This window comes from Peromyscus eremicus, chromosome 12 (assembly GCF_949786415.1).
Source record: "Peromyscus eremicus chromosome 12, PerEre_H2_v1, whole genome shotgun sequence".
NCBI classification, from domain to species: domain Eukaryota; kingdom Metazoa; phylum Chordata; class Mammalia; order Rodentia; family Cricetidae; genus Peromyscus; species Peromyscus eremicus.
In genome coordinates this window covers 64,674,782-64,816,752 of record NC_081428.1, presented here as the reverse complement: position 1 = coordinate 64,816,752, position 141,971 = coordinate 64,674,782, and the positions used below count along the sequence as shown (strand labels likewise).

At 43.1% G+C, this 141,971-nt stretch overlaps 1 protein-coding gene and 1 pseudogene across 4 annotated transcripts; both read left to right on the top strand.

Annotated features, from left to right (window-relative positions):
* The first annotated feature begins 21,107 nt into the window (after positions 1 to 21,107).
* Opa1 (OPA1 mitochondrial dynamin like GTPase) lies at positions 21,108 to 96,966 on the top strand. 4 transcript variants are annotated; one of them, XM_059276808.1, is made up of 31 exons: positions 21,108 to 21,327; positions 27,170 to 27,488; positions 28,117 to 28,213; positions 29,452 to 29,559; positions 30,022 to 30,075; positions 30,897 to 30,964; positions 38,263 to 38,373; positions 42,622 to 42,675; positions 45,206 to 45,310; positions 47,333 to 47,419; positions 47,981 to 48,094; positions 53,011 to 53,091; positions 53,194 to 53,268; positions 53,743 to 53,814; positions 53,898 to 53,997; positions 54,253 to 54,383; positions 56,197 to 56,269; positions 56,371 to 56,443; positions 57,264 to 57,379; positions 58,060 to 58,124; positions 58,811 to 58,887; positions 63,174 to 63,339; positions 65,187 to 65,339; positions 67,179 to 67,287; positions 68,282 to 68,361; positions 71,148 to 71,288; positions 74,060 to 74,176; positions 74,871 to 74,964; positions 75,362 to 75,472; positions 95,810 to 95,884; positions 96,847 to 96,966. In XM_059276808.1, exons 1-30 carry the CDS (start codon positions 21,296 to 21,298, stop codon positions 95,872 to 95,874), a joined length of 3,048 nt encoding a protein of 1,015 aa, XP_059132791.1. In that variant the 5' UTR covers positions 21,108 to 21,295; the 3' UTR covers positions 95,875 to 95,884; positions 96,847 to 96,966. The 4 variants fall into 4 exon arrangements, with proteins under 4 accessions (XP_059132791.1, XP_059132793.1, XP_059132792.1 ...); XM_059276810.1 differs by lacking the exon at positions 38,263 to 38,373; XM_059276809.1 differs by lacking the exon at positions 30,022 to 30,075 and having other exon boundaries at positions 21,109 to 21,327.
* A 21,053-nt stretch (positions 96,967 to 118,019) lies between these two features.
* On the top strand, positions 118,020 to 120,648 carry LOC131922257 (spliceosome-associated protein CWC15 homolog; annotated as a pseudogene).
* The last annotated feature ends 21,323 nt before the right edge of the window (positions 120,649 to 141,971 follow it).

Sequence of the window (141,971 nt, the reverse complement as noted above, 5' to 3'; positions counted from 1 at the left end):
TAAAATTTAAGAGAATAAAAGAACAAAAAAAAGAAGAGAAAAATCTGGAAGCTATAGTGTGACACAGTGAGTCACACAGTAAACTCTTTAATCCATATATCTTTACTTGCAAGTGTTCATTATAATGAGTCATTGGTCTGGTTCGAGGCCTCTGGTTTCTGCTACACTATCAATACTGGACCTCACTGAGACTCTTCTTGTATATCCTGTTTTTGCCTTGTGTCATGGAGTTCCTGCAGCTCTGGATCTGTAGTACCAGCCCCTTCACATGCTCCAGCAGATCACAGATGGGGTGGATGTTGGGATGGGCCAAGTCATATCCCTGTTTCTGGGCCTAGGTGATTGCAGAGTTGATCAGTCCACCAGCTCTCTCCTGTCCTTACCACCAGGATGAACTCTCCAGCACCACCCCAGCTAGTTCACTCTATGCAGCAATCAGCAAGGGGGTTGTTGTCTGGTTCTCCTGCTCTCATGCCCTTGGAGACCCTCTTATTCCTACACCACCAGGGCCAGCTCTACTGTGTTGCCCAGGCAAAGTGCATCAACAAGGTCAGCTCTATTGCTGCCCAGGAGAGGTGCAGGGCCCACTTTCCCAAGTGCTGCAGCTGTGAGGGGCAGAGTCAGCTCTCTTGCCTATCATAGGTGGCAGGGGGCGAGGGGGGAAACATTTCTATTGATATTTTAAATGTTTATATCTGATGAATAGAAATAGTAAGTTAATGAGATGTTAATGAAGAGGTGTAAGAAGAAAGGATTGTGTTCTAGGCCTCAAACAACCATAGCCTTCAGCTGTCTATCCTTACTATCCTTAACCTCAGCTCAACTCAATCTCCTCACACATCTTGTTCTCGAACAAAGGCTGGGAAATGTGCAGGCTTTGAACTTTTACCAGGCAGTGCTTATACCCTGATTAGCAATGGCAGGGCCAGAGGAAACCATTTACCTTGACCAGCTTCAAGCTTTTCATTTGGGACTAAAGTAGCAGTTCTCAACCTGTGGGTCTCGACCCCCTTTGGAAGTCAAGCAACACCTTTCACAGAAATCGCACATTAGACATCCTGCATAACAGATATTTACAGTACAATTCGGAACAGCAGCAAAATTACAGTTATGAAGTAGCAACGAAAATAATTTTATGGTTGAGGGACGCCATAACATGAGGAACTGTACTAAAGGGTCACAGCGTTAGGAAGATTGAGAAGCACTGGACTAAAGGGTAATTCTTCCCTCAGGATAGTTGCTGAATTAAATGAGGTATTGTACATAGGATGCTTAGCACAGTGACAGCCATGTATAAACTCTCTGCTCCGGTAGCTATTATCACTAAAACTGTACTAAATTTGCCAGACACATTTGAAAAAGCAAAGCACAAAATACATCCATAGGTCCATAGTGATTAAATAACAGAGCAAGTAAATAGGCGAGGAGACTAGATAAATCTGTACAGACTTCCAGATAAGCTGTGTGGAGCGCCTTCAAGGGCAGCACAACTCTATTTCTTGGTGTGAGCTATGCATAGCGACTCCCTTCCAAAGAGGGTAAAATATAGGTCAGAGGAGAAGCCTGACAAGCTTTTCTCAGTGAGGCAATCGAGGTTAAAATATCAAAATTGTTATGTCCTGCGGATAAGTCATAAGAATAGCCCTTTGTGTTTTTGTGATCCTTGCTCCAAATCCCAGAATGCTGTTTAAGTATGAGTAAAAACATCAGACGAATGTGAACTGAATCAGGAAAGCATATAAAGTATCTCATCAAAGTCATTAAGATCAGCAGCTGAAACACAGGGGTTCTGAGAAAATGCTCATCTTAAGACACCAAAGGAAACACAGGCCATGCGACGTGGCGTGGTATGCTGGATGGGCATTTGCTTTAAAATGCCAAACAAATGAAGGGGTTTAGTTACTACCACCATATCAGGATTGGCTCGTTACTTGTGATAACTCTGCTGCACTGACTGGAGCCCATGGGAACTCTCTGGACTATCTTTATAATTTTTTTGGAAAGACTAAAGTTATTCTTAAAATTTTAGTCAAATGCAGTGTGAATAGGGTGTGTCATTACAGTAACTGCATGGCATCCCTGTGTTACCAACTTATTAAGACAATCAAAGATGCCTGGTGCCACTGTGAGCTCCTAGATTTAGATTTGTTATAAACTGACGCAGGTTTTTATCCAAATAAACCTTGGTTTACTGAGACAACTATGCCTCCTAGTGGCATAATGTTCTATCTACATTTTGTAGCCAAGACTGTCCCTCAAGCTTCCTTTTTTTTTCTTTCTCTTCTTTTCTTTTTTTCTTTCTTCTTTTTCTTTTCTTCCTTTCTTTCTTTCTTCCTTTCATTCATTCTTTCTTTCTTTTTCAAAGAATGAAGATGGGAACAGACTCGGGGGAGTGGGGGAAGTAGAGACAATTGGAACCTGGGTGAATCTCTGGGATGAGCTAGAAACCTAGAGCAATGGAAACGCCCAGGAATCTATGAGGGTGACCTTATCTAAGACTCCTAGCAACAGGGAATATGGAGCCTGAACTGGCCGTCTCCTATAACCAGGCAAGACTTCCAGTGAAGGGACTGGGACACCAACCCAGCCACAAACCCTTTGACCTACAATTTGTCCTGCTTACAAGATGTGCTGGGGTAAAGATGGCACAGAAATTGTGGGATTGACTGACTAATGATTGGCACAGCTGGACACCCATATCCTGAGAGGGAGCTCACCCCTGATGGCCCAGGCCCAGAGGCAGGATACCCCAGAGACCTAGAATAGAACCAAACACAACTTGTATGGGAGGAAAGTCAATAAAATGATTCCTACCAATATTCTGCTATACTCCTAGATTGGTGCCTAATCCAACTGTCATCAGAGAGGCTTCACCCAGCAACTGATGGAAACAGATGCAGAGACTCACAGCCAACCATTAGATGGAGCTTGGGGAATCCTGCAGAAGAAGGGTTGTAGGAGCCAGTGGGAACAAGGACACCACAAAACCAACTAACCTGGGCTCATAGAGACTCACAGAGACTGAACTGACAACCAGGGAGCCTGCATGGGACTGAATATATTACAGTTGTGTAACTTGGTCTTCTTGTGAGACTCCTAACAGTAGGAGCAGGGGCTATCTCTGACTCTGTTGCCTGCTTTTGGGACCCATTCTTCCTACCGGATTGCCTCATCAATTCTCAATAAAAGAAGAGGTGCCTAGTCTCACTTGATAAACCATGACTGGCTGATATCCATGGGAGGCCTGCCTGTGTCTGAACAGAAACAGAAGAGGATGGGAAGAAGGGGTCAGGGAACTTGGAGGAGAGGACAGAGGAGAAACTGTGGTCAGGATGTAAAAACAAAACAATAAACAAACAAACAAAACAATCAAGATCTGCCCGGAGCCTGTGGCCTGCCAGGAGGGACCATACTGCAGTTTGTTCCCACGAGCCAACATTACTTTCATGTGTGGCCTCTAAAGAAAGCAGACTACACACAAAAGGGATTTTGCCAATGGGGTGCCATAGCCCCACAGAGCAGCAGTATGATAATGTCTGAAATCTTGATGTTGATTGTGTATCCGTCCTGAAAAATCTCTACGTCTCCGAAATTTCCATACAATCTGTGAATAGGAAAGATATGTTTTATGACATTTGGATTTTCTTTTCTTTATTATTTAGAGAATACTTCATTGGTTTCAGTACCCAAACCCACATAGATAAGACCTGACTATTTAATGCAGTGTGCTACTCTTGTAAAACTGGAGGGGAAAATACATTAATGTTCTAAACCAGCGGTTCTCAACCTTCCTAATGCTACAATCCTTTAATACAGTTCTTCATGTTGTGCTGGCCCCGAACCATAGAATTATTAGCATTGCTTCTTCATAACTGATTTTTGCTGTTATGAATCATAATGTAAATATCTGATGCAGGATATCTGATATTTGACCCCTGTGAAAGGGTCATTGGACCCCTGGGAGTTGTGATCCACAGGTTGAGAACCACTGTTCTAGACTTATATAACTCTTAATTTCTGTGCAATGTTAGTTCAACATGAGAAACAGAGATACTTTTTTCCAAGGCTTACATTACAACTAAATTTTCCAAAAATTAAAATTATATGTGTATGTAATATCCTATGTAAATATGTAAAAGGCCAGTCATAGCAGTAAGCTGTGTACCAACAGCAGCACTCCCTTTTCCAGGTTCTTCAGTCATTCCAAAAACACTGAGGATACCCCATTTTAAAAAAAAGGATAAACCAACAAAATCCCAGAAAATGGCACAGTTCTGTTACTGTTACAGTCCCAGGCACTTTGTCTTATTATCTTCTCAGCCCTCATCTGGAAGGAAAACATTCTGAATGGTAATACTAAAACAGCTGTGACAAAGCATGGTCACTACCATGTATCACAAACAAGGTCTGAAGTATTTAATGTTCACAGATGTATGATATGGAGCTGTCACTCTCACATCTGTAATACTAGAGGATATCATTTAAAAGGCTTTATTTAAGACTTCTCCAGCAGAAGGCCCAAAAGAAGGCACGGCATGGCTCTGAAAAGAAATGAGCCAGTGAGATGCCTTAGGGGGTAAATGTGCTTGCCTCACAACCCTAGTGAACTGAGCACACACACACACACACACACACACACACACACACACACAGGCACAATGTACATAAACGCACAATAATAATAATAATAATAATCAAAAAACAAAATAATAATAATAACAACAATTACTTTTTTTTGGTTTTTCGAGACAAGGTTTCTCTATGTAGCTATGGCTGTCCTGGAACTCACTCTGTAGCCCAGGCTGGCCTCGAACTCACAGAGATCTCCTGCCTTTGCCTCCCGAGTGCTGGGATTAAAGGCGTGTGCCACCATCGCCCAGCACAATAATTACTTTTTAAGGAAAAAAAATGTAGTCTCCTAGGGAGTGGCACTATTAGGAGGTGTGGCTTTGTTGGAGTGGGTATGACCTTGTTGGAGGAAGTGTGTCACTGTGGGGGTGGGCTTTGAGGTTTCTTATGCTCAGGATACCACCCAGTGTCTCAGTTGACTTCTTGTTGCCTGCAGAAGTTGGACCCTCAGCTACTTCTTCAGCACCATGTCTGCCTGCACAACACCATGCTCCCCACTGTGATGATAATGAACTGAACCTCTGAAACTGTAAACGAGCCACCTCAACTAAATGTTTTCATTTCTAAGAGTTGCTGTGATCATGGTGTCTCTTCATAGCAATAAAAACCCAAACTAAGACAGCCTGCTTCTTTAGAACTCCTGGGAGGACTTGACTGTACTGCTCAGGAGTAGGAACAGTCACTAGCATGCACCAGGTTCCAGGTTAATTCTTCAGCACTGGGAACAAACAAACGACTACAACCAAAAAAGTTCAATCACCTCTCCTACTCACACCATCAAGTAAATAAACCACTGAAGAAATACTCATTTTGCCTTTTTTTCTAGATGCAGATACCACAGCTGCTTAGATGAGTCTCTGAACTGGGAGGCAGCTGATCACGCTCTCCTGGTGGCGTTTGTGAGCTGTGATAGGCCTCCACTGCTCATCTTGACCCTTCTACCATCAGGAAATTCAAGACCAAGAGCATGAGAGGGCAAGGAGGGCTTCAGGGGTGCAAGATAATGAGCATCAAGTCCAGTGGTTCTCAACCCTCCTAATGCTGGGACCCTTTCATACAGTTCTTCATGTTGTGGTGACCCCCAACCATAAAATCATTTCATTGTTACTTCATATCTGTAGTTTTGCTACTGTTATGACTCACAGTGTAAATATCTGATATGCAGGATATCTGATACGTTACTCTTAGTGAGGTCGTGACCCACAGGTTGAGAAACACTGATCAAGTAGGTGGCAGACGTCCCTCTATGTTGCATTATCTGAACCCACCTGTGGTAAGGGAGGGGAGGCAAGCTGGGAAGAAGTTTGCTTCAGATAGATGCTGCCAAAGAGAATCCCAGGCAGAGTTACTCCATGACCAATACATATTTTGTTTATTGTATGAGTTAAGTTTGGGAATAGGAAGGAAATAGAGAATGCATTTTAATCTAAAGGGGAACAAAGAAAATATTCCAAGCCGGGCGGTGGTGGCGCACGCCTTTAATCCCAGCACTCGGGAGGCAGAGCCAGGCGGATCTCTGTGAGTTCGAGGCCAGCCTGGGCTACCAAGTGAGTTCCAGGAAAAGGTGCAAAGCTACACAGAGAAACCCTGTCTCGAAAAACCAAAAAAAAAAAAAAAAAAAAAAAAAAATTCCAAAATGTGGAGGAGAAGATGCCTCTAATCCAGGACAGAAGGCTTCAGTTCCTGAGAGGATGAGATGCTTCTGTGAGCTTAGGTACGGGATTGACCTAAAAATAAAAGAGAGAGAGAGGCAGTTGTACACACTTCCAAACAAATAGAACCTAAGAACAGGATAAATAACTAAATGGTGAAAATTGTCAGAGATGGAAATGTCGAAATACAATGAAGAAAAGCAGTGGTATGTGTTCAGAGACAAGTGCAGGGCCATGCCCAGCCACTGGCTCCACGACAAAAAAAGTCTATGTAGATGCATAATTTCATTGTAAACTTTACTCTAAGTACATGCTCAGTTACTTTCATTACTTTAATTTGACAAAGATGTTGCGAGCATTATTAGTCTACACGTTTGTATCTGACATGAATATTGCTTGATATTTTCCTAAACATTGAATAAGAAGAAAAAAAAACAGACAAATAGGAGAACTTACATGAATATATATGCAAGATGTCCTTATTGAACAAGATAGCGGTACTTTTAATACTCAACGAATATTTTCTCAATATTTGGGTGCTGTTTGCAATGCAACAGCTACAAAGACACACTTCTAAATTTAATCTGCTATACTGTCGTTTTCCCATTACTTTCTTAAGATGAGATAATCAACACAATGGTCAACCAGGCCCTGATTGTACTGTGCTGACCTCTGTGGTGTATTCACTGTCACTGTGACTAATTTCAAGCTACCAGCAAGACATCACTTAATGAGGATCTGGAAGAAACACACAGCAGCACACCACTGTATCATTGTCCTAATTACTTTTCAATTGCTGTGATAAAACACTGGCCAAAAACAACATTGGAGAGGGAGGGTTATTTCCTCTTACACTTCCAGGCAACACTCCATCATGGAGGGAAGCTAAGGCGGAAACTCAAACAGGGATCTGGAAGCAGAAACTGGAGCAGAGATCATGACGGAGCGCTGCTTACTGGCTTGCTTCTCCTGACCTGCTCAGCTACTTCTCTTATAACTCCAGGCTCATCTGCCTAGGAATGACACCACCCACAGTAGACTAGGCCCTCCAACATCAATGAGCAGCTAAGAAAATGCTCCACAGACACGCCTACAGGCCAATCTGACAGAAGCAATTCCTCAACTGAGGTCCCCTCTTCCCAGGTGACTAGTTTTTTATATCAAGTTGATAAAAAAAAATAACCAGTACAATAGTTTTTCCACTGTAAAGATACAACAGAAATAAACAACCAAGCATGCAGAAAGCAGGTCTTAGTAATGCAACATAGGTAATCTCACAAATGCTACATTCTAGTGTTTACAATTCTGTGACTCTGGTGGATTTGCTGTTTTACATTCTGCTTGGGTGAAAAGAACCCTTTAGGAGTCTTAATCTTTCAGGGGATTCCAGAAATATGTCAAGGTAGGTGGGGAAAGGAACTCACCATTCTTTTTCTGGCTTAAGAATCTCTACTCTCCAATCTTTGTTTACCCGGGGCATATATTCCAGGCATCTTTGCAAAAACCTGCCACTACTGCACCTAACTCCTCACACGTGTGCTGGTGACATCCAAGGAGTAATGGAATTATGAAATCTGGGTATCTTTCCAATATGGGAAGGAAAGGAGGAATCTAATAAATTAACATATATTTAACTTTCAAAAGTTTTATCCCACCTCAGTCGTTAGTAGAACAGAGACGGGACTTCGGTTTGAATATTTACAACACAGGTAACTTTTCTTTCAGTTGAGAACAAATAGTAGTCTTTAGTGCCAGTTTTTCTGATTACTAAAATCCCTATAAAAACTATAAAACTTGTAACAATGACAAAAAATTAATCAAAATTACAGAAGAATAGTACTAGGCATGAGACCTTGATAGCAATATCAAAATTATCACTATTGATCTATACATACACTGCTACATAATACAAAATGGTAACAACACACCAGACCACTTAATGAGTAATCACAGCAATCATGATAGCCATTGTTTTACCAAGGTCTGAAGAATGTTTGCTATGGGATGTTATTCTGTATGCTATGAATATGTGTTGCTCTGATTGGTTGATAAATAAAGCTGTTTGGCCAATGGTGTAAGGTTAGGTGGGACATTCCAACTAGAGAGAGGGGAAGGAGAAAGGCAGAGCTGAGGAGACACTGCTAGTCGCCACCAGAAAGAGCAAGATGTAAAGTACCGGAAAGCTACAAGCCATGTGGCAAAGTATAGATTTATAGAAATGGGTTAATTTAAGATGTAAGAGCTAGATAGCGAGAAGTCTGAGTCATTAGGTCACATAGTTTGAAAATAATATAAGCCTCTATGTGTTTATTTGAGTCTGAGTGGTTGCAGGACCTGACAGAACACAGGAAAACTTCCAGCTACAAATGTTCATATCCATAAGTATTCATTTACTATATGAGCAAGAAAAAAAGCTAGACAATATGTTGACAACTTCAGTAAAATGAAAGAAGCTTGATCTTCAAGACAAAGACACTAAAAGCAGTAAAGAAAAAATAATGAAAATAATTCAGGATTTACAGTGGAAGAGTGCCTTTTTAAAACAACCACTCAGAATTTAGAAAAAGGCTTTAAAAAATGCCAACTCTAGAAGGCAAAAATCTGTTGTGTGGAACACAGCAGGAAAACAAAAAAGAGAGACCATGGTGTAAAAATCATTAAAAGGAAAAAACAATAAAGAGGACAAAGGTGAGGGGTGTAATCTTAAACTACAGCTATTTCCAGATGTGGGCATGTTAAAGAACCCATCCCCCACCACACATACACACACACACACACACACACACACACACACACACACACACACACACACCTTTTTCTCCCCTTCGGTATACTTAGAAATTAGAACAATGCACTTCAGAAAGAGGTCTGCAGTCCTAATCTGAAGACCTGTGGGTACCAAGGACGATTTGAGTGGCTGATCTGTCGCCCTTAAAATGAGGACCCCATCTTTGAGGTCGACCTTGATTCTCTATGGCCTCCACCTAACAACAGGGTTTATTATATGTGGAAGACAGAGAAGAGTCATGTCGAGATTGACCATGACCAGCCACTGCTGGCTTTGAGGACACAAATGAGTCACAAAGGAAAGTGTGCGCCTCAGTGTGAAACCAGAATGATGAACACCTGTCTTGAATCACAAGGAAACTTGTTTTGTTGTTGTTGTTTTGTTTGTTTTTGCTTCTGCCATCCAGAGCAGTAAGATGAACAATTAGTGATTTGTTACAGCAGCAAAAGGAAACTAATACACACTGTAGCCAGTTCTTCAGCACTCACAAAGCATTTAGTGCCCTACCTTCTGTTCAGCATTCTTAGAAGAGAAACAAACAGAAAAGGTAATGAACTCTAGTGTGCCTGGAGTTGTACTGTAGATGTATCTAGTAGAGCTGGGCTCCTCACTGTCGGTTATTCTCTCAATTTTGACCAGTTGCGGTTTTCTGTGGTCCTCTCTGCTGCAGTGAGAAGCTTCTTTGATGGAGGATGAGAGCTCCACTTACCTGGGAGTATAAGATAAGCATTGAGAATGCAGTTAGGAATCGTGCTGGTTTAGTAAGTGATGGTAGTAGGGTCTTCCTCAAAGATTCCATCTCTAGCTCCAGATAGTTGGCGAGGTTCCCAGTACCAGGCATGATTTCCCTCCTGTTGTGCGGACTATAAGTCAATTAGGGAGCCATTAATTATCATCAAGATTTGAATGTTGCTATTTCCATGAGGTGTATCTTTTTTAATATTTATTTATTTTATGTACATTGGTGTGAAGATGTCAGATCCCCTGGAACAGGGGTTACAGACAGTTGTGAGCTGCCATGTGGGTCCTGGGAATTGAACCCGGGTCCTCTGGAAGAGGTCACCTTAACCGCTGAGCCATCTCTCCAGTCCCCTGTCGGGTGTATCTTGCAGGGCTGGTCATTGTTGTGGCTCGTAGATGACCGATCACCACCGGTGGGGCTAGGATTGCTTCCTCCCTTGGACGGCTTGCAGAGCACCTTCTGGTGCTAGGAAAGCTGGTCCTCAGCGAGGCTTTCAGGTCGGATCCAGCACTCACCCACAGAGCCAGAGAGCATCTAACAAAAATCCCAGCACCAGGCATGAGAAACCTCTTTTCAAGTTGTTGGTCAGTCAAATCCAAGAGACTTCCAAAACAATATAGGCTATTGCTGTTGCTCTTAGTTTCCACCCAGAGGTTGAAGGTTAAGTCCCTATTGCTTAAGACGCCATGAACTTTGGACACAGGACTCACAAATACATAAATCTTATCTGTACATTTTGACAAATGGATATGCTCATGTAATTCAGAGTCTTATCATGACAAAAACTATTTCCACTGACCATGTCCAGTGTTTGTTTTTATTCTCCACACTAATTCCTCCTCTTCTAGAACATTGTATAATTGGAGTTACACAGTGTATCATATTTTGATTTGGGCATGTCTATTAGATCATTTATGTTGGATCATATTATTGAATGTATCCATATAGTACATCCCCACTCACTGTTGAATATTAGTCCACTATTTACACAACAGTTATTCATTTTGTTGTTCGTGGACATTTAGTTCCAGTTTGAAGTCATTGTAAATAAAATTTCATGAATATTTTTGTGCACATCTCTTCATGGACCTATGCTCTTGTTTCTCTTACGTAAACCCCTAAGAGCAGAACTGCCTGATCAAGAGGAGTCCATGTTTAATCTGATAGAAACTGTCAAGTATTTTTCTAATGGGCCTGTATCATTGCATTCCACCAATAGTACCTGATAGTTCTGATTGCTCCACGTCCTCGCCAAATTGGTAATGTCCATCTTTTTATTTTTAGCAGTCTTAGTGATAGTATTGTGGTTTTACTTTTCATTTCCTTGAGAATTAATAACATCACTCTGTGTCTCTGAGGATCTATATGATATAATCCTACATCTGATCGTTTTTGCCTGTGCATAATTGGTTGGTTCGTGGGAGGTACTTTAAGGAAAAGAGGTTTATTTTGGTTCACACTTCTAACCCAAGGTGGAAAGACTGCATTTGGTAATGGCCTCTGTGCTGGAGGAGCACTGAGGCTGTGCAGGCCATCACATAACCAGAGGCAGAAAGCATGTGTGAGCACACATCTCCTCTGATGCCTCTTTCTCTTCCTCTAAGACCCCAATGTTCAGTCACGGGATCTAGCCTCTTGACTCCTCTGCATCCTCATCACTTCCTAAGGCTCTGTCTCCACACACCAGAGTTGTAGTAAGTTACCCTCTCAGTGCCTCACAACAGGAATTAAATGTAAACGTTGGAGTTCTTGGGGGTACCCACAAATCCATAGCAATGAATTTCTTGTACAGTCTTAGGTCTAAGTTCTTCAGCAGATATGCATAATAAAATATTTACTTCTAATTTAAGCCTTGCTTTTTTATTTTCTCTGTGTTATTTGATGGGCAGGAATATTTTAGTTTGATGAAGTCTAGTGGATTTTAAGTTTTTATGGTATTCCTTATGGTGGCTTAAGAAATGTTTGCCTGCTCATAGGTCACCAATAGGTTTTCTTCAGTTGGCTTTTATCCTTGCTTTTACAGTCATAATTATAATCCAGGTAATAAAATTTTGTGTATACATACTAACTTTTGTATATGGTATAAATGTATGTTAGATGTTGCATGTAGTGTGGGGGAGTATATTTTTCCATATGGATCTTCATTTATTCCAGAATCATTCAGAAAAAAAAAATATTCCCTTCTCCATTAAACTGTTTTGGTGTTTTTGTCATGAACCAGTTACTTTTAGCTGTTACCAAAATATGTGAGATTTATTTTATCTCAGGATTTCCATGGTCTTGACCAGCACAGCATGGTGTCTGGAGCATATAGAGCAGGACACTTCCCTTCTGGTGTACAGGAAGCAGAGTGGAGCAGTGACAGGAAGGGGACAGGGCAAGGACACAATCCCAGTGATTCTACACGTCTTACCAGGTCCCATCTTCCACGGCTCCACCTAAGGGGCTCTTCAAATTCTGAGCCCATCCAAGAGCTAAACTGCTCACTGTGTCAGCCAGCCCCCTTGGATCTCATTGCATCTGGAAACACACAGATGTGCTCAGAGGTGTGAGTGATCGGCTCCTATGTATTTCTTGGTCCAATCAGGTTGTTAAGATTAGCCATCACACTACACAACTTGAAATCTGTTTCCAAATCCTCTATTCTTGTCCATGGGTAGATTTATCCTTATACCTACCACATTGTCTCCTTCCCAGCTGTTTTGTAGTAAGTTTTGAGGGCAGGTAGTTATAAATGCTCCAGCCTCAATTTTTTTTTTAAACATTTTGGTCTTTTACATTTCCAAGTAAATTTTAGAATATTTTGTCAACGTCCTATAATGATTTATAAACACATAGGTGAGGGCGGGAGAGATGTCTCAATAGTTATGAGTGCTTGCTACTCTTACAGAGGAGCTGAGTTTTTATCTAGCATCCACACCGGGCAGCTCCCAAGTGCCTGTAACTCCAGCTCTAAGGGAGCTGCTGCCCTCTGCTGTCCTGCTCAGGCAACTGCACATATGCGAACTACAGACATGGACACAAACATGCATATAAATAAGAGTAAAATAAATCTTTTATCAAATAAAGAGACTAATTTGAGGAAAGGCGCCATCCTAACAACTTTGAGACTTTTCATATTTTCAGGTAATATTGATGAGAAGAGATTTACACATGTCTGCTGATGATTGTAATATGATTTTCTGAGCACTGGGAGAGGTTGATAATGATGATAGGCAAAGGCATATGCCTTCGGATGCTTCTTTCTCCAGGAAACCACAGATGAAAAATGTAATGCCAGGGACCTTGGATACCTTCCAAGAAGAACTTTGTAAAAGAAAAACTTAATAAAACCTTAAATTCACACCCACGGACAAGCACAAATGTCTAGATTTCCAGTAACATTTCTTTACTCTTTTTAAAGATCTCTGACTCAGTGGATAACTGAACAGTGTTGCTTTGCCTTGAGAGTTTTAACTGCTGGGCTGTTCAGTTCCTAACTGTTGTAGAGTATTATTTCAAGGTGTGTTACTTTTGTTTATGTTGCATTTGTTTAACTCTGTGAAGCTGTGTTACAGTGCCTGTGTAAAACACCTGATGGGCTAATAAAGAGCTGGCCAATAGCAAGGCAGGAGAAAGGATAGGCGGGGCTGACAGGCAGAGAGAGGGAGAAATCTGAGCTAGAGAAAGATCTAGGAGCCAGAGAAGGAAGAGAAGTTCAGGCACCAGCCACTCAGCTACACACCAGCAAGCGATGGAGTAAGAGTACGATTTATGGAAGAGAACAGGAAAAGCTCAGAGGAAAAAGGTAGTTGGAATAAGTTAAGGAAAGCTGGCTAGAAACTAAGCCAAGATGAGGCCGGGAATTTAAAAGTTAAGGCTAAGCCTCTGTGTGTGAATTTATTTGGGAGCTGGGTGATGGGCCCCCCAAAAAAGGGAAAAAAAAAACAAATAACAAATTGGCGTACCAACTTGGGGCTCTCGTATATTTATATAAAGCCTGAGAAAGCTGAACAACAAAAAAAAGGGATGTGGCTCCTTTAAGAGTTTCGGCCAGACAGTTTCTGCACTGAGCCCTTGAGCAGCTAGTACCTTAAGTAGGAACAAAAAAACTAAGTGCAAGCATTGGCATTCTAGAGCTCTAAGAAGGTTGATGCAGTTCCTGGTCAGATAAACCTCCAACCAGCCTCGAGTTTCACGCTTGGTTTTCACGACCAGAGAAGTGGGCGGAGCCAGCTGAGAGCCGCTCACTCAGAGAATCCAGGAGTACTTTATCAGTCAAAAGTTTGCTAGTGCAGTCAAAAAAAAAAGGCTAAAAGATACACGGTAAAAGAGATTCAGACAGAAAAACCTCTAAACATGTTCCAGTGTGTTTTACAACGTACGTAAGCTTAAGAAAAAAAGAAAATAAGGGTATGGACAGTCATAGAAATAGTATAAAAATAACACTCTTTAAAGAGAGAGTAAAAGAAAAAAGTCACATAAAATGGGAAATATACAGGGAGTCTGGTTCCTGTATGTTATTGTGTTAATTTTGAATTTTTTGATTGTTGAAAAGCAAATGACAGCTGCAAAGAGACCTGGAATTGAAAGAGGGACTGTTGAAATAAATCAGCCTACATACTTTAGGAATGCCTTAACTTTTAAAAAGTCAAAAAACATATCTGTCAAGTGGAAATCAAAATGCTCTGGAATTTTGTTCCCACAGGAGATGAGAGGCTGTGGATTTCTTCAGGGTTAGTATGGATCAGGTTTGATCAGGTGAGACCTCCTGAAACTTGACAGGTGATATCTATCAACAAAGGTTATTGCTGGTCTTCCCAGGACTTGGTCATTATTTCAAAATTTTCTCTCTGGGATCCTAAAAATACTTAGTCCACAGACAGCAAGAAGAAGTATGGAGAAAACTACGCCCACATTCCCAAGAGTTGGGGGGTGTGAGCGGTTTTGGGTTATTTAGTGGGTTATGGATGTTTGTTATCATTTAGGGGAATATAGGATATTGATGCAAATTTAAAGGTTTTTTTTTTACACTATATATATGTTTCTACTCTTGTTTAAAGGATTATTGTATATTGATAAAAATTTAAGGTTATTTTTGTTACAACATATTGTATACATGTTTCTATTCTTATTTAAGGTTATTGTATCTATGACTTATAACAATCAAAATTGTAGATATGTTAGGTATGCTTTCCAGATCATATAGATATATATTTTAAATAGATAGTCTTCAAATACTTCAAAGACATACAGAATATGACATTTAAAATGTTTTGTTAACTTAGGGTTTTTATGACAATGAGACACATCTGCTCCTGGCAGTACCAATTTACTTCAGAGAAGATGATGGGCATTGAAGAAACTCCTTATGGAGTTTGCTTTCATTGTGGCAAAGTTAGCCACTGGGTAAAGAAACTGTTCTTGCCTTTTACTGCTGACAATGTGGTGTGCAGACTGGACATGCAGGACACACAGGAGAAAGACTGTTGAACTTTGCCAAAACAAGGCAGGACACTCTCTCAAATTTCTGCTTCACAGAAGAGTCTGTCAAATATTCTGCAGGACATAGAGAAAAGTGACTGATGAACTTTGCCAAAATAAGGTGGGATGGTCCAGAATTCTATCGGGGACTATAGGGGTCCAGCCCCTCGATAGTCCCCTCCCAGGGTCCGGGAAGAATCTACAACCAGCTGATAATTAATCTTTGATGAAAAGAAATGAATCTATGTACAAGAAACTCCTTAGTTCATATACTTTATTATTCTGTGATAGTTCTCTCTCTGCACAGCTTCTATTCTGCTCTCATGTCTAGCTCCTTTCTTGCCTGATTTCTCTCTATATTTATCTACTGTCCCCTCTAGGTTCTATCTTAATTCCTTCAACTAGTTCTGTCCCTTCTAGGTTCTCATCCATCTAGTTCTTTCCCCTATCAGCTCCTCTCCCATCTCCTTCTCTCTCATCTGGCTCTTCCTCATCTTGTTCTTCCCCATCTGGCTCTTCCTCATCTTCTATCTCGTTCCTCTAGTACTGTCTTCTAGCAACCCAATCTAGTTCTTCCCCATCTCAGTTTGTTCCTCAGTTCTTACCCATCTAGTTCTTCCGTTCTCTTTTCTCTTCTCCCTTCTCTGCCCTGGAAGTCCTGGTATATAAAGGGAGGGTCTGAGCTAAATTGTGTAAAGCTATTACTTAACGCCCACCTCTCCTAGGCAGTGTCTCCTTGTCGAATTTACCTTATAGAGAGTAAATTAGGTATAAAACTTTAGATTCATTAAAATAGGATAGATAATGGAGCATTTTCTTTTAAGTTTCCAAACACAAATGAACTGGAATTCATTACATTGTGAATGTAATCTTTACTTGGTAATTGTTCTTACTGTGTACAGTCTTATGTTAAAGTTAAAACCTTTCATTTTTTTTTAGACAAAAAGGGAGAAATGTTGTAGAATATTATTTCAAGGTATGTTACTTTTGTTTATGCTCTGGAACATTTGTTTAATGATGTAAAGATGTTTGATTAAATAAAATTCACCTGCACTCAGCAGGCTGAGTCAGCAACTAGCTGACAGGAAGTGGTAGGGAGGAGCCAGGTGAAAAAGGGTTTATAAGGAGGGGCAAGGAGAAGCAGGAGGGCTTTTTGGAGGACTTGAACAAGGAGAGGAGGTGAGCTACTTGCTATTCGGCCTCTCTGGGGAGCAGAATTCCACCTTAACTTTTGAACTTGAGCTCTCTAGAGGGAGAGAGATTTAGTTAAGTTTCCTTCATAGCTTTGCAAGAGTTGGAGCCTGAGGGAACAGAATTCCCTCCGGTTACAGCCTATACGGCTTAACCACTGCTGGTAGCAGTGGAGTTGCAGTTCCTGGTTCAGACAGCTGTGGCTTAAAAGGCAGCAACCATTTAAAAAAGGACAACACCTAACGGAACCTGAAATTTTAGTCTAACAGTAAAATTATTTCATGACTCCTAGACCAGAAGATATAATTAACATCTTTGTGTGTATTAAATAATATACAAGTTAATAAATAAAAAACAAAGGTAGGTGTCTCTCCCACTTAGGCAGCAATGAGTCCTTTTCTCACTCTGCTTTTCACTAAGACTCATTACTCTGAATACTCTCGGGGTCATGTATGCAATGTGAACAAGTAACACAAGTATTTGTTGTATAACACATTCAACTCTATTCCTTGAACATCATATAGTTTATTTGTATAGCTATGTTCTACTCTGGAAGTGGGATTCTTATTGCTTGAGAAACATCAGACTCTTTAAGTACATTAGTTAATTTTTGTTATAAACAATGGTTTATATTTAAAAATTATCTTGAGTTCCCTAAAAAAAAAATAATAAAGTAAAACCACAATTATAGCAATTGACATGCTTAACTTCAGGAAGGAGTATAAAACCCTACTCAGAAAATGTTAAGATTAGGACTTAATGTCATCTGGTATTTTAAGTGTAACTGGCTTATTTAAATGTAAAATTTATCTGTTTTTAAATGACAGTAAGGAGTCCAATATTATTTCACATTGTACAACCAAACAAAAAATTCTGTGGCCTGATGGTTGTGGTTTAATCATAACAAATTGACTAGTTTTCTTATCCAGCACTGTAAATAGGTGTTCCTCAATGTGCATACAATGAGGCTGACATCATGTAAACCTACTATAATTTGTAAATATCACTTGAGGCACCCCCCCTCCCAAACTTCCTACCTTAGTCTGGCCTACTGTGGTGGTTTGAAAGAAAATTCCTCCCCCCACCCCCCGCCAAATTGGCACTATTAGGAGGTGTGGCTTTGTTAGAGTGGGTATGGCCTTGTGGGAGGAAGTGTGTCACTGTGGAAGCAGGCTTTGAGGTCTCATATATGCTCAAGCCATGCCTGGTGTCTGAGACCACTTCCTGTTGCCTGCAAGATGTAGAACTCTAAGCTACCTCTCCAGCACCATGTCTGCCTACATGCCACCATGTTCCACCGTGGTGATAATGGACTAAACCTCTGAACTGTAAGCCACCACCTCAAAGGTTTTCCTTTCTAAGAGTTGCTGTAATCATGGTGTCTCTTCACAGCAATAGAAACCCTTACTAAGACACCTACTTATCTTAAACATGCTCACAATAGAGACATTAGCAGACAGGAGGCAAAAGTGTCGGACACAAGGCCTATTTTACAGAGTGTTGAGTAACTCATGTAATTATTGGATAGAATACTGAATATAGAAAACAGCTGTTAAAAACAATGACACCATGAAATTTGAAGGCAAATACATGGAACTAGAAAATTTATCCTGAGTAAGGAAACCCAGACCTAGAAAGACAAACATGGTGTGTATTCACTTATAAGTAGACATTAGTTGTAAACTAAAGGATAACCATACTATAATCCACAGACTAGAGACTAGGTAACAAGGAGGGTCCATGAGCAGATGCATGGATCTCCCTGGGAAGAGGAAATAGAAGAGATCTGTGGGTGGACTAGGGGTGGGTGGAGATGTAAACATGAGGGATCAAGTTGTAGGGTGGGTGGAGGATGAGAATACTGAGATTTGGGGATCATATAAAAACCTGGTACAAGGGAAACTCCCAGGAATCTACAAGGATGACCCCAGCTAAGACTTCTAGAAATTAGTGGATACTTTAGCCTGAACTGGCCATTTCCTGTGACCAGGCAAGAATTCCAGAGGAGGGGCTGAGACACTAAGCAGCCACACAACCTTTGACCTAGTTTGTCCTGTCTATAGAGTGTGCTGGGGTAAGGGTGGCACAGAGATTGTGGGAGTGGCCAATCAATGACTGGTCCAGCCTCAGACCCATGCCACAAGAGTGAGCCCACCCCTGACACCCTTTAGCACTGGAGTGCTAAGACCCAGAGGCTGGATGGCCCAGAGACCTAGGATAGAACCAAACAAGATTGGAGGAGGAAAAAATATCAATATAATGAAGCCTAATGATATTATGCTATTTTTTTTTGTCTTTTTTTTTTTCAGAGCTGAGGACCGAACCCAGGACCTTGCACTTGCTAGGCAAGTGCTCTACCACTGAGCTAAATCCCCAACCCCTGATATTATGCTATACTCATAGATTGGTGACTACCCCAATTGTCATCAGAGACCCTTCATCCAGTAACTGATGGAAACAGATGCAGAGACCACAGTCAAGCATTGGGCTGAGCTCGGGAAATCCACATAAACAACTAACCTGAGCTCACAGGAGCTCACAGAGTCTGAACTGACAAGCAGGGAGCCTGTATGGGACTGACCTAGGCCCTGTATATATATATGTGCGTGTGTGCATGTGTGTGTGTGTGTGTGTGTGTGTGTGTGTGTATAAAATGCTTTGGCTGGCTTTTGGGAACCTATTCCTTATACTGGATTGCCTTGCCCAGCCTCAATACAAGGGGAAGAGCTTACTGCAGCTTGATACACCACACTTTGTTGATACCCATGGGAAGCCTGCCCCTTTCTGAACAGAAACAGAGGAGTGGATTGCGGGAGGGGGGATTGTGGTCGGGATGTAAAGTAAATTAATTTAATTTAAAAAAAAAAAAACAGGCTAGTCAAAACAAGTATGTGGGCCAGGCGGTGGTGGCGCACGCCTTTAATCCCAGCACTCAGGAGGCAGAGGCAAGCGGATCTCTATGAGTTCAAGGCCAGCCTGGGCTACAGAGGGAGTTCCAGGAAAGGCACAAAGCTACACAGAGAAACCCTGTCTCAAAAAACAAAACAAACAAACAAAAAACAAGTACATGAACCATGGCTTCTCTTGGAGTCACATTTCTTTGGCGCCATTGAAGTTAAAACCAAACAAAACCTAGATTAAAGCCATTTCAAATTATAACCATCTATTTCAGATATTATTCTCTATTAGGATACAGAGAGCCCATAAGTTTTTGTGGCTAGTATGAATACAATACACTTAATTAGCTAACTATCCAGGGACTTTTAGGTTGATTCTATTTTGCTCTTCCATATAATAGAAGCCATGGTCTGCACATAGGACTGGTTCAGTAGTCCCAGCCAACAAGTGGAATTACAAAACAAGGACTATGCAAAATACAAAGAGAAGTTACACGGGGAAGCAGCTCTTCCTTCACTTCTCTTTTGTTTTTTCCAAACAAAAATTAGGAAGCAACAGTAACAAATACATTTTCGTACAATACTAGGAAACATCATGGTTTATACTGGTCGTCATAGTAGGTTTCTATCTGGAACAATCACCGCAGTAAATACATCCCTTGAGTCCTGCAATAGGAAAGTTTACTGTCAGGCAGTTGGGTTTATATACTTGATGCTATTGTGAATAGATGGACCCAGATTTATGATTTTGACAACTAAGTGAAAAGGGGGGTGCATGTGTGTGAGTGGGAGTGAAAGAAACACGTCCTTGAAATGAGATGAGTGCAAGACCCTTCGACGTTAGTTCCCACTAATGCCATTTATTGGCTTCATAACCTATCACAGGCAATATCCCTTTTATAAGCCCCCGATTTCTTTTAAAAATACAAAATGGTTGACTTGAAGATGAAAGAGATATTTAGAGTAATGCAACTAATTTAGATTATCAAGGAGAAAATGTAGCTAGAGAAAGGAAAGAATCCACGATGCCCAGAACTTAACTGGAACTTTTGAACATTAAGAAATAGTTGGGAGAAACAGATAACTAGGGATCTAGAAACCGACTGTGTCTGAAGAGGGGGTGGTAGGGAGGAAATAGGAAGGGATGGGCTACAAGGAAAGGGGAGGATGAATCTGACGTTTTTTGAAAGTCAAAAGAAGACTTAAGAAGAGAGCTTAGCTGAAAGGTGCTGAAGGGCCATTATCCGAGATACAGCGCTGTTATGAGACTTGACAAGGACCATTTCAATAAATCAACGCCAATAAAAATCAAATGAAAGCCAGCTAAAGAGAAAATAAAATCAGTTGCGCCTTCATTAAATACTATATGTGTTTATTCCAAACTAAGAGCTTAACTGTCCGAAGTCCCTTTCGGATAGTGTACCACGACTCGACCTCCCACCTGTATGATTGTTCGGTTACGAAAATGCTTTTAAACAGATCTCATTAAATTGGCTGCTCCCAAAAAACATTCGTCGTGTGTATTTCATGCACCCAGCTCGCCCAACCTTCTCGCTCGGAATCCGTAAGACAGGAAGTTCGTTTTCAGAATTCCAACCGGGACATTGGGAGGGCGGGGCTGGGGGCTGGGGGCGGGGCGACTAAATGAGCCCCGCCCAGAGGCTTCCGGTGCATGCGCACGTCCTCCGCGGCCCGTTTGTGCAGCCTTCCTAGTGTTCCTGTGGGTGATCATTTCGGTGACGGACTGACTACGGGTGCCCGGCCGGCCCTTGCGGAAGTCCATGCGCCGTTGGGAGGGACTCGGCGGCTGCTCTATTGCCCTTGTTGCCGAGGGCCTTTTCCCGGGTCACTGCGGGAGCAGGAGTCGGACTGAGGCCGACACGGGGCTCCCACGTGGCCGTCTAGGCGCCTGTGTGTGGTCTGCGCTGGCGGGATGTGGCGAGCACGCCGGGCGGCCGTGGCCTGGTAAGTGCGGCCTGCGACCTGGCCCCGTTATGTCATGTTCTGGGCCATTTGGACAGCGGGGTTGTCCCATCATTACTTCCTGAATGTGCAGGTGACCCTCAGAACAGGCCGAGGCTCTTAAAAGAAAATTCCCCCAAATGTTTGAGCACCCGAAATGACAGGAGCTGGCCGGTGACCACTCCTTGTTCAACTCGAAGGTGTTGGACGCCTTCAGTCTTGGCCCATCGTCGGTGTCCCTTTCGCCCCTGCCCTTGTGATCTCGCTGTTATCTCTGACTCTGGTTGCTGCTGTTATTGTTGCTATTCTCTCTTCGCCTGGCTCTGTCCTTGTGTCTCTATCTGTGCGTTTCATTTAACTGTCTTCTCCCAGCCGTACGCCATGTATACTTTGCACTTAGAGCTGCTTGGGCTCTTGTGTACGAAAGGGCTCTGCCTGTTTGCCTGACCCTCTGGCTGGAGTCAGGACTAGAGCAGTGACGCACATGAAGAGATATCCTCCTCAGAGAAGATCTAGTTGAGTGCTGAGGTACACTTCTAGATACAGCGTGCTGCGTGTGGCGCCACTTTTCTAATCACGCTGCTGTTTTCGCCCTAGCCTGGTTTTGAAGTAGAAAAATCATAAAATATTTTTATTTATGTGAATTGTTTGCTGTATGCACTTTAATGATATTAAATTTAATGTTATCTATGTAATGTGTTCCAATAATATGATATTTGTTCCAAGCTTAACACGTTGTTTCAGACATTTGATTATTAGGAAGTTATATGTACCAAGGAAGATTGGGAAAATGTAGCTCTCCTGAATTAACATCACCTTTGGACATGAATCTTAAATTTATTTAGAATTTTTAAAGGATTTTGTTTTAATTGTGTGTATGGGAGAGGGCGGTATGTGCACAAGAGTACAGGTGCCCTGTCTGGGTAGAGGGGTGAGATCCCCCTGGAAATGGAGAGCAAGCGGTTGAGCGGCCTGAAGTGGATACTAGGGACCGAACTAAGGTCCTCTGCAGATACGACAAGCATTTCTAACCCTTCCATCCATCTCTGCAGCTCCCTGGAACTTTTTTTTTTTTAAATGGGTATATCTGTTTTGCCAGCATGTCTGTCTGTCTGTGTGCCACTTGTGTCTGCTGCCCGAGCGACCAGATCACAGCATTCAGTCTCCAGGGACTGGAGTAACAGAGAGTTCTGAGTCGTCATGTGGCTGCTGGGAATCCAACTTCTCTCTTCTGGAAAAGCAGCCCTTTTTCTTAAGCAATAAACCATCTCTCCAGCCCTCCCTCAGGAACTTATCTTATTGATTGATTGATTGATTGATTGATTAATTGATTGAGTTTTGTTTGTTTGTTTTGGGGTTTGTTGTTGTTGTTTTTGGTTTTTTTGGTTTTTCAAGACAGGATTTCTCTGTGTAGCTTTGGAGCCTGTTCTGGAACTCAATCTGTAGACCAGGCAGAGATCCACCTGCCTCTGCCTCACAAGTACTGGGATTAAAGGCGTGTGCCACCACCACCCAGCTAGGAACTTTTTTTAGTGGTGTAAATGATTTATTATACTTAAAAGGAATGAAACCCATTTGTTTTGTCAGAGTTAATTATGAGTCCAAAAGTGGAACTGCCTCTGCTACAATGTTGTTATTTTTAATATTGTGGGATTTTAATTTCAATTCACAACCTTTGGTATTGAAATAAGCTATTTACAACTTTTCTACTATTTTATAACTAATGTGGAGACATCTAATTTTCTGTAAAACAGAAGAAACTGCAGAAGATAGCATATTCTTTTTAAACACCAAAGTATGTAGGAAACACTTTAAGTTGAGTATACAGATAAACACATGTATAGTTTGCATTGTTTGTTTAATCAGTTGTTTACCATTATGGTGAATTGTTTCTGAAATTATGGGTTCCACAGTCATGGCTTTAGCATGTCTCATGCCAAAGCACAGCTTAGCTAATTTTAAATTGGGTATATGGAAAGCTGGAAAGCCCCAAGCTCTGGAATTTGCCTTTTGCTGTAGTTCCTATGCAAGTTCTGAAATATTGCAGCTAGTCCTACTCTAGACATAAGGTGGAAACAGACTTTCTGTATACACACAAAAATACTCCTTCTGGACAGGTCAATGGAAGACTGATGACCAACTTTTGGGGGGTGCAATAAGTGTTTGTGTAAAAATAATGAAAAAATTCATACTAGACAGTTCTATATAGGTCAGAGATGTGGTAGTGGAGCACGAGATGACTTGTGGTGATCTGCTTTGCATCACATTTGAGTTTTGTTTTCATGCTTCTTTAGAGACAGAAGTCTTTTTCTCTTCATTGCCTCTGTTAGGATCTTTCTTGACTTTGTCCTTTGTCTCAGATTTCTTAAGGCTTTGTTCAACTGTGGGTTTTCTTGTTCATTATTTGTATGGCTTGACCTTTGATTTTTTTTTTTTTTAAAAAATCTCTTTCTTCAGTTCTGCAGAATTTTTGTTCAACTTTATTTTCTTCCTTCCATTGCATCTGTTCTTTTTCTTTCTAAATACTTTTGAAAGAATATGAGATTGCTTAGGTAGGTTCAGTATTTCTTCATTTCCAAAATAAAGACATGGACTCCCTTTTTTCTCCATATATATTAAAAGATATGAGGTCATCTTGGAAGACATAAAATATACCTCTCTCTGCAAGATTAGTTGATGTTTTCTCCAAACTGCACAATTATCTTAACCATTGTAAAAGAGAGAATGTTTGTAATGTACTAAGCTGTAAGCCAAGTCACAAAACTACATGTTGTAAAGTCCTTTTTATATGACAGTCTGTTTCTGAGTATGCCCAATAAGAGGGGAACTCTACTGAAAACGAACAGGAAGCCTCCCAAGAGGTGCATAGGCATATTTATACCCAGTACTTGATTCCCTGATCCCAGTGGACCATTGCAGTGTACCCCATGGGCTGCATTATACCTCCCATCCCCCCACTTTGATACCACTTGTTTGCATCAGAGCTTTTGTTTTCTGCATTTTTCTTTATTCTGCATCCTAGCCAGTGTCCTCAATTTATTTTCTGCTATTGATGTATATAAATGCAGCTTTGCTTTTTTAAATATTCACTAAGCTCTTTTTTTAATGTTTAAATCTATAAACATTGTATTCTCTAAGATCTTTGAACATACTCTTATTGAAGTTGCAGTATTTTCAGGAATGCTGTCAATACAAGTGATAGCATGCTAAGAGCTGCTGGTTTGCTGTAAGGGTCTGGTTGTCTGGGGACTTTTAAATATGAAGGGCCAATGACTGACGCAAATGCTTTGTCCATGCTGCTCCTTAATGAGAGGGACGGATGACTAAGCAGGCTTAGTGTTTTCTGATTATTTCACCTACAGCTTTCCTCTTCCGGCTTTTATGGCGTGGACAGGTGATCTGAGCCTGTTACAAATGCCGGTATTGATGACAGCTCACTCTGGGGAGCCTCCTCCGCATAGACACGTGCACTTAGGATCCCAGGTCTTCCCTGACAGATGGCTCAGCTTCCGGAGGCAGTTGCTCTCCTCCTCCTCCTCCTCCTCCTCCTCCTCCTCCTCCTCCTCCTCCTCCTCCTCCTCCTCCTCTTTTACCTATATATCAAGAATACCACGATGTGGGGCTGGAAAGATGGCTGCTCTCGAGAGGATCTGGGTTCGATTTCCATCACCCACCTGACAGCCCACAACCATCTGTAACTCCAGTTCCAGGAAATCTAATGCCTCATCTGGCTTCTGCTGATACTATGCACACATGTGGTACCCAGACATACATGCAGGCAAAATACCAATACATATAAAATAAGTAATAATAAGATTTTTAACACTTAAAAAAAATAGAATACCTGATGAAGACTAGCCTTCCCCTGAGTGAGCTTTTATCTGTCTTTGAACTGGAAGCTCTGAACAATGCCTGTCTTAAGTACAGGGATTTGCTTTGAGTCCTTTATGCCTCCAGAGGGCAATTGAGGAGTACTCTATGTCTAACTACTGACCTGGAACATCCTGTTCCTGTGTCTTATGCTTATTGCTGCCACCATTGTGAAAATAGGAATATTTAGGATTTGGACAGAAATGAGGGAGAAAATAAGATATAAATGCCCTAGGGCAGCACTTGGTCTTAGAGTTCATCTAGGTGGGGTTATATTCGGGTTAGCACCGTTCTAAAAAGTAGAAATAACCTCTTGAAGGTTCAAAGGCTATTCACTCATTCATACAAAAGTTAAATACAAATTAATACTAAAGTGACATTAAGCCCTTACTCTGGTCTAGCCTTTGCTATGTTCTTTGCAGGCCCCAAGGTGAGAGGGAGGGTAACACAGTCAAAACACGGGATCACAGCAAGGCTGTGTCCTGAGGAATCCAGAGGAGGTATTAGGCCTCCAGAGTGTCCCGCAGCCCCATTTCCAGTGTTGCAGCTGTTTACACGGGTGCTGCTCTCCTCACTTGTCCAGCGTCGTCTCTTGTGGAAAGAGCTCAGGCTTTATTACAGAACTGAACCTAGTTTCAGCCTCTCTTTCACTGTGAGACAAGACATCGTTTTTTTTAAACGGTTTATAAAAGGAGCTATCTATTCTTTCAAGTTTTTCCACGTGGGAGCCCACAAAGGTTTCCTAGTGAGATCGGAGCTTGCTTTACACAGCAGGGCTGCATTAGGGGATGGCTGGACCAGGTGTTTGGGATGGTCTACACTTGGCTGGGCTGGAGAGGTCTTTTGCTCCACCCCTTGGTATTTCTTTAAAAAGCCTTATAGTGGAGACAGAGGGGGCTGGTGGGTTTGGACCCAGGCCCTCCTGAGGAGGCTATTCTGTGTTTTCTCTCTCTCTCTCTCTCTCTCTCTCTCTCTCTCTCTCTCTCTCTCTCTCTCTCTCTCTCTCCCCCTCTCCCTCTCCCTCTCCCTCTCCCTCTCCCTCCCTCCCTCCCTCCTTCCTTCTATCTACAAATTCCTCATTTCTCCCTGCTCAAGAGTACCCTGGGGGAATAAGAGGGAGCTGGTCTCCCTCATTCCCATCTTGGGTTTGTGAAAGCGTCTAACATAATGTCTCTGACATAACTGAAAATGAGCTACAGCCTGGGATGCTTTTTGTGTGAGAAGTCTCAGCTTCGTGTAACTAGACAAATGGACATTCTAACACTACTTAGCATTGCACCTCCCCACAGGATGGAACCAGATGTGGTTGAAAAAGATAGGGCATGTAGGCTTCTTGTGCGAATGCTCCCTTCTGTGCAGGAAGGAGGGTGGGGTGGAGCCCAGGCCCTTAGCCTGTACAGTGAGATCTCGTCTCTTGAGGGCTATTCTGCTACTTGCATTTTCCTAAGGAACCAAGATTAACTTAATTTCCATTTCTGCGCTAATTTAGGATTGGGAGGCAGAACAAGTGGATATTCTTGACTGCTAGAATTTTTGTCCTTAAAAGCAGAATTTTGCATGCCCTTTTGTTACCAGCTGTTACAGTGCACAGCTGTTGGGAAACTAGTACCCACCTCTTCCTTCTTTGGTTTCAATTCCTTGGACGAGTAATATCACAGCCCACATAGAGTAAATTAACATGTAGAGTCAGGAGTCCCTGTGCCTGGACTTACATTCCACCTTTATTCCTTGGTCAGTGTCTTCTTGGGCAGTTGTGTTTATTTCTTTGTCCCACATTTTCCCTCGTCTGTAGAATGGGGCTAGTGTAATTATTTTCATGGCAGGGTTTTCAACAGGATTGAATGAGCTGGCACACAGCAAGTGTAAACTATCATGTGATGGGGCATGGAGGTCAGTATGCATGTGTGTTCTTCTCTGTTGGTTCCTAGGCATTGTCACCTTCTCTGATGTTTTCCCATCCTTTTTGTTTTTTCAGTGAAGTCTGCCAATCACTAGTGAAACACAGCTCTGGCATACAAAGAAACTTCCCACTCCAAAAACTACATCTGGTTTCACGAAGTATTTATCGTTCACATCATCCCGCCCTAAAGCTTCAAAGACCCCAATTAAGGACATCATTTCAGCAGTTCTCTTCTCTGACTAACCTTTCTTTACATAAATTAAAACTGTCTCCGATTAAATATGGCTACCAGCCCCGCAGGAACTTTTGGCCAGCAAGGTTAGCTGCAAGGCTCTTAAAACTTCGATATATCATACTGGGATCTGCTGTTGGAGGTGGCTATACAGCCAAAAAAGTGAGTTGACTTTCTTACTACAGGTCTAATTATTCCAAATAACGTCGTAAATGTGTATAGCATGGTAGAAAGAAATTGTCATTTTTTTCTTTAGTGAATAAAATATGATTAGCTGTTGAAACATTAACTGTACATATTTGCAATGTCCTGTGTTGTTTCAGTGGTCCCATTTAAATATTAACTATAATTATCGATGATCTGGAAGATGGAGCCCTGGTCTGGGAGTAAGAACACTTAAGTTTGGTTCTGGACATTGCCACTTAGTAGCACAGGAGAAAAAGTCAGTGACATGTTCACGGGATTATTTCTGAGAGTCCTGGGTCCAGAGGCAAGGTGACCTGTCCCCATTCATCTTCCTTGCTTCATGGTGTTACTTAATGCCAACATGAGCCCTGTTTGAAGTAGGAATGTTGTGAGTTTTTACATTTCCCACATTTGATAGAAGAGTACTTACTTTCATTCTACATACTCACCTACAGATTTGTTCTTAAAAGACCTGGGCTCACATAAATTCATTCCGTGAAGGTTCTGAAAGTGATACATTTCCTAGTAGGTTGTTTTAATCAACATGCTTTCTCTTTATATTGGCATTTAGAATATCTGATTGACATATGTTCTTGTCTTTTAGACCTTCGATGAGTGGAAAGATATGATACCAGACCTTAGTGACTATAAGTGGATTGTGCCTGACTTTATATGGGAAATTGATGAGTATATTGATTTGGGTTTGTATCATCAACATTAAAAATAGCTTTTGGATGGGGGGGTGGGATAGAAGTAGTTGCATTGATAGTTTTAACTTTTGAGTCTAATATGTGATAGTTTAAATAATGAAAGTAATCATCTGTAAAAGAAATTAATTTTGATTACATTTATTTATGTGTGTGAGTGTGCATTACACTTGTGTGTACACACATACAGAAACACATGTGCATGCCAAGGCATGCATGTAAAGGTCAAAAGACATTTTGGGGTTTTTTTTGTAATTAAAAGGGATCCTGTAGGTACAGGTACAAGCTCAGGTGTCAGGCCTGGGAATGAGCACTTTTACCCTCTGAGCCATTTTGCCAACTCAGAGGAAAAAAGTATGAGACTGAAGTATCCAACGGTCTGTCAGTTAACATGGCTGCCACCACTTTTATGGAATATTTTCTTCTGGCTTTGCTTGTTAGTTGGCTGTGGCTAACATTTGCTTTCTTATTTAAAAATTGTACCGTCATGGGGATATGTACCTTGGTATTCTGTGTTTTGCTACCTAGCACATCCTCTGCATTTCCGTGTTGCCAGCAGCCTTTCTAAACACCATTTTCAGTATTATGCAGTATTGCCTGCATCATACATACTAGGACCCTAACCAAAAACCCCTCTCCTTGGTTGACTACCTTGGTTATTTGTACTTTCTGCAGCCAAGTTCCTTAAAAGTCTGTTAGTATGCAAAGTGGCTTCAGCCCTAGAAACCCCGCCCCTCCCTTAACAAGTAGGTGAGAAAAGGGTAAAGTTCAATAGCTGATTGCAAGTAACTCAAGATGAGCTTAAAAAGATTGGAGTATTTCCTTCAGTCCCTTTTTAAGACATATGGAGGTGGAATTAATCTGCACAAGTGCTTTATCATGGTGCTTCTTAAAGGTAACCATGTTAACAAAGGTATTTTTAGGAAAGAGACAATTCCGTTTTTTTAAAAAAGAATTCATGTTAATACTGTGCAACAGAATGTATTTGCCAGTACCTCGGTGTAGTGACTGAGGATCTAGATTCTAAACTGGGCTGCCGGGTCTTGAACCCTTCCTGGCCCCCTCACTTCCTGGCTGTGTGCTCTAGATTTTCATCTGTAAGAGAGTTGACAGTAGGAAGTGTTTGGTAGGACTGACTTGAGGTGTAAACAGGTTGACACACTTATAGTCCTCATTTGTTTGCTCTGTCCTACTTTGAGACTGTTTGTGACTCCTGTTTTGCTCTTCTCCAGAGAAAATTAGAAAAGCCCTTCCCAGTTCGGAAGACCTTGCTAAGTTAGCACCCGACCTGGACAAGCTTGCTGAAAGCTTCAGCTTACTGAAGGATTTCTTCACCACAGGTAAGGAGGGACTTTTCACCTGACTTCAAGACTTAGGAACCTCAGGGAAAAGGCATGGATGGTCATATTTGTTCTCATCTTTTAAATTAAAACATTGTAAATCCAAAAGCATTTTAACACAAGATAAACACAAAGTTTGCACAATACTTTTAATCATTAGCCTAATCGAATGAAAATTTGTAAGAAAATGTGTGCTTAGCTTTTAGTCGGTGAATAAACAAATAGTGCTTCTTGACAAGTAGATGAGACCACCTATGCATTTGCTTTTCATGACTGCTTAGAGCCACTATTGTGACTTTAGAACAAAACCTAATTATTGTAGGCCATATAAGATACAGTTGATGAGGTTTCTCCTGGCGTAGTTGCCCAAGTGTTGCCCTAATATGATATAAGTCTGAGATCTCAGACATCTTTGCTTATTCTTATTAAATTTTTATTTCCCCTTTTGCTGATTTTTCACAGGTCACAAATTGGTTAGTGAAGTCATAGAAGCTTCTGGCCCACTTCTCTTGTTAGGTGTGTAACCAGACATTTTTGCTGACCTTAACATGCCTTTTACATGCTTCTAATAAACTAGTCACGAATAAAATTGCAGACCAAATTTATAATCCTGCTTATATATGCTGATCTTTAAACCCAGAACTATATTAGACAAACTTATATCCTTTTGGTGGAAATAATAAAAGAATTACATTTATGACAAAACTAAAATTGCTAAATACGTGATTTAAAATTATTAAAAGAAAATTTGCTTAGCCAAAGTGATTTCTTGAAAAAAATTATTTTTGATAATTGAAATGAAAAGTAATTTTAGCTTGTCTCATCTGCCCTGTCATAGTGACATTGAAATTTGCCTTGTATTATATACGTTGTCTGATGGCAGTGGTACTTGGCTAAATTGTAAGTACTCCCTTGTTTTTTAAAGAAAAAAGTCCTAACCAAAGATTGTCTCATTTTTATTATAATTTTCATTTATATTTTAAAAATGATTGATTTTGAAAATTTTTGTCATTGATTACCAGTCATTTTCTTAAAAATAAAAACATAATTCTTCGAACCTTGTTTGGTTTCCTTTGAGCCATGCTCGCTGTGGAGCCCAGGCTCCATCTCCTGAGCATAGGTGCTGGGACTACGGGCACATACCTGGCCTGTCTGGGTTTGTTTTGATTGGGTTGCATTTCACAAAGCTGGGGATCCAATACATACTAGGCAAGCACTCTGCCACTGTGTCCTGTCTCCCCACCCCACTGACTTTAATTGCTTAGATGTCATTTGGAATTTAGCTTGGGCTGTTGACATCACTGGGGAATTTAAAAAACTGTGTGTTTATCTTTAAGGGTCACCTGGAGAAACAGCATTTCGAGCAACAGATCATGGATCCGAAAGTGACAAGCATTATAGGAAGGTAAGTATGGAGGCCTGAAAAACTTGACTTTTCCTTTCTCTTTCAAAGATTTGAAAATGCTAATCCATTACTAGAAAACACAAAACTGTCTGCTTACTAAGTGAAAACTGCAGGTGTAGCTGCAGCAGCTCTGGAATAGAATCAGGGGCGCCCATCCCCTCTGGGTGTGCTCTGAGAAATAATCATCCCAGGTTTGTTAGCAAATACATGTGGGAAAGGATGGTGGAGACGTTTAAGCAGTCTTCTCTTTCTTGGGACTTCACAGACCAACATATATTCATTCATACATGTTCACAGATCTCCACAAGGCCTGAGAATGTGCAGAGCATACCAGATACATGCACAGAACCTACTTCCTCTTCTGGAGACTTACGTTAGCTTAGAAAAAAGATATGAGAGAATAGAAAGTGAGTTATTAGCAAATAAGTCAGTTCTTATACATTGAGAACCTACATGGTTGTGTATGGATGAGTCCATTGAGAGTACATCAGTTTTAGTACATTCTCAGACAAATACATGTGAATGGTACAGAAGAGGTGTTAATAGGAGTTACTCTGCGTTTCTAATCACATGCCCCGCTATCTTATTCTTAGGTTTTACTTTCATCTTTTTGAACTGGAAAAAGAAATAATTACATGTAAAGTTTTATAAAAATAATGCCTTGATAAATAAATTTATAAGCAAAATATTCCATAAACATTTTAAGTTAAATATGCACTATGTAGTTTATACTGAATTTTAAAGCATCATGGGAAAGAAATAATTTTATGATTATTGAGCAGAAAGAAGAAATAATTTCTGTATTTCCATTTCTTTCAACTTGGACCTTTTTTTACACTATTCCAAATTTTAAATATTTTTCCAAGATTTATTTTTCTTCACCTTTTAGGTAAAACATACTATAGAATATGTATTTGCTTTCATTTTGACCTGTTTTTAACACACATAATTTTAATTAAGGAACACTCTTGATGGTTTGTGCATTGAGCAGTAGGGTTAGAAAATAGCTTATTGGCCGGGCGGTGGTGGCGCACGCCTTTAATCCCAGCACTCAGGAGGCAGAGCCAGTTGGATCTCTGTGAGTTCGAGACCAACCTGGTCTACAAAGCAAGATCCAGGACAGACACCAAAACTACACAGAGAAATCTTGTCTCAAAAAAACAAAAAAAAGAAAAAAGGAAGGATAGAAAGAAAGAAAAAAAGGATAGAAAGAAAGAGAGAGAAAGGAAGGAAGGAAGGAAGGAAGGAAGGAAGGAAGGAAGGAAATAGCTTATCAAATGTGACTACTTTGAGCCAGGAGAAGCCTTGGCCAAGAAACAATAAACTTAAGGTGCAGAGATCAAGTCACCCTCGCTCCAGGTGTGGTTAGGTAGACCCTTGAGCGTGGCAGCAGTGCCTTTGCCTTAATCAATTGGGTATGTCGGTGTCTGCTTCCTCACTGACACTGCGTGGGATCGTGTTAGTAAATAGAGAACTGATTTTAGACTCAGCTCAGATGACTCCCCTAAACTCTGCATGATGATAAATGAATGATCTGTAATTGACCTCTGCAGTGTAGATGAAGCAACAGAATGTATCTTTGGGATTTTAATTATTCTTGTAGATTTGGTTTTATCCAATTTACATGAAAATAAATCTGTTGCTTTTTTTAAAATGTACTCCCTTGCCTCTTTGACAGTAAATGCCCCTTGTAGCCTCTCTCCTTAAATTTTTTCTTAATTTATGGTAATTACTTTCCCCAATTAAAGCTTATTAATGGGGGCTGGAGGTATGACTCAGCTGTTTTGAGGGCACTTCCTGGACTTCCCATGCAACCACCTGAAACTCTAGTGAAAGAGGATCTGGCACCCTCTTCTGGAGTCCTTGGGTAGTGCACTTGCATGTGTATGTTTCCACATGCAGATACATACATACACATATAATTTTAAAATATTTATTAAATTGTTTAAGCTTACCAATTTTCCAGTGATTTATTATAAATATTAAGTATAGAATATTAAATATAGAATTGCACCTATGCTGCTTTTAATTCAGGTTAAATCAAATTGTAGTACATGCTAATATAGCCAGATGTGGTAGCGCACGCCTTTAATCCCAGCACTAGGGAGGAAGAGCCAGGCAGATCTCTGTGAGTTCAAGGTAAATGGCCAGCCTGGTCTACCGAGTGAGATCCAGGACAGGCACCAAAACTACACAAAGAAACCCTGTCTCTAAAATCAAAAAATAAAAAACAAACAAAGTAGTAAGTGGAATACATTTCTACAGCTAGAACGGAGATGAAGATCTGTCCTTTCAGATAGGACAGATTGGAAAAGTCTTGGCAGTAGAGGAATAGTTAGGACCGCTCAGAGCCAGCTGCAAGTAGAGGGAGTTAGGGAACACAGGTATCACGTAATGTGGCCTGAGAGTGAACAGCACCATGAGCTGATGGCTCGTGCTTCCTGTCCTGAGCTCACTAGACTTGTCTATGTCTGGGGATTACAGTGGAGATCTTCAGAAAGCACAGAAGCCATGTGACTGCTCAGCCTGAGCAATCATCTACTTCTATTTGAACTTCTGTTTAGACTGGGAACACTGTTTACGCTGTGTTGATCAAAAGGTCTGATATGTGTCTTCGTTAATAACCATTGAAAAGGGTAGCAAATTCACTTTCTGCTTGTACTACTTTATTGAGGTATGATTGGCATATAGTAATACTACTATATAATAAATGGTCATGTTAATCAAAAGTTTAAAATTTGGAAAAATGTTTTACATTTTTATTCACTGGAGGAAATATTCATGTGAACTTGGTAAAATCCTTGGGATCTGGAGAACTTAAAACTTCCAGAAGCCAAATTAGGGACTGGAGAAGTGAGCCTGTTTTAGTGAGTGAGTGGACTCAAGATTTGTAAGCCAGCACCATAAAGTAGCCACAGGTTTGAAGAATTCTTGTTTCCTGTGCAGCTAACAGCTGCAAGTGTAGATGAGATAGTTCTTGACAAGAATCCACAGCACGTGTATAGTTAGTAGATCAGAAACTGAGCGATCAGAAGTAGGGAAATACCCATGAGGAAAATGGAATGAAGCAGACAGCCTTACCGCATTGCCGAATAAGAAGCACGCTGCATGTTTATGTTATGTAAGAGATACTATGAACATGTATCAATAAACTATACTGTTGTAAGTAGCCACTTAGAAACAGAAAGATTGAATGTAAATTGTAATATTGATAATTACTGATAGTTGTTTTATCTCTTAAAACTATTTATAGAAAATGTCCAAGTAGTAAAATGAATAGTATGCTGTTTCTGATTGAAGTAAATTAAATAACCCAAAGTGGGAAGACGTTTCATTTTGACAACCAGTAACAAATTTGCATTCATAAATATCTGGAGCAGTTATATATTAGGAAACCAGTTGTTTTTAGCTAAACAAATAGCAGAATTATTCAAAGTTTGGAAAGTAGTGCCTAGGAATATTACCTAAAGTTCTTTTACTAAACAAAAACGTAGTATGGCAAATGTTATGTTTTGGGTCCCGATGTGAAATAGTTTATTTCGGTTTGCAGACCATAATGTCTCTCAGCTGCTCAGCCGGCCCACTGTAGGCCACCAACTCTGCTCTGCAGTAATCTGCATATACCTGCCATTGTGCTCTTGGCAAGGCAGGTTGATTGTAGTGGGTCAAAGGCACTTTGAAAATAGCTGTGCACTATTACTGGGTGGTACTGATGCAGACTTTGGAATCACAGGTCCAGTTTTTCCTGTTCTAGACTGTAACCTTCTACAAATGGTTTAGCTTTTCTGAGTTCCTCATTTCCTCTCTTGGAAAAGGAGATCCCCTTGAAAGAGTGTGAGGAGTAAAAGTAAATAAATAAAGCTGTTGAGGGGGCAATGACAACATGCTGTGAGTTGTTAGGTGTTAGTGGTACATTAACATTTGATTAATTTCTTCTCCTTGCTTTGTTATGAAGTCTTCTGGAGATCATGGAAAGTGGGGAAATGATTTGTAGGACTGACCTGGTAGCTTCTAAAGAGTTTTTAAATTATCTTTAACTAGGAACTACAGGTGATTAATAGGCAAAAATCAGCTGTTTTGACTGACTCAACCCCTGCTCTACCTGGGTGATAACCCATCTCAGATACGTCAGGCCCTAGTTAAGATGCTAGGCATTAAAATAAACAGTGGAGCATATCTCTGGGCCCAGGCACTCAGGAGGCTGAGATAGGTAGGAGGCTCGCTGGAAGCCAGGCCTTTGAGACCGGTCTGGGTAACATAGCAGGTGAGGTAATTATCTTAGCCTGTTCAAGCTTTATAAAAGAAAGGCCACAAACAACAGAAGTGTGTTTCTCACAGTCCTAGAGCTGAACTACAAGAGCAAGGTGCCTGCAGGGGGGACGTGTGGTGAGCACTGTCTGTATACATGGCAGGCAGGACTAGGCAGCTGCTGGCATCTGTCTTACAAGAACACTTGACCCGGAGGCCTGTGACCTCATCACCATGCTGCGCCCCTGGTTCTCTTACTACCACAATGAGGGTTAGGTTTCACTAGGAATTGGTGGGAGCTAGTATTTAGACCCTAGCATAAGAGTTCAAATTTATTAAAAATCTTTTCCACCAAACTCATTAAACTTTAGGCTAGCATTTTCAGTTGGTTTTTAGAACTCTAGCTATAACCAAGTTTCTTGATTTAATGCTGTCATTTTTTTACAATTGTGAATGTTAAACCTGAAACATGAGACAAAATTATAGTGTCAAATTAACAACGACAAAAATAGTGTTAAAGAGTATTGGTGGCGCACGCCTTTAATCCCAGCACTTGGGAGGCAGAGCCAGGCGGGTCTCTGTGAGTTCCAGACCACCTGGTCTACATAGCCAGCCAGAGTTACATGGTGAGATCTGTCTCCAAAAAATAGGGGAGTTCTTTTCTTTTTTTGATAAATTACAAAAGGTAAATTGTAGAAGTTATCTTCCATAATTGTTAATCATAATCATTGTGATTTGTAACCATCACTGTGATCTATATATAATATTTTTTAAATGATGATTCCTTGAGAGAAAAGAGTTCACGCTCAGAAGAGTGTTGCAGGCGAAGGTGTGTTTTGTACATCTGTGTGTCTGGTCCATCTGTCTCTTGGCTGTTGTGATGCTCAGAGACTGGCAGCTGCACAGCTTATTAGTTGGTCCTCAAAGCTGGGGAACTGAGCTTAAGATGCATAGGTTAGTGTAAGCCGTTTTTTTCTGTGTCTAATTCTTGTTTTCTCCTACTTTTTTTTAGGAGGTAACAGTTAATTTCACCAGTCTTCAGTAACAGTGCTTCAGTAACAGACTTGGAAGGAAAGTGAGGTGTCGCTAGAAAGAGTGGTTTCGGGTAGTCTAATAGATATTACAAATTAACTGTATAGCTGTGTGTAGATATAAGCAGTGACTCAGGGTGGGGTAGTTAAGCTAAGTCAAAATCACTTGGCATTTTATAAGTCAGTATCAGTGGTATGTAAATATTAACAGGTATTCTACCAGGTATGTCCAACCTTTTGACACTGTGACACTGGTTGTCATTTACAAAATTCACACTTGAAAACTGCACAATTGACTTTAAAAAAGTCAAACAAATACAATGTTTTAAGTAAGTTTGTGCTGCATGTGGCCCATGGATATTGTGTTGGACACACCTGCAGGCTAACACAGGAAGCCTTCTTTAAGCACTTGTTTGTGTCATCCAAATACTGGGTGATTAGAAGACATGATGATCAAGATAAATGTGCTAATACACAACCCTGCTAAATGACTTTCTGTTGTTTGATGTATGGAATGAAAAGAATGATGGGAAAAATTAAGGTAGTTGGCAGTGACTTTGATAAATTTGTCAGTGATCATAAATCTACATATACATATATATATATAATATATATATATATATGTCTTGAGAGCATCAGTAGATAGGTCATCGATGAGTCCTTTTGTACTATTGAATTGGGAACAAGTGCTGACATCTCTCGTCAGCTGCTTTCATCCTGTGATTTGCTGTAAATCAGTCTCGTTCATTGTCTCATACTGACAGTAATCATAGTATCAAAACAAAAATGAAACGAAAATCCCCAAATTTTCTATCTGTTTTTCTATAACTTAAAACGTTTTACTGTAATGCAGCCCACCCCTACCCCTGTGCCTGTATTATTTTTAGGAACTCTTTTTATGGTTACCTTAATTTCTTGGCTGTGTAGGGTAAATTAAGCTTTCTACAAACTAAAATTTGAAAGTACTGTCAGCCAGCCTTTTTATTTTAAGAGACTTTCTAATACTACAAACCAGTATTTTTGACAATTATTTTTTGAAATCTCAAGCTAAAGTCCTGGTTTAGGCTGGTTTAGTGATTACTAGCTTTGCTGCCTTTAGTTTTGACTTGGTAAGTCAGAGCCCCTTGTTTTTGAACACACTACACTGTCCAAATTGATTCTTTGTCGGAATGTCACCGTTTAGTTTTTCTGACTGAGAAAACATCGGTCTAGTGTCACTGTTGATTCTCAGTTGTCTTTTTCTTCACTTACCTCAAAGTTGGCTAGCTCATAGGCCAGCAGTTTACAACATAAAGGGACCCCTTAGCTCAGTAGGCAGAAGGTCACGTGTGTTTTAGTATTGTGCCATTGTACCACGTGTGAACACATATACTCACAGTGTACCAGCTTAACCTTTAATGGTTGAGTAGAATCAGTGTTAGGGGGGGAAAAAGTAATACGGTCCAGCTAGCTTTTATTTGTCAGTTTTCATAATAACTGTATTGTCTCTGTATCTTAATTATGTTTTTTTTGTTTTGTTTTGTTTTAGTAATTGGTATGTACTCAGTTACTTTCTCAGAGGCTATTCTATTTTATGTCAAAACAGCTCATCAAAAGTGAAAATGCAGTCAAACTGGTTATGTAATGTTTCAAGTCAGCAGCATACATTAGTTAGTATACGTTAGCAATTTTATAAAGAGTCTTACCAAGGAGTCTAGGGAGCTGCCATGCTGCCTTCCTTGGGCATGCCCATTAATCTAGTTCCCCTCTCTGTTGCCATTGTCTGGCCGGCCATTAAGTCAGCAGTCTCTGCACGCTCACCTTCACTCTGTAAACCATGCTATTTTATTTTTCCTGAGGGAGATGGAAGTGCAGGGCAGAGCCCATTTGTGGGATGGCACTGTGGGTGCGTGAGTTTCCATTTGTGTTTTAAGCTCTCCATCCCTCCCTGTCTTGCATCTGTTCTTCTGTTGTACCCTTTGGTTTAACATTGTTCTCCTCCCCAATTTTCCTCTTCTCCTCATTGTAAACTCATGGCAGGGTCTGCTTGGTGAGCTCATTCTCTTACAACAGCAAATTCAAGAACACGAAGAGGAAGCACGCAGAGCCGCTGGCCAGTATAGCACGAGCTATGCCCACCAGAAGCGCAAGGTGATGGATGGTTATGGGGGCTACTGATGATCGCACTAATCAGCCATTTCTGCCAAGATCATGTCGCCTTAATCTGTTGATGGGCTCCATCATAGGAAATTATCTTTAACAAATTCAATTCAAAAGATACATCATACCCCCTAAAGTGGATAGTATAGACAAAGCCCAAAACATAAGCTCAAGTACAGGAAGTTAGGTTCGGAGGATTAGATTATCCCTGAGCATCCATGGATTTGTATTTAGGATGAAACTGAATTATTGTTTATGTGATCCAGTTGAGTCACTCAGATACTTGGCTTTTGAAGCTGTCATGAAGTTCTGAAAAACATGCTTTTAACTATGAGGTCAAAGCCCCAGAGGGTCAGTCTCTAGGTTCTGTACAATGAAGGAAGTGTAATGATTATGCATTTATATGCAGATCTTAAACTAATTCAGTGTGTAAATCAGTTTTAAAGCTATGTACAAACCTTACCCAGGAAAAGAGTCAGTCATATCTAGTTAGATTCTTGTTTGCTCTTACATCTAAATCAAGGGATATTACAGATACACACTCGATGCAATGCTTCTACTGGCTAATCTTGGTGGTGGTTAATGCTTGAGAGTGTCCATCATAGTTCACTCAGTGTCACTTCCTTGCTTTTCTCAATCCCGTGGCTGTGCAACCAACAACTAACTATAAATTGTTCAGTTTTCAATGGATGGATAAAATGGATGAAGAAAACAAGTTATTTCATCATTGTGGTTAAAGTAGATATCTTGAGGAAGGACTTGTTTAACCATCCTCTAATTCCATGTGTTGTGACTATATCATTTAGATACTCTAAGAAGTCAGATGCTGTCACTGAACTGTCCATCCCTTAGGTTTGTTACAGAAAAGAAGTGGGAGGAGTTTGTGTGTTCTGGAATGTTAGAAATATGAATAGAGTGCCAAGCACAATCTGGTCTTTTTTCATAATGATGGGATTGAAATGCGACCCTTCTGTCTGCCATCTCAAGACCTAAGATGCAGTTTAACATTATCCCAGCATGCTGTTAATCCTGACCTTTCTGGGGATGTACCGGTTGATCTTCTGCAATAGCAGACATGCCTGCTTTACAAGTCTTCAGACTTCAGGATATCATTCCTGTTCTATTGGCTGGCTGTTTACTCAACCCCTTTGTTCCTGTCTTTAGGGTTTGTGACTAGAGTGACAGAGCTGGCCTTCTGTCTGCTTTGTCTATACAGGAACACTAGTGGGACCCCAGCCAGGGCTTGGTCCTGCCACTGTGTAGTTAGTTGTGGGAACGTTAATGGCACATTAAAAATACTTGATGCCAGCCCATACTGGCCCCATTTGTGCCGTCCTGAAAGTCCGGTTCCATGCTTTCTTCCTCTGCTCCACTATGGTTAGGACAGAGATGCCGTCAGCTCTTCACCATCATGGCCAAATCTGTGTTCCTGCAACTATCATTCCAGACATCTGAGGTTAGCAGGAGGCCTAAATAAACCACAGGCACTTTTAATTCCTTTAAATATTTATTTCTCTGTTCTTGAAGAACCTAGGTCTTTGTTTTTTTAGTATTTTGTTAGAAGTAAAATTTTTGGCTGTATCTTCTGAGCAAAGAGATCACCAGAGGCCATAGGTATTGGTTGTTTTCCTCTTAGGAATTTGTACAGATAGAATTTTCCAGAGATTCTCAGATCCGTATTTGACTATTTCAGAACAACCACGAGGACTTACTAGAAGGAAATCAGTTCTAAAGTCAGTGTTCTCAGGAGGAGCTAAGGTTCTCTTCACTTGAGCTCATTTGTGTGGAAGATCCCACCCTTTCTCCCTCAGTTTCACAGCCTTGGGATTGTGGAAGACTGTTGTTTCATTCCTGTCAGGGTGACTTTAAAATTAATTTCATAATAAAAACTAAATATATTACACCACAAAATGTGAGTCTCATGTTGCAAGTAGCTGAGGAAAACATACTAAGTTGTCTAAAGAAGTAGGGGAAAGTATAGGTCCACAAGCATGAGGACCTGAGTTTGATCCCCAGAACTCATGTGAAAATGTCAGGTATGGTGGCACGCTCTTGTAATCCCAGTGCTAAGGAGGCCTAGGGCTCCTGGGGCTCCCTGGCTAGCCGGCCTAGTCTAATTGGAGAGCTCTAGAGCAATGAGAGACCCTGGCTCTAAGGAGGTTACAATGTCCCTGAGGGTGACACCAAGCTAAGCTTCTGACCTCCACATGCATACGTATTTAAAAACCACATACATATTTAAAAAATAACTACAGTAAATGACAGAGTAGAAGTAACTCATGCTAGTCTCTTAAGAAAACCTATAAAAATTGCCTTCTTACCAATCTTTAATACTTAGTATTATAAACCTAAAATTTTTTATCCTATATCTTAGGGGGAAAAAAAGTGAGATCTCAGTTTTTACTCTACTGCCTACCTTAAAACATTAATTTGGATCCTTATTAAATGAAGCAGCTAGAAAGTATGCCATTTTGTAATATTCTAATTGATTGTTTTGACTTCTTATGTAGTCTTTTTTTAACCCAGCTACTAAGTTAACCTTTTATAGACCTTGGCTTATATTAACATTTTAACTTTTTAATTTAATTATATTAGTTTCTTAATTATTGTCCCACATGCTAAGTAATGTTGAATTTTTTTATAGTAATTCAGGATATATTTATGGCAAGAAATCACTCGATTTACATTTATAACTAAAACCAAAACAAAGTAGATCATGGTGGCAAAAAACCTTTAACCCCAGCCCTTGGGAGGCAGAAGCAGGCCAATCTTTGTTGAGTTTAAGGCCAGCCTGGTCTACATAGAAAGACTCTGTCTCAAGAAGAAAAAAGTAAAGCAAGAACAGTTGGAAGTATTTGTGCTTATATATCTTACTGTAAATTTGCTACAATTGGATGGATATTTAGTGGAAGAAAGTACATCCCAGTACCTTTGAAATGAGTCAGGAATTTAATCTGCATCACAAATTTCTATGCTCATACATTACAGAATGATGATCTTACTATGTGGTCTTAATATGGAGTGATCTGGTTCTTCTTTGTCTTTGGGTCGTGAGCTCTTCGATTTGCCTAGCTCCTCACACTTTAAGAGACTTAATAATTCTTGTCCAGTCTACCTGAGCACACATAATCAAAATGGAAAAGTAGATTACACCAGCAAGTCTCTGTCACCACTCAAGGCTAAAAACAAAATCTGTGTCACTGATCTCATTACAAAATAATGTTAGGAGGTTTTCAAATACAGACATTAGGGAGAAAAATGTACCTGTCATTCCTAGCAAGTATTATCACCTATGAAAACATGAGGAAATTTGGAAAAGTTATTTGGAATTAGTTACAAATCTAAAAATAACATTCTGTAGCATGGACAAGATTTATTAATGTCTATGTCAATACAAAAATTATCATTTAAAACCTGAGGAAGACAACTCTGTGCCCTGTCAAGAAGTCAGTGCACATGTACATGAACTTGTCATATGTGACACTGTTTTCATTGTATGTTCTGTTTATAATTGTATTGGGATGACTTTAAACTGTTATACAATGAAATCTGGAGACTTAAAAGTCTGTCTGAGAACAATTTGAAGTAGTTTACACAGTGCTGTAAATTGTATTTTTATGTTCAAATCAGCTTTAGTTGCTTAACTTGGTTTCATTTCTACAGATATTTTGTTCTTTTGAGAATTAGTGGATGTTGCATTGGAATTGAACTTAAAAACAAGCTCTGGCTCCACTTAACTCTGAAGATGCCAGTCAGTCCCTGTGTCCATTGGGTGTGCACATCTCTGCTGATAGTAAGGAAGGAAAGTTGTTCTTTAGAAGATCTGCTGTAGCCATGAGCTTCTGCAGTGCTGGGAACAGTGACTTGGACCTGGAATCCCCGGACTTGTGTCTGGAGAAATGCAGTGCTCTGGATGTTAGGTTCCTGTGCCTTAGTACAAAACAGCCTCCCGATAGAGCAAACCCCGATGTCCATGTCTGCTTTTTCTAACAAGTCTTTCATAACAAATGACTAGAATGGTGACAAGACAGTGACTCCTTGATGCTTCTATTTCATAAGATTTTGATGAACTGATTTTATTGATAAGTACAAGTATTTTTATTATCTTAAATATTCACTTGTTTTAAATTTTATTTTCAATATGCATATACTCGGTGCTTCTTTAAAACTGTAGCTTATTGTATATTCTATGTAATCCTAAACCTGCTCAGCTAAAATTAATCCATCTTAAATATTTAGGTGTCAGACAAAGAGAAGATTGACCAACTTCAAGAGGAACTTCTACATACTCAGGTAACTCTAGTCAGGAAGAGAACCCAGCACCCTTTTCCTTGTGAGCTGCTGGGGGCTGCTGAGCCCAGGGCATCATACATGGTGGGCAAGTGTCCTGACACTGAGCAGCATCCTCAGCCCCAGAGACTTCTTTGGGATATGGACAGCAGCTTCTTTTTCCAGCAAAGAAAAAGTTGGAATACTTAGTGACAGACCCTTAGCGCTAACAGTAATTTTTGTATCTACCAAAGCTAATTGAGAAACAGGGAATAAAGAAGACACCAAGTGAATACCAGGTTAATTCATTATTTAGAGATTCATATTTTGAGTGATTCTTATCCTCATTTTAAAGGATAAATTATTGTGGGAGGGGAATGGGTAAAAATATTTTCACTTTGCTTGGCTAAATATAAAATAAAGAGATTTGAGTTTCACATAATCTCTACTGAGTCCCCAAAAGCCTTTGTTTGCTTCTCTGAAACCATTATAAAATTTCTTCCTAAAGATAATTCTGCTGGTATAAGCCTATCTCTTAGAGTTAATGATAGAAATGATGATTTAAAAATCAGTTCTATACAGTGTAATGAGTTCCAACCTTCCTTGCTGGTGGAAGATTTGCCAACAGTGGTTATTCTGTACTAATAACACCTAGTAGTTAAGACTTATTTTTATAAACCACAAGACATATTTATCATCTTGAGTCTTTTTAGGGAAAAATTAAAAGAAGGGGCAGTCTAATTGAAATCAAGCAACTATATCTTTCTGATACGTGATTTTCCTTGATCTGTTCCTGGAGTCTCCTGTGTAATGGACCTGTGCTTGGCACCTGTCTTTCTCGAGGCTTCTCTGCCGTGAGTTAAGACGTGTTACTCCACTTACTGCTCAGACCACTGTTCCCTTTCAGTGTACTCAGTAAATTATTCTTAAAAAAAAGAAGAGCACTGTTTTGAGAGTGTGGTCCCTGGAGCCATAGCATCAGTATCCCTGGGAGCTCATTAGAAGTGCAGATTCTTAGCCCATCTTAAACCCACTGGGTCAGAGTCGCTGACAGTGGAACTCGGTGGTCTTTGGAGCATTTTGCAGTTCTCTTTTGTTTATATGGTTTGTGTTTAGGAGAGGGTCTCACTGGGTAGCTGACCTGGAACTCAAATCCTCTTGCCTTAGTCTCCTAAATGCCTACTCACCATTAAACCCAGCTACATACAGTCTTCATTTTTAAAGCCCTTAAGGTAATTATGATACACCCTAAATTTTGAGAATTTTTTTGTTCTACATAAGCATGCACAACCTTCTGACTTTGTAACACAACCTAGTTGTCTACAAGGTTCACACTGAAGAACCACACAATCAAATTACAAAATGAAATCACACACAAAAGAATTTATAATGTTTTACAGTTTTGTGTACATCTATATTCACAACTGGCCACAGGTAGGACACACCTGTTAGCTCATTTGTGCTTCTGGGAAGTGGCTGCAGGTTGACACTTGTGTCAAGGAAAGAAAACGTAGATTCCCCAAATTGATTCCATATGTTCAAAGAAATCTGCCATGGAACTGTACCCCGCAGTTAGGCAGTTCCAGTTGTAGCCACTTAGTGAGGCTACACTGTGTGAGGAACATGCACTATACGGAGCTGTGCAGTCAGCCCCTTTACCCGGGATTCTCGGGTAAAGGGAGTACACGGGCTGCATGGGAACTTTTTAATTTCCATTTGAAAGGGGTAACCGAAGGGAATTAATGTTAACAATGTATTTTACTTAATGCAATGTGTTCCAAATCATTTCAACATGTTGTCCTGTATAAACTAAGATGACCAATTTGAACAGCTCACCCTGAAAAGCAAAGTTATGTTACCATTTAGCTACTTTGAAATAATAACCCTAAATAAATTGATTTTCTTGAGTTTTTATATCAGTATTCTAAGTACAAACTTCTCCAGACATGGACATTTGACCAAACCTGAAGAATTTAAGCCTCTCACTTAACAGACCTGTTTAAATGCTCTTTCCTCGGTGACCTTAGGACAAGCTAGCAGGTGTTGCTAACCTTAAGCTTCCTGTCTGTAAAACCTCTACTCAGGGGGCTTTCTATAAAGGGTCATCACACGATGCATGCATAGGTGTTACTCACTCATGTTTTATATCATACTACCTTTCTTAATGATGTCAAATGAGAATAATTTAATTTTCGCCAAATAGCCTTATATTGGAGACTTAATTTTGAAATTGTAGCAAATATCAGGTATAGTCCAGACTTCTTTAAGTTCTCAAATTTTTAGTATTTTTAAGTTATTTCTTCAACATAAGCAAATAAAATTTTAAGTTAAATGCTAAATTATAATGGAAATTATGGATTTCACTGCTTACTTGAAATAATCATAATTTTATTTTCTCCACACTGTCATGGAATATTTCTAAGTGTAATAATAATTTTAAGTGTAACTAGTTAAGTTATATTACTTCAGAACTTTGGGAGATTTTAATTAGACTTAATATTTATTTGTTAACCCATCTTTTTCTTACACAGTCCTGTGTATTGTCTTGTTGCAGTTAAAGTATCAGAGGATCTTGGAGCGTTTGGAAAAGGAGAACAAAGAGCTGAGAAAATTGGTACTGCAGAAGGATGACAAAGGCATCCATCATAGGAAACTTAAGGTACTTTGTCTGAATTTGGTAGGTCTCGGAGCTTTGACGGTTCATATTGTGTATTTTTAGTTTATCTTCTTTTGAAAATACTGTGTTTTGCCTGAATGTGTGTCTATGCACCACGTGCATGCCTGGTGTCTGTGGAGGCCAGAAGAGGGCACCAGATCCCTTGAAACCTACAGTTACAGGTGGATGTGAAAGCTGACTTGTGGGTGCTGGGAATTGAACCTGGGTTCTCTGGAAGAGCAGCCAGTGCTCTTAACCACTGAGCCATCTCTCCATCCCCTAAGTGATAAAAAATTTTAATAAATTATGGAGTGTTTTATCATCTTTTTCAATTCTAGCCAATGTAAATATTTCATAAATTGTAGTTTCCAAATTCATCATATAGTATGCCCATAAAAATCTTCATATTTAAAGAGGACTTTCTTATGAATCAATCTATTTTCATAAAATACCTAGTTTATCTTCAGGCTTAATATCCATATCTATAAAATTGGGATTCTTTTAAATGCTTTTTAAAAATTATCGTGGTGTGTGTGTGTGTGTGTGTGTGTGTGTGTGTGTGTGTATGCAGCTATGTGTATGTGCCATGGGTGGGGTGTGTGTGTGTGTGTGTGTGTGTGTGTGTGTGTGTGTGTGTGTGTAGGACAGGGAACAAATCTTACATGCTATGTGCCTGTGCCTGTGCTTGCTGCCCCAAGTTAGGATTGTTAGTTTGTTGACTCCTTAAGGAGTACCTGCCACTGCCATCTCACTAGTATTTCCACTTCAATTTGTCTTCAGTTTTGAAATTTGACACTTTCTTTGCAAGGTAAGTTTTCTACTACAGCAACTAAAATCAAGTTTTAAAATAAGTATATGTTGGTATTATTGTAACCAACATCTTGTTAATTACCACTATCAATAAATTAAGTTCTGCTATCACCACAGACCCAAGCCAGATGTGTTGAGTTGACATGATTCTTTTAACTTGAACATTTAACGCTATAATCAGTGTCTCAGGAAAAGTAAAGATGAGTTGCTGCAGCGTACCAGAACCATGGTGAATCATGGCACACATTCTAGAACCAAGATCCAAAGATGTCACTATAGTTTAATAAGCATGGTGTAGTAGCTTGGACTCTGAATTATCACCACTGCACGAAAGCCTGACTGTCATAATTTACAAGTTCTGTTTGCCACTGAAAAGTCACGCTCGAGTGTTAGGAAATATAGAGAGTTGCCTTAGATGTGGTGTTTTTCCTCATGAGATACAGTGGTAATGAAATGTGTGCATTTTTAGGCAGATGTGAGACCAGCTGTTTGTCCTTCAGGTGTTTCTATGAATTAAGAGGCAAAAATATCCTTAAACTCTCATAATGTTCCCACCTCAGTATTAAAACTTATCTTAGTAAATGCTTGATGGTTACCCTTTCTTCTCCTGTAGAGATTTTACTTGACGCTGTTGTGTTCGGGACGCCATGCTCCGTCCTGGTCTCCAGAGAACAGCAATGCAGGATGTTTGTCCTTGACTCCCATCACAGCCTCTGCCATCCCTAGGGCGCTCAGATACTCTGCTGCCTTAACAGCTTCCCCATCCCTGTCTGTCCTCAGGCTCTCACGTGTGTGCTTCCTGCCCCTCTTCACTCTGTCGTGTGCTCTCTCTCCTGCTTTCCACCTTCTCCTCTGCTGTTCTCACACCCGAGTCTGACAGAGTAGTTTCTCTGTCACTTGGTCACCTCGCCCCTTATTTGACTTTTATGGCATTAGTTAGCTTATTAATGTTAATGAGCTTTCCCTTTTACCATCTAATTAGATTATGAAATTCTAAATTAATGAACTTTTTATTAAGTCGGGTGTATTTTTAAATAAACTGATGAAGTGGAATTTTTATTCTTATACTGGTTTTACCATGAAAATATATTTCTGTAATTAGAAAAAGCAATGCAAATTTGAATTTATCCACATGTTTTCTCTTGGTATATCTGTAGTCTTTTATTGTGTGATTTTTTTTTTCACTGATTTTTACCAATTTTAATTTTTTTGCAGAAATCTTTGATTGATATGTACTCTGAAGTTCTGGATGTTCTCTCCGATTACGATGCCAGTTATAATACACAAGACCATCTACCACGGGTAAGGGAGGGTGGACGGGGACCTGCTGTCATCAGGACCTCCTCTGCCTGTGTCCTCATAGTCCTGCCTTCCTGAGATACCTTAACCACTAAGCATTGCTGGCTCCTTATAGGGGACCATAAAAGTAAATAAATGTGTTTTGACAGAAAACTGTCAGATATTTGCCATTATACATTCTTTATAATCTTAAAATACCTGAGCAAAAAATTAAACATATGGATGAAATTTAATCTAATAGAATCCAAAGTATGTTAGTAAAATGTAAACTGGCTATGGAAAATATTTGTGGAAAGTTAATGATCTAGTTGTAGAAATAACCTTAATTAACTAAAAATTTGACTATAAATAATAGATCCAATTAATGCTTTTGCTGTGTGTATCTTCAGAGTGCCTACATGCATCAACCCTCATTCTTAAAAAAAAAAACAAAAAAAAAAAAAAAACACTTCTTTTGGCTATAAATGTCTTAAAAGATTTTTTTAAATGATGTCATTCAGACTCCACTCACATTTAATTTGGCATCAGAACACTACTAGTAAGTGCTGTTTGTCTTGTGATTAGGTGGTTGTGGTTGGAGATCAGAGTGCTGGGAAAACAAGTGTGCTGGAAATGATTGCTCAGGCGCGGATATTCCCACGAGGCTCCGGGGAGATGATGACCCGTTCTCCAGTGAAGGTAGGGAAGGAGGCCGTCTCACTGAAGGACCTTAGAGAAGGCACCACTTGAGCGTTCAAGTGAAGACTTCTTCCACTTCCCTACTTCACTTCAGTAAGAGGGCTTCTGACACGGCATTTGGAAGCATTCCCACTGTGGCAGTGAGTGGGAGGCACCGCCAGGGCACATGTGCAGAGCTGAGGGGATAAGTGAAGGGAGAGGGGTGGAAGGGAAAGGACGTCGGGGGCCAGTGGTTGTCCAGGTGATACCCTAAGTCCTCTTGATGGTATTCGGAATAGGACACAGAGGCTGAGAAAGAGAATGTTGGAAGTGGACTCACCGAACATAGATCATTTCCCGTAGTGTTTATATGCTGGGTATCAGGATGTATTAAGCTAGAAAAAATGATAAAAGGAAACATTGCAAGAACAAAGTCACTGAAGTAAAGGAGGCTTGTATCAGTGTGTGTGTGTGTGTGTGTGTGTGTGTGTGTACACTCATTGCCCATATATAAAACTACTAACATCTCACCAACGGAGACAGGGAGATAGTAAATGACTGTAGACTGTTTGATTAAGCAAATATTTATTCAGCTCTTAATATATGCCAGCATTGGTGCACTGGGCATGTGCAACCTTTTGACATTGTGGTATTATATACAAAACACTTGAGAACCATGCAACCATGTTACCAAATAAGTAAATAAATAAGTATATCAATGTCTTAAGTAAGTTTATGGTTTGGTGTTGGGCCACACTCACAGTTATTCTAGGGTACGTGTAGCCCATAGGCCACAGTTGGGATATACCTGGCATTAAACAGTGTGCAGTAAATTAAAGAAGATTCTTGCCATAAGCATAATAAATATCTAAATATTTACACTATTTAGTACGTTAGAAATGGAGCCAGTGGGGGTGACAGGATCCTTGTAGGTGGTGTAGCTAAGGTGGCATTTGAACAAAGATTTACAGAGTGAGGGAAGTAGTCATGTTGCAGTCTGGTACAGTTAGGTTCCAAGCAGAGACTAGCTGGTGCACAGCTCCTAAAGTGATGGGGTTAATCCTGTCTGAGGAATAGTAAAGAGGCCCGTGTAATGGGCCACGGTGACGTCCTCAGTGACAGAGAGATAATGAATGGCAGGGATAAGCAGATCATTAGGGCCTGCCAGACCAGTTTACAGAGTGTGATTTTTATTTTAAATAAAATGGGAAGCCAGTGAAGTCTGGAGCAGAGTTCTAGTACCTTCTAAAAGACTCTGGCTGCTGTGTTGAAAAGAGGTGTTGGCAAGTGGGTCAAGTCACGGAGAGCTGATGAAGGGCAGCTGGATTAGATGATACTTGGATGCAGGAAGTACTAATGAGGGTGAAAAGAATTGGTGGGCTCATGAAACGATTTTTAAAGTACAACCAACAGGATTTGTTGACAGAGTGATAAGAAGAGACCAATCATCTAGGACTTGGGTTTTGACCTGAACAGATTAAAGGGTGTTATTTGCATAGAAACATCTTAGGTAGGTCCAGTTTGAGAAAGATGTTCCAGAGTTGGATTTTCTTGCTAAAGGGAGATAATAAATAGGTAGCTGGATGTACAGATTTAGGGAGTGGTCTGGACTGGAGACATACATTTTGGAGTCAAGATGAAATATCTACTGGCTAAGATCTCAAAGGAGTGAATAGACATTAAGATGCAGGACCTGCTAGGTTAAGGAAAAGGAAGCAGTTTGGATCTTGAGAGTCTGGTCAGCCAGAACCAGAACCATGGTATCAACTGGGAGTCGGGAAAAGAAGTGTCCAAGAGGAAGGCACCTGAGGAACAAGGGACCAGCTCAGCAAGGCTGAGCACCAGGCATTTGGTTTACCATGGGGCCAAGTTAAGTGGCTGGGTGGTGTAGAGGCTTTTTTGCTTGCTTCTGCGTCCTTGATGAAATAAGTCACCAGGTTATCAGCTGTTAAGAGAAAGGAGGAGACTGAGGCAGAACAAAAGCAGAGTCTTTCTAGGAGATTGAAGTAACTCTGCTGATAAAGTTGGGTAAATGAAGTCACCAGGAAGGCTGTGGGCATAAATTTCAAGTGAATCTGTGTGGCTAGGGGATTGGTTATTGTTTTTCTTTCACATTCATCTGATAGAGGTCGAGATAAAGTAATTCAGAATGAGAAAATTGAAATCACCAAGAAGTGTGATCAGAATTGTGGTAGAAAGGGAGACAGTGAGGCGGGTATTAAAATCTTCCAGTGATGTCTGGGTGGAACTGCAACAAGGTGGAGTAGTGAGCATTATAGTGTGATTCACAGTATTCTGTGGGGTCTGGCTGTGAGCTGGACCATGCTGTATGTTAGTGGTTCTTCCTTCATTGATTAGTGGTATTTGGTGTGCATCCATCCTACATCCATTATGCATCAATGGGAGTCTAGTGTACTTGCAGTTTAGACAGGTGAAGCCCAGAGTGAACCTGTGCTTCATAGCATGCCCAGTAATCAGTATAAAAACATGGGGAGTTCATCTTTTACTTTGCTACAGGTACCATAATTGTAGGGTCTTGTTTTTTATCAAAATCTCAGTCATTCAATTTTAACAATAAAGACTCAGGAGCCAGATGCTGGGGTGAAAGCCTGCTAACTCAGAGAGATAGAAAAAGCACCTTCCTCCTCTGCTGACATTCCAGAAAAAGACCTTTCTCCTAGCCAGCTCAAACAAGACTCCTCCAACTCAGTGTCCCTCCCTTCTACTTCCTGTGCGGCTCTCTCTCCATCCTCCTGACTCCCTCTTACCCTCTATGTTTTTTTCTTGTTCACTTCCTATCAACTGGTTGCTTGCTTCACCTTTTGACTTAATGGTTGACTTTATTTAATCCTGTTTACATTAAGCAGAATGCTCTTGGACTAAAGGTGTGTTCTAGGGCTGAGCCACACCACAACTAGAAACAGGTTTTTCCAGTAAATAACGCAATCTCGGGGTTCACAGTGTGATCAAATATCCTGCAACTGTAGAGGCTTTGGGTAATACTTGAGGAAATTAACGGCCCTGGGAGGAGGCTGCCTTCAAATAGACAAGGCCATTGGCCTTCTGTTCATCAGGACTCCTACGTCTTGATGTACTCCTATTTGTGTCTCCTCAGATCAGTGAAATTGGCAAATCTGGACTTAGTATTTCAGCTTCTTTACCCCAGCTTTCTGCTTGGGTCCAAATATCCATGTCTTGAAGGGACATCACACATAAGATGAGTGTTGGTTTCTGGTGATTGATTTCTGCAGCTCATTTTTTGCTACAGTCTTGGCACTTGAGGTCACAGTTGCTTAAAAACCCGAATTCCATTTATTTGTTTGGGTCTGTTTGACAATGTAATTGCTGTGGAGTTTCAGTTTTTCTCTTAGCCTTTGTCCTGCACCACAAATGAGCAAATACTCAAGGAAAATAGCTACAAGACAATCCCCGAAGGCCTTTGGGATCTGGGGTGCAGGACGATCCCCTTAGGCCATTGGGATCTGGGGTGCAGGACAATCCCCTTAGGTCTTTGGGATCTGGGGTGCAGGACGATCCCCGAAGGCCCTGGGGATCTGGGGTGCAGGACAATCCCCGAAGGCCCTGGGGATCTGGGGTGCAGGACAATCCCCGAAGGCCTTTGGGGTCTGGGGTACAGGACAATCCCCTTAGGCCTTTGGGATCTGGGGTGCAGGACAATCCCCGAAGGCCTTTGGGATCTGGGGTACAGGACAATCCCCTTAGGCCTTTGGGATCTGGAGTACAGGACAATCCCCTTAGGCCTTTGGGATCTGGGGTGCAGGACGATCCCCGAAGGCCTTTGGGATCTGGGGTACAGGACAATCCCCGAAGGCCTTTGGGATCTGGGGTGCAGGACGATCCCCGAAGGCCTTTGGGATCTGGGGTGCAGGACGATCCCCGAAGGCCTTTGGGATCTGGGGTGCAGGACGATCCCCTTAGGCCTTTGGGATCTGGGGTGCAGGACAATCCCCTTAGGCCTTTGGGATCTGGGGTGCAGGACGATCCCCTTAGGCCTTTGGGATCTGGGGTGCAGGACAATCCCCTTAGGCCTTTGGGATCTGGGGTGCAGGACAATCCCCTTAGGCCTTTGGGATCTGGGGTGCAGGACAATCCCCTTAGGCCTTTGGGATCTGGGGTGCAGGACGATCCCCGAAGGCCCTGGGGTTCTGGGGTGCAGGACAATCCCCGAAGGCCCTGGGGATCTGGGGTGCAGGACAATCCCCGAAGGCCCTGGGGGTCTGGGGTGCAGGACGGTCCCCGAAGGCCCTGGGGATCTGGGGTACTTAGGCTAAGCCACCAGAGCTGCTTTTAGCAGCTGGTTTTTGTTTTCTTGTGTAACCTGCCCAGCTTATCTCAGGGAAACAAATACAGTGTTAACAGTATAATTATGATACCCTGAAATGTGTACACTAAAGATTAAGGAATATCAAGCTTTAGAAGCGCTTGTAAAATGACTCGCTGTCACTGCATTTTGTTAAATACTCCATCCGAATGCCTTTCCTAAGAAGCCTGCGGTGACCCCTGGCAGCCAGGGTCAGTCTGTAGTACCATACCTTCCTTCCACCACACTCTTCCTGTCTGTGGAGTGAGACCTGAAGCAGAGGCCTCAGGCTGTTCCCCATCTGTAACACTTGTATAGTTAGTGGATTGAGGAATGGTGACTAAATGAACTGTCCTCTCCCTGAACTCATCTCTGAATTCACCAGGCTGTGGAGGGACAGGTTCTCTGCCTGGTGTCTGCAGAGCTAGGTCATAAGAGACGGAGAACTCCTCAGTCTCCTTGCAGAGTGTCAGCAAGGTGCTTCCACAGTGCAGAGCAGCGGTGCTGACTGCTCCTGACTGTAGCATAAAGGTGCAGTGATGGGCCTGTCGGCACTGGGCAGGTGCTGTGAATTAATGTCAGTGTGAATGCCTCTTATATGTTCCTGTCCTTCCAGGTGACTCTCAGTGAAGGTCCTCACCATGTGGCCTTGTTTAAAGATAGCTCTCGGGAGTTTGACCTTACCAAGGAGGAAGACGTAAGTAGAATTCAAACCAGATTCATGGCTGTGCTCCAAGACAAAGAAGTGAAATATTTGTCATTCAGATTGTCACAGGACTTTGTTCTTTTCCATTGATAGCTTGCGGCATTAAGACATGAAATCGAACTCCGAATGAGGAAAAATGTGAAAGAAGGCTGTACCGTTAGCCCTGAGGTAAGGGCAGCAATCCTTTCAGCATGATTTGGAGATAGCAAGTTCTTATGGATATTAATAATTAATATGGATATGCTCTTTAGATTGTAGCTTTTCCAAGATGTCTTTTTTAGTTTCTTGTTTTGTTTTTCCTTTTTTTGAGACAGTCTCACTATGTAGTCTGGGCTGGAACTCAGTATGTGAATGAAGCTAGCCTTGAACTTACAGAGATTCACCTGCCTCACAAATGCTGGGATAAAAGGCGTGTACCACCACACCCCACAGATTTTTTTTTTTAAAATATTCTAAATAATGTATCATTGAAGGGAGAATTTTCTAGAATAATTACTTTGGAATCAAAAGAAAATAACTTTTCTGAATAAAAAATAAATAAAATATCTGAATGAACAAGATTGAAATTTTTCAGAATATTCATCACCACAAGAAATTCACCCTCCAAGAGACTGATTTTTTTTTTTCCCCCTTCCTTAATAGACCATCTCTCTAAACGTCAAAGGTCCTGGGCTGCAGAGGATGGTGCTTGTGGACCTACCCGGTGTGATCAATGTAAGTCCATACAGAAGATGTGTTTCATTTTATTCCTGCTGTGGAAGCCATTTATAATGACACTTAAAATTTTTTTCTTCAAGACTGTGACATCAGGCATGGCTCCTGACACAAAGGAAACTATTTTCAGTATCAGCAAAGCTTACATGCAGAACCCTAATGCCATCATCCTGTGTATTCAGGGTAAGTTCCCAGGGGTACTCAACTGCAGCCACCCTCTCCTTTTAGAACTTGAAGTATTGCTGCAGTATCTGTCATGTAAGCATGCATGCACGTGTGTTCTCACTGCGCCTGTCATTTTAGTAGTAAATGGAATTGAAGATGTCACTTTTGACATCATTGGGATTTTTATTGGCTACATTCCTAAAGTAAATGTATCAAGACTACATTTTCACACTCAGCTTTGTAATTATTACACTGTTATTTTCTTTTTTTCAGATGGATCTGTAGATGCTGAGCGCAGTATTGTTACAGACTTGGTCAGTCAAATGGATCCTCATGGAAGAAGAACCATATTTGTTTTGACCAAAGTAGACCTGGCAGAAAAAAATGTAGCCAGTCCAAGCAGGGTGAGGGCAAGTTGTGTGTGTGTGTGTGTGTGTCTGTCTGTCTGTCTGTCTGTGTCAGTGCTTTAGGCTCCTCATCCAGTGGGAATGAAGACATTTATGATAGGATCACATAGGTTGTGATGAGTTACTAGTCAAATAATACGCGGCGGTTAGAATGGTTCTCGGGCACCAAGTGCTGCGTAACTGGTGACTGGCTTGTTTACAAATGATAAATTCGTATTCTGTAGTCCCTGTGGAACAGTGGCATCAGGTCCTTATCCTCACTGCTACTGCAGAGGATGTCTCTCTTTCCCACCTTAAACCTGTGGGACTGCCTCTGTGTCAGGGTCCCCAGACATAGCAGGTGATTCTTTCAAAAGACCCACAGGGTCACCACATAGTCCTAGATGCCTCAAAGACACGCTACAGAGCCATGAAGGAGAAGATGCGTGGGATGCAGTCTAGAGGCAGCCTGCTCATGTTTCCAGAAGCCTTCTCTCAGAGGCTGGTCAGAGAGGCAGTACCAAAATTCCAAATTCCCAGAAGAAAACTGGTCAGCACATACCACATGGCTTGCCCAGGAATGCCAGACACAGGCCAGCAGACCTTTTGTAGGGTCCTCTTGGGCCTGCTGTGGCAACTTGTCCTTGAGCCTCTGCCCCTCTGCCTTGTTTTGTGTTTTTGTTTGTGAGCCTAGCCTTTAACGGCTGCGCCGCCTCTCCAGCCCTCCTTGCCTTATTTTAAGAGCAAGGCAGTATTGTTGTGGCGGTGTTGGTGCTCATGGGAAGAGGAGGAGCAAAGTAAAGACAGTGTCTGTGGCCTCCTTTCTCCCCAATGCTCCCACTCCTTTTTCTGTGGGGCAGTCACTTTGGATTTCACTGGAGATGCAGTTGAAGCTTACTCCAGGCCTTTCGATGGCCAAGACTCGGTTTTAGTCTAGCTTTGCCTTGTCTCACCACAGTGGCAATCTGAATGGGCATCCGGAAGTAGAATTCTCACATCATGTATGAATGATAGATTTATGTAAATATGCACTTTCCTGTGCCCAGACTCCATAGATTTTTATGTCACTTAGAAAAAGGATTTTTGTCCTTAAAAGAGTTGAAAACCAGTCTAAAATATATTGTTTCAAGTAGGGATAAGAAGAGAAATTAGTAAAAGATAGTCCAGCTTGGTGAGAATGTAGATAATCAGGGCCCACAAACTGTATCAGCAGATGAAGGTGCTGTAGCCAAATCTGAGTTTGATTCCTGAAACCCACAGAGTAGAAGGAGAGAGCTGACTCCTGTGAACTGTCTTCTGACCTCTACATGCAGGCCCAAACATACATATACAGATAAACAAATGTCATTTTTTAATTTAATAGAACAATTTAAATTTTTAAATATTCAAAGCAACGATAAGGAGAAAGTAATGAAGCTATTTCTTGAGTGCTTCTCTCTGCCAGGCTTTGTGCTCAGTGCCATTATCTCATAACCTCAGTAACCTTGTATTAAAATTATCTCACTGATATTATGTCACTTACGGTGACAAAGCTGGGAAACAGTAGAACAAGCACTCAGGTCTGACTCAGAAGCACTGTGAATCAATCGTTCCAAGTTTTGATCTAGGTATACACATTTTAATATGACATTTTTAATATAGTAAAGTTAAGTCTGTTTCCCTCAGATAACAATCAGAACACATTTATATGTTTTTGAACAGATTTATATATGCTGATAAGTATATATATGTATAGAGTTTTTTAATATTTTGCTTTCTAAATTACATGTTGTGCTTTTAAAAATTAAGTAAGTCTATATTTCACATTTATTTTTCCAATTTGTTAAAACAGATACAACAGATAATTGAAGGCAAGCTCTTCCCAATGAAAGCTCTGGGTTATTTTGCTGTTGTAACAGGAAAAGGTATGCAAAGATAGATTATTATAACTTATTTTTAGCTTTTGTTGTTTTCAGATAATAAAAATTAATTTTCTTGATGAAAATTTGGTCATCGTCTTTCCTAGGAAACAGCTCTGAAAGCATCGAAGCTATAAGGGAATATGAAGAAGAGTTTTTTCAGAACTCCAAACTCCTGAAGTAGGTGTCATGTAGCAGTATCCAGAGTCTCTACAGTGAGAGCGCAGCTTACACTGAGCTGCTTCAGCTGCACCGACCGTGTCTGGGAACAGCTAGCCTTCTGTGGGCTCTCCGTCCACGCGGTGGTCTGTACCCAATGAGGCTGTCCTGGAGCACTCTTGGATAGAGCAGAAGCAGTCTGTCTATCACATGGTGCAGCAGATGGCAGGACAGACTGCCTCTGCAGGTGTGGACTGAGAGACAACCCTCACACCTCTTACGTCCGTTTCCCTAGAAAGTGATTTTTTGATTAATTTTTCCTATTTTAAATATGTGTGCGCGTTTCTCTTATAATAGAAGAAGTTGGGGTGGGAGGTGACAACAGGCTGTTCGTGAATAGATGCTGGAAGAAATTGACAGAAAATAAGACACTGAACCACAAATCAAAATAGGGGGACTAAAACAGCCATTTCAGAATTTCACTGAAAGTTTCTACTTAGTTTCTGGAAATAGACAAGCATGTTTGCCCCATATTGGTACAGAAGGAAGGAAGGACAGTTCTGCAGCCATAGCCAGGGATTCTCTTTAGGAAAGGAAGCGACGAGCCTGTAGAACTGTGCTGCCCACTGTGGTGCTCACTGGTCATGTGCACACGCCACTGGCCAGTGTTTGATAGGACAAAAGCCGTGCTTCGAGAGCTCAGTAACACATGTGGCTGGTGCTCGCCTTGCTGGGCAGGTCAGGTGCCCCATTTCCTCACTGCAGAAAGTTTACTGGGCAGCGTTAGTGTGGAATAAGTGCTCCTTTGTCATTCTGACACACTAGCTCTGGTCTCCTGTAGGACGAGTATGCTAAAGGCACATCAGGTCACCACGAGAAATCTCAGCCTTGCTGTGTCCGACTGCTTTTGGAAAATGGTTCGCGAGTCAGTTGAACAACAGGCTGATAGCTTCAAAGGTAAGCTGGCTTCTGGAAGCAGACCCACAAATCCAGGCGTGTGATTTACTACTGGACAGCATGTGGAAAAAAGAGAAACCAAACCTTCTATTTTACAAGAGCCGATTTTCCCCTTCAGAGGCAGGCACCATTACAGAGTTCTCAGAAGCAGCGGGTTTGCAGCAGGGTTTAGAGAAAGCTTCATAGCCTGTGGAGAACTTGGATCCTCCCTTACAGGAAGAAGGGAAACCGGGAGGCCTGTGTTGTACTGTTTCCCCAAGCCCACATAGCTGCATCCACTGAGAGCACGTTCTCCTCCCCTCTTGCCATTTGGAAAGTTCACTTACTGTTTATCCCACTCAGTCCTACAGCAATTTCGTGTTGTCTTTATTTCCATTTCACAGATGAGAAAACAGAGGTGCAGGGTAATTTACATAGCCAGTGCCACATAGCGTTAGACCAGGATCTGAATTACAGCGCCAGGGTCCATTTTGCTGGCAGCTACACTAAACTGCTCCAGCTGTGGCTTTGTGAGCTGAACATGGAGAAACGAGAAGTGAGGAGAAGAATAGTTGAGACAACTGTAACAGTAATAGCATCAGAACATCAGGGCACCAAGACGTGCTCGGAAACCCGGCTGATACACAAGTAGAGAGGTAACCTTCTTCACAGTCAGACTGGGCATCTTCCTTTCTCCGCAGCCACACGTTTTAACCTGGAGACGGAGTGGAAGAATAACTACCCTCGCCTGCGAGAGCTCGACAGGGTAATAATATCTGAGTGCCCCACGGTCTGGTGTATACTTTAATTCACTGTGTACTTACAGAGTTGTTATCTGCTGAGCGAAATTGCTATGGTCTTCATGATAATTACGTAGGGGTATTTATCTTTTCTACAGTAATTTTAACTATCGTAACATTTTAAAATAATTCGGAATCATAGAATGTAAAACATGTTAAATGATTTCCAAAAAAATTACAAATATTCTTTAGTAGTCTTGTTGATGTATACTTAGGTAATCTATTTTTTGTTTTTAGTTATACGTTAGCTTTTTACTTTGTTGGTATTTATATTGGACATGTAGAGTCTAACGGGAACTAAATATGTTTTTCTTTGATTTTAAAATAGCATTAGTTGTAAGATCCAACATTATCTTACTAATACTGATCACTAAATTGTGTGTGTTGGTTCTTTAGCATTTGTTATGTGGAAATGTTATATTAAAAAACTGCAGTCAGAATTGGAAAGGGTAGACATGGTGACTGCCTCTTGCTCCTTATCTGAGTAATGACATTCCTAAAGGAGACTAAAAGTCATTTGCTGCTCTCGCATCTTCAAACCAAAACTTAGTAAACACACCCTGTCCATGTCCTCCTTTTGGTTGTCTCTGAAGATCAGACGGGGTAGATATAGTGGCTCGTGACAATCCTAACTTGTCTCTATGTTGCCTAGAATGAACTATTTGAAAAAGCTAAAAACGAGATCCTTGATGAAGTTATCAGCCTGAGCCAGGTTACTCCAAAACACTGGTGAGTATTAACCCTTGTCTCGGTGTCTTTTCGCTCTAAAGTAGAAGAAAGCAGTGAGTTCTGTTGCCTGGGTTCATCTCTCGAGATGCAGCCGCAGTAGGCAAAGAGTAAAGTGTGTCTCCTGTAGAAATAGCTGCATTGTAGTCTGTCAGCTGACCGTCTGGACAGTAGCTTACTCAAGGCCCCTTTGGATCTGCTTTGTTATTTCTATAGACTCATTTACATATAATTTCATAAAATTGTCACAAAGTAACCTATCAGGACCAGTTATTACTAACCGGAGAATAGCATCATAGGGAGCATTGATCTGTAAAGGAACAAGGGTATATGCTTTTAGATGTCATTCAAGACCAGAAGTAACTGGTGATTTCTGTGACATGTATCCAGTGTGCTGTGTACAATAACTTTTTTTAATTTGTGTGTGGGGGTGTTTTGCCTGCATGTGTCTGTGTACCACATGCATACCTGGTGCCCACAGAGGCCAGAGGAGGGCGCTGGGTCCCCTGGAACTGGGGTTGCAGATGGCCGTGTGCTGCCTTACGGTGCTGGGAACAGAGCTCGTCTCCTCTGATGTAGCCGCCAGCACTTTCATCACTAGCCATCTCTCCAGGCCACTGTGTGTTAGGTTTTTATTGCTTCCTACCTTTTAAACAAATTCACTCTTTGAAGATTGTCATAGGAATCCTAGGGCAAGCTATCATCTTCAATTTATGTTTATGTAATTGTAGGCATTCTTAAATTTATTGAAACAGGGCATTATAAACAGACAGACTAAACCAGGGATGGTGGCAGGTGCTGGTAATCCCAGCATGCAGGAGGAGGAAGCAGGAGAACACAAATTCCGAGGCAGCCTGTGCTGCATCGGTGACCGTATAACCGCAGCGAGATAGGCTGCATGCAGCTCGAGTGAGCTGCATATAAAGAGCCTGAAAGTTTTGTAGTTATATTTTAATTAACAAATTCCTCATGCCTAAATGACCTTCCAGTAAGCCCGTGGTATTTAAGAACGTATCATTCTTGGCGCAAAACGATCCTTACCACCATTCATGATACATAGTTTTAGTACCTCTGTTTGCTCAGTCACTGATTGTCACATGGAGTCGACAGCAGCCTAAGTTTGAATTTGTTCTCACTGGTTTCCCCATCTCAGGGGCCCTGTCTTCCTCTTTCTTAAGTCATCGGTATTTGCCAGATTCCTTACTCTCCTTGTTAAGAAAAAGATACCTGGTCTTATTTTCATTGTTGGCTGATTAGTCAAATATATATGACACAAACTGTTTTGTTTCTTATTTATATTTTAAACCAGTTCAGTGACTTTGTACAATTCAGTTAGCTCATAAAATTACAAGAGAGGGGGGCTGGAGAGATGGCTTAGAGGTTAAGAGTACTGGCTATTCTTCCTGAAGTCCTGAGTTCAATTCCCAGCAACCACATACATGGTGGCTCACAGCCATCTCTAATGAGATCTGGTGCCCTCTTCTGGTGTGCAGGCATATACCCAGGCAGAACATTGTATACGTAATAAGTAAATAAATAAATCTTTTAAAAAAAATTACAAGGGAGATACAGATAGGTAGATATGTACATAAGTAAATTTTAAATGTACCTAAGTATAACTAATTAATATAATACTAGTTGCCTTCCTAGATTGTATGAGGGTAATATACAGAAGAGGTGATTTATAAATCATAACTGATGGACTGAGGATGCAACTGAGTGGTAGAGTGCCTGCTTAACAAGCCAAGGCCCTGGGTGCTCTTCAGTGCTACTAAAAGAGGCAGGGAGCCTATAACTAGTAATATTATTTATGGTAGGAAAAAAAAAGTGACCCTACTACAAATTAATTTATTACCTTAAGTATAATTAGTTTTGTTTACGTAGAGCAATGCTAAAATATTATACATAGCCACACTGAAATAAGCCTGAAAAGTAAATCTGTTGTGTTTGCTACACAAGACACTTAACAGAGTTGTGAAAAGACAAGAAGTGAGATTCCGGTGGAGAAGACACAGCTGAGAACTAGAACATTTGGTGGGTGGCTGAGAATTCTTAGCTGCCTGATCAGATGCCCTCTAGTGAGTTTTCTTGATCAGCTTGTGCTTTTAGACTCTAGAATTTGACACAAAGATCAGAGTAGCCAATCCCAACCTCAACTGCTGATGCTGCAATGGATTTCGCTGCATTGCACCCAAGAATTTCTGGAGCATAGTTAGGATTACCTTAGAGGTTACATGGGCACTTTAAGATGGAGGCCTTAGCTCTGAATTATTGAAGTCCCAGGATTGCGTAGTAAGTACTGTATGTCCTAAGAGGATAATTTGTCATTTACTTACAGACATTCTGCATGCTTTAGTCATGTTTTAAGAAAGGAATCCTGAGAGTTCAAATTGACATATAATGTGTTAGAGTAGTAAATATATGCACACTGCATTTGTCCAGCAATGGATGTGATCTTAAAGATACAGCTACTACATTAAATGAGAGGCTGGTATGTCATTAACATGTTACCATCTTTTCTAGCACAGTAATTGACTGACTTTATAGAAATACACTTTATAAAATCCAGTATTATGGTATTGGGCAATTTTTGATGAAAGTATTATGTTTACTTTGGTTAGTTGAACAGACTAAAACAAAAATGGGGAAAACACACAGTTGAATCCCCTAACTCAAAGGTGAGGAATCTGAGGTTTGTGGTATCATGAAGTGGAATTTAAAGAGTGGATTGGTGTTAAGAAAAGATGAGGGCAAAGGGTTGCAGAGCCAGGAGGTGAGAGGAAAAAAGAAAACTTGATGTTTGTGTCCGTGGCTTTCCCATAGAGAGAGAGAGGTAGAGGTCAGGGGTAACACGGGAGCTGGAAGCCAGCTCTTTAAGGCTGTTCAAGGTAGGAAAGCGCTAAGCCAGGAAGCACTTGAGAGGTCGGATGACTTGAACATGTAGTAGTGCAGGTGGGAGAGAGTCTTAAGGGGTTTGAAAGGTGACACAGGAAGTAGAATTGACAGATTTGTGGCTGGATAAAAGTGATAAAGAAGAATGCTTTTTTTTTTTTTTTACATCCAGCCATGCTACCTCATCGCTAAGTAATATGTCTTCTCATAATCTTCCCTTTTGTGGTAACTGAACAGTCAGCTGAACATTGACAAGGTGACCCCAGCAGCTAGCCCAGTGGTTCAGAGGACTAGGAGAGTACCTTTGCCTTGTCAGCAGGAGTGTCTCTGCTCTCACTGGGTTGTGGTTACACTCCAGATGGACCAGATCATAACAGGGTAGTTTGGGTTTTCTTCTTGTTGGATTTTATTTTGGTTTTACCTTGTGTTCTGTAACAGTAGAATTTATTTCAGTGGAAGACAAATAAATACTTTCTTGAGATTTTAAGTACTTTCGTAGTGGAAATGGTTGTCTTTTCTTACTTAGATATCTTATTCTTAAAGAACACTTAAAGGCAGAATTTTCAGCTTAAGTTTGCATCCTTTATATTATTGTCTTAGCCATGAAGTCCTGAAGCATCATATATGGTGAGATCCTGTATCTCTACGCTTTGTGATACGGTTTGCTAATTGTAAAAATTATTCAAAAAGTTTTCACCTTAGACTCCAGTAAACACGTACAGTGTATGTTAGGGCTAAGTTATTGAGCACATGAAAGTACACAAAGACCTGTAGCCACAGTGAGAAGGTACTGGAAACCCACTAGACTGGCTGAGAGCTGAGACAGCGCCGTGAGTATAGAGTGTCTAAGACCTTCCTTCTCTGCTAGTAGGAATGTAAACCACTGAGGTATTTTAGAAAAAAATGGCATCTTCAAAAACTGCTGTATGTTCGTTCACCCACTCCACTCATAGGTGTGTCCTCACGGAGAGGAAAAGCATGCATCCTTTTAAAGATTTGTGACAGAATGGTCACAGCAGCTTTGTTTGTAACAGCCAACAACTAGAAAGAGTGTCCGACCATCAATAACCATCAGCGGGTAGATTATACACAATCAGTGGTGCTTAGCAGTACACCACAGATTTCAAACTAAGTATGTTGAGTGAAAGAAGGGAGGTGGAAGAGTACATGCCACATGATTACATGTATGTAAAGTTCTAGAAACTACAAGTAGTTGTAATAACAGCAAATAGAGTGGTTATAGATCTGATGAGAGGCTTTTATCTTGATTCCTGTGATTCACAGATGTATATACATCCCAAATTTGTCAGCCCTTCAAATATGTGTAGTTTGTTACCATAGTTAGTGATACTTAAATCAAGCTATTTTTAACCTGTTTCTTGAAACTTCAATTTTAGGGAGGAAATCCTTCAGCAGACTCTGTGGGAAAGAGTGTCAACTCACGTGATTGAGAACATCTACCTTCCGGCCGCCCAGACCATGAATTCAGGAACATTTAACACCACAGTGGACATCAAGCTGAAGCAGTGGACTGACAAGCAGCTTCCTAATAAAGCAGTAGAGGTTAGGATATGATTTAATTAAATGGGTAAGAAGCATTGTGTGGAGGGAATCGGTGCTGTGGATTGGGGCCTTATTTCCCTGGCAGTCACTATCTTTCTCAGCCTAACACTTCCTATATACTCTGCGCCTGCCTCTGTTGGACTAACCTTGATATGTTCTCAGGTGCTGCTAACATAAAAGTGTACTAATCAGGATGCTGTTTGCCTTCCAAAGATAACATTTACTAAGACCAGCAAAACTGGCTTGGCAGTGAAATATTTTGAACTTCTATAAATTGAGCTTCTGTAAGGAATATCTTCAAATGGACTAAACGTTACCATTTGTATATTTTCTCTAGGACCCTATAACACTTGCATATGCATTGAGTTAGGGTCCTGCTAGTTTTACTAGGAATTATTTACAAAATTAAAGCAGTTTAAAGAATCCATTTCTGTCCTGAGGCATCTTGCCCCGACCCTGTGAAAACTGATAGCCGCCTACTTGCTCAACCTTCCTGCAGCTTCCTCTGAGAAGCTGGGGTGACAATGTTACCCACCTGCCAGGGTTGCCATCAGGATTAGGGGAGTTACTGTTACGTACTTAGGTAACACCTGGTCAGTCCGTAAGAGCCACTCAGGATTATCAACATTAGCCACATTTGTCCTGCACTCCGGCTGAGAGCCAGTATGTCCTGGACTCTGAGAGATGCTCAACAGCATGTGGTCGGTACTAAGTGTGATTTTATTCTGCATACCTGCCTTGGAAGAGGCGTTGGCTCCTTGTGTCCGGCCCCAGCCTGGCCTCTGCACCACAGTCCTCACAGCCTGGGCCCATGTCCCGCAGCCCTGCAGCCTCCGCCTGTGTTGAAGCTGCTGGACCACTTACATGGAAAAAGCTGGAGAGCTGTGCCTGTGGTCAGTTCTCACCCTGTCTGGGTGTGTCCTGGCCTGAGACATTTGCATAGTCAAAGCTTCCCGCAGTGAACTGAGTCTTTGTGACACCAGGAATTGTGTCCTCCTGCTTTCTGCCCTGGGCTTTCTGTTGGGGGAAGGAGTGGAGCTGATGAGGGTAGGTTCATTCCCATCCTATGCAGGCGTGGAGGTGCATGCCTGCAATCCTAGCTCTAGGGAGGCTAACTAAAGCCGGGGATTGCCTTCCAGTTCACCACAGGACAAAACGAAATCTTCCTCACCCCACCATCTGTGTGCACTGAAATTACCTTTGTCCTGTGCGCTTCCTTTCACAGTTGACATGGAATAAAAGTTAGCTGAGTAATACTTCATAGGACTTGGAGCTTTCAATATGAGTGTTTGCTTGCAGGCAGAGCTGGAAAGACGATCGGCTCAGTGAGTGAGCACTGAGATTTAGTGTGGTGTGGGGCAGCCCACAGACTCAGACGTGCTGGAGTAAGTCAAGTAAATGTGTTGGCAGACTTAGGGTGTAGGACTGGCCAAAAGGAGCCAACCCTGCTCGGCTCAGCGAGTGCGTCCTGTGGGGATGTGAGTTGATTATTTCCAGGTTGTTCTCAAGCACTGGAGGTGCAGATGGATAAGTCTCAGTTTTTAAAATTGGCAGCTTAACGGGACCGCTGTATATCACCCTGTCTGTCCTGGAACTCACTGTGTACACCAGGCTGGCCCTGAGCTCACAGAGATCCACCTACCTCCCCATCCTGAGTGATAAGGTTAAAGGCCTAAGACACAACACCCAGCTGTGTGTCCGTTTATTGGTGTGCATACATCTACCAATGAACTTGCATTTCCTGATTAGCTTCTCTATCACATCAGTTTGCTTTCGTGTTATTTTTTCATGTTGCATATTAATTAAGGGTAAGCAGTCTAAATACAGCTTTTTTCTTTTATGCCTAGGTGGCTTGGGAGACGCTCCAAGAGGAATTTTCCCGCTTCATGACGGAACCCAAAGGCAAGGAGCACGACGACATATTTGACAAACTCAAGGAGGCCGTGAAGGAGGAGAGCATCAAGCGGCACAAATGGAATGACTTTGCAGAGGATAGCTTGGTACGCCCGCGGCCTGGGTGGACTTGCTGCACCTCTGTCTGTCCATCAGGATGCCAGCAGCATCGTTTTCACAGGGTCTCCCAAACTGACTCTCGTGGAGGTCTATATGACTGCAATGGAAAGTAATAGATTTATGATTTGTAACCTGCCCTCAGCATTCCTCTGGCTTTTCTAAAATAACCCTCTGTCCTTTTTCTCTTGACCTCCACTTCTGAAGAAAAGCAGTGGTGCAATAAGCAGGTCCCCAGACGTTTCCACGAATTGCCATCTCTTAGTTATTGGGGGCTATCTGTAGATACCTTGGTGTAAAATCATAGCACTACCTACCATGGATTGAAGGTCTGCCGGGGGCCAGAACAACCCTTAAGTGTTTTATAAGCATCGTTTGGTTGACCTTATATGTGCTAGGGAAGGCCTTTGTCACTGAGCTATATCCTCAGCCTCTTTTGCTTTAAATAGGGTCTTGTTAAGTTGCCCAGGATGACCTTGAGTCTGTGACCCCGGCAATCCTTGAACGGTCAGTTCTGCCTACATCCCCTGAATAGCTGGGGTTATGGGTTTGACCCGCCGAATGAAGGAAAGGTTTACTTGGGTATGTCTCCATCTGTGGGTGGTTTTGGTTCCATTGCTGTTGGCCTGTGCAGCGAGGTTCTGAAAGGCAGGCATGGTGGAACAGAGCTGCTCGTTCATAAGAGCCAAGCTCAGAGGGGAGGGGACAGCCTTCAAAGGAACCCCCACAGCGGCCTGCTTTCCTCCCCAGACCCCACTATCCAGTGACCCCGAAGGTATTTAGTCACCAATGGATTCATTCATTGATGGAGTTAGCACCCTCATGATCCAGTCACCTCTCAGTAGGACCAGCATCAGGGGCCAAGCCTTTTGGTGACACTTCAGGACAGACAGCCACAGGCCTGTCATGCTCTTTGGCAGAGCTGGACCCACCACCTCTCTGACTACTCCTGGCTTCTGCTCCTTTCATAATGAGCATGCTCCTACCACAGTCAGGCCTTTAGTAGTCGGCCCTTCTGCTCCTTTCATAATGAGCATGCTCCTACCACAGTCAGGCCTTTAGTAGTCGGCCCTTCTGCTCCTTTCATAGTGAGCATGCTCCTACCACCGTCAGGCCTTTAGTAGTCAGCCCTTCTGCTAACGTGGCCAGGGCACAAGGGGAACTGTTGAAAGGACTGGATCATTTTTTAGAAAAGCAAAGATCTCACTGTGCACTGTTTATAATTATAATTTCATTTTGAGAAATATTTGTCTTTGTATTTGAAAACAGTATCCTTACTTCATTGCCTGGAAGGCTGGGTTTCTAAAAGAAGGGCCAGTTTCGTTCATTCACTCAAAAGTTATAAAATTTAGAAACCAGTTTTTAATTATAAAAATAATAGCTAATATTTATGATTGACTAAGTAGTTGAGCCTTTGCCCTGTCACTGTATTTCTGTTAACAACAAGAAAATGATTAATAATTTCTGTTTTAAAATATTTCTGCATAGTTAATATGGCAATAAATAAATAAATACAGATGGGAATATGACCCTCTGGATATTAGGATTCTAGCTCTTATGATTTATTTAGTCAAATGTTCTATTTACGTTCTTCTGTCATCCCCCTCAGTTAGCTCTTGAATTGTAGCTACAGGAGACTCCACTTTTGTTCAGATAAAAACTGACAGGTGTAGCCAAATAAAAGGAGCTTCTTCTGCGCTTCTGTGAGAATAACTTCCCCTTTGTGGTTATTTGTTATGTTCAATATTTACTAAGTCACCAGATTAAACAAAATGACTGACATGTGGGAACATAAATTAAATTAGCTTTTTCTGCCCTAACCGTTTCAGAGGGTCATTCAGCACAATGCTTTGGAAGACCGGTCCATATCAGACAAGCAGCAGTGGGATGCAGCCATTTACTTTATGGAAGAGGCACTTCAAGCTCGGCTCAAGGATAGTAAGTAGGGACTTAAGGTCTGGAGTCGTAAGCATTGTAAAATATAATCAGTGGGCTAGCGAGGTAGCTCATTGGGTAAAGCAATCGCCATGAAAGCTGAGAACCTGGGTTGGATCCCTGGAACCCATGGTGGAGACAGAAGAGACGCCTAAAAGTTGTCCTCTGACCTCCACTCATGTACTTCCAGACTCACACACATGCCATGTGTACACTGTGGAGATCACAGAGGTTTTCTAGTGAGACTCTGACCTTGCTTTACCCACAGGGCTGCCTAAGGGGATGATTTGACCACTGGCATAGTTACCAGCTGTTTGTAAGTGTCTACACTTGACTGTATGGTATGCTTTGATCTAGCGAGGGGGAGGTCTTTTGCTCTGCCCCTTGACATTGTTATAAAAAGTCCTTTTGAAGAGACAGAAGGGGCTGGTGAATTTTGATCTGGGTCCTCCCGAAGCTGTCCTATGTTTCTGTCTGTCTCCTCTCCTCTATCTTTCTATCTAAAAGTTTCTTATCCCTCTCTCCTCCTCATAGGAACCCTTAAAAAGGTGGGAGCTGGCCTCCCATAGATGGTTCTGTGAACAAGGGACTTAGGTTCAGGGACCCCCACAATATATATATATAATAAGTTAATTTTAATATATAGCTAACACTTCAAAGTCTTTGTCCTAAATACAGTTGAATATTTAATTGTGGAATTTTTTATTTTTTTATGAGCTGCTTTGTGGCTAATAAAGAGAATAATTAGGCTAGACAGTGGATACTTATATTTATTCCTTACACATAGGAATTCTGTAAACAATTATATTTTTCATATATTTTAAGTACATAATTGTCATACTTTTGCCATACTAATCATATAATTGTTTATTTTAATTAATTTCATATTAGTACAGCACTTAGAAATAATTAAAAATTCATGAACATTATTAGTTATAATGTATAGCCTTGGTAAATGATACAATTCCTACTGACTTAATTTCTATCTTCCTTCTAGCTGAGAATGCTATTGAAAACATGGTAGGCCCAGACTGGAAGAAGCGGTGGTTGTACTGGAAGAGTCGGACCCAAGAACAGGTAGGAACAAAAACATCTCCGTTCTCGTGGTGGCATTTTGTTCATGGTTTAGTTTGCTTTGGTTTTCTGTAGCCCAGGCTGGCCTTGAACTCAGAGAACTTCTCCTTCAGCCTCTTGCTAATATCATAGGCATGTGCCAGCCCATCTGCCTGCATTCTGTCTGTTTCAGTTCCAGCGTTAACACAGTCGTGGGACTGGGGGAGATGACTCAGTGGGTAAGAGCTCTTGCTGTGAAAGCATGGGACCTGAGTTCAGATCCCAGGCCCCCAAAGAAGCCCAGCATGGCTGCCTGAGCACCCGTAGCTCTGGGGGTGGAGCCAGGAGGATCTCTGGGGCCACTGCCTGCCAGCCTAGCTCCAAGTTGACTGGGAAAGGCAGCACAGGGTACCTGATGTCCTCCTTTGACCTCTGCGTGTGTCCACAGGTGCCAGCAACCACATGCATCCACCAGGGCCACACTCACAGATACGCACATGTGCACATGTGTGTGCGTGCACACACGCACATGCTCATATGTATACACAGTATTCTCGCGGCTCTAGAACATTCTTTAGAATTTTAGTTGCATAAGCCTTTTTAAAATATAATGAATGTTTTATTAAAAGATTAAAAAACCAATAAACTATGCTTCCCTGTGGTTGACCACTCTGTTTACTTCTGTTTTCTGACTGAGGTTCAAAACAGAGTAGTTGGACTGGAGAGGTGGCTGGTGGGTAAGAGCGCTTGCTGCCTTTACGGAGGACATGGGCTTGGTCAGGTCCCAGGACCCCAGGACAGCTCACACCCACCACAAACGCTGGCCTCTGAGGGCTCCAGACATATACGTGGTGCACATACATACATGTAGGCAAAACACCCATGCACAAAGTAAAATAAATAAAATCTCTTTAAGTAAAGAGTAGTTATGAACAAAAACATGAAACAGAATCAAAGGCTATGTGACAATTGTGCTTAGGAAGAATACTGATTTTTATATACGTATATATGTTTATGTATGTATGTGTGTGTGCATATATATATATATATATAGTTTATTATCTCTGAGTTTTTCTGTTGGAAGTTCATTCAAAGAGTTTTACCTTTTTGTAGTAGCTTGTTAAAATGCATACAAAATAAATATGAAAATTCAGATGGAAAGTATGATAGAACTCATCCTTTAGTAAATATTGAATGAGCACTTCAGAATAAAATGGCAAAGCTAAATATAAGAACTTTACAAATCAGTAATTGTAAAAAAAATGTGTGTCATGCCGGGCGGTGGTGGCGCACGCCTTTAATCCCAGCACTCGGGAGGCAGAGGCAGGCGGATCTCTGTGAGTTCAAGGCCAGCCTGGTCTCCAAAGCGAGTTCCAGGAAAGGCGCAAAGCTACACAGAGAAACCCTGTCTTGAAAAACCAAAAAAAAAAAAAAAAAAAAAAAATGTGTGTCACTTCCACACTCACCCCTTTTCACTTAGTTTTTTGAGACAGGGTTTCTCTGTGTAGCTTTGGAGCCTGTCCTGGATCTCATTCTGTAGACCAGGCTGGCCTCGAACTCACAGAGATCTGCCTGCCTCTACCTCCCGAGTGCTGGGATTAAAGGCGTGCGCCACCACAGCTTCTTTTCCTATCAGTCTCATCCTTCAGTTCTTAAAGGGAAGTGCATAAATAGAATATCGAATCAAAATAATGTAAATGATGAAATAATAAGAAAAGGAGGTGGTATCTAGTCCACTTGCTGTTGTTTCCTGTGTTCCCTGAATCTACTTAATTAGCAAAAAGGATGCTAAATGGAAAAATTCAGAGGTAAAGAGGATAAAGCACTCCCGAAGAGCATAACCTTATTCCCATGTTTTTCTTTACATTTTAGATAAAGTTAGTGAGGTACATGATCAGTACCCTGATTTTTCCCATGCCCTCACTCCTTGTTTCCTGATGGATAAGTGAGTTGACCCTAAATCCGCCGCACATGTGTTTGCCACACAGATGGGCTGAGAAAAGGTCTGTCCAAAAGACCTTGTGAGGCTCTCCATCAGAGCTCTCTGGAAGAGACATGGAGTAGAAGCAGCTGGTATATGGCAGCCAAACTCAGCATAGGGTTAGAAGCCTCCAGAGCAATCAGTGACAAGTACTTTGCTTGGCAACTCCTGGTAAATAGACTAACCAAACAGAGAGACAGCTCCTGCTCACAAGTTGTTTTTCTCCAGAATCCATTTAAGAGAAGTAACAAATGCGTTTAAGGTCATTGCAAAGGATCTGTACCCCTAGAAGAGGAATCTGGGAGCCCTTCCTAGATGAGCCTTCACCCCTGTGCCAAGCCCAGGCTTGGGGCAGCACATGTAAGATTGAGGCTGACAGTTTAGATACGGGGAAAGACACCAGAGTCACCTGGGAGGTGTCCATGTGCCAGGCTTGCTTTTTCCTTTAACATAGCGACTGACTGGAGTTCTCTCCCCTAATCTTTCTATCCGTCCACTCCCAGTTGAAAGCTGCTCATGTGTCCCTCTTACCTAGAAGATACAGTGAGGACCGTATTTCAGGAGAGGCAGAAGGTATCCCCAGGTCAGTTTAGAACGCTGTGTACAGTTCCTTCTGCCTTCATGAGTGACAGGGCTTAGCAAGGAAAGAAACGTAAGGTCTTCCTTTGTTAAAGATGAGAAACCAGGGGGCCGGGGAGGTCGCTCAGTGGTTAAGAGTGCTTGCTACTCCTCCAGAGTTCCGTTCCCAGAGTCCATGTCCTTCTTCTGGCCTCTGTTTTCACACGTGCCAAGCCTGAACTGTCTAAACAGCCTTCTTTTAACTTTAAAGGGTGTTCACAATGAAACCAAGAATGAATTGGAGAAGATGCTGAAGTGTAATGAGGAGCACCCAGCTTATCTTGCAAGCGATGAGATTACCACAGTCCGGAAGAACCTGGAATCTCGAGGAGTCGAAGTAGATCCAAGTTTGGTAAGAAATACCATACAGGAGTTGGGGATTAGCTCAGTGGTAGGTTGCTTGCCTAGCAAGCACAAGGCCCTGGGTTCAGTCCTCAGCTCTTGGGGAAAAAACAAAACCACCACTGACAGCCAGCTGTGGTGACGGATGCAATCCTTGGAATGTGGAGGCAGGAGTTCAAGGTCATCCTCTGCTACAACAAAGTGAGGCTGAGATAGCCCAGACTACAAGAGACTGTCTTGGAAAAAGAAAGAGGGTAGAGTGTGCTTCTCAATCAATGTTCCCTACAGTACAGTATTCCTTCCTCTAATGAGCTGTCTAAAGATCTAAGGGTCGAATTCTACTGTGATCATGTGCACATTTGCTGGTATAATTACAGTCATTTTGATTATATGAGGAAAAGCAATTTTTATTTCAGTTTGCTTCTTGAAGGGTAACTCGAAAAATTAAGATTTAGAAAATTAGGTTTACATGGCTCATTATAGCAATTCCTACAAAAGGGATAAAAGCACCCAGACCTTGTCTCCGCTCTGTTTTATAGTTTTAGAGTACAACAACTGCCTTTTGTCTGAATATGGCCCGCTTGTACAGACAGATGTCTGTGTGCGTGTGTCGGGGGAGTGTAGTTGTAATGGTTTTGGTAAGGGTTGTTTGTTGTTTTAGACAGGGTCTCACTATATAGCCTTGGCTGACCTGGAACTCACTTTGTAGGCCAGGCTAGCCACAAAGTTACAAAGACCCACTTGCCTCAGCCTCCCAAGTGCTGTGCCAGGATTAAATGGGGGCATGCTACCATTCCCAGCAACATAGGTGATGTTTATAGTGTTTACAGTCAATGTAGCTCAATTAGATATAAGTAGATTGGGGGGGGGGCATGCATTTTAATTTTTTATTGAGTTTGATAAGACCTTTGGATCCAATCTCATTCTCCGATTTCTGATAAGAGAACAAAGACAGTATACACTACACATTTGGCCATCTTTGTTCTTAGCTTCATGATACTTACTTTGCAGCACAATTTTAAAACAATTACTGGGTCTATGTTTCCTGCTGCTTGGAAGTTAGAATGTAGGGCCTGAAAACCTTTAAAGGTTAGCTTAGGGGCTGGAGAGGGGGCTCCAGCAGTTAAGAGCACTTGTTCTCACAGGTGGCCTGGGTCTGGTTCCCATCCCCCAGGTGCTCGCCATCTAAACCCCTAACTCCAGTTCCAGGGGATCTGATAGCCTCTTGAGGCACTGCACCCGTGTGGTGCTCTGACAGACATGGCAGCAGAGCACCCAGGAAAACCCAGTGAGAAAATCGACCTAGTGAGGAAAACAGCCTGAAAACCTTCCAAGCACGTGACTACTTCTACATACCGCCTGCTTTTATGTTTCTGTGCGTACTTTAAGTTCTGCCTGAGGTCAGAACAGCAAAACTGGGAAGAACCTAAATGCTTAAGCTGCTGTACATGTAACATTTTCTATAAACTGAGATGAAACTTCTAGTTGGGTGCATATCCAACTTGTCTACGTGATCCTAACTCTCATTAATAAAATGCCGGTCAGCCGTGCGTGATGAGTTCAAGGCCAGCCTGGTCTACAGAGCAAGTTCCAGGACAGCCAGGGCTACACAGAGAAACCCTGTCTCAAAAAAGAAAAAGGGGGGGAGGGGGACACACAAAGGCCATGCATATTGAGCATCCCCTAATTCAAAGGGGGAAAATAAAATGCTCCAAAACCTGAAACTTTTTCCACTTCAACTTGATATCACAAGAAAATTCTTCATGGGACTGGTTGTATTTAAAATCCAGGCACACTATTGTAGTGCATAAAATTACTTTTAGACTATGTGTGTAAGGTATATATAAAGCAGAAGTGAATTTTGTGTTTAGACCTTTATCCCACCTCCACGGTGTATCTGTAAATATTACAAAAAACCATTCCACCCGAAAATCCCATCTGCAAACAGGTCTGTCCCATGTATGTTGGTCAGGGATACTCAAGCTTTGTGTGCTGTGGTACTTTTAATTTTATGACATGTAAGTTAATGCAGTAGGGATTGTCTCTTGGAAGTAGAGTGGAACAAGTTGCTACTTTCTGCAGGCAAGAACATCTGAGTTTTTCTTCTAGTGATACTTTGTTTAGTCCAGTCTCTAAGGCTGCCATAACGGCCAAGAATATGGGCTGTCAGGAGATGTGGATCCTCATGGAGTTCCACTGTATTACTAGTACTACTCCCTTAGTAATTGGTAATTCGAGTCTCAATTTCTTCATCTGTCCAATGGGATCGGTACTTGTTCTGCCTACTAGCATTGTGATTGTTACTAGATGTGCTGAGCATTCAATACTCAACAGACCACGGTGCCACGTGGTGGGGAGGGGCACTTGTGGTGACAGTGTGGCAATAGAAAGGATTGCTTTCTGGCTGTTGACATTGGTGGGCGTGGTCTGAGACCAGCTCCCAGCGCCTAACGTGGTCCTTAGACCAGGCTTTCAAACTCCTCTTGCCTGGGTTTTCCCACTGCTGGCTGTGGAAAGATCGTCCCTTACCAGCCTATTCTACAATGATTGTGTAACTGTAGCCACCATGCCTGCTTAGAACTTCGTAGATTTGAAAGTGTGCAAACTCGTAAATCTGATATCTGACTTGAAAAATGATGTAAGTGGATTAAAAAGTGTGCTAGAATAAGAACGTTGCTATGGCTTTCAATTAACTTTTAAAAGTAAAGTTTGTATATAACTAACTACTCAGTGGTCAACAACATCTATCATAACACTTTGGTTTTTCTTTTCTCATTTTAGATTAAGGATACTTGGCATCAAGTTTATAGAAGACATTTCTTAAAAACAGCTCTAAATCATTGTAACCTTTGTCGAAGAGGGTTTTATTACTACCAGAGGCATTTTATAGATTCTGAGGTGAGGTTTCACAAAGCATAAGAAGTCACTTTAGCTCCTGTGTGTTGTTGAAAGAAAGTAAAAAGTGAACTTCGGCTTTCCTGTTCACTTGAAGTCCTTGAGCATCTGGAGAAAAGAATGTGTGACTTACAAAGTGTGCCTTTTCAGAGATTTGCCAGTTTAGGAATAACTGACTTCCACGTGTATCATCAGGGGCAAGGGAAAGGGGGCAGTCATGTGTACCCCAGAGTGATTTGAAGCATTTTTATGTTTTTCTATAAGGGGAGGATGTGTGTAGAGCATAGCCAACCACATGTGTGGTGGGAGCCATATAGCAAAACTACTTTATTATGTATTTTTTATGTGTCATAATTCTTTTCTCACATCACTGGACTCTTGAACTAGTTCTTGTAATGGACATAGCTCTCACACCTTTTAAAGTAACCCCTAGGTGGCAGCAGACTGATGCCTTTCGAGCACTTTCTTACAAACAGAAGTTCTTTAAAATAGCCCTTGCAGAAGCTCTGCTAATCTGTGTTGTTATTAAATTGAAGCTTCTAAGTGTTTTTCTGGTTTATTTCAGCTTAAAGGAAACATGTATGTATTATTAGATAAGCACTGATATTTTTACTAAAGCTTAGGAAGTACGTTCTATGTGTTTAGTAAAGGCTTTGTTTTTAACTTTGCATCTGATCTTAACTGTTTACTACTTCAGCTGGAATGCAATGATGTGGTCCTGTTCTGGCGAATACAGCGTATGCTGGCTATCACTGCCAATACATTAAGACAGCAGCTTACAAACACTGAAGGTAAGGTAATTCCTAAAACACAGATTGAATTAGAAACCTCAGAATCGTAATTTGCTTTAAAATATTAATAAAAAAGAAATTACAATTAGAAAATGGTAGGGATAAGAGATGCTATTTATGTATTTCCATTAGATAAAAATTATGATAAAGAGAGTGGCGTCCTGAGCATTGCTCTGTGTTTTTGGAGTCTGTGTGTCTGTTAAGTGCTATGGCTTAAGAACATGTGGTCCTCAGAATATGGGTCAGGTTTGTGCTGACAAATGCACTAGGAAGTGAGAAATGTGAGTTCCAGTGTAGAGCTAACATGGCGATACAGAGTTTTCACTATATGCGGGATTTTTCATTCTGTGCACTCATAAAAACAGTGCTCTTCTGGGTTTTTATTTGCTTTGAACAGTTAGGCGACTAGAGAAAAACGTTAAAGAGGTATTAGAAGACTTTGCTGAAGACGGGGAGAAGAAGATTAAATTGCTAACCGGCAAACGGGTTCAGCTGGCTGAAGACCTCAGTAAGTACTTCCTTCCTCCCACCCCTGCTTCCTAATCCCAAGCTTGAAAAAAGTTACAGCTCCCTAGGAAGAACTTGTTTTCTTCTGAAGTGCTAAAATACGACATTGACCTGAAATCTTATCACTTCCAAATACTTGAACGTGTTTCCTAGGAATAAAGATTTTTCTCCTAGCAAGTCCCAAAGTCAGAGCGTCACTGTATCTAATCCTTAGACTCATTCATCTCTTACTCAGTATTGTCCTGCCATACCACAGTGTTCCAGGCTCATTCATTCTTTCTTTTAAAGAATGGTATTTAGGAATCAAGGTCTGAGAACTAGATACGCTTGTTATGTGAGTTCCCAGACCTTCTCAGTAGAAAGGTGTGTGTGTGTGTACGTGTGTGCTCACGGGTATGTGTGTACGCACAGATGCACACACACACATACCCACTCCTAACTGTGTGTGTCTATCAAAGACTGAAGTGAATGCTGATGCTTCCAAGTTGTATCCAATCCTATCAGGTTTGTTCTTTCTTGGCTATGCTCTTTCCCATACTTGTAACTCCTGACAGGGAGAAACCAGCTTCTAGACTCCTTAGCATAGTTATTATTTTGATCAGTCCTCGTGATGTACAACCAAACTTTTTGCTTCCCGCTTCCTCACAAAAACAGTCTTTTCATCCAGCGTGGACTCTTGGCCGTCCTTTGCCAGATCACCACCACAATGCCTCACACCCTGTGCCGATGCACTTTTTACCGTGCAGGCTGGGACATCCTGTTAGAGACTGCTCTTCCTCAGGGAGTTCTCTCACCCAGCTCGTGCTCTGACCTTTGTGTCCAGAACTCCCCATCTTGTCTTTCCCAGCTCTCTCTTCCCTCCCCATCTCCTGTTGTCCTCTCCCTGAAGCCAGAGCAGGCTTTGTCCTGCTTGTAGTCCAGCACCCTGCGTCAGGGTACCACACACAGATCTGCATCGTGGGGCCAGGCTGCCAACATCCTATTAGCCCCGGTTGGACATGCATCTATATCATCCCGCCCACAACCTTGCTTGTTTGAAGCATGGTTGGTTCTTAAAGGCTGATTAGTTCCTAGCATGAAGACTTGCATGGATTTTTGAGAGCCCGCGGTGATCAGAGAAGCATTAACATCATATACAACTGTTGGTAGTCAGGGCTCGGTCAGAGTCTACCTTATATTCCTAAGTGCCCCTTCTCTGAGCTTATGAAACTGTTTCCTTTCAGAGTGTACTTAACTCTGTATGCTCTCTGGCGTGAAAGAACACCAACACTGAATGGGAAGAAGCTTTTCAAGTTTGGGAACAGTGTGTAAGCTGAGTCTAGTTCTGCGGTCAGTCACGAACATGTCAGGAAGCAGGCAAGGTTTTCGGATTTGTGCCCTACTGCAGCACCACGCTCCCTTTCTCGTCTGCACCACCTCATCCTGGTTTCTCTTTCTGCTGTTGAGCTCCCACTGCTTTCCCTGGGCACTCTTTGCTTTCTTCTCTCTTTATTCTTTAAATGTATCTCATTTATTTCCATGCGTTCCTGTTTGTGCTATGCAGAAGCCCCGTGTGCAAGCTGATCCGCTCTTTCTGTGTCGTACATAGGGTCCTCAGAGCCCCTCCTTTACTGTAAGATGCCTGTTGTGATTCATAGGGAAGTCCATCCAGCGAGCGTTTGGAAGTCCCTGACTCATAATCCCATGCTGTCCGTACTGTTACAGGAAAAGGCTTGTCCTTGTCACAGTGTGTACAATTCTGTGTCCTGCAGGACATAGCTATTAGACTGTGACTTACTTCAGTGAGTTTTACCAGCTTCTACATTTTTAAGTGACAGAAAAGTAATGTGCGTTTTCATGACTTGTAATAGAGCCTGTACAGTTACCCATTACTCTCCAGTTGTAATTTGATTATTTAAAGAAAGTACACTAGTAAGTAACTCAGATCTGTGCTCTGTCAAGCTAAGTTCCGTGTTCTGGTAGTTTTCCTAAGAAAGCAGTCATATGAAGTGATTTGTGTCTTGCGTGCAAATAGAGTTATGGTGTTAATGTTCCAAATAATGTTCTTAAAAGCAGGGGTCTCACCCATGACTCAGCTTCATCAGTCACACTAAGGGAGATGAGCCATGACTACCCTGTAGTTCTGAAAGCACCTTTTCCTCCCTGTTGCTCTTCGGTCTGAGGATTGGGAATATAGTCGTAGATGCTTCCAGCCAGACTGCTTGCTCTCTAGGTTTATTAGTCACAGCTGTATTGTAGCGAACAAGGTATCTAGTATCACATATGCATTCAAGATATAGTATGGGGCAGTCGAGATTTAACTCTAAGTTCAAAATTGTAAAGAACGGTGTCACATAGAATTGACTAAAATGTTGGTGACATTCATGTTTTGCCAGTCGTAAATTTACCTGTCCTTCGATCATCACTCTGGATACTCACCAACTTATGGTTCGCTAAAGTGCATTTGTAAGTAGTGCAGCATTCTCTCTCACCAAAAGTAAAGCAGGGAAACTACAGTTAGGAGAACGAAGAAATGGGAATAAAGCCCACTCCTTGTGGGAGGAGGCTTGTTGAGAGAAGCCAAGACTTTGGACACACAGTGGTTTCCATAGCTGGAGCGTGGGAAGGACAGGATGAGCCTGGACCACTTTGGAGTAAGAAGTAAGGATGTGTTTGAAGTGTGGTGTGTCTGTGTCATGTGACACAGGCACTGTTTGATCTGCAGCTGGCTAGACCTCAGGATATTGAAATAGTGACAGATTGTAGCTTATTGAGTGAAACACAGATCCATGAGTTGGGAATTATATTGGGAGGGAATGCAAGTAGTGATGAAGAATAGAATATTCTCAAAATATCTCAATAGAAAATACCTATTCAGGGACTGGAGAGATGGCTCAGTGGTTAAGAGCACTGACTGCTCTTCCAGAGGTCCTGAGTTCAATTCCCAGCACCGACATGGCAGCTCACAACTGTCTGTAACTATAAGATCTGACACCCTGACCCAGACATGTGAACAGGCAGAACACCAATGCACACAAAATAAAAATAAATAAATTATTTTTAAAAAAGAAAAGAAAATACCTATTCAAAAGTTGTTTCCAAAGAAAATAGCTATTAATTTTTAAAGTGAAAAGTAACTGTCATGGAAAAACTGAGCAGTCACCACGTGAATCGTATGGTCAAATCAAAATCCTAAGACACCGTATGGACTGGCCACTGAGAAGAGGCCATTCTTCCTACAGACATATTACTTTAGTGTGACGGGGCATCAGACAAAGCCAAGGTAAAGAGTCCTCTGCAGAACGAGTACCTGGCCTGCAATTGTTAATGCATCAGAGACTAGACAAGACTACAGAAGTAGTCTACACTGAGAGCAGCCCGAGGACCTAAAATACCGAGTCTGTTCCAAGGGCATCAGCAGGCAGGCAGAGAGTCAGCTGGTGTTTCTTAGAAGTACTACATCCACGTTGGTTTCTAAGGCTTCATTATTCAGTTGTGGTCATTTAAGGAAAGGCACTGGCTTCCAGCTAGTTTACAGCAACATTTAGATGTGAAGAAGCCTAGTAACAATAACTGTAACTGTTTCTGGAGAGATATAAGCAGTTTGTAGTGTTGTTACAGCCTTTCTGTGAGCCGGGTGGTTTTTTGATAAAACAGGAAAAGAAAGTTTGTTTCTAGCTAAAGATCAGTGTCGTGTGAAAATACATTACAGAAAGTGAGACTCACAGACATAATCTGTGAAGATGTCAATAGACTGAATACCTCATGGACCATTGAGTGAGATACACAGCTTGTCTTCCTACCTCAATTCTTATTCACGGTATCTCTCCACAGTGTATAAACAGCCCACTATGACCTTCATGAGAACCTTGATTCTGTAGTAAAAGGTCAACAGATTGTTATAGTGTCTAAATGCAGTACTGACTATGAAGGTAGCTATTTGGATTACCTATGAAATTTTTAGCAGTATGCCCCATCTATTAAAATGGAGAGTTCTGTTAAAATACCTTCTATGGCATGACAAAAGTTGTCCCTCCTGTAACGTTGGATTTTATGATTGTCACCATATAAAATAAGAGTGCTTACATTCTGAGATTTGTTGATTCTGTTTTCCCACCTTGAAAACTGAATATCTGGGCAATAGTAACAGTGGGAAAGTTTCATCAGTACGGGGTGAAGTTCTTTTACTTAACTCCTGTCCACTAAAACCCAAGTTATACTTTGTTGGTTTTTGGTTTGGTTTGGATTGTTTTGTTGTTGTTTGTTTGTTTGTCTTTTTGAGACAGGGTTTCTCTGTGTAGCCCTGGCTGTCCTGGATCTCGCTCTGTAGACCAGACTGGCCTCGAACTCACAGAGATTCGCCTGCCTCTGCCTCCCAGTGCTGGGATTAAAGGCATGCGCCATCACTACCATGCTGTAAGTTATTCTTTTGATTCCTTTTGTATGCAGAGTCAGCAAAGAATTAAAGGGATATTTGCAGTCATTTAGACAGCTTGTTCCTAGAAAGGATTCTTTTCCTGTTTATGTTGTAAACTTTCTGGCTCTCTAATAAAACACGAAGTTAGTTGTTGATGGATATGAGCTGATATTTGTGCACTTGTCTTAGGCCAGAAAACTGCTTTCTGTAAGTTCTCACTGGGGTCTCCACTGCAGCCTTTTGAAGTAGCTGTTTTTTTCATTTTACAGATTAAAAATGGAGACTTAGAAACACATACTGTCTGATCCCAGATTTTTTAATTTATTACAGCTTTGGAAAATGTGTGTGTGTGTGTGTGTGTGTGTGTGTGTGTGTGTGTACGTGTGTGTGTGTACGTGTGTACTCTTTGTATTGGGATGTGTACATAGTAGTTTGTCCTCCATCCTTCCTGCCATGTAAGAAGCTTTGGAGCTAAGGCTTTCACTCTGAAAACATTTGGCTAAAGAAACACCAACATGCATCTTATATGACGTGTAAACTGTCTCCAGACTGCCAGATCCCACTATAATCAGAGTTGCCCAAAACCTAGATGCTACCCCTGTGCTGGTCTCAAACTCGCTATGTATCTAGAATGACTTTGAACTTCATGCACAACTTGCGATTTGCTCTCACCTTCTGATTAAGGGTTCCAGTGCTTATCAAACTCTCCCAACTGAACCACAGCCCCAGGCCCTATACTAAGAGCTCTTCAGTGTGCTTGTGTCCATACCTGAGCTAGGAGATATACCAACCCTTTAAACTTTAACTGGCTGTCATTCTAACTTCATGGTTTTTGTTGAACAGGATTGAGAGTGTTGAAATGTTCTCCACCAAGTTTCTGTGCATTCCTTCTCATTTACCACTATAAATATAAAATAAAAATATATATGGAATATAAAAACAATAATGAACTCTGGCTGTCATTGTGCAGACTTATTGTAATACTATAGTTGAATGACCTTCCTGTTAAAAGCAGTAAAATCAAAGTGGCTGTTAATTTAGAATTTTGCAATATCCCCTCTCCCCGCCCCCAGTTAATCTGCTCTGCTGACTGCCTCCATCCTACACGAGGTGGCAACAGCTGGCCTTTTTACCAGAGCTCAGAGGGATTAGAGAGCAGGAGAGCAGCAGCGTGCTCGGCCTCTTGCCTCTGTTGACTGTTCTTTATTGTTTGATGCCTGAGCATCTCCCAGACAGCAAGCAATTGTTACTGGAAACTTGGAGTTTGTTTCTCTTGGGCATATACAATGCTGTTCAGGCTCCTCTTTGTGTTTCTTCACATTCCCAGTCTCCTCTTATCCGCCATCCTGTGCTTTCTCTTGATAATTAGAAAAGAGCAAAGAGACAATCTTTGTGTCTTAGGCTATGTGACAGTCCCTGGTGATGCTAACACTTGGCCATAGAGACTGCAGACACAAGGGTTTGTCTCTGAATTACCAGGTATTTAACAACATAAGTCACGTTTGCTAGGAGAACTCTGTTCATGGTGGGTAATATTACTTAATGACAGAACACATGTATTTGTTCATTTTTTTTAAATTATGACAAAAAGAAAGCAACAGAATTACCTAAGACTTCATTTGTAAACCCAAGATCAGAAATTTATCAAAGCCGGCTAGGTGTACCAAGATGCTTTCAGTGACTCAAACACCATCCTAATTTATAGGATAACTATAAGAATTTCTTCATGTTTTGTTAAAGTCTGAATTAAAAAGCAGGTAGGACATAGCTAATAGAAGCATAGTTAGCTGGAATGTTTTTATTCTAGTATATCTAGAAAGGAAAAATGTCAGGTGTGCCTGAGATTTAGTTTCTGTTGATTGCTTTCTGTTTCTAATCTGGCTGGTGCCTGCTGCTGTCACAGATGAGATCAGTGGTCCTGAAAATGTGGGGGTCAACACCATCCGACAAGGGTTACTTTATTCTGAATGTGGACCCTAAGTGGCATGAAAGGAAAGTTCTCTGTGATCCTTCACCACCATCACTTACTTCCCCACCCCATGTATTCTGGAGAGTTCTTCTATTCACAGCAAGGCGATTTTCTCTTCATTAGTTGGCATAGTATGTGACTGTCACGAATTTAAGCCTTTGAGCTCCAGATGCGGTTGAATGTCTGTTTTCCTTCTGCAGACCTAACAAAGGAAGTCAGCTTTAACACATTTGAAAGAAGAGGATAGCATTGAGTTTTAGGTACCTAGCTCCAGAAAAGAAAAGGGCACTGGAGAGGTGGCTCTTCATTGCTCTTGCAAAGGCCCCAGGCTCAGTTCCCAGGACTCAGAGCAAGCAGCTCACAACTGCCTGTAACTCCAGCTCCAGGAGATCCAACACCCTCTTCTGGGCTCTGTAGGCAACAGACACACACTAAAATCAAAAGAAATAATCCTTTTAAAAAGACAGAGAAAGGCGAGGTCCAATCAGAATAATGGGGAAGAGCACGTGAGCAGTCAGGACTAGACCCCCCGGCCTCCTTTCTCTCTCAGCCCTCTTGCTGTTTCTTGGGCCCCAGTACAGTTTCATCTTTCCTTTCACTTTCTTTCTCACATCTTCTTCTAGGTCATTATCATTTGACCTAAACCAATATTTTTCCTCCTCCCTGTTTACTTGCCTTCCCTCGGTGATTAGAAGCATACTCAGCTACTGCCACAGTTGTCTAATTGAGCAGAAAGAATACCGCCTTCCCACTACATAACAGTAAGTCAGCCAAAAGAATCATTTCAAGAAAATATTCTTGGTCTCTTAGCATTGACCCACCCTAGCAGAATGATTTGGTTCATTTATGACTGCTGTAGCCTGTGTTATATATATCACACAGTCAGTGGATGCTTGATCACGATCTTAATACTGACTTTCATTAGCCCTTCTCTAGACTTCAAAGGGGGAGACTGGAGGTGCCAGAGACCTTTCTTCTCTGTCTCGCCAGAAGCTCCGGTTTCATCCCTTGCGAGCAGCTCACATTTGCTGTATTTACTCTGGTACCCACACCTCCCTTATTCCTTGTAGTCTGGCTCCACTGTGTGGAAACCACTGATTTATGGGCCCCCAGTGATTTCCTAATAGCCAGCCCATCAGGTTCACATACAAAAAAATTAATAATTTCTAACATTAAGAATTTAAGTTTATTGAAACACATTTTCTTTGGCATTCAAGTGTTTTGAAATGGTAATTTCTAGATATATGTATGTTTGTAAAAAGGAAAGATTAATACTTTTTACTACAGAATAAACATTTCTGTTTTATGTTACTGGTAACTCTTGAAACCATCTTTTCTGGATAAAAGTCTCTACTTTTGTAAGTTCTGCCATTGTGAGGTATTTCTCATACTAAGGTGAAATAGATCATCTGAGGGAAACAGTAAAGAATTATTTTTACCTGGAGTCTGCATGCGCGAGGCGGGCTCTGCTTTGTGTTCCAGCCAAAGACGGCTGGAGCTGACAAAGAGTAAAGTGACCCTGAGGAAGAGACCTCTGGTTTGAGAAGTAGTTATTTCCACACAGTTTCCGGGTGAGGCCTCCAGAGTGTGCTTTCCCGTTACTGATGAGGACATGCAGACGCAAACCAAGTCTTCAGATGAAAGTACACTTTTCATGGCCCAGTTCTTTTTTTTAGGTCACGATTGAGGAATAAATTGTTGTATAATTAAAAGGATATTTACTTTATATTGTATAGGCTGCTGTGTTCAACACTGTTATTAAATATCTCCTTTATTGCTTTAAGTGCAATTTTAAATTATAAATATTTTAAAATTATAATTTATAATTCATTATTATAAATGAGACTATGATTCTAAATGAGAATAAAAACAATGTTACTTTCAATAATCTATGAGTTGGGGATTTTTGTTTGTTTTGTTTTAAGACAGTCACTGTATAGCTCTGACTGTCCTGGAACTCAGAAATCGGCCTGCCTCTGTCCTCCAACCCTAAGTGATGAGATTAAAAGTGTGCATAACCACACCAACATACTTTATCACTTTAGGGCAGTGCTTCTCAACCTTCCTAATGCTGCGACCCTTGAATCTGGTTCCTCATGCTGTGGTGGCCCCAACCACCACATATGAAGTAACATTTCATTGTTACTTCATAATGGTAATTTTGCTACTATTATGAATCATAATGTAAATGTATTTGAGATAAAGGGTTTCCAAAGGGGCCACAACCCACAGGTTGAGAACCATTGCTTTAAAGGAAGTTCTATTTATATACTATTATGGAAGCCAGTATACACATTTAAAACTAGAAATTTGGGGTTTTTTTTCTCCCTTTCTAATAATGCTTACCATTTCCTTAATGAGCAATATTAGAATGAAATAATAAATTTAAAGTTGGGGTTAATCTTTTTCAAAATTTCTTTTAAAGATTTTTTTTTTTTTTTTGGCTTTTTTTTTGTTTTTGTTTTTGTTTTTTTTCGAGACAGGGTTTCCCTGTGTAGCTTTGCGCCTTTCCTGGAACTCACTCTGTAGACCAGGCTGGCCTCGAATTCACAGAGATCCACCTGCCTCTGCCTCCCGAGTGCTGGGATTAAAGGCGTGCGCCACCACCGCCGCCGCCGCCGCCGCCGCCACCGCCACCACCCAACTAAAGATTTTTTTTAATCATTTTATTTTATGTATATAAATGTTTTACCTGCAGTATGTAAGTGCAGTATATGCATGCCTCGTGCCTGAGTATATGCTGCCCTCTAGAAGGGCAGCCAGGGCTCTTAACCTCCGAGCCATTTCTTCAGCCCTACCTTTTCAAATTTTATGTTTTTGTGTGTTCTCTCCAATTCTAAAATGCAAAAAAAACAGAAGCTAGTAGTGGGAATGCAAATCTAATCACACTATAATCTGCTGACTTATGAAAGTACATAAAAAATAAAATTGAACAAGCCATGAACAGATACTGTGAAAAAGAGAGCTCTATGGGTTACAGACCCACTAGAGACGCCCTACACCAGGGTGTGGGAAATACACTGCTTACACACACACACACACACACACACACACACACACACACACACACCCCTTGGGTTTTTGAGACAAGGTCTCACTATGCAGTCTGGGCTGGCCTGGAATTCATAGAGATCCACCTACCTCTGCCTCTGAGTGCTAGGATGAAAGGCGTGCTCAGTGTAAAGCACAATTCTTGGAGTAGGTGAAGATGTCAGTTAAGGCCAAAAGATATAAAAAATATATGATATTTTACTATCATATATTTCTAAACTTTTCCTCCCAATGAATACAGTGCAAAATTCCCTTTAAAATTTCAGCATCTGAATTATCCTATCATGGGAATGATGAAATCTAGACATGATATGATATTTCTCCGGATAAGGTCTCCATGTAGTATTTATTACCAGGAGACATTGCATAGGCCTGTAGGAGAATGGCTTGCCTCCATTGTTGAAGTCAGTGTATTCTGTTTCCTGAGCCATCTGACTTGTCCTGTGGGAACGTATTGAAGTGTTGCTTTGAAGGGTCACTTTAGGGAGATTTTTCTTTCACTCTAACCTTCCATAGTCCATTTTAATTATTCCTTATACATCTCTTTGATCTGTTCCAGTTTAATATTTTGAATTGTAGAAGAAGGTTGCTATTTTTTACTTCACCTAAGTAAGTGAAATAAATTCTTGCCCCCTTTCTGGGACAGGAATTCAAGATTGTTTTGTTTCATTTTGTTTTTAATCTTTTATCTCCTCTTTTTTGCAAAACTTCTTACTCTGAGCTGTGTACACAGCTCTGTCTTTTTTTGTTTGGTTTGGTTTGGTTTGGTTTGGTTTGGTTTGGTTTGGTTTGGTTTGGTTTTTCGAGACAGGGTTTCTCTGTGTAGCTTTGCGCCTTTCCTGGAACTTACTTGGTAGCCCAGGCTGGCCTCGAACTCACAAAGATCCGCCTGCCTCTGCCTCCCAAGTGCTGGGATTAAAGGCATGCGCCACCACCGCCCGGCTCACAGCTCTGTCTTTAAACAGATCCAGCAGGTATACTACCAGAATTTAGGTTTTAATTTTTAAGTCTTCTTTTATTATTATCAGGAAAAGCTAGTACATATACATTATGAAAAATGCCCCAACCAGAGATTATTACCCTCACCATTGTAACTGAATAGGCTATGGAAGTGACCTTGGGCCGTTTCTAGAGCCGGTTTCTTGCAGGCTCTGGGTCAACCTGGAGTGCTCACACACCTTGATCTCGCTGTTAGAGCACTTGTATCCAGCTTCTCATCTGGCAGGTGGCTGCGGTGCACTTCCTTTTCTTTGTACAAACTTAGTTTTAAGTACTCATTCAGAGAACAAGCAGCATCGATAGATACAGCTAAAAGCTCTGGAGCAGGTACTTTATAGAGCCGTGGGATCCCGGGGCCATGTTGTAGCATACGGTGTACTAATGGTCACTCCTTGAGAGTCCTCTGCCTGTTCAGGACCCTGGCCTTCCTGCATGTGCTTGTGCCTTATCCTGTCTTCCTTCTCCAGGGATGCCCAACTTTCCATCTTATAATTAATGGACCGTCCCTTCCTTATAGACTAACCACTTTTTATCTTGATTCTCTTATTATCAGGGGGGGAAAAAAAAGTTTGCTGCCCTGCTTCTCTCGGGATCTACTTGTTTCTTCCTAATTTCATCTTTACTGAAATTTTTCCCATGGATTACTAAAATCAAGAGAAAGTGGTGACATACTCTATTCAGAAATAGAGAATTTTTCCACGTAACTGCATCATTTCTTATTTTGGATTCTATGTCCTGCTTCAAACTCACCTGTCCCTCATGCTTGTACAGTTCACAGACCATCTTTTAAAGTTGTGCAAGGCTTGAGAGGTGGTCCCCCCCATTGCTCATAGTTAGAAAGTGATGCTCATTGAATTAATAATTTAGCCATTTACATGAATGTTTATGACAAACCTGAGCTTCCTCTGTTAGTGCTGATACCTTTTTAGCATTGCTTGGTGATCCTGTTTGTCTTGAGTCTGGTTTCTGCTGGTGAGGACTGTCATACAACAGTTCCTGTAGTTTGGCTTCTTAGTTTGTATTGTTAATAAGTGTTTCAGAGCCTGTTTCTTAGTGAAACAAAGCGTCCAAAATCTAGAGTCTGTGCCAGTGGGGGTAGCGCATGTCTTTAATCTCAGGACTCAGGAGACAGAGGCAGGTGGATCTCTGAGTTTGAGGCCAGCCTGGGCTACAGAGTGAGTCCCAGGACAGCTAGGACTGTTTCACAGAGAAACCCTGTCTCAAAAAACAAAAACAAACAAAGGAATCTAGACGTGGATATTCCCTGTGCGCGCGCACACACCCCTGTTATTTTTTAATTAAAATATGAATTGTTTTTTTAAGAAAAGAATCCAGAATTTGGGGCTAGAGAGATGGCTTAGTGGTGAAGAATATGTACTGCTCTTAGGGAGGACCTGAGCTTGATTCCACCACCCACGTCAGGCAGCTGAGAAAAAGAAAGTGTAATTAAAATTTGAGGATGACTTCTAATTTACATAGTAGGTGACATCAATTCTGAATCACTGTGATCTGCCCGCCTCTTGCTCTTACTGCCCCAGTACAGGTCAGACACTTCTAATCCAAAGGCTGTAAGATCGGAAACTTGAGTGCTCACGTGATACTCTGTGACTCTCAGATTTGGACACGTTTTAGATTTTAGATGTTTAGATTTGGAGAATTCAACTAGAAAAGCAGAAATCTATATTTCTGGTCCCAAGCATTTCCAATTGGGAAAAGTCAACTTGTATTAGTAACTAGACCTCCTAGGCACGGTACTTCCAACAAGCCAGACAGGACTTTGCCTAATGGAGCATCGAATTTAAGAGCTATAACTTGTATTTCATTTTTCATTTCATCTCAGCATAAGCTTGACTAAAGCTTTCAATTCCTAAGTCAGAATTACACTCTCTGAGCTTATATTTGTTCTTCTACTCTTAAAATTACATTAATGAGCTGTTTGAGACTCGTTCCCGTGATTCATTTATCTGCTACAACTCCTTTTTCAAGCTTCGGTCCTGAAGGTCTTTTGACAAAGCAATATTTATAACAGTTTGACAGCAGGATGAGGAGCAACGTTTGTCTTTGGAACAGCTTGAAGAAAGACCCTCTCCAGGACCCGGTCATGCAGTTACAATCTTGGCCTCCTTTCTTATGCTGGGAACATGCACGCAGCAGCACCTCCCATGCATTTCCTTGTCCTATTGACTACCCATTCACTCCCCATCTGTTTTGCACTCTTAAAGGAACAGAGGGGCCTCTTCTTATAAATCTGTCTTTGCAAGTGATAAATGATGCCCTGGCTCTTTAAGGGCTGCCTGGGTGGTTTTTCTTTTCTTAAAATGTTTCAGCTTTCCTCTTAACAAAACTCAAAGTAAAATGTACTTTTAAAAATAAGAGAAAAGTAGAAAAGACAAACTATAACATTTTTAAAGTCATATTTTATTTGTTGGAACAGAATAATTTGCTGACTTTATCCATCTTCTCAAGTAATTGCCTAGGTCAGTATTTCTTTGAAATATGATATTAGATTTCCTACACTGGCAATACATGGGCAAATACAACGATTCATTTTGACAAAGTATATTTTAGCTATTAGAGGAAAAAAGAAAACAGTGTATCACTAATAAATTAGAATATCAAATAACTTTAAATTTTTGTTATCATAATGTGAACTGATATAATTTGAAATATTTTGTGTGCTGGACACAAAATAAAATGACTCACACTAGACAGTTATAACCTCATGATAGATTCTGTGGCCTTTACTAGAAAATGATGGTCATGAATGCCATAACAGCTTATTATTTGTTATTTCTGGTCCTGAAAGTAAGTTCTATAGATACTTCTAATGTTGGCTTTTCCAAGAATTGAGCATAGCAAAGCATGGTGGGGCATATATATATATATATGTATATATATATATATATATATATATATATATATATATATATATATATATATATATATATTCACACTACTCAAGAAGCTGAGGCACAAAGATTGCTAGTTCAAGACCAACTTGGGCTACATAGCCAAGCCTTTTTCAAAGAAGTTTTAAAATAAAAAGAAAAGAATTCAATGTAAATAATTTTTCCTTCCATAAAAAAGAATTCCCTAAGGGTTAAATGTGACAGATACTAACATTTCCACCATTGCCTGCAGAATGCTTTGAAATTATGATTTTAAAAGCATCAGCAACAGAAAAAGACCACATTTGGAATAGTATGTTGGACTGTGTGAGTCTCTGAATGTCTTCTACAAAGGTGGAACTTGATTAAGGCTGGTAACACTGCAGGTTCTTGCTTGACAAGGCCCTGTATACTCCCTAGACGTAAAGTGCCGGGGCCCAGTGGAAAGTAAGGCTGGATAACTGGTTCTCTGGCCACCAGACCACCACACAGCTTTAGCTCAGGAGAAGGATGGATGTATCTGCTACACACACCTGATAGAAATGTCTCTCCTCAGTCCTTTCAGAGTGGACCCTCGGTTTCTAGGGGTGGGGGTGGGGTAAGTCTCGGGTAGCCCAGGTTAACCTTGAATTTGTTCTGTAGCCCAAGGACAAAGGTGGCTGCACTTCCAGTCCCCTGTCTGCACCTCCCCCTGGTTTATGCAGTGTTGGGAACAGAACCCAGGGCTCCCTGCAGGTGAGGCAGCACTCTACCAGCTGAGCTGTGTCCCGGCCCTGGGTCTTCAGTGTTCCGTCCTCAGTGTGGGCCAGTAGTATAGCACTCCTGGGAGAAGGCACAATATTGCCCAAATACACAGTTTTTTAATTTGGATTAAATATAAAGATAAAATATATCTCAAGAAGTAAATGAATTTCCATCCCACATACAAGCTCTTTCATTGAGCAGCACAGCCTTTCAGTGAGTGTGATATAATCAAAAGTTAAGGTTTTACACCTACGGACACTGGCCACAACCTGAATGATACTATTCTCTGTTGTTGACTAAGACAGACCCATAATCATTCATAGGTAGCTGCGCTGAAATTAGTATTACCATCCATCTAGGAAGATTCCAGAGTCTAACAGCTATAAGACCTAAATGCAAGGCTGCTCTGTGGTCATGCCGAAGTCTTTTGGAGAATAGACTTCAAAACATTTAGAAATCATATGAATAGGTTCTATTATATCCACCAAAGGAGCCTGATAGGAGTGTTTACCTTGCCTTAAAGTGGTTTTTAAAAGTGCCAGGCAGTAGTGACGCACGCCTTTAATCACAGCACTCTGGAAGACAGAAGCAAGAGGATCTCTGAGTTCGAGGCCAGCCTAGTCTGCAGAGCAAGTTCCAGGACAGCCAAAGCTACACAGAGAGACCCTGTGGGAGGGGGTGAGGTTTAAGAAGGCTAGATTTGGAGCCAGGTGTGGTGGTATACACTTTTAATCCCAGCATTCAGGAGGAAGAAGCAGGTCCATCTCTGAGTTGGAGGCTAGCCTTATCTACATAGTGAGGTCCAGGACAAGGCTAGAGAGACCCTCTCTGGGCAAAAAAAAAGAAAAAGAAAAGAAAGCAAGCTAGATTTATCTATGAGTCACTATTGAGCTGTTTATGTATTAGCAATCATGGAGTTGCACTGTTCCTCTCAATCTTTCTTAAGGCAGCTTTGGGATATAAACTAGCACATTTATAATAGTACCCTTTAATGTTTGAATTAAGTTTTTGCTTTAGGCAAAACAGTAAGTGAATAAATAATCATAGGTATCAATTTTGACTATAGTTTTGACCATTTGGGTTCTGGCTTCCTTTCCCCTTCGTAAATTTGTTTCCCTGTTTCTCCATATGCTAGATTACTCGAGATCCTGAGTTTCTAAAGGGCATGTATATGGTACAGTTCTGCAGTAAACAGAAAACGTTTTCAGAAGCAGTGAGTGAGCTCCAAAGGTAGAAAGGTTCCAGGAATTCCCAGCCCTTCGTTGAACAGCCCTTTACTGAAGAACTTCACCCACAAGGTGTCCTAAAGGCTAGCCTGGAGTGCTTGTGCAGCCTCTGACGGGATAGCTGTTAGGTGGTTTGAATCTCTGGGTACATGGGTTACTTAAAGTGCATTGTGTTAGTTCCTCAGCTAATTTCTTCATGCTTTCTTTAAAGACATCAAACGACGTCTAAGGGTTGTTTCAGCGCAGTGTTTTGTGGGTGGCTCTTTGTTCGTGTTCTAAACTGATATTAGCCACTGAAGTGAACCCTCTCCCAGGTTAGGGCTTTTGGCAGTCAGTGTATTCAAAACCTAATTACAGATTAGTCTGTACTGGGGACTCTTAGAGCAAGTATCAGGAGACTCAGAAAGCTCTGAGAGGAGCAGTGCCATTTCATGTGGGGATAAAGAGACCTAAAATGTGAATGGGTGTCAAGTCATCTGAAGAGAAGAAAAAAGAAGGAGCGTCATTCACTGAGGCTGGCGGTTTATGAGTTGAGGATTATGGGAATATTCATGACTCAATCAAGATGCACAACGAATTGATGTTTGAGACGGCTCATCTTTTAAGTAAACATTGGGTAAATGGGAGCAAGTCTCCGAATTCACTCCATGTAGAACTGTGTAACAGAATAGTTAAGCCCTCCCTGAGGCCATTTCATTTATCAAAAAAGGCTACAGATTTTATAAGAATTCTCTATGTGAATATTTAATCCAAATATTTGAGAGAACCTGGAGTTTGCTTTACAACTGGCCGTGCTGATCTGTGCTCGGTTCTGATTTTTACCAAATGTATCCTATTTTACATAGAAGGCGGTACTCCAGTAGACTTGAGACAGTGCTGTTTGCTCTCTTGCTCCTCTGCTTCGGCGTGAAGCAGCAGACCTCCTGTGTGTTTCTAAATCAGAGGAAGGGGAGCGGGGCTCATCCTTAGCAGGGATGCCTACAGGACTGAAGGAGACATTTCAAAATGTCAAATTTGAAATCACTTCCAAAGAGTAGACATTCTTTTATTGAAAGTAAAAGAATAAATAAGCAAGGAATGCATTTTGTTTGGTTGGTTGATTTTTGGTTTGGTTTTGGGTTTAGTTTATTTGTTTCATTTTGGTTTGGTTTTGGGGTTTTGGATTTTTGAGGCAGGGTTTCTCTGTGTAGCCCTGGCTGTCCTGGAACTCACTCTATAGACCAGGTTGGCCCCGAACCTTATAGAGATCAGCCTGCCTCTACCTCCCAGTGCTGAGATTAAAGACTAAGGAGGAATCTCTTGGGGCTGGAGGAAAGCAGCTGAGCAGTTAAGAGCGGAGGACCCACAGAGAGCTCACAGCTGTACTTAGCAGCACCCGCACACACACACAGGGGAGAAAGACAGCTGAAGTTCTTTAGGGTGAGTGATGCTGGTGCTGATCGCTCTTTCTCCTGGTGTCAGCCGTCCCCTCTCCTCGTACCACCCACCTCCATTACTTCTCAAATGCTCTTTGGGGCATTCTTAAGGTGGTGTGGCAAGGCAATACCATGTCCTGACATTACAATTGTAAAACTGTTCATAAAAGCGTAACCTTTTAAGGGAAACTTAGAATTGTCTGTATTTTTGTGTTAAATAGTGCCATAACTTTCATTTAGGGAAAAAATATTGCTTACCTCTTTATTTTCTAAAAACTGGACTTCCCTTTAGACCTGACAGAATTAGACACCTTCCTCAGTGGGGCTCTGTCTCTTCATACAAGTAGCTCTTTGCTCTGACCTGTCTGCTGCGGGTGACACCGCTGTGCCATACACCTCCGGTCAGTCCGCTCCTCGGAGGATGGAGGCCGCTGGTGGGGCAGAGGTTGGCAAACTGACCCTGTGGCTGCCCACTTACACTCAGATCATGTATGGAATAAAATTGGATTATTCTTTCTGCATATGGCATGCCATTCCCAAATAGACTGCCCACCAGGGAGTGATCAGAGGCTGCCGAGGCTGGAAATGCCTTTGTGGGATTTCCCTGGTGTTATGCTTTTCAAGCTCGGCGGGGTTTTGGTGGGTTTTTCTTGTTTGTTTTGGTTTTTATGAAGACCGTGATCGTCTGCTCTAGAACTGCTGTGAGATAATTTGAAAAGCTTTTTTCTTCTACTCTTTTAAAGAATGATTTAGAGATCTGCATGTATATGAAACTCTGAAAAATACTCATTGTTTGTAAATCACCTGTTTTTAAACAACTAAATGAATCAGTTGTAAAACTAAGACTGTCTTCATTTGGAAAAACAAATACGTTTGCTAGTTTGGCTGCTGATTAAGAAAGGGAAGCTAGCCTTCCAGAAAAGTCAGATTGAAGTTCTAAGGGCCTGCACGGTGACTCAGGAAGTATTGTAGTTTGCTTCCCTGTTTCAGTGCTAAAACACTCTAAGCAAAAGCAACTTGGAGAGGAAAAGTTTGTTTGGCTTACACTTCCAGGTCACAGTCTATCATTGAGAGTCAAGCCGAGAGCCTGAAGTAGAAACCGTAGAGGACCAGAATGTTGCTCACTGGCTTGCCGTGTGGCTTACTCACTGGCTCATGCTCAGCTTGCTTTCTTATACAGCTCAGGCCTACCTAACTAGGGATGGTGCCACCCACAGTAGGCTGGGCCCTCCCACATCAATCATCAACCAAGAAATCTTCCACAAGCCAGTCTGACCAAGGCAATTCTTCAATTGAGGTTACCTCTTCCCATGTGACTCTAGGTTGTGTCCAGCTGGCAACCAAGACTAGCCATCACAAGTCTGCCCTTGTCAACTTGACACCCAGTCACATCCCTTTATGTCATACTTAATTTCAAAATTAAGACAGTAACAAGGTTATAATTCTACCTAACATGATGTAACTTTCCCACTTACAACCACACTTATGTTTTTCTTAAAATAGGTGGCAAAGTCACCTTGAGGAATGCTTAGTCTTTGAGTATCTCATAACAAATATGAAAAATAGATTGCTAACACTAATTGATATCTCAGATGATGTCGTAGTACACTTAACCACTGATATCATCTCCATTGATGTTCCAGCACATAGAGAGGAAGAAAGCACGAGTATCTACTTATATGCATGCATACATGCACAGTCCCTCCTAACAGAGTAGTGCAGAAGCATGAATGTCAGTTACCGTCTTCATTTTTGTGTCTGGTATTCATAACTACCCTCCTCTACTATTCATTCTTTATTTCCTCCACCCTCAGCAAGTACGTCAGCAGGGCTAATTCTTTCCCTGGAAAAATGACCAGTACCTTCATCCCTGAAGGGTCTGGGCCATTTGTCATCTGCTTGGACTGGGTTGTTGTAGTTTCCCATTGTTCTTACTCAGAGGACATGGTAACACCAATGTGTCCTAAAGGATCTCCTGTATCCCAGACATAATCTTCCTTACCTCCACTGTAGAGAAGCAGTCCTCTTCCCCAGCAGAAGTCCGGATCAATCAATCCTCCTAACACTATTATTCCTGTCTCAGCCTGTTGGCTTAGGGGCATCAGAAGCCCAGAATGGCCCAAGAGAAGACTGAGCTTTAGTTCAATGGAATGTTTGTTGTGTCTTCTGGCTAACTAAACACTCCTTAACAACACACACATGCACACGCACACAAAATTTAAAATTATAAGAGAGAGATTGGTATTGTCTTAGCTTCTCTGGTTCACTCATCTGTAGAAGGAGGAAATGCCACCCTTGCCTTAACTGTTATTAGATTGTCTCAGTGGTTTGATCAAAACAATAGAGCTTTCTTCTCCACATACTTTCTTACTCTTAATATAATACCAAGAATTAGAAATACTAGATTACAAAGCATCTGCAAACACCATTCTTTGTATGGGACTGTAGTAGCCGCCATTGGAGTTCTGCAGTGCTGTGGAAGGTGCAGAAGGACCGTCCTTCCTTTGACATTGGAGTTCTGCAGTGCTGTGGAAGGTGCAGAAGGACCGTCCTTCCTTCGGCTGGGCGCTCATCACCAGTGCACACTGCTAGTAAAATTTATATCTTCCAATACAGCTTGTTTAATCACGGAAGATATAAATGTTGACCATTAGAGATGCCTTGTATGATCTTTCCTCTGAGTAGAGAGTAGGATGCTTGCCAGACTCTCGTCTCGGTCACCAGCCTTGAACTAGTCGGCTCCCGTCAATTGGTAATTCCCACTGATATGTTATGTTGAAGGGATGGGAGCATTTCTCATACTGCCTAGTGTAACTATACTCTCAGACAGGAGGTCCATGACTGAATCAGCAGCAGTAGCATTCATATTAGTGGAAGAAGTGTACATTTCAGAGAGAAATTAAAGGTTGTGTGTGGAATCAATCTAATAAACAAAAAAATAAAAATTCAAATAAATACAAATCTACTTTCAGTGGTTCTTTATATTTCTTAACTTTTCACATTCACACCTAGAAAAGTATTTTCATATGTTAAAAATATTCCCCAGTTTCCTTTGCCTTTATTTCTTGGCATTTTGAAGTTATAAGTGAAGTATGCATCTCATCGTGGTGATGTTGCCTGACCTTCCTGGTAACGTCACGATACTTTTCAAAGGTCCTTTTCCAGATGAGGGACAGTTTTGTTCTCTCGCTGTCGTTGTTGAGATAGTAGGGTCTGACGGTGCAGCCCAGGCTGGTATTCTTTTCACAGTCAGCCTCCCACGTGCTGGGTAAGACATCAGCCACCATTTCTGCTTATTAATTCCTAAAAATAGCCTTATCGTTTTTTGATAGAGCTTGGAGGAATCTAAGAATGCAGTGAAGCAGTTCTGTGGGTAGGCGGACAGACGTTGTTCTGTGTAAGCATCTACAGCTTTATTAATAGTTTCCCAGCGGGTCTGCAAGTGTTCTCCTCCTCCTCCTCCACTTCCCAGAAGGGGCTGCTTGCTGCTCTTCTGACCACCTGGACGTGAACCACACGGGGTTTAGTGAGAATGAGTTTCTCCTCTTCCTCAAATAGTTCAAGAAGTTTTATAGACGATTTAATAATAAGTCTCTCCAATAATTTTTGCGGCCATTGAAAAGTAAATGTGTTTGTATTTATCTCCACAGAGAAAGTTAGAGAAATTCAAGAAAAACTTGATGCTTTCATTGAAGCTCTTCACCAGGAGAAGTAGACTGTACTACGTGAGTAACTCTGAGACTGGGGTGCACTAAATACAAAGCGTGTTTCGGAAGCTTCTCTTAATAATTCCTGGTTCTGCGTGACAGCATCCGGCTTGCTTCTCTGTGACAATCCTCTGTGAGCATGACTCTCGGGACCAGCTTCCTTTGTGTTGTGCCACACCTTTAAATCATTTGATTACCTTCTGGCTAAACTAAGTGTTCTCTAGAACCCATTTCGGACAGAACCAAGGTTAATGAAAATATTTTATAATGATGATTTTCTGACATGGGTGACTCCTTTTGTACATTGAAAAACTGACCTGCATTTGTCTTTGTCTTACCCTCGTGCTCACAGTAGGTAATTGATTCAACTTACAGAGCTTCTTTATCCATCTCATTGAAGCTCTTCACCAGGAGAACTAGACTGTATTCTCCCTTGTAATTTCCGCATGTGTGGCATACCTCAGAATAGTAGTTTTGCTTTTCTGTGCATTAGTTCCAATGTTTTAAGAAAGAATTCTAGGATTTGGGTGTGGCGACACACTCAGGAGGTAGAGACAGACACTTTTCTGTAAGTTCTAGGCCAGCCAGGGATACGTTAGAGAAGCCCTTCTCAAAAGAAGAAAAAGGAAGAAATGGATTCTGGGGCTGGCAAGATGGGTCAGCAGGTAAAGGAGCTTGCCACCAAGTCTGACAATCTGAGTTCAGTCCGCAGGACCCACAAGATAGAAGCCAAGAACTGACTCCTCTTGTCCTCTGGCTTTCACACATACACACACACACACACACACACACACACACACACACACACACAATAAATGTTAGGGGAAAAATTTGAAGAAAAAAATGAATTCTAGTGTACGTTTATTTACATAATATATTTTAATAAATCTAACAGATTTGAACAATTAAGCTGTGATAAAGTTAAGTCTTTTCATTTGTCTTGCCAAATCTGAATTTATCTAATGGATTTATTTTTACAGAATCCTGCTCATAATCACCTCTGCATACATTCGAAGAAGGAAAACTTCAGAGTCTTTGTCCTGCCTCCTTTCTCCTGTTCTACCTTTTCAATGCAAAATAAAGTCATAGGGTAAAAATAATGTACGTGTGTCACAGGCACTTCAACCCCAGAAGAACAGTAAAAATGGCGCCCACAGTCTATGTGCTTGTACTGATGTGACAGATTGGGAAAACATAATTGGCATGGCCGTTAGACTTACTCCTCAAAGATGAGGAGGTTATCTCTCGAGTCTTATTCACGGTGGCACCAATGGGATTCATTGTGGATGTCATCAGACATATAATGGTAGTTGCTTTGAAATAAAACTTACGGTAATTTTTTTAAAGACATAAATTGTGTATATGGTGACGGTTGCCTGCTAAGCCGTCATCTGTCTGCAGTGTTCTGTATCCAGGACTGTTTGACTGTAATAATTCAGTTTATGTGCACCACATGAAAGAAAGCTGGTTTGTAAAAGAACACTTCAGACAGGTTAACTTGTGTTGGATAGTTCAATGTGTATTCAGTGAGAGAAATATCAGCCTTCCATTGCCAGCTTAGAAAACTCGCCTTGGAAGCCGATAGCAGCAACTCACCTCGGTTGCTGATTTTACACTCTCTGTATCCATTTGTAATTAATTCTTGTTGATTATTGTGAGCTTCACATCAGGCTTTATGGTAATAGTAGGGGCTCTCCTGTTGACAGAGCCATTGAATTATGACCCAAGATGGAGAAGATTAAAGGTAATCAGTTGACCACTTTCATTTAGAGTGCTGTCAGATGTTTGAATCAGGCATCAGGGAAGGACTGCACCACGGCTTTCATATATTAGTTTAAATAAAAATTATTCTAACGTGGGAGAATATTGACCCACCCCTCTTCAAGCTGAAAATTCTGTTTAATTCATTGTAGTTCAGTTACAGTAGTAACCCTCACAGTATTTTCATGTGTTAAAATTATATTGGTTAGAAGACTTTAAGGGAAACAAATATGCCATATTTTACTTAAACATCTCTTTCATTTGCTACCTTTATTTTTAAACTAAGGCTTTATTGTGCTGGTAAAAATGCCCAGTGTTGCAGTTTTTATTGCAGTTTTTATTTCACAGTTAATTTTTTAACCAGTTTCCTTGGAATTTTTTTTGGTAACAATTCTCTACCCACACACATACTTTATATATATATATATATATATATATACATACATACATACATAATTATATATATAATTATATATACACATACACACACACACATCATTGTGATTCTCTGAAAATCTGACAGAATGGAAGGCAAAATATTCCCAAAACTGTAAATTCAGTAAGTATTTTATTTAAATTCTCAGATAAGAAATTGAGGTACTCTTCTCAGCAGTGAAGAGCAACATCCACCGTTTCCTAGGACACGAGTGCTGAGGTGCCTTGTGTCTCTTTTAGGTGTGGGACCCTAGTGACAGGAGCTAAGTAGAGCCCTGTGCTGATCCACGCAGGGTTCAGGGAATGGTCCCCCTAAGCCATGTTAACCTAACTGTGGCTGGAGGCCCTGGCTCAGGCCAGCAGGAGAAATCTGATATTAGGCATTGTATCCCTTTGTATACTTGGGGTTTTTTTCATTTGTTTGTTTTTGTTTTTTAGGGAAAGAGAACTTTTATTTCTTTGAGGGGGTCAGTATTTGTAACCTCAACCTAAAAGTAGATTACCAAAAATCCCTGTCATTCTTCACATCCCCATGGGTTATTTTTAATCTGCTTTCATGCTAGACATGTCTTTCCACACACACCTCTCAAAAACAAGATATTTATCAAATGCAGAAGCTAGGAAAGGAAATGAAGTTCAGTCCAGCAGTCGACCCTGTGTGTCCTGTCTAGTTCAGCTGCTTGATGTACAGAAGTTAAAGTCTAACTGGACAAGAAATCATTTGTTTTTCACGTCCAAATTTGCAAAGAATGGAGTGAAAAAAATTCTGTTTGGAGAACTAAGGGATTTTAAGTAGATGATAAGCAAACCAAATTGGTCGGGATGTCGATTATAAATTTCCAGCCTGTGTACAGCGTGAACCAGAGGAAGCAAGCCTGCTGCTTTCCCCGCCCAGCGACCAGGCTGCCATTCCAGGGGGGCTGGCCGCTCCCCCTGGGTCTTACTCCTAGTCCCTCGGATTAGTGGTTTTCCAGGCCATAGTCAGTGGACGCCCACGGATGACCTAGGAACCAAGTGGAAATGGACGCTGTGAAAGTGCATGGGGAGACAGCAAGTGGGACTTCCTAACTCTGTAATTCTGGGATGTCACACCTCAGTAGTCCCAGCCCTCAGGTGGCAGAGCAGGACTATCATGAGTTAAAGGCAATCCAGAGCTACGCAGGGAGGCCCTGTCTCTAAAACAAAAATAATACAATTAAGAGTGTAGACTTAACAGTCAAATTTCTAGTTAATTTTGTATTTATTTATTTCAGATGTATTTATCTGATAAAAGAAATATGGTATCCTTTTCTTTCCAGTAAATGAAATCACGGTGCTGGCGTATCTCCATCCTCTACGCTGGCGTATGCTAGACTGTCAAATGCTGTAGCAAGTAGAAATGTGCTTGGAAATATGCTTACCTTCTAAACATCATGGCTATTTGATATCTAAATATTTAAAACTTAACCATGTCTTCATGTGCACTGTGAATGGACTTTGTATTATTTTTTTAAACCATACACTCGATGTAAATGTTACTTCGACTTATATTTGCCTGTGCTTAATCTAAGGTCATTTGTGTAGATGGGTAATTAAAAGATACTGAAGTGAAATTATAATTCTATTATTGGAGAGCATCTTTTACATTTTCTTTGTTTTAATGAGGAAGAGAGGCCTCTGTACCAAGGGTCGGGATTTGGCCCCATAGTTTAGCCAAATCCGTGACCTAAGTTTTCAGAGTGGCTTTTCTCAGAAGGCTTGAATGTCATGGACCTTGCATTTCACAATCGTAATCCATGTTCAGCTGATGCTTCTTTTCCTGTCTTGATATTTGTCAAAACACTTTGGTATTGTCTTGGGTGAAATATAAAAAAGGACAGTTTTCTAGTTACACTGTGCTGCTGTGACCCTTGCTTCCATTAATGATGCTGATGAGTTCAGTCCCACAGGAGGCTTGCTAAGGGGCTTAACTAACTGAGGCCTGGAGGGAGCTGTAAAGATCACTTCTCTCCATCCTGATTAAAATCTCCCATTCTCCCTTTTTATTGCCACCACACTTTGCTCCTGAGTGATGCTTGTAAAGTAACTCACTGGTGGTTAGCTGTGCAGAGTACTGGAGTGTTGAACCCTCCTACAAACTTGTGTGCTCGGTGAAGTCAACCCTGGGAGAAGGTGCAGAAAGACTATTTCTAGTCAGCAAATATAAGATCCTTTGTTGTAATTCAAACTTTTGTCCTTTCTGTGATTCAAGTTCCAAATCTTTATCCAAAAGTGAAGAGTTTAGTTACTAAAGATTCAGTGGAACAATTTGTTTTCTTTTAGCCTATTTATTCAGTTAAGGAATTAATATAGTTACAGTGTGCTAAGGATAACACAAGTATGTTTCATTATATTAGAAAAAATGTATAACTAATTGCTTACCCAGCTTGTGGTAAATATGTTGGTCACAGGTTGTACATTAATTAGACTAATTAGACATTTGCAGAAAACTGGAAGGTCTTAACCTACAAGAACTACAGAATTGTTAGAGGCTAAAAAGTAACATTATAAAGACTAGTTAGATGACCTTTGTCCTGGGGAACACAGTTCATAAAATTAGGGGTAAGAAAAATGTTCCTCATAAGTCATTCAATTGTCTTCCTAAAATGGCAGAATTGAGTTACCACCTTAAAAATTAGAAACATGACCGGATGTGGTGGTACCTTCTGGAATCCCAGCACTCAGGAGGCAGATGCAGACAGATCTCTGAGTTCGAGGCCAGCCTGGTCTGCAGAGTGAGTTCGAAGACAGCCAGGGCTATGTAAAGAAACCCTGTCTCAAAAAGGGAGTCCAAAGCCAATCTGAGCTACATGTCTTAAAATATGTTCGTCTGTCTTAAAACAGAGTGGCAAACGTACATGATTCCTCGTGAAAAGACTTTAGTGAGTGACTCAGGTTCTGTAAAACCAGTGTTAGGATTCTTTTGGAAGGAAGTAACTACTCTTAAGTGTTTAAGTCAGCTCTTCCATACCTCTTCGTGGTAAAGAATTGTTGCTGCTATTTTTATTGGTAGTATAAACTAATTCAGATGTAAACTGATTCCTGTGTGAGTATTTGAGATCAAAGCGGAGACCAGAGACCCCACTAAAGACCCAGTCACCACACAGTATTGCTGGCAACAGCCTTCCAGGGACAGGTCCCCTGCTCACCCCTCCTGGGGACAGGTCCACTGCTGGTCTTGCATACACTGGGTCACAGAGCAGCAGTCTGGAAGTCGGGATTTTATCCACTGTAGCTCATACCAAACGCTTGTGAGACCTTGAAGGTTTTGTGAAGGGACTGGAAAGGAAGAGGTCAGCTCCATCTTCCTGCAGTACTATCCAGACGACTCACCTTCCTCCACAATGGGACACCCTGGCTTCCATGTGCAGATACATGTGTGTCTGCTCAAGGAAGGTGACAGTATCTTCTGCAAAGGTCTAGTGCTTGTCACTCTTGCCCTAAGATCATCATTGTCAGAATCACCAGATAATTTTGAGCCTGCAAAGCTTCCAATAAAGACAATGGATATTCTGTTGTTTCTGAAAGAACTCAGACTGTACCAGCCTCCTGCTTCAGCCACTAGGGAGTTCTGCAAATCCATGGCCTCTCAACTGGAGGAATGGGCTGGCCCGGTCTTCCCGCCCCTTCTATCTCTGTTGTTATTTTCTGTGCCCTCCCCCACCTCCCCCACCTCTCCCTCTGTCTTTTCTTCTCCTCCCACTTCTTTCTCCATGGTGCTGGAGATTGAAGACTCAACCACTGAACCACACCCAGCCCAAAGTGTAGACTCGCTCGACTCTGTTAAGAACATGTTTGTCTAGTGGCTGTAAATTGAAAATGTCCACACAGACAATAATGAACCTACCGGCCAGACCCCTGGAATGCCAAATACATATGATTTTTTTTCTGTTATTTATAGATAGCAATAGCCAGAAGTCACCATACTAATGCTTCAGCAACAAACCACACACACCCAGAGACGATAGTCAACCTGCCTCCTCACTGAACAGCACAAGAATGTGAGGTACCGGAAGTGTGTTAGGAGGAAGGCCTGCCTATCAAAGGTCTGAGCTGGGCTCAGTACTGCAGAGTCCTGTGAACTAGTCATGAGCAAAGTGAGATCCGTCTAGAACTCCCCGGAAGCACTAATGGTCAGGATCCTATCTCGCCAAAAGATTGTGCCTGTGAATTGATTGAGAAAACCGGAATCCAGAGCAAAAGATCCAGTATGCCTTGTGTTTTTATCACTAGCAGAACTCTTTCCATTTTATGGCTGGGGAATAATTTGTGAGTGACTTTGACAAAGTCACTGTGGTAGCAAAGTCAGGCTTGGTACAAACCACTTTGCAAAGTGAGGATTTGAGTGGTATTGGGAGTCCTGGGTACTCGATACACCAAAAAGTGCACCATGAGCTCATCATTGGAACACATGGCTCAGGAAAGTTCCCATGAGGCTGCCTGTGCTGCAGGAACAGCTCTGAGCAGAGGTGTGCTGTGGCCGCAGTGGGCAGGGCTTGGGTTCGGAGCTCCTGTGAGCCCTGAGCCTCCTGGGCGGTTTCCCTTCACCTTATGAATTTCCACCCCTTACTTTTGTGGATATTGATCTTTTTGAGTTAATCTCCTAAGATGCAGACTTATTTTTACCCGAGCTTTTAAAACTTTTTTTTTCTCTCTTCCGTGGTACCAAATTTAGTTTTCCTAAGTTTCTCCTTTTGGCTGTCTTTTTGTTACTTATAAATCTAACACTTTTGAAAGGAAAGGTGTTAACAGAAGCCTGTACAATTTCAACTAATTTATTTCCAGAAATCTCATATACGCCCCTTGGTTCTCTTGCTCTGAGATACGACAGGCTTCTCAAGCCTTAATATGGAAATGGCAACTTTTCCTGCCAAGACTCTTCAGAGTATGTCTTTCAGACACGTTCAGAGGGTCTCAGCGTCAACACAAAGCCACTCCCATCCTTACGCATCAAGACTCCTCTTTCCAAACATCTTGACACATTTACATTCTTGCTAATTATACTAATTACTATGGTCATAGCTGAATCAAGATCATAGCGTGTGATTTTATTCATGCGGCATGAGGCACTGGGACCGGGATGTTCTCCCCATGGGCGCCTCCCTTTGGTGCGATCCGCCAGCTGTGTGCTCTATGATTGGCTGGGCTTTTGATGTGCAGATAGTACAAGTTGGTCACAAACTTGTGTACAATGAGGCTGTTCTGGTTCATGTGAAAATCAACATCCTTTTTTGTGTAAGCGGGTGACAGGATGCTGCAATACTATTAGCATTTGCAAAGAGGGTGCTCTGGGCGAGGGCCGCACCACAGATCGGGGCTGCTCAGTTTGTGTTGCTCCATTATGTGAAAGATACAAAGAAGCTGAAGGCTGGCAAAGGCCTGTCAAATCTTGTAATGTAGTGCGACCCCAAAACTCTGCTTGGCCTCCAAGCAGCCCTTGTTCCCTGTCCCACCCCTTTCTCTGAATGGGCACTGAGGTAGGTAAATGAATTCAGGGCCTGGTGGGTGGGGGCTTCCTTTCTGACCTCATTCCTGTACTATTTGTTTGCAGGCTTGTAGGGGGAGAGGAGGACATTTTGGAATCCTTTGTGCCAAATCATTTTCTTGCAGGTTGGGGAGTTAATGGTAACTTTGTCTGAGGCCAGCCAAGCAGAAAGTCTGTGCAGATGAGGCGTGGCATGTTCAACCTCAAAAAAAAAAAAAAAAAAAAAACACGATGAGAATATGGAAATGGGGAACTTTCTAGAGCAGATGGATATGCCACACGTCGGCATGTTCAACATCTGCTGCTGGGAAGCTTAAGTCTTGCCAGTGTTTCTGCATAGGGAAGTTCTTTACTAGAAAAATCATAGCCTTGGATGCCTACAGTTAGGATAATCGTGTGTGTGTGTGTGTGTGTGTGTGTGTGTGTGTGTGTGTGTGTGTCCGAGGACCTAAGTGGCTATATAGTATGGTATGATGGAAGACTTCTTTAAAAAAAAAAAAAAGAAAGAAAAGGTTTTCTTTTTATACCTAAAAGATGACTACAGCTTCAGAGCACCAATAGCTCATATTTTACACACACACACACAAACACAGAGAGAGAGAGAGAGAGAGAGAGAGAGAGAGAGAGAGAGAGAGAGAGAGAGAATGCCCAAAGATGCTGTTTGCTCAGCTAATGCTACAGCAATTGCCGGTTCCTGATTCCAGCAAATTCTGCTCTGTTCTGTGAATTTCCACGGGCACAGGACAATGCCTCCACAAGCAGGCAGCTTATTAAGGAAGTTGGGGGGTTGAGATCGTCATGTGACATTTTATTTTTAAATGCTTGAAGCTAAGTTTTGAGATCAAGACACATATGAGTCAGAAGTATTGACACTCAGTGTGCTGCCCACCCATGAGTCACTGTCTGAAGCCTTCAGCTCTGGCAGTCTGTCCGTCTGTGGACTCGGGAGCTTCTGGGGCCTGAAAATAACACGACTTCTAGTTGTTCTTGGAGATGCAGCTTTCTCATGAGGCTGGCCCGGAGGGAGATGGATTATTCATTAAATAGCTGCTGTGTTCCAGATACCTCAAATACACTGCCCTGCTTTTCACAACTTCTTGGTGCAGGCATTGCCCGTGTCTTACCAGCGTGCCTGGCTGGGGCTGTATGAAGTCCATGCTAGCCAGCTGACAAGGCGTCTGTGGGAGCTGATGTAGCCTCAAAGCCCTGAAAAAGCAAGTGCAGAAAGGACTGGGCACGTGCTCGGAGCTTCCTAATCTGTTCTTTCCTGAGGCATCAGTGCCTTTTTATGAGGCAGACCATTAGATTTAAAAACAAAGAGGTCCGTATATTCTGAAGGTCAGTGTGCAAAGTTGGATTCCCAGCACCCTGGAAAAAGCCAGCTATAACCAGTCACATTTCTAATCCTAGCAATTGGGGAAGGGCAGGACCAGAGAGGCCCTGGGGGCTTGCTGGCATCAAGCTCCAGGTTCAGAGAGAGAGAGACTATGGCAAACTTAAAGGTGGTGGGTGCTGCAAAGATCAACAGAGGACGGCAGCCCCTGGCCGACTCACGCAAGGTTGAGTGAGTGCTTGCACACACGTTTGGGTGAGTGCTCACACGTTTTTTTTTAAGTGCATATATCTGTAAGAATATATTGCAGATGCTGCTTCCAGCACATACATCAGCAGGAACTAAGGGAAAACCTCGACTGGATGAGACGCACATGTATGTATAAAAGCCTTTTGCTCTTGGTGTCAACTATTCGGGTTCTAAAAGACAGACTGGTGAGCTTCAGCGGGCAAAATTGGCACTTACCATGCCAGTTCATTGGTTTTAACAAGTTCTGTCAAGAGGATGTTGCATTTTTATAAGTTACTATGAAAAAGGCAACCCAAAAATCTTAGGAAATTTTTTTTTTATATTTGATGCACCCCTTACATAAAACCACCCACCAATAAAGTTGTCTGTGCAGTGTGGGGGTGTGTGAGATCCCAGCTGCTGTCTGAGTCATGCTCATCTGCAGCTGGAACAGCTGATTCTGCACACAGACCCCAGGCTGACAAGCTCCAAACTATCAGGAGCTACCTGTGGTACAGCTGGACGATGGATACACATTAGCCAAATGAGTCACTCCTGCACACACACACACACACACACACACACCCTCAAAGTCACATTCCTGCAAAATGTGGCCACCAAATACCTGCCACCCATCCCCTGGAATGAGGGACAACCCTTCTATGGATCACCCATCCATCCCACGGCGTAGAACCTCCTGAAACCTCTAAGAAGTGACCTTTACTCTGCCACACGGGCCTGAAATCTTCTCAGAGCCCCCACCATGCTGTCTGTCCATTTGTCTACAGTGTTAATAGCTCTTCTAATAAATCTCTTACCCAAAAGGACAAGCCCTCTTCAGTGTTGCCCCTAAGCCTCGAAGGATGTAGCTGTGGAGTCAGGACTCACCACAGAGTGCGCTCCTTGTTCTAAAAGGCACAAGCCTACCTGAAAGTAGGCGAGGAGGGAGGGGCTGCTGCTGAGCAGGGAGAGGCAGCACCACGGGCACATGCAGAGTTCTGACTGGTGTGTCAAAAGAGCAGCTCACAGGACATGAGGGGAGCGCGCCTGTTCTGGGACTCCACCGTCAGCTTAGGCCTTGGGAGAGGCCTTCCCCCTCCACACCAGAGACAAGAACGAACAGGAACTTATGGCTGATAGGAATTCTAGCCACGCCCCCATGATCACACATGCCCTGTAGAGACAGTCACTTCCACCTAGTCATTTCCAGGTCGTATGTCCTACGTAAACCATGTGCTGCATGCTCCCGTAATTTGCATGCAGCGTGATCACGTAATCTATTTGCGTGCGTGGAGTAGCCACGTGGACCCATGTGCGCGTGCGCAGGGTAGTCCTTAAAAGGTGGGTCCCATGTCCCCTCTCCCTCCTCAGCACATATCTTTTCAGCAGGCCTGATTGCACATTCTGTCCTGTCCCCTCCCTCCTCCTAATGAAACCTCTGAGAGTGGGTTTTGTCGTGTTTCGTGACTTTTCCTCGCAGGGTAAGAGCACCGCAGAAAACCAACAATGCCTGTGACCAAGTACCTGACAGGAAGATGCCTTCCGCCTCAGGTGTGAGAAGATTCGCAGTCCATCCTGACAGGGAGAGCTGCAGCAGGTGTGACAAGCGGCTGGTCATAGGACACCTCTAGTCAGGAAAGAGAGAGTGGAGGAGGAGAAGCAGGGCTGCTGGGAAATCCCAAGGCCCGTTCCTGATGGCCCCTTCCTCCAGGGAGACTCCACCTCCTAGAGATTCCACAACCTTCCCAAATCACAGCAGGAGCTGCAGTTCAAACCCGGGAGCCTAGGGAGAAGATTGTCAGCTTTGTTGGGGGCTACTGTGGCTGTGATGAAACACCACGACCAAAGACAGTTTGGGAGGAAGGCTTTATTTGACATAACACTTCATCATCATCAAAGGAAGTCAGGGCAAGAACCTGGAGGCAGTTAATCACACAAAAAAAACCTCACCCACTATAAGACAAGGGGAAGAAGCCGCCATTGGCAAAGAGTGTGTCCAGAAGAGTGAGGACAGGTCAGGAGTTCAGAAGGTAGGCACATGGAACTGTGGTTAGGCTGCCTCCTGGGGCCATGAAGCAGCAGAGCCTTCACCTACTCACTGGCACACCTTTTCTGGGCACAGTGCTAAGAACTGAGCCCCCAGTCCCTCATGAATGCCAAGCTTGAAGATGACAAGTCCTGCCCTCAGGGGGAGAGCATGAGAGCCTTGGCTCAGCTATCTACACTAGAAAAGGGTGGAAAGGCCTGAAGCCAAGGGAAGTGTCTAAGGAGACATGGATTAGCAGCCCAAAGGTACTGTCAGCCTTGAGTGCAGACACCATGTGAGGTGTGGGCAAATTTAGCTCATAGCCAAGAAGCAGGAGATTGCCCCTCTATACAAACAGCCTTGGTATTGGGGCGGCCTTGTCTTTCAGCGGCCCTCGAGTATTCAGTATAGTTGTTACATTAGCTACTTTTACTTTTCCTTTCTTCCTTTTTTTTTTTCCCAATGTGGATGAGTTCTTTATCATGACGTTAACTTTCTCTGTCCTGGATACTGTGCATGCAGTTACCCAGAAATAAGGCAAATGAACTTCTGAAATGTTACTGAATCCTCACACCTAAAAATTGATGGGCTGCTTCTGTACACCCTGGATCTGTGCCGCCCCCTCTGCCTGGGTTTCTTCCTGAGTGACAGAGTGGCCGCTGATGTCATAGTGCTGTCTGCACTCCTAGGATGGCAATCCCCCAGTTTCATCCCCTCCCCAGCTGGTCACCACCCTGTGTCAGCTCCAGACTCATCTCTCCATCCCCTTCTCCCTCCCTTCCTAACCCAGGGCTCCAGCAGTCTGCTCACACATCCCACAGACGGTTTAAACTTTACCCAGCCAAGGGACAGTCAGTCCTCTCTCCGTGACACTGTCCCTTCTCTGACTTGTACTGTTTAGAGGCCGGCACCGTGCTACATACCAGACAGAAACGAGACAGGGTCCCTCTCAGTACACTCAACAAGCCAGTCACCTGTTTCTACAGTTTTTATCTCACCTTTTGAATCCAGGCAATCATTCCCAGCCTCCTGTCTCAACACTCACTGTGGCCCATAGACGTCACCTCTGTGTTGCCATAAGCCTTGTGTTTATCTCCGACCTCCAGCCTGTTAAAATCTGATTCTGTATAGCTTTATTCCTCTGTTGATAAAAATCAGAGTCCTGCTGCTCTTGCTGAAGCCTTGATCAGCCTCCTGTGAAACAGCCTTCTGTAAACAAAACTGCAGGTGGCCTTCACGCTATTATCTCAGGTAATCTTTGAGACATATCAAGCAGGTGGATAAGGCAGTCATTGTGGGAAATAAGTAGATTCAATTCTCTTATTAAACATCGAATGAGACAGTTAAACCTTAATCCATCAGTTCGAGTCTGATACTACAGCTTCTTGAGATGGTTCTAAATGTAGCACATTTCTGGTCCTGTGTGCTATCAACCACACTCAACATAGGAAACGTCAAGAAGAAAATTGTGCCTTCATTTTTTATTTTAGTTCATTTTGCATAGGAGAGTCTCTGCATGAATCACTGCCCCCTTAGATATCAACTCCTTGTTTGTTTTTATTATTATTATTATTGTTATCATTAATATTATTGTAAGAATCTCTTTTTTAAAGATTTATTTATTATTTCTGCATGCATGCCTGCAGGCCGGAAGAAAGCACCAGATCTCATCACAGATGGTGGTGAGCCGCCATGTGGTTGCTGGAAACTGAACTCTGGACCTCTGGAAGAGCAGCCAGTGCTCTTAACCGCCGAGCCATCTCTCCAGCCCAGATACCAACTCTCTTGTGCCCCAGCAGCGGGTCCAGAGTCTTCCAGATCTTTTCAGTACCCCAAGGGCAGCATGGATTTGTAATGCCAGTGTCTGCTTCACTCTTCTGCTGGCCAAGCAACAGCAGTGGCGGAGCACCGGAGCCTTTAGCAGGGAACCGGTCAACAGCACCGGCCTGAAGCGGCCACCACCGCTAACACAACTTTTATAAAGGAGAAAAGCCGCTGCGGGAAGAAATTAGGGAATCTGAATGAAGCACTTTGCATACAAAATATGGTGGAACTCTTGAGGGTCTTTACCTATTCAATTGTTTGGTTCGTGAACTAAACTAAAACTTTCTGTGAGGACCGCCATTTCCTTTAAATGAGTGACTGACAAAGTCTGGCGATTCACACTTGGTCCCGTAACAGCCTGATTCGCACAAAATAAGTAAAGTGCCAGGGATGGGAAGATGACTCAATGTCAACCTGACAACCCGAGTTCAATCCCCAGGACACACGCAGCAGACAGAGAGAACTTGCTTCCAGAGAAGATTGTCCTCTGACCTCCAAATCCACACTTCAGAGGCTGGGGAGATGGCTCAGAAGCTAAGAGCACGTGCTGCTCTTTCAGAGAACCTGGGTTCCCAGCACCCATGTCAGACAGCTCACAACCAGCTACCTGTAACTCCAGCTCCGTGGGATCCAAACCCTCCTCCAACCTCAGAGGGCACTCCCACACTATTTGTGACATATGTGTTGTTTTAAAAAATAATAAGCAGTGCTGTTGCTGGGAGAAAAGGTCACGAGACACGACAAAACCCAGTATCAGAGCTTTGTTAGGAGGAGAGGGAGGGGGACAGAAGAGAGTAACCAGGCCTGGGAAGAAGCATGTGCAGAGAGAGAGAGGGGGGGGGGGGAGGAGAGGGGAGAGGGGAGGAGAGGGGAGAGGGGAGAGGGGGGGAGAGGGGAGAGAGAGCAGAGAAGAGAGAGGAGTCTGTGTCCAACTTTTATAAAGGATTCCCGTGCACATTGCAGGTGGGCTTAAGGAGCTACATGATTGTGTGACTATGTTGAGCGCATTTGCTCGATCACACAGCACACTGATGACATAAGACCCCTTGTTTAGCTACTGAACTGCGCATGTGCAGTCATGCAGCTGGAGTGGCGGCAGAATCCTAGCACTATAGACACACAGATTCACACATGGAACTTCCCTCCTCCATGTTAGCGTGTCTGTTGGTATCACCTCATCGTTCAGATCCTGTTTAGGCAGCTGCATCGGTGGGACTTTGTGGCTATAGTTTCCTTGTCTTTAGAAGACAAAACCTCACAGCAGACTTCCTTGGTCCTCTGGCTCTCACAGGCTTCCCACTCCCCCTTCTGGATGTTCCCTGAGCCTTGGGTGCGAGAGCTTATGTTGTAGATGTATCGGTTGGGGCTGTCGTATTGGTTAGTTTGCTGTTGAGTTTCTGTTGTTTAGTTGGTTGGTTTTGAGACTGTATTTTAATTACATTTCTCCCTTCTTTTTCCTCCCTCCAAATTCTCCCATATACCCTTTCTACTCTCCTTCAAATTCGTGGCCTCTTCTTTTGCCAGTTGTTACTGCACACGTACATGTATTTGTGGTTTTAACTTAAACATGACACAGCCCAGAATCACCTGGGGAGAATCGTAAGGAAGAATTTTCTAGGTCAAACTGGCCTTTGGGCGTGTAGGATGCTGTGGTGTCGTCTTGACACTAATTAATGGAAGACCCAGTCCAGTGTGGGCAGTACCATTCCCTAAGAGAAGAAAGCTAACTGAAGCACACGGATGGGGACAGTCCCTCTTGGCTCTTGACCGTGGATATGATGTTACCAATTGCTTAAGTTCCTGCCGTGACTTCCCTGAAATCGGGGTCTATAACCTGGAATTTTAAAGCAAATAAATCCTTTCTCCCTTATGTTGGTTTTTTTCTTGGGATTTGTCACAACAACGGAGATGACACTAAAGGGTGTGTGCTTTGTTCAATCATGCTGTATATTGTATGCTGATTTAAAAAATGAAATTCCTAAAAGTAAAAATTGTTGCTTTCATTATGTAGGGCCTGATCCTATAGCTAAGCCTCATAACAATGATTTGCACTAAACAAACAAATAAACCTGTGTTTAAATAGCTGCAGAACTGTAGTCCCCATGAATAACCCCTCTTGGTCTATTAACCTAAAATCAGGGTCTATCTTATGAATGACAAGTATCAGAAGCAGCAAAGCAAATGTCCTCGAATGGGCTACATTCAAAGATACCTCAGTTCTAATCTGACTACCACCCTCCACTACTGCAGTCACTCCATTTCTTCCTATTTCACTAAACAATAGGGTACCATGTAGCCCAGGCTGGCCTTGAACTTGCTATGCAGCTAACCTTCCTGATCCTTCTGCCTCCACCTCCTGAATGACGGGATCACAAGCATTTCCACTGAGTCTGGTTTGATGGGGTTCGGAGATGGTACCCAGGACTTTATGCATGGTAGGCAAACTGTGGTGGTTTGAGACTGACCCCATAGGCTCAGATATTTGAATAGTTGGTCCTCAGTTGGTGGAACTGTTTGGGAAGGATGAGGAGGTGTGGCCATGCTGGAGGAGGTGTGTCATTAGGGGTGGGATATGAGGTTTCTAAAGTCCATGCCATTCCCAGTGTCTATCTCTCTGCTGCCTCCTGCTTGTGGATCAGATGTGAGCTCTCAGCTACTGATCCAGAGCCATGCCTGCCTGCCTGCTGCCAAGCTCACCTCCATGACAGTCATGGACTCTAACGCTCTGGAACCATGAGCTCCCAAATTAAATACTTTTTTTTATAAGTTGCCTTGGTCATGGTGTTTGTCATGGCAATAGAAAAAGTAACTAAGACATAAGTACTACACCAACTGAGTTATGTCCCCAGCGTGCCTTACATTTTATATAACTAAATCAAGTTATCCTCAGCCTCAAGGACAAGGGAGTTCTGACCATTGGTAGCCACAACAATATAGCTGTGGATTTCTTTTTTCTTTCTAAATTTATATGCATTGATATTTTGCCTGCATGTAAATCTGTTTGAGGTTTTTGGATCCCCTGGAACTGGAGTTACAGACAGCTGTGAGCTGCCTTGTGGGTGCTGGGAATTGAACCTGGGTCCTCTGGAAGAACAGCCAGTGCTCTTAACCACTGAGCCATCTCTCCAGCCCCAAGCTGTGGTATCTGAATGCCTTTTCAGACTGCTCAAGTTCCCATGATTGAACCCATGACTGTCTGCCATTTAGGACATCTTATTGTGTTTTGTTTTGTTTTGTTTTCCATCAAGGCTTTATCATGAAAACTGGGGTCAAGATTTTGCAGCAGCTTTTCAAGATCATGTCCTGAGATGTCTACTAAGAATCCCTTCCTCACCACTCATGTCTATCTTATAGACTGCATTTTATGACAACCAGAGACTCCTGATTTTCCTAAACACAGCGGCTGGTGCAGTAAATCCTTATTGTAGGAATGTGTTTGTCTGAATGCAGAAACTATAAAAGATTTTAGAGAGTTGATATCTGCTCAGAAAACGAATTCCTGAAGAATATGGCAATGCTGTCTTGTTACAGCAATGGTCTCTGAACCACACTGTCAGGCTTCCTGGTGTCTAGTACCATTTCCCCCTAGAAGGGTGTAATGAGGAGACGGTGGGTCCTGCAAGAAAAGCCAACTGGATTAAATTCTGGAAAGCTATTTCGGCACTATGTAGTGCCAAATCCTTCTCTCAAATTCTTGATTTTCTCATTTCATTAAAAAAATAAAAATAGAACTCTGTATGTGTGCATGTGTGGTGGCCATGTCTGTGTGTGTGTGCTTGTGTGTGCATGCGTGTGTGCACGTGTGTGTGTGTGTGTGTGTGTGTGTCTCAAGGTAGTTTTTTTTTTAACCAAAGCAAGGTGCTGTGTAACTTTCCAAGTGTCCAGGATGAGTGTTCAAAAGCATTAGCTAGGATTACAATCCTAAGTAGGTCTAAACCAAGATCCAATCAATAGTTGTTTTCAAACCAAACAAGAATGGTGCCAGTAATGTGAATGGAATCGTACCCACCTCCTGTAGTGTCTAGTCCGTGGCACTGAATGCCACTCACTTTCCAAAGATGCTTCTTCCATTGGGCCAAGCAAAGGACCTGCCTAAGCTTTGGGTGCCCTGCTTCCTGGAGCCAGCCTGGGTCAGGCTGCGCTGCGGCTGTGGCCCCTCCTGGGCTCTGTGGCTCCTCTCTGGCTGCACCTGTGCTGTGCTAGGCGCCGTGGGGCTTGGCCCAAGAGTGAACAAAACAGCTCTCACACCCTCGTGTGTTGAGGATGACCACTGAGGATGGGTAGCTCCAGCCCAGAGGCTACAGTTACGGATTCTGAAGAAAAATTGGGCTGCCACACATCTGTGTTCATTTCTCATGAGGATATATGCAGAGAATCTAGATTCAGGCTGTTCTGACTAAAAAAACTTGTGTTTAGTTCAAAGAGTGTGGGGATGGCACTTTAAATGCAGAACATGGTGGGTTGACTTTTTTTGGAAGTCTTCAGATGGATAAAGGTACCTCGGTCTAGGAGAGATCCACTGCCTCTCACTTCAACTGACTGTTGTTCACTTTTCTTCTGCTGCTAAGAAACCTGAAACCAATTTTTCAATTTAGCTTTCATATATAACCGTATGGTTATACGTTGCATATATGGTATTAAATCTTTCCCTGGCGTACTCCAAAATCTCCCTCAGGTCTGTTCACCACTGGAGGTAGCATGTGAGTGTGACTGGGAACAAGCACCCGGGGGGGACTAGGTGAGCCTGTGACTTCCTTTTCATTTCCTTTAATTTGTTTATAAAATAGGAACATGAACTAGTGGCAGAGACCAGCACAGCCCGCCCAGAGAAATACCAATTCTCCAGTCAAGCCAGGGCCGGACGGCAGCCGCGGTAGGAGGCTGCAGAACAGAGAAGCAGGGGTAGGGACGGTAGACTGCAGAACAGAACCGGGAAGCAGAGGAGGCCGAGCTGGTGGAGGAGGTGGCTCAAGGCCTCCTGGACAGACCCCTCTAATGAAAGGCCCTTCTTCCTCGGGGATTATAAGAATATTCATGACCCTTGAGATCAGCAGGTGAGGCCCAGGCCTCCCTACTCATCCTTTGGGCAAACAGTCCAGAAAGCCGAGGTTGCCAAGATGAGAAAGGAACAGTGGGAGCGGGCCACGTCCCTTGCTTCTCTCGCTCCCCGGCCTTCTTTTATGTTCAGGGGTGGAGGGGAGGGCACTTGTCTCGAGGTGAATCAAGGACTGTGTCTTTCATTTCTAAAGAGCAGGCAGCGAGGCTGAGGCAGAAGTCCCGTGACATGACTTGAGACACAAAATGGTATCTTAGCATCGAAGATCCCCTTTGACGACAAGAAGAAAAGCCCTTTTCTTCCCAGCCCGGATTAAGCGAGGAGGGAATTCTCCGGAACATGTGTGCATTGTTTGGTCGAGGGCAGCCAGGCCGGCCAGGGGCTTGCCTCCCAAAGTCAGCCCAAGGAAGCTTGTCCCTGTGTAATTAAAAGGGAATGGAAACAGCAGGGAGTCTTGTTCCAGTGCTGCCCACCAAAGTGGGGTCCCTGGGGGATGGTGTGGCCCAGGAAATTGGCTAAATTAATGGTTATGGAGGGCTGACTGACTGTGTGGGCCCCCGGAGGCAGAGAGAGGGCAGGGCAAGGAGACTCCTCAAAGCTCTTTTGATGAAAGGAGGCAAAGAGAAACACCCTCAGAGCAAGCATGTGGCAGCTCCTTGCCACCTGACCGGGCGTCCAAGATGCCCTGGGGACACAGCACCTGCAGCGCGGGGTCAGCCCCTCACCCAAAGCGGAGCCCCACGACAGCAGTGTCCAAGCCCTCATTTGTCCAGCTGATGCAGGCTGGGCCCCTCACTTTCTCCAGCTGATGTTCAGAGAGGGTCACAGGTCGTGGCTCGGCCTGAGGACCCTGGAGCTTACAAAGGGACACAGCCACTTCCCTTGACAACAGCGTGTGGAAGGCAGTCTCTTGTGCTTGTCAATGGTTGAGTGTCTCACTCAGAAACAACAGGAAACATGTGGGAAAAAGAAAAACCCCTCCCAATTGGAGGCTAGCATTGCCTGCCATTTATGAAAAAGAAACACCATTTCTTGTAAAAAATAAAAAAAAAAAATTAAAAAAAAATAATGTTGTCATGAGGAAGAACTTACTGGTGGTGATTTCCTGGGAACTTCAAGAACGTAGCCGCGTTTCAGTCTTCCTAACTCTCTTTTACAGGCCGCACGACTGAGGACTCCAGGCGACCTTCAGCAGCAGTGGGCAAGTTCCTGACCCCCAGGCAACTCTAGGCAAGATGACAAGACAGTTATGAAGTCAAATAATTAGGATTGACATTCCCAAAAGGCCACGGGGCATAAGCAGGCCTGGGCACTGGCTTTTTTTTTTTTTCTTGGAGAGTAATGATTCTAAGTCAACATCGCAAAGTAGACATGCCTTCTCTGGCTGCGTAAATATTGGGCCAAAGACTCGAGTGCCTCCATGCTGTTGAGATGGCGGGCATTGTTGTCTTTGTGACCATGAAGTGCGGCTCGCAGGGGCTGCCCTAACACCCTGTGTACATAGAAGGGACGGTGTGTGAGGAAGCCCATGTGTTTGCTCTGCCAATACGTGCCAGCAGCCGGCCCTCAAACATTCTCCCCTCCATGGTTACAGCTGGGGCTGATGGAAGCGTGCGCCCCGTGGGGCTGCTGAGTGGTGGCTGAGCCGCAGGCCTCTTTTCCTCTCTCCGGTTCATTTTTTCATAGAGATATTTGTCTGTTAAAGTGTAATGTACACAAGCCATTAGTACAACCTGACAATTCTTCACAAACTACCATACCCTGTGACCACTGAGCCCCCAGGCCCAGGACATGAGCATCCCTAGCACTCCACAGGTCCGCTTGTACACTCATTTTTATCTCCAGCAAGGATGACTTCTGTCAGGAATAACGTGGAGGTGTTTCTGTTCGAAGCCCCAAGATTTGGATATTTTTCCCTTGGTGTATGCTTGTCCAGCAGGGCATGGTTACTACACAGCCGGGCAGATGCTAATGCAGTTCAGCCTCTAGTGTGAGCGAGCCCCCTCTGATCTCTGGCAACAAGGGCCCACACTGATTAAAGGATAGAACTTGTCTCCTTGCTCCCGACCAGGGCCAGCACACAGTGGCTGGCTCCTCTATCCCGTTTTCAGCATGAGAGATGCAGAGGGGCCTGACCACAAAGGACTGGCTCTGAGTCCGTGCACACACACACACACACACACACACACACACACACACACACATATACAGCCTCAGGAGCCATGTTGAAAAGGTGACTGGCGTCTTTCTCATCATGCCCTGCCTGCCTCTTCCCTCCATACTGCTTTCCATCTCTAGGAAACACGACACATCCTCGTCATGGGAGGGAATCTGACGGGCTCAGTGCTGAGTCTATGTTAAAAGCGTCTCAGGCTGAATTCGAGAAGGAAGTCCTTCCGAACAATATTGCCTTCTCCCTGACTCCTTCAGCCAGCCGCCTTTTCTGTGCTTGGGTAGGGGCAGGAGAGGGGAACAGCTGAGAGCAAGTAGGTGCAGCCCGGGGTTCAGCCTCCTTACAATGTGTATGTAGGGGAATGGGGCCTCCAAGGGAAGGGAGTTGCTCAAGGTTATGCAGAGTATCTGAGGCAAGCCTACCTCATCACTATACCCAACTTAGAAGGTGTCCAAAGGACTGATTGGCTCAGTGGGACAGGGTTTGTCTAGTACACATGAGGCCCGAGTTTCATCAGCAGCAACACAATAAACTAAGGACCTGGTGGGTCTTGTCAAAGGACAAAAACAATCTCTCCTTATCAAGGACACTCTATCATCTATCTATCTATCTATCTATCTATCTATCTATCTATCTATCTATCTATCTATCTAGTGGGTAGCCATTCCAGCTTTGACCTGGAAGTTCCAACCCCCATTGAGGCTTCAGTAACTGTCACACCTACAAGGCAGGGCCAAAAGAGGACGCTGAAGACCCGAGATCCGGATGTGCAGGCTCTCTTGGTTCCTGAACACTGAACGCTGGAGGTAGACCGAGCAGAGTTCTCCAGAGAACACCGCTAGACTGCGCTACATCTTTCGCAAACCCTGTAAACTATCCCTTCACTTGTAAGTTACCCCACAAAATAAACCTCCCTTTTAACCATGTGGAGTGGCCCTAATAATTTCACCTATCTATCATCTATCTATCTATCTATCATCTATCTCTCTCTATCCATCTCTCTATCTGTCTGTCTATCATCTATCTATCTGTCTGTCTGTCTGTCTCTCTATCTATAGCTCTCATCAGAATCTTCCATCTCATCCAATTCTCCCTTGTATCCCCTTAATCCCACAGGCTTCTGCAGAACTCACCTCACCCCAGGACAACAGATACCCCAGGCTCTATGATCATGGTCTCCACTGCAAGGACGTCAGCTTTGCATTTGAGCTGGGCTGTCAATTCTGTAGCTTAGCTCAGAAGCTGGCTTGGAGCTGCAGAGGACCTGGAGATACATCTGTTCTGCTCTCGGAGGTCATGGGCAACCCCTTCAGATTTTCTGCACACTAGACCCAGAGCCTCTCCCTGACCATACACTCTGGTGCTGGTCCTCAAATACCAGAATGCCAAGAGACTCCACCCACTAGAGATGGAGAGCCAAGCTTATCCCCACCGCAGGCTTCCACATGTGGCACCAGATGCCAAATAGCCTTTTAATCGTGGAAAATTCATAAATTATTTTGTCCTGAGGCCTTTGATTCACTTCCTTCCAAACCACGGAGCTGCAACATCACAAGCCTAGTGACCAGAGCAGATGTTCTCAACCTGCGGGTCACAACCCCTTTGGGGATAGGTTGAACAACCTTTTCACAGGGATCACTAAAACCATCAGAAAACACAGGTACTTACATTACGATTCATAACAATAGCAAAATTACAGTTATGAAATTGCAATGAAAGTAATTTTACACTACAATATAAGGATCACAGCATTAGGAAGGTTGAGGTTCTGGAGGTCTGCAGCTGGGAAGAGGCCTGGGAAGATCTCAGCAAAGATGACAGGCAGAGATGGTACATTGGCGTATAAAATGGTGCTTCAACATCATGTGCCACGAGAGAACTGCCGAGATGCCCCCGAGAAGGAAAATGGACAAGGGAATGAGCAACTTGCTGTCGGCACAGGTCTGTGTTTGGGGGACAACTTGCAAAAGGGGTCTCTTAAGAACTGGAGCCAGCCTGTCATCCTCTTACCAGCCAGGGTAGTTTATAGAGCAGAGAGGAGATGGTGGAGAAGGAAGCTAAAACATTTCCTTGTGTGGCCCATAGCTGGCCATTGCCAGGGGTAACTAATGAGTCAGTTCGAGAATGTTAGGTGATCCGTAAACATCTCTCCTGGGGGGCTATCGCTGGGGTTCCTGGGGCAGGCAGTCAAGAATCTAGAGAAACAAGTCACTCTACTTCTAGAAAACAAATTATTGTAGTTACTGGATTTGTGACTGTTCAGCCAAGGATGGAGTTTGACAAAATGATTTGGCCCTTGGTAACAATGGCAAGTTAGAAGCAATGAGATACTAAGGGTGGCAATTGTGTGTGGATGGGGCTCTGAAGGGACTGTATAGTGCTGCAGGCCACAGAACCATGAAGCAGGAATTCAGCTGACTATAGCAGAGGCTAATACCTAGAAGAAGCAGGGCTCTTCCAGGGGAAAAAGCCAAGCCAAGCTTTTAAGTATATTTTAGCCAGTTTCTGCAATGATTTTCTTGTGCATTATAGTAGCTTTCCCAATTAATTCTTCTAAGAACTCCTAACAGTGTATTTTATCTGAGTTACCTCTCAAACATCCAAAGACAAACAGCAGACAGAAACAGCATTCCAGACTACCTGCTGGTCTCTTGTGTAGACGAATTGCTAAACAGTCTTCTTAATTAAAACACACACACACACACACACACACACACACACACACATAGAGCCAGAAATTGGGGTTAAAGCTGAGAGATCAGAGGAACAGGACAAGCCACAAGCCAACCTGACCTCACTGACCCTCCACTTCCAAAGAGACCTACTTCCTGTATACCCACGCCTATATGCCCTTTTGTTCTGCTAACTCATTGGCTCTCTCTGCCCAGCTACATCACTTCCTCTTCTAGCCCAGCTCCGTCACTTCCTGTCTGTCTGTACAGACCTCTAGACCTCTATGGTTAACTAATGTTGGAATTTAAGGCATGTGTCACCACACCTGACTCTGTTCCCAGTGTGGCCTTGAACTCGCAGAGATCCAGACATAACCCTGCCTCCTGAGTAACAGGATTAAAGGCGTGTGCTACCATTGCCTTACTTCTATGTTTAATGTAGTGGCTGGATTTTTTCTCTTATCCTCAGATAAACTTTACTGGGGGACACAGATAAAATATCACCACACTCCTGAATTAAGGTAAATATCCATACAGAGACACCACCTAGGCCAGACGAGTAAGGCAGGTGTTAGGTACAAACCTTTGCTTCTTGTACAAATTAAGCTTAACCCTTTCTTCCATAGCCCAAATGATATCTCTCGACCTCCCCTTTTAACATTTTAACTCAGAACAAAAGAGCATTCACGTACCAGGTGCATCAAGCCATGACACAGACTTCCTAGCTACCGAACAGACTCACCTTGTCCGAACAGAGAGTGGCAGGGCACAGTATGGCTGCTGGTAGGTGTAGGACACGGATCGTGGGAAGAAGAGAGGAAGGAACAAAGATGGAGATATGAACGAAGATGAAGACGAGAACAAGATGGGAAGAAATTAGAACTGTGAGAGGACAGGAGTCGAAGGGACAGCGAGGAGCTAAGTATGCGAATGGAACTGAAGCTGTGTAGATAGAATTTTGACTCAGAAGAATGAAGTGAATAGACTAAACAGCTTGGTGTACTTAGATTCATTCCCTCAGATTATTTCTCGCTGTTGGTAACATCTCTTCTGGAAACCCTGGGAAAAGACTATTAGAAGCTAGACCTTAATAGCCTTTGTTAGTATAGGACCCCCACTAGAAATAAAAGACCACAACAGCATCCAGGCCAACTTTGGAACCTGAGGTGTTCAAGCAGAGACCTTCCCTCTCATATAAAGATAAGATACAGACAACCCACACAGGATGCCCTGGAAGAGGTTCGAAACCATGACTTCAGGAGGGAGTTAGAAGAGAGAAAGAAAACTGCTGTGAGGAGGGGAAAAACAGGAATCATCCAATCCAAGAACATACACCTTCCTCTTCAGTGTCAAAGAGTCCCTGTGCAGGCCAGATTCCTGCGGCCAGCCTCGATGCCAACCAACCTCACAGATGAGCAAGGTGAGGATTTTGAGGAGGAGAGAGATGGCGGGTGATGCGAAGGCTCTTCTTGCAGACCTGGAAGAAACCATGAAGGAAAGAGCGGAAGAGCAGCCGGGAAGGACCAAGAACAAAAGCAGAGGAAGTGAGAATTTGCACGGAAAATATCCTGAGAGGAAACCCTCTCCTTAATCTCCATGGCTCATCCCAGCCTCGTGCCAGCTTCAGGGTTAAGAGAAGGTGGGATGTTAAGGAACCGTGCACAAGTATCGATGATGAGGAAAAAAAAAAAAATTTGTAAACGATGTACTTCCACCTGAATTTCGTAAAATATTCAAGGAGAAATATATCAAGTTTTATGTGCTTAACTAAAGACTAAAATGTTTTTTGTCTTTTGGTTTTTTTTTTTTAAATGTGTGTGTGTGTGTGTGTGTGTGAGAGAGAGAGAGAGAGAGAGAGAGAGAGAGAGAGAGAGAGAGAGAGAGAGAGAGAGAATCCGACAGTGCCAAAGCCGTTGAGGAGGGAGTAGCCGGGCTCCTCCAACTCAACACTGCTTCTAGGACAAAATGGAAGCTCCGATGAGAGTAAACACACATATCACATGAGCTGTCAACACTTGGTATTTCCCTGAATGAGTTGAAATTTGTGTTCACACGAAAACCTCAACAGGGCTATCTACAGGAGCTTTATTCGTAATAATTGCCCAAACTTCTTGTGAACCAAGATGCTCTTTAGTGAGCGAGGAGATGAGCTGTAGATCATCCAGACAATGGGTAATAACACACACACACACAAGCTGTCAAGAGACATGGAGTCTGAAATGTATATTACTGACTGAAAGGAATCATCTTTCAGTGATATATACTTTCAGTGGTATATACTCTACCACTCTAATTATATGGCATTCTAAAAAAGACCAACTACAGAGACAATAAGAGGATCACAGAGTCAGGGAAGAGATAGTAATGGGCGGGAGAGCACAGAGGACCGTCAAGTCACTATATGTGGTACTACCACAGTGAATACATGCCATTGTACTCTCGTCTAAGCACAGTCAATGCTTATACCAAGGGTACGCACGTGGACGTTGACAACACATCACTCGTGGGGATGTTGCTAAGGAGGTTATACATGCACAGGGATAGGAGATGTGTTGACATCTATGACCTTACTTTTTCTTTGAAATTTCTCTTAAAAACTGTGCTTAAAAACCATGGCAGCATCGTTTTTTGCCATAGGATGAAGACAAAAATCGTTTTGGAGATGAAGAGGCAGGTACTAGACTGGCACCGTGGATGGTGCCATCCCTGGACAGAGATGGTCCTGGGTTGTAGAAGAGAGTAAGCTGAGCAAGCCAGTAAGCAGCCATTTCTCCATGCCTCTACTTCAGTTCCTGCCTCCAGGTTCCTGCTTGAGTTCCTGCCTTGACATTCTTCAATGATAGACTATGACATGGAAGTGTAAACCAAATAAACCCTTTCTTCCTTCAAGGTGGTTTTGGTCAGTGTTTTATCACAGCAACAAAGAAGTTGGACACCGTGCAAGTATGGGGATATAAAGTTGGTACCTAGACCCGACATTAAACAGCCAGGTCCATGTTTTCCTCCCTGACTTTGGGTTTCATTTTATGCATCTGTTTCTAGATTATCAAATCCCTGGATTAATCTGCTATTAATCTCGGCACGCCTCAAGTCAGACCTCTGATGAACCTCCACATGCTACTCAGATAATTACAGAGGGCTTCCGGGAGGAGGTGACACTTGAGGTCAGTCTACTTGGGAGGAGTAGAGGAATTTCAGGAAGAAATAGAAAGAAGAAATCACTGTAAGAGGGACCACAGGGGGGCAAGACAGATGCCAAAAGGGCCCTGCTACTGTGGACACTAGTTGCCTGGAGTATAAGAAAAGACAGGTAGAGGGGCTGTACTACAGGAACACTGTGTGACCAGCTACATCTTTCAAGTACTGCAATGTGGTGGTTGGTGGCACAAATTACAGCTGACTTTGTTCAAGTTTTATTGTCATTAATGAGATTCTATAACCTGTATGAGACTTGGTTTCATCTTAAAAAAAAAAAAAAGATAAGAATAATGGCTAAATCTTAGGTTTGTGGTAAGGGTTAAATATGATAGCATGTAAAATGTGATTGAAAATGTTCTTCACTAAGCCCAGGTGTGTTTGGAGGGGGTACGTGTACATTTAAACAGGGTCTGTGCATGATGGACTAGGCTTGACTCTGTATTTGATGGATGATGCATTTAAATTTCTGATCCTCTTGTCTCTATCTCCCAAACACTGGGATTACAGGTAGGTAGCGATGTGGTTTACGTGGTGACGTGAGTCAAACTCAAAGATGGGTGTGTGTTAGGCAAGCATGCCGTTAACCAAGCTTTATACCCAGCCCTCAGATGTTTGTTAAAACAAAACAAAACAAAACAAAAGCCATGAGTTTCTTTTTTAAAAGTTTCTGTAAAAATAAATATGAATCCATGTTTTTTGTAGGAAGAACAGCCAGTGCTCTTAACCACTGAGCCATCTCTCCAGCTCCAAGAACAAGTTTTGACAATAAAAGAGAACATATTACATGGTCCTAGGAGTCACAACTGCAAGCTAATACATAGTGATAGCAGATCTCTGGGTACCTGAATGCGGAAAGAAGATATTATTACATGGAGTACAAAGGAATTTTGGAGCTGAAATGTATTTTCATAACAGCTCCCATGTGCTGAAACTTATCGATACTTTACATATATGTAGTGTGTTATATGTCATTTATATTCCAATTAAAAGGATGGGATTCTATGTTACACAGACGTGAATTCAAATTCTACATTTAAATTTCCCTTACACACTGTGTGACCTTAGTCCAGTCACTTATCTTCTGAAACTCGGCAATCCAGTAATAGTAATACTTCTGAGACTGTGATGAACGTAGGGTGATCTAACACATGCAAAGTGCTTGGGACACAATACACACTTCCCAAACCATAACGGTTATCCTGGTACCTCCTGCAGCTCCTGTGCTCAGGAAAATGCTCAGTAAAGTTGCGTGCTTCCTCCCCCTTCCCTTCCCCCACTGAATCCCCTGTTTGGTAGAAAAGCCAGAACTCTAGAGGAAACAGACACCAACTACATCATGCAGAAAACTCTGGGTTCTGCGTGTGGCAGGCAGCTCAGGGCAACTAGGCTTCATCTTGTCCCGCATATGTGTGACTGATGTCGACCCCACCAGGGAAAGCCTGGGGCGGTCCCTTCTGAGTTTTTACTGGCTTGAGCACAGACTGGGGTCTTTTTCTCCTGTAGGGAACTTTCCACATCCACAAATGCGGAACAGCTGGGGTTTGGAGCTCGCTTTTCCTCCAGCACGGAGCAAGCACTTTGGGGGAGGGCGACCCTATTGTCCGGGAGGTTTCTTTGGCCACAAAGACTCTGCTAATGTCCCTGCGGTCCTGAAGCAAAACTAGACCAGTGACAGAACAAGGTCTGTTCTGTGAGGCCGGAGCGGCTGAAACTTTAGTAGTGCGTCAGAGTGACTACTCTTCCTGGTCCCACAGAGATAGATAGATGGTCAGGAAGAGCCAATGGTGTGGTGGCTGGGTAGGGTGGCTGTGGCAGGCTCTGTGCCGGTGTGTTCAGTGTGAAGGCGGCTTGCTAAAGCATCTGGTACCCATTTTCCTGGTGGCAGGTGGCAGAGCTGTTTTCATGGGGCTGGGCTGGCTCACAAATGAGCTCTGGTGAGCTGTGAGCTGAGTTCTGCAGATGTCTGTAAGCACTGCAGCCTGGCATTCGGGGACTTCTAGGAAAAAGAGAGAAGGCTTCCCAAACGGACCAAGGCTGGGAGGTCTGCATTGTTTCCACTTTTTGGAGGCAGCAGAGCCTTAAATAAATAGCATTAAGTTGCACTGGGGCTGTGGTGGGGTGGGAGCGGAGACTGTAGTTGACCTCATGTGGAGCTTGCAATGTCAAGAAAGATCTGAAAAGTCACTGAGCTTGTCTGGGCTTCAGTTCCTGCCACTGACAAGTTGCAACCCGATAGTCACATCACCAGGGTCTCATACGGCATACATCTTGGAGTTCTTACTGGCACACGTAGCTTAGAGAAGTCGAGGCAGGGCCATGGGATCCCGGAGCTGCTTGTTTCCAGGGATGGGGACAGCCAGGAACCACAAAGTTCACTCTGAGGACCTGGGACACACCTGGTATTATCAAAGAGCGGGAGGTCCAGGCTGCCTCAGCCTAAGTCCCCACCACAGGGAGAATGTGTATTTGCATTCCCAGCCTGTGTCCTCGTCACCCCTCCCAAGGCAAGGAATCATGCCAGGAATCTATACTCAACCGAATACTCAGCATCCACTTCTTTCTTCAAAACTTCAAAGGCTGCATCCACTTCCAAGGATGGCCACTGAAGTCCAGCTTGACTTTCACGTCCAAACCGACTACACCTGCTTCCTCCCTCCTCCGGTAAAACTGTCAATTTCACATTCAGAAGTGCTCTGTTCCCTTCCAGAAGGTGTTTCTCCTCCTCTTCTCACAGAGCTGTGCCCTGACCATGACACCAGAAAGACCATAGTTTTACGTAGATGCATATATGGCTCGTGTGTGTGTGTGTGTGTGTGTGTGTGTGTGTGTGTGTGTGTGTGTGTTTACACATTATCTTACTCTGTAAACGGTCAAATCAGCTCCTACCTATTGGCAGGAACGTCTTAGGAAGTCACACTTCTCAACACTATCATTTATATGCACATTTTTTATAGGATCTTATTATATAGCCCTGGCTAGCCTAGAACTCACTCTGTAGACCAGGTTGACCTGGAACTCACAGAGATCTGCCTGCCTCTGCCTCCCAGAATGCTGGGATTAAAGATATGTGCCATCACACCCAGCTCTGTAGCTACATTTTTTTTTTTTTTTTTTTTGGCCTCAAATTCATCATCTTCCTGCCTCCGCCTCCCAAAGGCGGGGATTACAAGTGGGGACTAGTAGGGATTACTAGTGGGGACTAGTAGGGATTACTAGTGGGGACTAGTAGGGATTACTAGTGGGGACTAGTAGGGATTATTAGTGGGGACTAGTAGGGATTACTAGTGGGCTTCCATGTCTAGCTCTTACATTTGTAAGACAGTGTTCTCCACAGACAGGCCACCCTCACAGACACTCAGGAAAAGCAGTCCCCATGGAGGTGAAGTGACATGTCCAGAGATGCACAGATTCAGGCTCTGTAACTCACACCCAGAGTCCCCCGCCCAGCACATGCCACACATACCCAACTGAGAACAAAAGTTGGGGAGACTCATGTCGTTAGTGCAGGCTGCTGAAGGACCTTCAAGGAACCTCCCAAGTATACCAGCTAGCCTCAGTCCTAGTAAAAATGGGCTGGCAGCTAGCCTGCCTAATAACCTTGAATCCTGTCTTTGGGACTTACCATGCTAGGCTCTGGTACATGAGAACCCAGAAGCATCTCAGACATCACTCCTGAGGGATACTAATTCCCTTCGGAGTGGTTCTCAACCTCTGGGTCACAGCAACCCTTTCCCAGGGGTCACCAAGATGGTTGGAAAACACAGATATTTACATTATAATTCATAACCGTAGCAAAATGACATTTATGAAGTAACAATGAAAATAATTTTATGGTTGGGGGTCACCACAACATGAGGGACTGTGTTTAAGGCTTAGAAGGTTGAGAACCCACTGCCTGAGCGGATGAGAGGGCAGGTTAACCCAACTGGCAAAACACCACATTAAAGAACACAACAAAAAAATGACAGACAGGGAGACAGGGACAATGAGATGGGGACAGAGAAACGCTGTGGAGGTGGTAGGACTAGACAAATTCTCCAGAGAGAGAGTCGCTGCTGAGTGGGAGGGGTCGGAGGTGGTCCTGGGCACCTGGAGGAAATGAGGACATTGAAGGGGAGAGATGGGGAGCCTTGCCCTCCCCGACTTATCTGGATTCTGCTCGGCACAGCACTTCGGATTTAAGATGCTCCGTTACTGAGTTCTACACTTGCAATTTTATTAAGAGGTAATTAGAAATTTAGGATTTCTTAAACGGAAAATACTACATTTTTAGAATGTACACAGTTCCTACTGGATCCGTAATTGAAGAGGAATTCCCTGCTCCTGCTATAAACCGATTTAGCCCTCGCAGTGAACTCATCGTAACCACAAAAGCAGGCAAGTGAGGCCGGCAGGCAGTTTCCTTGGCGTCCTTTATGGCCAGACAGGTTTTTTCACGGCTGGAGCCCAAGTCACTTCCTGCCAGGCAGGGGGCTCCCCTGCTGCTGGGAACAACTCAGACCTGGAAGGACGCTGTGTGGGTAGGTGCGGCCAGCCGGAAGGAGCTGCAGGGGACAGGGTGACCCAAGAGACGGCTGTGGAGAGCCAAGTCACTCTGCATGCCACAGGGACCCTCCTTAGGGGGCAGTCACAGCCCTCACAAAGCCCAGGAAGGAGCTATTGAGATTTAATTGTGCAAACCCACGTGGCTGGTGGGAAGGACCGGGGAGGGGATCTGGAGGCTTCTTTCTCCTTGCTTTTCTTTCTTTTCTCTCTTTTTTTTTTTTTACTCTTTCCCCCCAGAGTGATAGAATAAAAAGAAACGATGCGTCTGTCTGCTGCAGCCTGGGGACTTTCTTAGGGTTCTCTGTGTAGTGTTATTTGAAAAAGGACAAAAACCCCCCAAACAAAACACAGTTGTATTAACACAAAAGTGTAACTCCATGGTTGAAGTCTCCTTTTCCATTCCCAGGGACCGTTTCCCAAATGAACCCCGGCTTGTCCCTGCAGACAATGGGGTCCCCTGGGAGCTGCACGTGATGAGACCAGGGAGTGAGAGGCCAGCAGGTCAGTGGCCCGGTCTCTGTGACCTCCCCTCTCTGTGAATGGGGGAGGGTGGCTTTCTGTTTTGAGGCGGTATCTCTTGTGATCCGCTGCGACGCCAAATGCTCCGCGCTCAGGACAAGGGACGTGATGGGGGCGCTACCGAACTCAGGCATCATTTTCTGTGTGTCGGTCTTTTCTGTATCCCCATGAGAAGCCGTCCTGGCACCCGGTGCAGACGCCGGTGGGGTGGGAAGAGGGGGGAGGGTGGACATATTGACTGAACAAACATGAACCAGTGTGTGCACCTGCTTATGTGTGTATGTATGTATTTTTAGATGATTGAGCCATCTCTAAAACAAACAAAAAGATCTCTCAGCTCAGAAAACAGAGCCTGGCTCCAGGATGTGGAATTGGTATTCTCAGATCCTTAGGCTCTCTGAGGTACGCCACAATTACAGGGGCATTGTGGGAGTTCTTGCCCAGTAGTGAATGAACCAGGGAATGGATTCAGAGGCATGGGGAAGGGGGCATGGTAGAGATGATGGCACCTTCTTTGATGCCGTGGAGTCCTCTATAAGGGCAAGTCACTCTCTCGGGCCAAATCTCACTTCTATCCCCCTCCCCGCCCCCAGCTGCTGCTCAAGGTAGCAGAGAAACAGAGGACAAACCCAGAAGCTCCTCAAGTCCTTTGTTCTAGAGCCGTCAAGAGGGAGCAAGGCCTGGATGAAACCATACTGAGAAGGATAGACTGGGAAATGCCACCGAGAGCTACACTGGAAGGTGCTTCCTGCCTCCTTGCCTCAGTTTCTTCATCTGTAAAGCAGGCCTTCCATGTATGGTTGGTGTAAATTGTAATGAAAGAATGACCCAGCTGGCACCTTGTATAGTCACGTGGCCCAGATCAGCGGGTTCCCAGGGGCAATGAAAGCCGTGTTAAGAGACCATGTGAACCTTCTCCTAAGGTTAATAAAGCAGGTGCTGAATACTAGCCCAAACTCTGCCCTTCCCATCCCCCCTCCCCCAGGTTAGTGGTTGGGGAAAGAAAACCCAAGTTCCCTAGTGGCTGGGGAGGGTGTCTAGGCCACCTACCCCCCAGGATGATAAGACATACTATGTCAGACTCCTGGGATAGCCTAAAAGAGATTACTACACACACACACACACACACACACACACACACACACACACACACACACACACGAGCACGATATTTTAGGTAAGATGTTGTTTAGGAAAAATTTTTAAGTGACAGATTTGACAATCCTCATCAATTCTGGATCCCGAATTTCATTCTAATAATGATCTAACCTGGATTTTTTGAAGTTGGGGCGGTTTCCTTTGATCAAACTCTGATACCTGACCCTATCTGAGAATGAGTTAGCAGGCTGCTGGGACAGTCAGGAACTGCCTCACATACGCCCTCCTCCATCCCACCAGCCCTCCTAGCTGCCTAAAAACGCCTCCCTGGGAGGACAGTGCCTCTAGCTCCCCTCGGAAGCCAATCAGCCCAAGACAGAAGCCAGTATCTGTGACAGTCACTAGATACCCAGCAGGACAAATCGTATTTAAGGCCTGAAGCCGGGTATGTTTCACTTAATACACACTGGATAGCCTTCACTTTAGTAGATACTTGAGTAAGCTTCCCGTGTACATCCTCTAGTTGCTGCATACAGAAGGACCACCCAATAATCAGTTTCCTAGCAACCGTACTGAGGCCTTAAGAAGAAAGTGGCCTCTCCCCCACCAGCAGTGGCGAAGTAGACACCGCCACCTGCTAGTCAGAGGAAGGATTGATGCTCTGGATGCACAGGTTGTAGTAACAACAGGCAGTCGGCAGTGAACAATTACCATCTCCCAGTACCATTTCAAATGCATTGCGCAGTCTGTCTCCTGGTACTGAGAAAGTCTGTCTCCTGGCACTGAGGAAGCCTACCTAGTAGATATTGTTGTCATTGCCATTCTTACAGAGGAAGAGAGAAGCTCTTGGATTCGAACTTCAGGAGGAAGGCTCTGGAGTGCTTCCACTCAACCTTAACACATCCAAAAAACACCAGAGGGGCTCAGTGGTTAAGAACACTGGCTGGCTGGGCGGTGGTGGCACAAGCCTTTAATCCCAGCACTCAGGAGGCAGAGGCAGGTGGATCTCTGTGAGTTCGAGGCCAGCCTGATCTACAGAGTAAGATCCAGGACAGGCACCATAACTACATGGAGAAACCCTGTTTCGGGAAAAAAAACAAAACAAAACAAAACACTGGCTGTTCTTCTTCTTGCGGAGGACCCATGGTCAGTTCCCAGTGCCACATGGTGACTCACAACCATCTTTAACTCCAGTTCCAGGGGGATCTGGCACCCTCTTCTGGCCTTCATGGGTACCAGGCATACACATGGTACACACACTTATGTGCAGGCAAGCACTCATACAGATGTAATAAAAGTAAATGAATCTTACACACACACACACACACACACACACACACACACCTGAATAGTACAGCTCCAAGCAGCCACCTTTACCTTTCTATATTAATGGGATCCCTACTTTGGTATTACATTGTCAAGTTGGACATTATGACCAGTACCTTCCCTTCCTCAGACCAGCAAAAGCTGCATGTCTTTGAGGGATGGCAGCTCTCTTTTGGTGGAAGGAGACAGCAGTCATGTCTTCTCTGGGGCGTGGCTAGCCTAGGAGAGGCAGGGAACACGTATCAGAGCACTGTCTTCAGTTGACACTCAGGGACTGCCTTCAAGCACAGCAGGGACCCACCCCCCACCCTTCCATCCCCTCATGCACATTTCCAGGGTCTTTTTCCCTCCTCCAGGGCCAGCCCAGCACCAGCATTGGCATTCTTACCTGGTTTCGTCTGTTCATAGTCTCAGGCCTGCAGAAAAGACCAGCTGGAGCAGCCTGGAACATCTGTTCTCCAGCTCACTACCTAGGAGCCGGCTGACTCAGGGACTCCTGGGCAGGAGAAAGCTAGTCCTCCAAGGCCAAAAATGCCTTCAGTCGCTCCCAAGAATCAAAGCCTGCTGGTTCAACTTCTAGAAGATCCCTTCTACTGAAAAGCTGGGAAATGAAATTCCTCTTTCCTCGGGGTAGCACGGCTCTACAAGCTACCATTTACTGAGGACCTGCTAGAAGCCAGGAACTGGATACCACGTGACCACTCCAGCTGATGGCTGCAGGTGGCACTCACAGAAGGTGGCAGATATGGGGCTCCTTTGGTGGCCTAGGCTTCACTGGAAACATTGGATATAGCCCGTGCCGTGGGTACCAGTGACCCAGATGGTCTGTCCTGTAGAGCTCTCTGGCTTCTCACTGTGACTCTGGGCACTGTGCTAAACTTCCTGTCCCTTCTTTTTCTCTAACCTGTAATACAGAGATAAGAAGGGGACATTTTCAGAGATTAAATAAAAGGAAATCTATCATACATGATACCTGGCACTTAAATATTATCCTTTTATTCTCTTAGCATCTCCGTCTCATAGATGGAAAAAATAAACCACAGGAAGGTCTACTAAATTTCCCGAAATGATTCAGCTAAGGAATTACAGTAAGAGTTTTTATTCCCAGGTTTTTCTTGCCTCCAAACCCTCCCTCACACCCCTCAACAAACAGCCTCCAGGGACCCTTCAGGATTAACGGCCATTCAGGCGTTCCTGAGTTGTTTCCAATCACTGGTGTGATTCTGAAATGTCAGAGGTTTCCCACCGCCGGGGGAACAAGCGGCTCAACTGGGGGGAATTCTTCAACTGATCCAAAGGCCCGGACCCTTCCCCACGGAATTTAAAGAATAAATCTGCCTTCACAGATAGAAGTGTAGCAGAGAGTCCAAGGACAGCAGAGCTTGCTGGGGAGCACTCTAGACTGAGGCAGGAGGCTCACACACCCTCCATGCTCTGCCACTCACATGCGGTGTGACCACGAAGTTGTTGGCCTTCTTCTGGGTCCAGCAGAGGTTGAGATCCAACGTCCTTGTAAAGGCTTTCCGGGTAACGGAGTTTTTCACTTACTTACCCAGCGCGTTTTCCCAGCCACCTACTGTGCACCAGGCACTGCTTCAGGAGCTGGAATTGCAGCCGAGAACAGACACGAGGCACAGCAGTCGGAGGGCGCGAGAACCGGGTGCCGCGCGCATGGGCCACAGAGTTTCCGTGCTCAGGGGCCTTGGAGCAGCAGAATCCCTAGGAAGGCTCCTGGCCCAGCCCAAGCTTCCCTGGAAAAGAAATATTTCTGTTGAGAGCCAAAGTCTATCGAAGATGATGAGGGTGGAAGACACAGGTTTTGGAGAGCAGGACTGGTTTGGGCGTTTGAGAACCTGGTGCATTTGAAGAAGCAAGTTAACTGGGTGGCCGTGTTTAAGGGAGAGGGGGGAAGGGAGCTGAGCAGAGAGGAGGGCAAAGAGGCAGCGGGACACCGACTCTCTGTTAGAGTTCACCAAGCCAGGTAATAAGGGATGGCTTGCCCAGTTAAGAGCACTGGCTGCTCTTCCAGAGGACCCGGGTTCAATTCCCAGCAACTAGGTGGTGGCTCCCAATCAGCTATAATGAGATCCGGTGCCCTCTTATGCACCTGCTGGCAGAACACTGTATATATAACTAATAAATAAATCTTAAGAAAAAAAAAAGAACTGTGATTTTTTTTTAAAATAGTTCAGAGTAGGCATTGGAGAGATGGCTCAGAGGGTGAAGGTCCTTGTCACCAAGGCTGATGACTTCAGTTCCATCCCCATAACTCACGTGGTGGAAGGAGAAAACAACGCCTTAAAGTTGACCTTTGACCTCCCCACAAACAGTCACCCAGCCCACCCTCCAAATGTTTTGAAAAAGTTGTTTGGTTTGTTTGTTTGTTTGTTTGTTTAATTGTTCAGGGCTGCCTCCAGAGTTTAAGCTGATCTGCCAAGTCAGAGGCTCATCCTGGCCCCCGTGCGGACATTAAATCAGAGGTGGCCAGTAGCTCTTATGACTGAAGTGAAACAGAGGAGAGCCTGACCCGGACAGCAGGCCCTGTAGGAAGGACAAGCAGTGAGGACAGTCTGGAGGAAGACTAGGTCATCAGGGCTAGTGAGCCTCACAGAGGGCAGGGGGGACTGGGTAGTCTATGGCTGTGACCTCCAGCTTGAGCACCTCAGAGCCCCTGGTGAACTCCTCTTTCCTCTGAACATACATGCTGCTGGATGGTCTCGATACCTGCCACCGTCACATCCTCTCTGTGCTCACAGCAGAGGCCCTACCTCTTGTTCAGTCCAGAGCTTTCCATGTGTCCACCCAGTCACCAAGCGATCATCTTGTCCTTGTCCTCTGAACACCACCGTTTTAGCGTGCTCAAAATGGTACCATCTGACTCCTCCAGCCCGCCCGCCGCCGCCATCCTCACTTCCTCCGGGACTCCCCTCTCTGCCAACAGTACCCCTCTCCCACTAATCTGCGGTCACACCCCTGCTGCCCACTACCACAGGGAGCAGGACGTGCCCCCACCCCCACCCCCACAACATCACAGCGCATCCCTGAGACTTTGGGTTTGGCTTAGCTGGCTGTGGAGAGAGAGGGAGCAAGAGCAATTACGGCCTTCGGGACTCCGCCTGTGCTGTTGGCAGTAATGTTTTTTCCTGGGGTGTCAATACAAGCGCAGGGTCATTTTTCAACGCTTGCCAATGGCCGTAATTGCACAGGCCCGAGAGGCTCTCTAGAGAATCCCTGCAGCTCCCCATTCTCTCCTCCCGGACAGTGCTCTATAGACGAACCCCAGGCTATGGATCATGTTTTTCACATAACCCGTTAATTACTAAATAAAACAACCCAGCTTTCAACCTGATTAGCCCAGATTAATAGCCAGCAGCAGGTTTCATGCGCCTGCACAATTTATCACCGAAAAGAACTGTGTCTTTAATGATTTAGCTACCTGGCCTAGCAGGGCCTGCTCCGGACCACGGGCTTCTGAGAGGAGTTAATTGCTGTTCTTCGTTTCTGACCTGGAAGGGCCCAGGTGACAGTTCCTATTAGCCAGGCTTGGCCTGCCTGATGACAAAGGATGGCAGGAAGCCCTTCCTCCCACTTTGTTCAGGAGATCTATGGAGGTCAAGTGTCCCCAGCCCCAACACCCCAGCTGCTGCCTGAATCAACCTGTAAATTTATATGCTGTTTCTTTCCCTGCTCCTTCCTTCCTCGGTATACTGAAAAAGTAAATCACTTGTGTCATTAATTGTCAGATTTCAAGAGGAATGCTAAGAACTTTTATAAAGATGCGGCGAGACCAGACTCATTCAGGGTGGAATGGCTGGAGACTGTAAAAATGAGAAAACAGTTTTTTGTTGTTGTGGGTTTTTTGTGTTTTTTTGTTTTTTGTTTTTTGTTTTTTTTGGTGGTGGTGGTGGGGGGTGAGTGGTGGTTGTTTTCCTGTTTCGACTGCATTTTAGCATGGCTTGCTTTTCTAGCATGGAGACAGAGCGACCAGATACATTCATCATTTATCGTGGAAGATGCTTTGGCGAACAGACCCTTCAACTCTCAGAACTGTTTGCTAGTACCAGATCCAATTCCTGTTTTCCAGACAAGGATGCTGAGGCTGCAGGAAGTGGAAGCTAGTGAGTGGTCACCCTGAGGCTTATCAGGCCAGGGAGCCTCCCAGCAGCCATCACACACAGATAAAGGCAACCAGAGGGCAGAGTTTCCAGATTCCAGACTACAGTAAGGGCAGTTATTACTGGAGCCTTATTGTGTTCAGATCTTTTGTTTACTAAACAGTGTGGTGAAGTGACTGATTGTGTTAGAGCAGGAAGTCCTGCGTAACTTCCTGCAGTGGTAAGAGTGTTAGGTATTTGCACTGTCCCAGGTCCCATATCGTTGGTGGCCACAACTTCCTTATTTGAATTACGATCACGGTGACTACATTTTCAGATTGTTCATTGAGTGTTCATGCTACACAGAAATAAGGTTAGTTCCTGTGAGTGGATTCCTATACACTTGCTGAACTCATCTGTTGTGATTTTTTTTCATTAATAGGAGTAGTTTTAGGTCTGTAAAAAAAAAAAAGGGCAGAAAGCACAGTTGTCCCCACAAATCTGCGGGTTCTGCATCTACAGATTCAACCAAGAAAAGATGAAAAACAAGTTGAAAGGAAATTGTACATGTGCAAACACTTTCCTAAAGGATATGACAGAACAGCACGGTGTACAGCATTTACATTGTTTGGATGTTATAAGGAATCTAGAGGTGACTTAAGGAGTGTAAGAGGACCTAACTCCACTGTGCTTAAAAAAATATGTCACGTCATAGAAGGGCTCATGCTTCCACGGGTTTTTGTGTTGGAGAGTGACTTACAACCAATCTATGACTATCAAGAGATGTTGTGGGATATTTGTACACTGTGTGAAGAGGTGTTGCTGCAACTGGTGTAATAAAAATCTGACTGACCAACAGCTAGGAGGAGAGTATAGGAGGGACTTCCGGGCAGAGAGAGAACTCTGAGAAGAAGAAAGCCGGAGTAGTCGGCCAGGTACAGAGGAAGCAGGATGGGCAGTATGGAGATGAGCTAATGAGGCTTGTGGAAGACTATAGATTAAAAATATGGGTTAATTGACGTTATAAGAACTAGGAACACGCCTAGGCCAAGGCCGAGCTTTTATAGTTAATAGTAAATCTTGGGTCATTATTTGTGGGCTTAAAGGCCCATTAAAGGCTTGTTCTCCAGAGTGACACTGCTGGGAACCTGGTCACCGAGGGCATGGTATTCCTCTCTCTCTCTCTCTCTCTCTCTCTCTCTCTCTCTCTCTCTCTCTCTCTCTCTCTTCCAAAACAGGGTTTTCTGTGTAGCCCTGGCTGTCCTGGATCTCGTTCTGTAGACCAGGTTGGCCTGAACTCACAGAGATCCCCCTGCCTCTGCCTCCTTGGTGCTGGGATTAAAGGCTTGGGCCGCCACACCTGGCTTCCCAGACCCCCAGATGAATTTTTAGGCTTTTACTGATTGTCAGAAATATAGTCACACACGTTCCTTTCTGAATGCAGTCACTTTTTACCCACTATTAAATATCGTCACTACTCTGAAAGGGTAGACTGGTATGTATTGAGTATACATGGGAAATATCTTGCCTGGGAGTGATTGCTCACACTTTTAATCCCAGCACTCAGGAGGCTGAGGCAGTTGGATGGATCTTTGTGAGTGACAGGCCAGCCTGGTCTACAGAGTGAGTTCCAGGACAGCCAGGGCTACACAGAGAAACCCTGTCTCAAAAAAAAAAAAAAAAAAAAAAAGGGCTGGAGAGATGGCTCAGAGGCTAAGAGCACTGACTGCTCTTCCAGAGGTCCTGAGTTCAATTCCCAGCAACCACATGGTGGCTCACAACCATCTGTAACAAGATCTGGTGCCCTCTTCTGGCCTGCAGTCATACATGCTGTATACATAATAAATAAATAAATCTTTAAAAAAAAAAAAAAAGAAGGAAGAAAATATCAGTCATACTACTGGAAGCTACCTACTGTATATAGAAAAGGGCAGAAAATTTGGAATAATTTGCTTTTCTTTTGTAAGAGAAAAAGCATACACCGCATTTTAAAGTGCTTTGGCGGGATATAACTAGTGGACTCTGCGTTTCTTTCTTTCTTTCTTTTTTTTTTTTTTTTGGTTTTTCGAGACAGGGTTTCTCTGTGTAGCTTTGCGCCTTTCCTGGAACTCACTTGGTAGCCCAGGCTGGCCTCGAACTCACAGAGATCCGCCTGCCTCTGCCTCCCGAGTGCTGGGATTAAAGGCTTGCGCCACCACCGCCCGGCGGACTCTGCGTTTCTTACCACCTGCCATTTAAAACAAATCTAAGTTCACCTAACTGGACGCATGAACTGTGACTCCGTGCAGTAAGTGGGAAGAAACAAGGGAGGCTTCTCTGTCTGTCTGATGAAGTATAGCTGTCTCGTTAATTTGTCTCAGCTTCCACCACGTTAATAAAACTTAAATTATACATTCTATAATCCGATTTAAAAAAAGAAAAAAAAAGAAGTGGAAGTCCCAATCCTTTCTTCCCCTCACCCCAGTGGCAAAGTTCACATTCCCTCCATGAAACAGGGTCTGTCTCCCTCTGGAAACACTTCTGGACATCACAAGTAGAAGGAGGAAGCTTTTGGCATCTAGCAGTCAGAAGGCAGGAATGCGGACTACACGTTCTGTCCTGCACAGGACAGCTCCTCAACCAAGACCGTTCAGTTAAAAACATCATGAAGTCTCGGGACAGAGGAACTCTGAATTAAGAGGAACTGCTCGTCAGGGCGTCTCGGTTTGCTTCCTCCAGGCTTCCCCGGATTCTCCTGCGTGAGGCTGTACTTTGATCACCCCGTAATCCACAGCTTGTTCCTGTCTGTACTTCTGGGGGCTTGGCGGGCAAACTGTTCGTCGGCTGCTGTGTTACTGGGTTAATCTCGGCCTCTGAACTAGCTGGTGCCACGGGGGGCTCAAGAGAAAGGCACTTCTCAAAATTTACTCAGGCAGCTATTCAGATCACTTTGTTATTCTAAACCAATGATCCCAGCGCACACTGTTCGTGGTGTTTACCTTCCCTGAAAAGCCAACGTGGGGTCGCCACCGTGCAGGTCTCACGGGAGTCTGGTTCTGAGAACACAGAGGCACGCGGCAGGGGAATGATGGGGTGGGGGGAGGTTTTCCAAAGTTCTCTCTTTGGGTTGCAGAGGTCTAGGTTAGTTACCGTGGTGAGCCGCTCAGCCGTCCAGGCAGGGTATGTGGGCCAGAAGTGGAAGAAAAATTCAAGCCACTCACTAGAGAGGCTTTGACGATTGTGTTCTACCTCTTGGAGAGGAGTTTTGTTTTGTTCAGTCATGACAGGGCGGTTCAGTCATGATGCCCACCCAGACTTGATCACAGAGTAAGGAGCATCAGCGGATCTGCAGCAGTAAGCCTCCATTGCGGCAGGGCATGCCCAGGATGTCCCAGACACGGGACCCACTGACTGTCCCCCTGGTGGCCCCACGCGGCATGAGCTCGACCACCATCCACGTGCAGTCTATCACTGCCCTCCATTCACAGAACGTCTGGCTGGGTAAGCCCCGAGAACTCGTTTCTGCATTCTCCCTATGCTTTCGGTAAGGGAGGAAATGAAACGAACAAGCCATCGGCTCTTACTCCAACGGCTCTTCTTCATGAGGGCCGTTTCCTTGGTTGAAGGTCTGAGAAGAGACGCTCAACTTCACAGGTTAGGGAAGGGAGGCCAGATGGGTAGAAGTACACCCAGGGAGGGCCTCTCTTGGCTCAGTGATCAGTCCAGCTGCACCCAGAGGAACAGTGGTCCCAAGTGGTACCCAAGTCCTCAGCCTGCAGACGCAGAGGCAGAGCGGCTTCCTCGGCTCAGATCAATGCCCTTTCTCCACGACGAGTGAGAAAAATCAAAGCCATGTTGAATTCTCTCATTCCTGATGAAAAGGAGGCCGGGCTGGGAGGATGGGGGGACTCAGCCAGGGAGGGCAAGGGAGGTGTTCTTCATTGAGCTTTCTCTGCTTATGCGATAGATCTTCATTATCTACACTGTCTTGTGGCTCCACTCTCCCCCAAGGCGATGCTTCACGACATAACTGCTTAATAAGCGTTGTCTGGGGCTCCCAAAGAGCTGACGGAAGAGCAGGGCAGGAGCCTTCTGTCTCCCAGTTCAGGGCTTCCTCCCTTCTCAGCTGGTCTGTGAGACGCTGGCCAGGCTGAAGGAAAGGCTCTGGCTCCCACATGCTCTGTTGGAAGGCAGTCAGCAGGGGACCACAGTCGCTTGCCCACGTGGAGGAGAACAAGGCCTCGGGTTTGCACGCTCTTCAGCACAGATGTCCTGTTAGGCAACCCTGCCTAACGCGCCGCCCTGTAGTCACACTGCTTTTATTTTAACCACCAAATGTGTGGCTGGTGCTCGCTCTGTGCCAGGTGGGAAGAGTCCCACAGGACTGTTCCATCATAGCTGCCGCCGCTGCCGGCTCCCTGCCTCCTGCCTGTCTTTCTCTGACTGGAGCTCAAGCCCTCCCCTCCCAGGCATACGTTTCCAACTTCTTCACTGTCCAGGATTCTCCGCCAAGATAGAGACTGCCCGGTCCCGCGGGCCAGTTTATTTGATGAGACTCGAGGAGGCACCTCCTGAAAGATCAATGGGGGCGAGAGAGAAAGGAGACCAGGCGCGTAAAGGAAGAGAGAGACATTCTGAGTTGCGTCGAGGTCTCCGTTTATTGACTGGGTATTGAAGCTTATAAACAGGGCTTCAGGCAGGGAGGGGGAACAGGGGAAGCACGGAGAGAAGGATGGCAAATTCCTAAGGGAGGGTGAGGTCACTTTGGTCCCAGGCCCCTGCAGCTGGCTGATTAGCAGGTATTCCAGGAAGTTGTACAGCCCGCGGTTAGGCCAGGAACTTCCTGCCTTTGTAAGGTTTGATAAAGTAAGGACACTGCTGTCCGGAATCGGTCCCCAACAGTTCCCCCTCTTTTCTCAAAAATGGACCAAGTCCATGTGATCGGGGTGGTCCGAGAGAGTCCCTGTCTTAGGCTACACAGGGGGCTTCCCACGCTCGGCAGCATGCCGTGTTGAGCCGGTCTCGGGCGACCTCTGTATGCTGTTGTCTCCGGCGTGGGCCCTGTACTATTCCCGTCATTGAGTACCCTCTAGCAGGACCGTGGGGACGTTAGGGCCTTAGGATACTGAATCTGAGTCCTTGATGGGGCTCCTGGCCGGCCTCCTCAGAATCTACTCTGTGATAATGAATCGAGACGTGTTGTGGTAAGGCCAAATCAATCTGATTTTTTATAAACTGAGTCAACCACTGAAAGGCCCAGGGACCAAAAGTCAAACCACCCGTGCTGATTTTCAAACTCCCTTTTTCTTTGAGCCAGCCTTTCCCTTAATTTTTCCATCGATTCCCTGACAATACCAGTATGGTCGGCATAAAAGCAGCATTATCCCTTCAAGGCTACACTTAATCCCCCCTCCTTTAAAAATAGTAAATCCAGACCTCTTATGTTTTGTAACACAACCTCAGAGAGCAAGGTTAAAGATTTCTCCAGAGCAGAAATGGATCTTTCTATGGCCTCTAGGTCAGTAGTCATAGCCATTTGTAACTGCATAAGGTGGTTGCTCTGCACGAGGGCAGTAGTTCCTGTACCAATTCCTGCAGTGATGCCCCCAATACCTAACAAGAGGGCAATAGTCATAGACACAGGTTCTCGAGTGTATCTGTCTCTCTGCTCAAAGAATTCCATATCAGAGACTAATTGGACCACAACATAAGAGTTTTCCCATTATCAATGGCAAAGCGAGCTTCCCCTTATTTAGTTTTTGCCATCTGCAAGTGTGTCATGGGTTCCGAGGTGGATATTGGAATCCTAGCATCCTCAGTTTAGTGGTACCCAGACATGAATCATCATTTAGTTAAGACATCAGTGATATAAGAGCCAACAGTAATTAGCAGAAGCACAGGGCCAAAAGCCTTATGATGGCTGACAGAGTTCCTTATCCTCAAGCAACTTGGAACTTTATCTCAGGTTCCCTATGACAAGAAATTCCCTTTTGAGCTAACATTCTGGGGTGGGGGGGAAACAGGGGCGATGTTTTCTCTCTTCTGTAATTACTTCCTGCTGACATTGGGACGTTGTTGTCAAGGCCCTGGAAAGCCAGAATGTTAGTCAAAGACAAGAGGGAACGTTTTATTGACCAGCTGAAGAGATGGTATGCATATCGGCTGAATTGGTCCATATCAGCTTTCAGCAAGTTCAGGGCTCATAGTCATTTGCAGTAGGTTGTCACCAGCAAATGATGCTTGGATGTATCTGTCAGCCAAGTGGAAACCTGTTGAGACAGATATAAACTAGGAACAGGAGTTAAAACTTACAAACTTATTTGGAACTTTTAGACCCATAGTCTTAGTAATTGTAGTATTATCAATTTGCCCTGAAATCCATAGTGTCCTTTTTGTCTAGAGAACCAAATATAGATTGGACTGAAATTTCCTTGGCCCAATGAAAAGCATCTGTAAGTCTATATTTAGAACCTGTTTATCCTTTTTAAAGAGACTTATTAGCTTTAATTAATTCTATAGCTAGTCCAGTCATCAATGTCATCAAAGATCTGAGAAGGATAAACTTTACCTGAGTGCAGACTTTTAAGTCTATTTAAAAAACAACATAGATTATCCATTACCCAGACTGCCATCATCCCAGGCTCCTATAGTCTTCATAGTGTTGGCAGGACAGGTGTCAGGACAGCATTGTCCACAATTCAGGTGGCATCTTCTTGTTGTTGTTTCATATCTTCTTTGGAGACCTTGGGAGTCATTGCTAGGAGCTGGGGAGCTCAGAGTCTCTGTTTGCTATAGTAAGCTTTTTATCAAATACTGTAAATGCCATATTCATCAGATCTTTCACAGGTTTGAGGACCATTATCTATTAAATGTATCTGAGCCAAACAAATCTAGGCCTAATCTTGAAAATATCTCTAAGTTTGGTAACAATAACCAGGGCAATTTGTTCTCCTATAAATATATAAGTCAAATATACCTCTTAGTTTTGTTTTTTTTTAAAAATAGAACAGTTTATGCTTTAAACTAGTATCTGAATAGCCAGATGACTAGTATTAACTTGTATTTCTTAACACAAAGGACACACAAACTCAGACATTCAAAACCAAACATACATGTGGCCACATTTTTCATTCATACCTGTAGAGTAGACAGACATTTTTACAACTATGACCCTTTGGAGTCTCAATGTAACAGCAGAATAGCAAGACAAAGAAATCTGAAACATGTTTCATTTTTTTTATATATATCTCAAGTAATTTTTTATAAAAACATTATTTTTTATCTTAACCAACAATAATTTGAAACCAATTCTCTTAAATGATGGCAAGTATTTGTAACCCACTGAACTCAAATGACCAAAACCCATGTAAATTTTTATTTTTCCTGTGGAAACAAAAGCATAATTTTCCCAGTATCTTGAACTGGTAATTTAACATTTCTTTTTAAGCAATATCAGGACAGAGAAGGGTTAACAAGAGAAGCTGCTGGCCAGCAGAAGAGACCTTGAAGTTATCACAGTAAAGGAAGGGAGGGTCAGATTCTCTCTTTAGTGTTCACACAGTTTTTGTCAGTTGCAGGCAGTCCCCATTGCCCTGTCCAAAGCTCCCATCTTTGCCTGCCTGTACGGAGAGCACGCACCCCACCCTCCTGAGAGCAGCCGGCTGGCTGCAGTCCTGATAGCAAGAGAGCTAGGGAGGGACGGAGATGGCCTTTGTTATGCCTCTCTTTCCTCCTCTTCCTCTAGGAAAATAAGGGAGGTTAGTAGACAGAAACAAATAACATTTACACAGACAATCCAAGAACCGGAACATCAGCACTGAGACAAGGGCCTCATTCATAGCCAGCAAGCCCCTCTTGCAGTATGCAAGCCCCACCTGGCAGGAGCTACCTGTTTATCTCAGTTCGATCAGGGAGTGGGGGTGGGGAACCCAGTTCCCTCTATTGTGGCTCACACATCCTTCCAGTAGGCTAGGCAAAGGTCTAGTAGAGAAGAAGGGAACTGTCCCATAGCGTCCGTCACAGTCAAGTCAACAGAGAACAGTTAATACATTACACACAAGACCAAGGGCACACAAAAAAACTTTGCCCCAACAAAACAACCAACAAAGCTCTAAGAACAATGACAGCCTGATGTGCTCTGGGGGGAGGGGGGGTAACCCTCCAGGCTCAATCACATCAAAAACAATCCAGACTCGAGGATCTCTGTCCTTGATCAAACAGACATCAGGGGCTTCCACATCCCTGTCAGTCAGACATGCACCTTTTTTTTTTTGTTTTGTTTTGTTTTGTTTTGTTCATACACTTTATTATTCTGTGACAGTTCTCTCTCTACACA

Bases quoted from the DNA above. Each gene is read 5' to 3' on its own strand.
- Opa1 (XM_059276808.1), top strand. From the start codon at position 21,296: ATGTGGCGAGCACGCCGGGCGGCCGTGGCCTG. The intron at 48,095-53,010 runs GTAGGGAAGGAG...CTGTCCTTCCAG, and splicing joins TGACCCGTTCTCCAGTGAAG to GTGACTCTCAGTGAAGGTCC. The intron at 56,444-57,263 runs GTAGGTGTCATG...GGTCTCCTGTAG, and splicing joins CAGAACTCCAAACTCCTGAA to GACGAGTATGCTAAAGGCAC.